This window comes from Neovison vison, chromosome 10, assembly GCF_020171115.1.
Source record: "Neovison vison isolate M4711 chromosome 10, ASM_NN_V1, whole genome shotgun sequence".
In the NCBI taxonomy this organism is placed as follows: domain Eukaryota; kingdom Metazoa; phylum Chordata; class Mammalia; order Carnivora; family Mustelidae; genus Neogale; species Neogale vison.
Genome location: NC_058100.1, coordinates 61458417 through 61587269, shown reverse-complemented (window position 1 = coordinate 61587269; position 128853 = coordinate 61458417). Strand labels below are relative to the sequence as shown.

The following is a 128853-nucleotide window of genomic DNA, read 5'->3' as shown; positions in this document are numbered from 1 at the left end:
TGGGTGAGCCCCCAAGAAGGCGGCTCCAAGTGTGAATGAAGCTTTTGGGTCTCTGGCCCAGCTCCACCAGTAATTAGCTCTGTCATTTTGAGCAGCCTCCCTTCCCCTTAATGTTCTCCTCCCTAAAATGGAAGATAATAGTAGGACCCGCCTCTCAGGGCAGGGCGAGTGACAGCTGGAGCGTGAGTATGGCTCAGCAGGGCTCCATGGTCCGCTGCAGTTGAGGCTGTTCCTGGGGAACGGGGCTGGAAGGGAAGGCCCAGGGCTCAGAGTCATGGGCTCTCCTCCCAGAGAGGAAATGTAACCTGGGACTTTCTCGTGGCTCCAATTTCTGGGGCCTGGTCTACTGGAAGGATGTGGACCCCATCTGTGATTTTTCTGCTAATATTGACTATTGGAGTGTAGTTGACCTGTAATGGTCCATCAGTCTCAGGTGTAGACCACGTGATTCAACAACTCTAGACATTGTGCTCCCCACTGAGAGCATGGTGGCCCCCTGCCACGGCACAACGAGATCAGCACAATATTGTCACCTGTGTTCCCCTCGCTGTGCTTCCCGGCCCCATGACTCACTCATCCCTGGACATCTGTGTCTCCCATTCCCCGGACCTGTCCCGCCCATCCCCCCGCTCCCCACTGCACCTGGCCCTCCAGCGACCACTAGTGAGCCCGTGAGGGATTTCTGAACTTCAGTGCATGTGATAGCCTGGAAAATGGTCCCCCAAAGACACGGGACCTAATCTCTGGAACCTATAAATAACAGGTTGAAAAAGGACCTTTACAGAGATGACCACGTCAATGCTCCTGAAACGGCGAGATCATCGTGGCCCTAACTGCAGCCACGAGTGCCCTCCCAAGATGCGGGTGAGGGGGATGTGACAACAACAAGGAAGAGCTAATGTGTCCACAGGGACAGAGGCTGAAGCCACACGGCCACGGACCATGGATGCCAGCAGCCATGGGAACCTGGAGGACGCCCAGGGTCTCTGCAGGGAGACTGGCCTCGCCAGTCAGTGGGTCTGACGTGGGTCCTGGAGTTAGGGACAGTCTGCACAAAACACTTAGGGGGCTGGGCAGGTCCGGACAAGCAGCCAGCTGTCCACAGAACAACACGGTTTCTCTGGTTTCACCAGAAGCTCCAGGCCCAAACTGGCATCAGAGAAATGCACTGCAGGCCTAGCCCCGCCGGGGCCCCAACTTCACTCACTCGGGCCCTTTCCCTGGATTCACCATCAGCCCAGCGTCCACTGTCCCACTTCACCAGCCCCCAGACATGCCTCTGGTCTCACCTGGTGGCCCCATCCTCCTTTAAAGCAGAACCACAGAACCCCTGCTCCGTTCCTTCTACACAGCATTCTCCTGAGCACCATGGTCTCCAGGAGAAATCCAGCTGCTCTGTGTGGGAATGGGAAGGAAATACTTATTCCCAGTGTTGAATCTGTGGCCCAAGATCTGAAGGCCACTGGAGCAGTCTGACTCCGCCCAGAGCGCTCATTTCAAACACAAATCTGGCCGTGCTGCTCCCCTGCTAGGGGCTGCCCAGTGCTCCAAGGAGAACGAGGAGGGAGGGGGCGATGTGGCCCGTGAGACCCTAAGCATCGGGCCCTTTCCTCCCTCTAGTCCCTGCTCCTGTCTTTGCTCCAGGTCCAGGAATGTGGGCTTCCACGTGAGGCACCCTCTGCTCACCCACCCCAAGGGACCCTGAAAAGGCTCTCCGGACCCCGCCCCCCACAACCCACCCGCTCTGACACACTCTCTAGTGAGCTCCAACGCCCTGGCCGCGCCTGCACCCACCGGACTCTGACCCCCACAAAGACACCTGTCTGTGTTCTTCTGTGTTCTGCTCCTCGCCACTGTCTCTCTTGAGCCCCGAGAGTCCCCCGGAGTGTAGTGGGGACTGAATACATAATTGGTGAATGCAGGGGTTGGAGACGGCACACCTTTAGGTAGGGATGTCTGTGGACAAAGGGGGGGACTCCGCGGAATTTCTATCCCCAGGTCCCCTTCCCCCCGCACCTCCAGGCATACCCCCAGCAGACTGATGGAGCGAGCAAGTCCTTCCTCCATAGCAGTGAGCACAACTGGTGATTTTTAGTCTCCACGAGGGATTTTTTCAGGGTGAGTGCCCTCCTTCCACCTGCCCGCCTGAATCCCCCCTCGTCACATCCAGATGCTGTGAAATCAAGCCCTTCTCCTGGCAGACAGATCCGAGCCCTCATTACCGGGGTGGGAAAGCAAGGCATGCTGAGTCAGGCCTAGCCCCGCCGGGGCCCCAACTTCACTCACTCAGGCCCTTTCCCTGGAATCACCATCAGCCCAGCGTCCACTGTCCCACTTCACCAGCCCCCAGACGTGCCCCTGGTCTCACCTGGTGGCCCCATCCTCCTTTAAAACCAGAACCTGTAGCATTTGGACACAGGTCAACGCTCTTTCCTTCTGGAGAAGGAGAGAAGGAAACAATTGCATGAGGGATGTCCTTGAGTGGGTAAAAGGCCCACTAGGCGCAACCTAGAGGCCGAGGGGGAAGACTGTTTAGAGCTGACAGCACAGACAATCCGTCCCCATTAGGGCCGACAGCAGGCGTGCACGTGAGATGTGACAGGGGACCGTGAATTGTTCTCTTCTCATGGCTGCAACATTTACGCTCAGGAGTATGAATTGAGGACATTAGCTGAGAGCAAGAACGGGGTGCGGGTGTTGGAGATCTGGAAGGCAGAGGTAAGAAATGGTGTCTGTGAGCCCAGGTCCGCATAAGGACAGGAGATGTGTGGTATGGCCATCAGGTAGCTAAAGAACCCGGCTGAGCTAGTGAGCGTCCACCGAATGTGACACAAATCAGCAGCCTATTGCTGCTAAGGAGTTACCCCAAGCCTAGTGACCTGGAACAACGAATATTTATAATCTTACAATTTTTGTGCATAAGGAAGTCAGGCGTAGCTTAGCTGGGTAGTTCTGGTCTTAGAGTTTTTCTTGGGGCCGATGTCAGCCGGGGGCTGTCCTCAACCAAAGGCCTGACCAGGGCAGGAGAGTCACATCCAAGATGGCGCACGCACGTGGCTGTCGTCAGGAGGCCTTTGTCCCTCACTCTGTGGCCTCTCCAGCTCCAGCTCTGTCTCCGGGCTTGTCAAGGGCAGCTCGCACTGCTGACTAGCCAATAATCCTTCCTGGCTCAGCCCAGTCTCCCAGGAGAGAATCTGACTGACCCGGCTCACTGTTTGGAGGGAGGCGCTCAGGCCCTTTGTGGCTGACCAGGCTATGGGATTGGCTGTGTGGGACATGATGTCTGTGCCCTGCCCCTGTGTGGAGCCCCTCGCCATTGCCACACATGCGGATGCTGGGGCATGGCCGCACCCCCGTGTTTCACTGTGGGAGGCTGTGCTGCTCCCTGGTTGTGGAGCCCATGCCCTAACTGAGGACTTGTGCCCACCAGGGTGCTCCGTGACACAATGACCCGTAAACACACATGCTTTCTTGAACCGGCATCATCACTCAGGGATCCTTCGGTAAGAAGCATGGTCTACAGGTTTCCTATGAGATACACTCAGGAAGCTGCAGGCTCAGCTCCAAGGGGTGCGTATTGGCTCTCACCTGCGTTTCCGGAAGCTTCTTCCCATCTTTGTGGGGCAACTTTGAATGTGGGGGGAAAACACATACATCCGAATATACAAATCAAAACTCAGTAGGAGCGCCTGGCTGGCTCAGTCCATGGAGGGTGCAACACTTGACCTCGGAGTGGTGGGCTCAAGCCCCACATCGGGCTCCCTGCTTGGTGGGAAGCCTGCTTCTCCCTCTCCCACTCCCCCTGCTTGTATTCCCTCTCTCGCTGTGTTTTCTCTGTCAAATACATAAAGTCTTAAAAAATAAATAAATAAATAAAATGTTTAAAAATAAACACACAAACAAACACACCAGAAAGGAAAGATAAGCACAAAGCTCAGAGCAGAAGGCCTTTCCATCTTCAAGAGGGGGAGCTGGGACAAGGGGGATAGTGGACAGAGATTGAAGTTTTCATAATGCTCTTGGACGGGGGAAGGGACACAGAGGAGTTCATTATACTATTAATAATTAAATAATTAAAGAGAGCCATGCACAGACTAATGATGAGAGCATGTCATGAATCAAGAATTATCTTTAGGGGCGCCGGGGTGGCTCCGTCTTTAAGCGTCTACCTTCAGCTCAGATCATGCTCCCAGGGTCCTGGGATGGAGTCCCATGTCAGGCTCCCCACTCAGTGGGAACCCTGCTTCTCCCTCTCCCACTCCTCCTGCTGTATTCCCTCTCTTGCTGTGTGTCTATCAAATAAATAAATAAAATCTTTAAAAAAAAAAAAAAAAGAATTACCTTGAATCCAGCTTTGAACAGTGACAGTCAAACACAAAATCCCCCAGCAGGCAGAGGGGGTAGCATTCACTGGGAATCCCGCCCCCAGAGCCTTGGATCTTTGAGCGCTGTGGGCTCCTGGGGGCGGCACCAGGACCCTCACTCCTGGACTCCAGCACGCCCCCATCACGTGCTCCCCAGGCAGAACTAATAGGGAGAAAGCTTCTCTGAGCCCCCTCTAACCAGAACCAGAGCACCTGCTCCCTCCCCGCTCCACGTGGTTCTCCATCCACCCTTCGCACACGGAAACCGCACTGTTCCTCCTTGAGTCTCTGCCCCGTTTCTCAAACCCCTTCATTGTGGCCCAGCGCTGGACACATAACACATGCTCAGGGCATGTGTGTTGAATGAATAACTCACCAAACACAGGAGTTAGACTCGAGCTTTGTGTCTTGCACCCTTTGATTAGGAGGAGACAGAATACAATCATGCCCCACATGGGTAAAATGAGAGGAATTTAAGTGCACCTGTATCCGGGGCTCCTATGTCTAGTGTGAGTGTCTGAAAAAGTTTGCATGTATGACGGAAACCGAGACAAACTAGAAAGGGCTGGGAGAAGCCTAGAAGTATCTAGAAATAGTAGCTTTGATGTGGCGTCTAAGAGCCTCAGACCCAGAGTAGACCCAGATTTCAGCCCGATCCTCTCAGTCACCTGGAGAAGTCACTTACTTTCCCACAGGTCTTTGCTTGTCTGACACGGGGGGTGGGGGGGGCCAGCACAGAGCTGCACTCTGTGCTCAACCCAACTACACTCGTCTGGAGGAGACAGGCTCCTGCTGAACTGAACACAGCATCAGTCCCGGAGGTGGACCAAGCCCCCCAGGAGCAAGCGAGGGGTACCCCCTCATGGTTACGCACACACACACAGCCTCACACCACACGCCGAGCCTCCTGCTGAGCCCTTTGCTTGCACCCTTTCCTAGTCTCCCAACAACGACCCTGTGTAACACAAGCCATCACAACCATGTGTCCCGGAGGAGGAAAGGCAGCGGCCTCTCTTGGCTCCTAAGTAGCAGAAGAGGATTTGAACCTAGGTCCATCCTCCCTAAAAGCCCATGTGTTCTTCTAAGATGCTATACTGACACTTTTTTCAAGTCAGTCCATTTGATATATGGTGTTAGTTTCAGGGGTGGAATTTAGTGATTCATCGGTTGCATAGAACACCCAGAGCTCATTACACCCATACCCTCCTTAATGTCCATCACCTGATTACCCTATCCCCACCACACCCTTCCCCTCCAGCAATACTCAGTTTGTGTGCTAGAGTTACAAGGTCTCTTGTGGTTTTATCTCCCTCTCTGATTTTGTCTTATTTTATTTTTCCTTCCTTTCCCCTATGTTCATCTGTTTAGTTTCTTAAATTCCACACATGAGTGAAATCACATGATAATTGTCTTTCTCTGGTTGACTTACTTCACTCAGTATAATACCCTCCAGTTCCATCCACGTCATTGCAAATGGCAAGATTTCATTCTTTTTGATGGCTGAGTACTATTCCATTGTACATACACCACATCTTCTTTATCCATTCATCTGTCGAGGGACACCTGGGATTTTTCCATAGTTTGGCTATTGTGGACATTGTTGCTATAATCATTGGGGTGCAAGTGCCCCTTCGGATCACTACATTCGTATCTTTGGGGCAAATACCCAGTAGTGCGATTGCTGGGTTTAAAGAGATGAAGGATCACTTGCGAATGTGGGGAATGCACCTGGAGGGTTGAACTGGGGGAGGTTGCTTTCTCGACAGAGTCCCCACCCGGCTGCTGGGCTCCCGCTGCTAGTCTGGCAGTGAGACGCTTTTCTTTCAGCCCCAGGGAACAAGGGCCAGAGACACCAGGGACAGCCCCTGCTCCTCCCTGCATCTGTGAACGGCATGTGGCCTCTTACACCAGCTGAGGTTCCAGCTGGCTGAACTGCCAGCTGCAAGCAACAATGTTCTGGAGTGAGGGATCCATCCTGGAAGGTACCAGAGCCACGGGGGCTGGCCGAGGCAGCTGGTGGTCTCTGCTGCCCCCTAGAGCCCTGTTCTGTGTATCACAGGATGTTTAAATGCATCTCAAGCCCCGCCCTCCCTTACTTAATGCCAAGAGCATTGTGTAGTCATGGCAACTGAAAATGCCCGGACATTCCCAGATGTTCCCTGGGAGGCAAAACCTCCAGGCAAGCCACTGGGCCAGAGACACAAGTTCAATGACACCATGAGCCAGCTCCCAAATGTGGAAATTATACAGTACAAATGATAGACGAATCAAAGTCGTGGGGGGAAAGAGGGTGAGGACAAGGCTGTTAGAGATCTAAACATAGTTAAGAAACCTAGTAATCAAATACTATGCTGGGGTTCCTGGCTGGCTCAGTTGGTGAGCGTGAAACTCTTGATCACAGGGTTGTGAGTTCGAGCCCCATGTTGGGTATAAAGATTGCTTAAAAATAAAATCTTTTTAAAAAATCAAATACAGGGGTACCCGGGTGACTCAGTCATTAAGCATCTGTCTTCGGCTCAGGTCATGATCCCAGGGTCCTGGGATGGAGCCCCGCATCGGGCTCCCTGCTCAGCGGGAAGCCTGCTTCTCCCTCTCCCACTCCCCCTGCTTATGTTCCCTCTCTCACTATCTCTCTGTGTCAAATAAATAAAAAAAAATCTTTGGATCTTTGGATCTTCTTTGGATCCAATTTGAACAAACTGGGACATTTTGGAGACAACTGGGAGAAAATGAGCATAAGATGGGTATTACAGGGCACCTGGGTGGCTCAGTGGGTTAAGCCGCTGCCTTCGGCTCAGGTCATGATCTCAGGGTCCTGGGATCGAGGCCCGCATCGGGCTCTCTGCTCAGCAGGAAGCCTGCTTCTCTCTCTCTGCCTGCCTCTCCATCTACTTGTGATTTCTCTCTGTCAAATAAATAAATAAAATCTTTAAAAAAAAAAAAAGATGGGTATTACATGCCATTTGCAACAACATGGATGGAGCTACGAGAGTATGATGCTGAGCGAAATAAATCAGAGAAAGACAAATACCATATGGTTTCCCTCATATGCAGAATTGAAGAAATAAAACACAAACAAGCATGGGCTGGGGAAGGAGAGGCAAACCAAGAAACACACTCTTAATTACAGAGAATTGACAGTCACCAGAAGGAAGGTGGCAGGGGATGGGTAGAACAGGCGATGGGGATTAAGGAGTGCACCTGTCCTGAGGAGCACGGGGTGATGTATGGAAGTGATGAATTACTACATCGTACACCTGAAACTAATATTATACTGTATATTAACCATACTGGAATTTAAATTTTAAAAATTGGGTGGGTCACCTGGGTGGCTCAGTCAGTGAAGCATCTGCCTTCAGCTCAGGTCATATCCCAGGGTCCAGGGATTGAGCACCACATCGGGCTCCCAGCTCATCGGAGAGTCTGCTTCCCCTCTCCCTCTGCCCCTCCCCCCGGCTTGTGTGCTTGCGCTCTCTCTCTCTCAAATAAATACAATCTTTTCTTAAAAATGGGTATTATATGATATTAAGAAATTATTAATTTTGTTGAGTATAAGATATTGTAGTTTTCATATAACTATATTTGTCACATCTTTATGCACTAAATGCACTAAAGTATTTCCAATGAAAATGATATTTTTCTGCCCTTTGATTGAAAATACTCAAGCCAAAAAAAATGCATGGATACCTCCTCTCCTTTGAATGTTCTCGTGATTTGAACCTTCTTCATTACAAGATGACCCCTCTTTTCTCACTAATGATGCTTTTTGCCCTAAAGTTTATTTTGTCCATTATTAATATGGTTTTGCCAGCTTCCTTCTCATGAACATTCGCATGATCTTTTCCCACTGTCTGATTTTCAGTCTTCCTGTGCTGTGTCCGTATGCACCATTCTGTTCATGCAGCTCAGCTGACACTGATTGAGTCCCTCACTCTCCGATATTAAACCAACCTTCTACTCTTTTTTTTTTTTAATTAATAATCTCTACACGCAGTGGGGGCCTCAAACTCACGATCCTGAGATTAAGAGTCAGATTCCCCACCAGGTGAGCCTTCCAGACGCACACTCCCCCAACCCTTCTATGCTTGGCTGTGAGCCTTACCACGTGAATGCAGCTGGATCCTGTTTGCTAGTATTCCCCTCAGAAGACAAAGAGGGGTGTGGGTCAGCCTGGGAAGGGTGTGTCCTTGGGTGAGGTGAGATGAGAACTCCCTGCTCCGGGAGCAGCCTGCACCCAGGGCCTGACAGAGGAAAGGCTAGGAAAGGCGCCCAGCCCCCACCCTGCAGCTCTTGGGGGCCGTGGAGGGTCCAGGACCTCCCAGGGGACTGAAGGTATACATTTCCATGGCTCAGTAAGTAAATTCTGAGCAAAGTGAGCCGGAAAAATCTTATGAACAATCAAAATAGTCAAATAAAGCACTCTCATTCCTCATATCATATAAAATTATGATGCCAAAAATGGCATATTTTTGCAGTCTGTCGGTTTATGGTATTCGTCCATAAACCCTTTACTACCTTTTGTAAGTAAGAAACATCGTGAAAAGAAAAGCTTGATATATACACGGCACTTCTTTCCTGGGTTTGGAAAAATGTGGCCATGTTTGGGTTTGCGCTGAGTTCCCTGTCCCGCGGGTGTGGACCGGAGAAGAGTGGTGTTCTCAGCTGTTGCCCATTGTTTACACCTTAATGTGAATGAATCTCAGATGCTTTTATGAAATATTTTCAAATGTGTGAGAACAGATCGTAGGGGCGCTGCGGAGCCAGCCAACAGGGGGATGGCCTTGAGAGAGAGGGGAGAGGTCCTCTCTCCTCTGAAGGGAAACTGCAGAGTTTGGCTTTGTTAGGATCTGGTCTCTGATGCCGACGTGAGCGTAGCACACGGCCCAGCTCTTAAATAGTAAAAATGAAGATGTCGCTTATAGAAGCCCTTAAAAAAAGCTCCCTTGCTGCTAAAAGGACGTGAACACCACATATAAAATTGAACACTCGGGAACATCATTGTTTCAAACTGATTCTGAATGGCCCAGCCCTGGAAACTGGAAATGCTTCTCTCATAATCAGGGGGACCCTCTGAAGGGCTATCAATTGCTCAGTGCTCCAAATAGAGAAAACTATCTGGAGTTAATTAAAATGGGCCAATACCGCCATTTTCCATGTGGCCTGGAAAGAACTAATATGTAGTTAGGATACCAGCCAAAGCCTAGTAAAAATACGTCACTGGTGAACTGAATGCGCAGCTCCTGGGAGGAGATCAAAGCGGGTTTTTTGTACACTCTGCTACAGGATAGTTGATGTTCCTATTTACATGACCCACTTGAGCAGAGAGTGGCTCTGTTTTCCTGCGAGAGGTGCCCACAGTTCTAGACACTGGCTGAGTCTGAAGCTGAAAGCACCTGACAACGGGGCAGGAGCCGATCCCAGAAACGACTCTGTCTGCGGCATTTGGACCGTTGGTCCTTGGTAACAAATACTGAACGCTGGCCAGTAGTTTTGATTTTCACAGGAATATGGGTCAGCAACTTGAAACTACTTCCTGTGCAACCTTAAAGCAAGAAAATGAGGAAACGCAGTACGAATGTTGAAGGGTGTAACAAATACGGAGAGGGGGGCCTTTGAACCAAGTCATAGGGTCTTCATTTGGAAGTGAAGGTCAATGTGAACTCACATGACAAAGTATAAAGTTTTTTTTTTTAGTTTTTTTTTTTTTTCATTTGAGAGAGAGAGAGAGCAGAAGCAGAAGGAGGGGCAGAAACCGAGGGAGAAGCAGACTGCACTGAGCAAGGAGCCTAACGTGGAATTTGATCCCAGGACCAGAAGATCATGACCTGAGCCAAAGGTAAACACTTAACCAACTAAGCCACCCAATAGCTTTTAGAAGTCAAAAAAAAATTTTTTTAAGATATATTTATTTGACACAGAGAGAGATCACAAGTAGGCAGAGAGGCAGGCAGAGAGAGAGAGAGGGAGGAAGGCCCGCGTTGAGCAGAGAGCCCGATGCGGGGCTCAATCCCAGGACCTTGAGACTATGATCTAAGCTAAAAGCAGAGTCTTAACGCACTGAGCCACCCAGGCACCCCTAGAAGTCAAAATTTTATGTCATTTATTCACTTTCATAAATATAAATTGAGCTTGTACCTAATTTTTTTTTTTTTACAATTTATTTACTTCATTAAGAGAGAACCAGCGGGATGGTAAAGTCGCTTAAAATAAATATTAAATGTTAGATTAAGTTTCTGGGCACTGAGTAAAAAATGTTAAAATAAGTATTCTGGGTTATATACAAAACTGGTTAATGTCATTCAAGACAAGGAAACTGTAACCTTTGGGATTCGGGGGGTTTTGTCTCTGATTTGCTTGGTTGGAGGCTTTGTTCTTTTATTTTTCTTTTACCTGAAAGAAATTATTTGCATCAGTAGCAGACAAAAATCTACATGTTGACATATAACCTTAAAGAGTCCAGACTCGAGGCCCTTGGGTGGTTCGGGGGTTAAAGCCTCTGCTTTCAGCTTGGGGTCCTGGAATCAAGCCCCACATTGGGGGGGTCTCTGCTCAGCAGGGAACCTACTTCCCCCTCTCCCTCTCTGTCTGCCTCTCTGCCTACTTGTGATCTCTGTCTGCCAAATAAATAAAATCTTTAAAAAAAAAAAAAAAAGAGTCCAGACTCTACTTAACGGCGAATAACAAATCAAACAAAAGTACATTTCCAAAAAAAAATGAGAAAATGTGGGACACCTGGTGGCTCAGTCAGTAGAGCACATGACTGTTGATCTTGGGGTTGTAAGTTCAAGGCCCGTATGGGGTACAGAGATCACTTATGAATGAATGAATAAATGAATGAATGAATGAATCAGTCATTTAAAAACAAAAGAAAAGAAAATCCTTGCGTGGACATATTAGCTGGAGAGGACAGAGATTCCTCCAACACGGGGCCGGCAGGCACCCAGCCTCCTTACTGTCCTCCTGCCCCAACAACCCATTTGCCGCACTCAAGTTAAAAGTATTGGTTGAAGGTCTGTTCTCACAGTCCTGCCTTGTCCAGCTAGCTCACCAAGCAGACTGTCCTGGCTCCCACTCTCCTCGCTGGCCTCCTCCCTGCCTCCTGCCAGCCCACCCACCCTCCCACAAGCTGAACTAGCTCTGGGCACCCCCTTGGTTATGACTTCCTCACTGAAGCCTTCCAAGACTCCCCAAGTCTGGGTGAGGGTCCTCAAAATTCACTTCCTAGAGTAGCAACTATCATGGGTAATCACGGTTACTGTTTACATACCTAAATCCTCTGTGAGCATTGTCCTGTGCCTGGTTCACCACTAAAGCCCAGCGTGATACTTGTCCACAAATTACACTGATGGTGGATGAATGAACAAATCAACTAATTACTAAACAGGTGCTAGGTGTGGGTGGGACAGAGAGGAGAGAGAGAAGGGGAGATGGTAGATGGTAGGTGGATGGATGGATGGGTCGGTGGATGGATGTGTGGATGGATGGATGGATGGATGGATGGTTGATGATGGATGGGTGGATGGATGGATGGATGGATGGAGGGTTGATGATGGATGGTTGGTGATGGATGGATGGATGGATGGATGGATGGTGGATGGATGGGTGGGTGGATGGAGGGTTGATGATGGATGGATGGATGGATGGATGGTTGGTGATGGATGGATGGATGGATGGATGGTGGTGGATGGATGGATGGATGGATGGATGGATGGATGTGTTTGTGGATACATGGATGGGTGGATGGGTGGATGGGTGGGTAGATGGGTAGATAGATGGAGAGATGAGAGAAGAGATAAAGAGATGGGTCAGTATCAACACCGGAGGGCTTTGGAGCCTGGAGCTGTGGCCGCCGGAGAGCCCCCTCAACACACTTTGCCAATTTTAGTTGTTAATGCTGAAAAGCATCAAAGGCCTGTTGAGGCAGAGATTTTCTTTTCCACAGCCAAGCTGAGGTTTTTCTTGCTTCGAAATAGCAATGCAGTGTTTTGCCGCGTGGTGGAGCCAACACAGCATGGGAGAGGCCTTGGGACGCCAGGGCTCCAGCTCCGGAAGCAGGTCGCACCCTGCCGGTTCACAAAGGAGAGCAGAATGGGGTGGATACTCAGCTCAGGCTCACACTTGTGGTTTCGGGAAGTCTCCGCAGTCTTTAGAAACCCCACCCCCACCCCACCCTAAGACTCAGACAAATCATCCGGCTCCACAAAAGCCTGGAGAGGGGTGTTTTTGCCCCAGGTGGGCCTATGGCCTGCATTCCACTGGTAGGACAACGGGAGGAACCGTGGGGTCTTCCGTGGTCTTCTGCGGTCTTCGGCCAACCTGTTTTTTCCGCGGGACCCAAGGAAGAGGGGCTGGGAGGGGTGGGGCAGTCCTGGCCAAGAGTTCTCCTGCCAGAAAGAGGCCCTCAGTGTGCCATTCCTGCCAGCCCCAGGCCCTCTCGACACAGCCCAGTCAGCCAGGACCCTTGGGTGACTCCCTCACTGCCCTACGAGGCCTTGCAGGACCAGGCCCCCCCCTACCTCCTGGCCTCACCACTGCCAACCCCTAACATGACCACCACTCGCCCTACCCCATCCCCAACACCTCTCACAAATTTTCAAGAGGCCAAGAGGGTTTCCCGGGTACTTTGACAGCTTGGAAATGCCGACGGACATGGAGTGAGGCTGAGCTGTGTGTCCCAAGAAGAATCCCCAGAGATTTCCTGAACTCCTCACCCCTGCCCCAGCACCCACGGAAGCCTAAACAACGGACCCAACCTGCCAGGGTGAGGAAAGAGGAAGGTGGCAGGAAATGCTGGCTCGGCCTTGTCTCACCTTTCTCTGGAGTAAAGGCCATGAGCACCCCACCCTCAGGGAGGGATCTTCTGGTTCTCCTGGAAAGAGAGCTTGTCCACCCTGCCCGCTCTAAATACAGAGCTCTGAAACACTCTCTGTAGTTACTAAACAAGAGCTCCTTCAAACTCCCCATTGCGGGCAGCTGGGGGCCTCAGTCGGTTAAGCATCTGCCTTCAGCTGGGGTCATGATCTCAGGGTCCTGGGAAAGAGTCCTGCATCGGGCTCCTTGCTCAGGCGGGAGGCTGCTTCTCCCTCTGCCTGCTGCTCCCCCTGCTTATGCTCTCACTTTGACAAATAAAGAAATAAAATCTTTAAAAAAAAAGGGGGGGGTGTCTCTCTATCAGGAGACCCCTTTAACAGGACACGGGGCCCCCAGCTGCATTCCCCAACCTGTGCTCACGATTCCAGTGCTCAAGTTCCCAGCAGTCTTTGCCTCGGGTAAGCTTGGAGCCTGTGATCCTTCCATGAATAACCTTTCCCACAGACCCATCATGTGCCAAGTACCATGCCAGGATCGGGAGGCGAATAAGAAAGTCCGTCCATTTCGGGCACTGATGGGCCAGCAGGGAATGGGACATGTGAATGTTTGTGTCCTGGCAAAAGTATAGAGTTCTGTGAACTAAGTTATAGCTCTGATCGGTCATGGTTGTGCTGTTTGATTTATATTCAAATCCACATCACAAAACAGACAGGGAGCACTCCTGTCTTGACGTGACTTGCATTTTTGATCAGTCCCTGGACTGCTGGGGCGGAAAGAAATCCCTCCAGGACACTCCCTGCTGAGTGTGAGTCAGGGGTGTCCCCAGCATAACCGGGTCACAGGCAGAGGGAGGGGCCAGGCACTGGCTGAGCAGCGCGCGGCAGGTGGACGGCCTAGGACCCGACCTGGTCCCGGGCATCCCCCATGGCTGCTGGACCCCCATCTGCAGCAGTCAGACAAGGAGACAGTCCAGCCCTCCTCCTCTGCCTCTGAGCTGCTGCCTTTGCCATTCCTCACTCTTGCCTTCTGAGCGGGAGAAGCTCTGAGTCAGACACTGTGTGGCCACGTCACTCAGCGCTGACTCACATCTAGACTCAGCTCACGGCTCAGACGCCCCTTCGGTGGTATTCCCTTATTTGGCCCCAGGCAGGGGCTCGTATTCTCTCTGGAGAGCTGCTCTGTCAGAGCCTCTCTCTGGGCCCAGGAAGAGCCTCAGTGCCCAAGACTCACCCAGACAGCGACAGCCTGGCATGTCGGCAGCTGACCACGGCTTCCCGGGAACAGAAGGATACAAAGGAATGGCATATGGGGAATGACCTGGGCACTGCTAGCCGTGCCTGGAAACCTACCTTAATATGCTAAAAAATAAATCTCTGGGTCTCCCAAGAAGTCTTTTGTGTGTGTGTGTATTTAGAGGGTCGGAGGTGGGAGATACTCTGTCCCAGAGGCCCGGGGAATCGCTGGTCTTCTGTCCCAAGCACTGGCTGCGTTCACCCAGGGCCCCTGAGATGGAAGCTGGGAGCAGAGGAGGTGCTGGGCCAGGCAGGTCTTGAGGCAGAAGAAGCCTGCCCCACACACAAGGCTCAGACGGAGAGGAGCCAGTGAAGGGTGGTGAGGAGAACCGCCAAGGAGCTGGCCACAGGGGTTCGCAGCGGGGGGTCAGGGGTCTAAGAGTCAGAGTGTTCGTTTCCCACTAGGCCGGCAATCCCCAGGGCCCCAGGTCCAGGGCCGAGCTTCCCAAAAGCAGCCTTGTTCTCCAGCTGCGGCTCCATTGCTCGCCGCCGGCCAGATGACCCCAGCCATATCACCACAATGCTCGTGCCTCAGTTTCTTCATCGGTAAACGTGGAAAACGTAGCAAGACCTATCTCATTGGGTTATTGTGAGGGCTTATCTGGGGAGGAAAATGAAAACCCTCACTCAAAAAGAACCCGTGTTCGCAACAGTGTCACTATGACAGCCTCGGCGTGGAAGCGGCTCACGTGTCCATCCGCAGAGAACTGATGACGTGGGGCGCGTCTGTCAGCCAGCCCTCGTGCTCGGCTAAAGACCCCTTGTCACTTAAAACCAGGAACAGACGAGGGGCACCTGGGTGGCTCAGTTGGCCCGACCCTTGATCTCAGCTTGAGACTGATCTTGATCTCAGGGTCACGAGTTCAATCCCAGAGTTGGTTCATGCTGGGTGTGGAGCCTACTTAAAATTTAAAAACAACAACAACAACAAAAAATTAGAAAGAAAACCCCACACAAATAGACAAGACTGCTTAACTCGTGCTCTGACAGAAACCCATTGTGCTTACTTCTTATCCAACTTTCTGAAGGCATCACGAAGATGTTTTGCAATGACCAGAACATTCCAGAACAGAAAAGCCCTGATAGCAACGGAATGCCTAGACGACCACACCCGGCACAGCCCCTCACCTGCTGGTGACCCTGGGCTGAACGCACACTCACCCCCACCTATGATCGAACGCTCTCCCCCTGCTCCCCTGCAGGCACCCCCATCCCCAGATCCCCTTATAAAGCTCATGTGAGGAGAGAGGCTGGTTGTTGTATGTATGCGTGTATTTGAGAAGTTTGTTGTCAAGGCTTGACTCTGCCACCTCCCCTATCTGCCAGCACCAGAAATAAATTTCTCCCTTTCTTTTCCAAACCCTCATCTCTTGAGTTACTGGCTTCTCCCACCATAAGTTCATCCAAGTTCGCTCAGCAACAGTGTTGGTAAACCCAACCCAGAGCCATGTTTCCGATTTGTGCAACCCCCTCGATGCCTCAGGATTCCCCGGGACAGAGCAGGTGGCTGGAGTCTTACTTACTCATTTCCTGAGTCAGTGGCTAGGATGGACCCGTGGGTACTATACACATGGTGAAATATTACTCAGCCATTAAAAAGAAGGAAATCTTGTCACTAGCAACATCCTGGATGAAACTGGAAGGCATCACACCAAGTGAAAGAAGTGAGAGAAAGACAAATACTGTGTGATCTCACTTACAGGTAGAGTCAAAACAAAACAAAACAAAAGTCCTAGATACAGAGACCAGATAGGAGGTTGCCAGGGGTAGGGGTTGGGGAGGGTGAGCAGAGTGGGTGAAGGGGGGTCAGTAGAGATAAGCTTCCAGTTACAGAATAAACGAGTCACAGAGTGTAACACACAGGGTGGTGCATATTCGAAAGTTGTAAGAGAGGAAATCTGCAAAGATGGCACAAGAAAAAAATGTCTGTGACTATGTATAGCCATGAATGTTAACTACTTGGTGCAGAGATCACTTTGCAATACAAACATCGAATTATGATGCTGTCCACTTGAAATTAACATAATAATATGTCAACTCTACCTGAATTTTTAAAAATGGAAAAAAATGAATAAATATTTGCAGAATATATGCAGACTTGTATGGTGATCTGAAACCTCTGCCACCTCCTCTGCTCCCCCTCCCCTTTATCTCTTGCATTCTTAACTTTGTGTTGGCATTTGCTTCCTGGAGGATGCAAAAATGACAGACTAGGTTAAATAGAAACCTTCGCTGCAGGACTTGTCAGAGCCTTTGACGTAATAATACACAGTAGGATTAAGAGGGAACATACTATGAAGTGTGTCCCAAACACACTTTTTAGTTTATTGACTAAACACCCACATGCTCACACCTATATACACAGCACAGAACATCCATTAACATCATGTGGAATTTATAATCTGCTGAATCAAGTTTGATAAAAACTGAACTAGAAGATTCTAAATTTCCAGCAATGCTGGGATTCTGTCATACAGACCTCAAAATGTGCCTGCAGGGCCTCATGGTACAGAAGGAAAGCCCCAGAGCCTCACCCGGTTTTTATCAACAGCCCACTCTGTGTTTATTGTTAGGTCCCCCAATAATGGGTCCGTGATTAAAGGAGCGAGACTGATATAAAGTGAAGGTCAAGCAAAGCTTTATTCCACACCAAGCATCAAGAATCAAATCAAACGTTTGGGGCCGCACCTCTTACAGAGAGGGCGACCTCTCTCTGCTTCACAGACTAGCTTTTAAGGGCAAAGGCCATGTGGTTGGGCCTGGCAACACACAGGCGGCCAATGAAATTGTAACACAGAGAGAAAGCTGCACAGTCATGTTAGGTCATACATAAGTGACCAACTGAATTACAATTTACCCTAGTAGATATTTGAACTAGCCTATCACCTTGGTCAGAATTGGTGCCCAAAAGGCTCCCAAAGGGCGGGGCCCATACTCCTTGGTAACTAGAGAGACAGTATGCGGGGGGGGGCCTCCCCCGCACCCCCAATGATCAGATGTCTCCACCTGACCTGACCCACCCTTGTATTTGGGCTTTGTTACCTGGGACTGGTTTCTGGGACTGGTTTTTGAGTAAGTCTCCTGGGGTAAGTGGGGCAGGGACAGTTTAAGGGTTAAACAACAAGGTTATTGTTTAGCCTGGATGGAAGTGTTCTGGCTAAAATAGGTCCTTACATTCATAAGCCTCCACCCATCAGAATTACAGGGCACATGGGGACACACTGATGTCATTAGCCCTATTTACAGTGGGAAAGACTGAGGCACAGGAAGGTTAAGACACGAGCCCCAGATCCCCCCCTCAGGTTCCTGGTGCTGCCACTGAGTCACGGTCTGTTTGACCTATTCCAACAACAGAGGACTAAGGGACTGCAACAGTGGCGAGGGAAACCCAGGGGTCCCTGGGATCTCGGCCCCGGGGAAGGGGGATCCCAGCAATAACAAGATTTCTGGGGGGCTGAGCCCTGTGCCTGGAAGGAGGGAGGGGGTAAAGAGCCACGTAAAAAATACACCTGATCCAGGTGGATACAGCAGCGGACAGAGGCGAGTAAGTACTGAAACGGGTCTAAACTCCCAAGACCCAGTGTAGCAGAGGGCAAGGATGTGTGGAGGCCCAAAATGACTTGGAGACAGGGCCAGTACTGCAGGGCTGGCAGCTGACTGCCCCCTCCCTGCCCCAGCCCCCTTGACTCCAGTATGTCTGCTCTGCTCCTCCCCCACCCCAGGAGGCTGTTTCGGCTTTTTGGTGCTCTTTCCAGAGTCTTCCCCTCTGCAGCCTGCAGCACCTCCCCATCTTGCGACACCAGGAGCAGTGCCCTCGGACCCACTCCTCTCGAGCCTTTGGATCGGCACTGGAACACGAACCCCCCACTCCCCTACCCCACATCCGGTGGCTCCAGCGGGCCTGTCCAACCCCCAGCTGCAGTCACAAGGAAGCAACAAGCCTTTTAGCTGCTCCAAGAGGGAGGGGTAACCACACAGGATTCCTCACAGGCCAGAGAGGGGGAGAGGGAGGGGAATCCACTTTTCAGGGCCTCCGCCCTGGGGAGAAAACGGCAGCACAGCCCTCCTGGGCCAGAAGAGACCTGACAGGCTCCCATCTGGGGGCTCAGAGCACCCCTTCGTGGCCACTCCTTAAGGCCTCTGTTTCCTCTTCTGTAAAAAGAGCCAAGAAACCAAGAAGGCTTCCCTTGACTGACTGAAGATTTAGTGTGAATCAAGCATGGACCTCAGGGCCACGGCTGTGTGGTCGGGATGTTTTATTCTCTTTGTGACTCTGTCTCATTTTATTCTCTTTGTGACGCTGTCACACACACACACACACACACACACACACACACAGAGGGGCTGGGCCCCACCCGCACAGGCTGGGCTCCCAGCTCTGACTCAGCCTCTACGCTCTGGGCTGGGCGGGGTGACTCACTGCAGGAAGGTTCCCCAGGGTGAGGCCTGAAGTGTAGGGCTGTGGGCGTCTGGGTGAACCCAGCGGAAAAGACTGTCCAGTGGGACAGCATCCTGTGAGAGGCTCCAGAAGTATCAAAAACACTTTATTCAGGTTTTAAAAACCATTCCATGTCCTTGGTAATCACTGCGTGCATTTGAAAACAAATTCGAGTCCCTCGGGACAGAGAAGGTCCCCTGTGAGTGGAGTCCTGTGTGCCCAGGCCCTGGGAGGCTGGTGGACAGCGGCTGGGGCGGCAGGAAGTTGCCTGTGGGGCTGGTCTGTCCCTTCCTATGTTGCATAGTGGACCTGGGACCAGTGTCAGCCACATGTGGGTGGGCAGGTACAGGGCACGTCCTTCAGGGCCAAGCTGGCCTCCGGGAGACTGGCCAGAGATGTGTGAGCTCCATCACACTGGCCAGGTGGACACATTTTCCCAAAAATACCCAAGGCCCAGAAGAAATCCGGTGGGCGCCATGGACATCGGACAGTGAAACCAGTTAACAGGTCCCAAGAAGAGCTGTCTCTTCCCTCTGTTCTCAGTTATGGCGGTTTCAGAAAACCCATGAGCTAGAAGCCAATGTCAGTGTCTCCCATTTCATCCAAGGCTGCAAAAGCAGAACAGGTGGGCAGGGGTGGTACTTGCAAAGAGGACCTGGAGATTTCAGACGAAAGCACATCCGGACTTAGGTAAAACTCAAATCGGAGAGAAAGACTATTGCAATAGCGAGACATTTCCAATGGCAGAAACATGCATCTCACCAGCATACAGAGAGGGCTTGTCTCTTACAGGGTACAGGATGAGCAGACAGAGAGAAGCAGAATCTTTGCAGGGGAAGCCAAATGAACAAGGGAAATGAGCAGTGGATCTAACCAGAAGTCCCAGGAGACGCCGGTAAAGGGGTCACGTTCCACTTCGTGTCTTCTCAGGTTTGCAGGCAAGCAGAGGCCAGACACCTGTAAGAGAGAGACAAACCTGAATACAGTTTGGGCAAGCAAGGCAGAGAATAAGAAATGGACAACTGAGCACTTGGTCAAGGACAAGAATCAATGGTGGAGGGGACAGTATTGGTGACTCCAAACCCAAACCCCAAAGTAGGGTGATTCCATGGAAATGGGGTGCATGGCAACTCTACTCCCGAAGCACATGGTACAAAGGGATCAGTTCTCTGTTTTTTTAGTCATCTCCACACCCAACGTGGGACTCGAACTCAGGACCCTGAGATCAAGAGTCTCATGCCATGGATGGAGCCAGCGGGTGCCCCAAGGGCTCAGTTTTCTTTTGGGGTGTGTGTGTGTGTGTGTGTGTGTTTTAAAGATTTTATTCATTTGACAGAGAGAGGGAGAGAGATCACAAGTAGGCAGAGCATCAGGCAGAGAGAAGGGGGAAGCAGACTCCCTGCTGAGCAGAGACCCACCCACCCCTTCCCTGCCCAATGTGGGACTCAATCCCAGGATCCTGAGATCATGACCTGAGCCAAAGGCAGAGGCTTAACCCACTAAGCCACCCAGGTGCCCCAAGGGTTCAGTTCTTGAATCTGAATAAATACTCACAGCGGCAGAATGCAATTTGCGAATCCTAAGCTCCATCCTCCTCTTTGGGAAATGTAGAAAAGGGGGAAACCACAGGTTGTCTCCAAGAGATTTTGAGGGGCAGAGAATTAGTGCCTTCAAAATGCAGCCGCCCCTTGCAAAAGTTCCCTCAAGAACAAGGCCAATGCAGACTTTCAAGTTGGTAAATCTTCAGCCAGAGATGCTGGAAGAACACCTCCAGCCTGGGTCCTATCACTGCCCAGGGAGCCCTCAGGCCATGGGGCGTTCAGAGGAAACCAGCCCCCAGCAGCAGGAGGGAGAATTCTTCCCCTCTGCCCTCCAGGTCCTCAATAGGACTAAAAATTCAATGGACACTGAGCTGCTTAACAGGACAAAGCCCCAAAGCTGTATTCCACGCTCACAGAAGCCCGGTAATGAAATTGGGAATCGACGGGATAAGGAAAACCCATGATTGCGAGCTTGAATCAGTAAGGAATTCTCAGGGGTTCTGGTGCTAGGCCAAGGCCAAGCTGGGGAAGGCCTGAGCTCAGGAGCTCACCGCAGGGCTCTACCCTTCCACGAGGTGCAGCGAGGGCTGGTGTGCAAGCATTCTGTTAAATTAAACCCAGGACCCATGAAGCGCATAGGTGGTCCCTGTCTCCTCTCTGGAGCAACACAGAACAAAAACACACCCTAGGCTCCATGACAACGCGGAAAACACAGGAAGTTAGTCTCTGAGCTGGTGCATAAAAGTGTGCCAAAAGATACTTCCCCGAAAGAGTATAATAATGACTCTCAAAAAGAAGATGAACCTAGGTCCAAGATTTTACTTCACTCATCAGTGAAGAAGGGAACCAGTAAGTGTTGAAATTAAAAAAAAAAAAAAGTTCAAAGGAGAGTCTAAAAGAGCAGGGGGTTGGGCACCACAGAACTGAGATCTGTTCATAGATACAGAACAGCTGTAGGGAGGCTGTGGGGTCGAGCTTCCCTCCGGGAAACCCTACTTGCAGTACATGGACAAGAGTTATTCATTACTGTCAGTTTCCTAAAACTTACAGGGTTGTGAAATAGCCTGCACCCGGGGAAAGGCACAGACAGGAGTTCATGGGACTCCCTGCAAGTCTGCTTCGTGAGAAAGCCTGCGACCGGGAGGTGAGGGGGACACTGTTGCGGTTTCTGAACCAGCTGGGCGGGTTCCCACCCAAAGCTCTACTAAAGGTGACTACAGCCACCCACAGTGGGGACATCCTGGACCCACACAACTTCGCTCAGGCAGTCTGGACCCAAAGCTGGAATTCCCCATGTCCAGGGAGGAGGCCCAGCCTAGAATCCTACAGATCCGCTCCCACAAGATGAACGTCAGTCCTGATGTGAACCCCAAGGAGCTGGCCCACTACGCGGAAGACTTCAGTCGGGCCAGGTGCGAGGTCGAGTGCGAAGGCAGTCGTGACCGCGCTGCGCAGGCTCCGGACGAACTCACACAGGAGGACTCCACAGAAGGCGTCTTGGAGGTGCCAGCCAAGAAGAAAGCAAACCCCCAGAACTACACCTGCTCCCTGGTCTGGCGCTGGTTAGAGTCATAATAAAAGAAAAGAAAAGGAAAACAAAACAAAACAAACAAACAAAACCAACATTGCAGAGAACACCCAGAATATCTTTTTTCCTTTTTAATTCCAAAGATTTTTAAGTGTTCCCTGACAGGTTATCGTCTCGCGGATAAATTCTAAATACTCGAATCTCAAACTATGCTTCAAGTTGGACTTCCTATTCTTCAAGTCTTCCTGTTCTTCAAGCTGAAAGATAATTTTTTTAAAGATTTTATTTATTTATTTTACAGAGAGAGAGTGTGTGAGCAGGGGGAGCAGCAGCAGGAGAGGGAGAAGCAGGCTCCCCACTGAGCAAAGAGCACGATTTGGGACTCCATCCCACAACCCTGGGATCCTGACCTGAGCCGAAGGCAGACACTTCATTGACGGAGCCACCCAGGCGCCCCTAAAAGATAATTTAAAAAAAAAAAAGTTAAATCATGACTGATTCTCATCTAGCTATAAAATGAACACAGGTTAAAGATTTCATTTACCTCATTCATTAATTGAGGCTACTAAGCAGATGCTACATCTGGTTCAAAGGGAAAGTGCAAGAAGCACTGGTTTATCCGAAATGAAGAAAATTGAAATGACTGTGCAACCGGCCTCAGCAGACCCCCGCAGGGTGGGGAAACCCCTACACTGGCAGGATTCATGTGTATCTCTACACTGGGCTGCCACCGTTATCTACAACTCAAGAGTCATAAAATAACTCATGCACACTGAAAGACTACCATCGGGGTGGCTGGAAAGAGGTGCTCTAACCAGATGTTCAGATCACTTTGCCGTGGGGAGCTGTCCTGGGGAAGTGTAAGAAGTTGAGCGGCGTATCCCTGGCTTCTACCCCATAGAAGCCAGTGTCCCGCCCATCCTCAGTCCTGACAATAAAAAATGTCTTCCAACAAGGCCAAGTGTCCCTCTAGGGTAAGGTGGGGAGGCCAAAGTCACCCCCAGCTTCCCACTGAAACACACATGCTTGCCCCTTAATGTGGGGAGTGGGAGGACAGCAGTCCTGGGTGTACCAACGGCTCCCTGGTAGAGCTGAGAAGCTTGCTCCCCCACAACCCAGTACCCCCTACCCGGTGGGGGGGGGGGAAGCGGTCACCCTATACGGCTCTCCAAACAACCCACCAGTATTCACTCCGGCCTCCCGCTCAAGGTAAGCGTCAGATAAACAATACCTGTTTTTGGTAATCTCTGCATACGACCTGGGGCTGGAAATCGGGACCCCAAGATCAAGATCAAGATCTCATGCTTCACCGACTGAGCCAGCCAGGCGCCCCACGAGTACCTTTTTAGTATAAGGATGCCCCTGCACTGTCTGGGACATACTTACACTGAGGAAATACTGGTGCTAACCTGGAATTCGCATTTACCTGCGAGGATGTATTTTCAATCGCAAGCCCCGACCCCCTGTGCGTGATGTGCAGCGTGCGATTACAACCGGTCCTGAGGCCTGGGACTCCCTGAGTTGTCCGCGACCGCTGGTGAGACACTGGGTCACCCAACCTCTCCTTTCCGAGGCCCGCTGTTCGCCTCGGTAGGATGGGAACCCCAGCGGGGGACACCCCTCTCCCGGGGTTGCTGCGAGCCTTGAATGAGACCGTCAGCACAGCCGCCAGCGGTGCTGGGCACAAAGTCGGGGCCCAAGTGGGGGCAGCTGATTGAGTCGCGTACCAGCTTCTTACCCTGGGGGCGGGGAGTTGGCTGCGGCCCTCGCCGCAGGTGGCAGCCCCGCCCCCCGGCGCCGAGGCCACACCTCCGCCGGGAAGCCACACCTCCTCCCGGCGCCGAGGCCGTAACCCCCGGACTCCGAGGCCACACCCCGCGGACGCCAAGGCCACACCCCGCCGGGAGGGGGCGCCTGCTGCCGGGGGAGGCGCCGCCTGCAGCGCCGCTGACTGCAGTCCAGCCGCAGCGCGACCGACCAGGCCGCGCCCCTGCAGATACCCGTCGCTGCTCGCCGCGCCCCTGCCGAGACCCCGCGCCATGGCCGGCATCGCAGCCAAGCTGGTGAAGGACCGAGAGACGGCCGAGGGGCTGGGCTCGCACGAGAAGTCCATCAAGTACCTCAACCAGGACTACGAGGCGCTGCGGGACGAGTGCCTGGAGGCCGGGACGCTCTTCCAGGACCCCTCCTTCCCGGCCATCCCTTCCTCCCTGGGCTTCAAGGAACTGGGGCCCTACTCCAGCAAGACGCAGGGCATCGAGTGGAAGCGGCCCACGGTAGGGCGCGGAGCACGGGGCGGCTGGGAGAATGGGCCAGGGTGGGCGGAGAGCGGCAGGGGACGGCGGGGGCGCGGGGCCCGGAGTGGGTGAGGGACGCAGGGTGCCAGGCCTAGGCCTCCCGCCGGCCGCGGCAGTGGGGTCGTGGAGGGCCTGCGCCCGCCGCCGAAAGCGCACCAGGAGCGCACCGCACGCGCCCCTCCCCGTTACTCGATGCGGGCGCGTCCGCTGCGCGGGCCTGGCTTTTGTCCACCCCAGCACTTCCCGGGCCGGGTCTGGCGCGCCCTGCCCAGCGGTGCAGTTAGCAGGCGACGGGAGCCGCCTTGGACTCTGCCAGATGTCGGGGTGACATAGGGGACCTGGGGCAAACTTTGCTTGGACTTCCGCGGGGAGATGGTGGAAAGAGAGTCTGCGGGCAAAGGAGCGTGGGAGGCAGTATCTCTGACCAGGGAAAGTCAGGCTCTAACTCAGCTTGTGTCTGCGTCGGGGGGCGGGGGGGAGGGGGGAGGGAAATCCGAGCCTGTTCCTTTTGTGAGTAAGGACGCTCTCATGCAGTCGTGGTTAGATTTATCCAATCAGAGTTTCGTGTTTGTTTTTCCAATTGGGAGCTGGTGAGACCTCCGCATAACATTTACCCTGATGGTTAACGATAGATAGACGGGGATAGACGGGGTAATTCAGCAGGGAGCCAATGCTCCTCATTGCACCCGGGGAACCTCGGGGGCGCCCTCTAAGCTCCCTTGTCCCATCCCCACCCTTCCCTGGCAGGTCTTGGGACAGCTTGTCCCCTCCTGTGGTTGTGCTGGGGACCCCAGCACACGGGATGTGCTGGCTCCACCTGCCATGGGACACTGCCTGGCCTTCCCCCATCAAACCTGAACAAGGTTTCTTGGGAACCCAGGCTCTAGATTCCCGATTTGAGAGTAGGGTTGCTGCCCTGCGTCTACTCCTCTGGACCTCTCAGGTTTCTTGTTACCCAAAACCCAGCCTGTAGGCAGCAAGCGCAATAGAAATGCCCTAGATGGGGTCCCTAGGACTCAAGCTCATTTCTTGCTAACCTTCTGGGTGACCCTGCCTGCACCTTTTAGCCTCTTTACTTGCATTTCTTCATCTAGAAGGAGAGGTGTTGCCTAAGTATTTTCCTCTTTATTGATTTATTATTCTTTATCTTTTATTGTTCCTCACAGAGCCCTGCTAACATTCCTCCGGTGTTTTTGCAGTTTATAGATGTAATTATGTATTATCTGCCCTTCACACTGAACTGCAGAGACCCCCGTGTGTGTTGGTCACCAGTGTGTCCCCAGAAATCTGTGCCTCCTCATCCAGCGGCCTAAGCACCTGTTCCCATGCCAGGCACTGTCTTTGATGCTGGGGATACACCTGTGAAGAGAAAGACAGTGATTCTTCAGGGAGTCAGGGAATGAATGAAGGCAGGATTGTAGAGAGCCTTGACTGAAGTTACAGTTATGAAAGTGACAAATGAGAGTATGTATTCATCTGACACTAACATAGCACCTCACTCACAGTTTACAGAGTGAATTTGCACATGCCTTCACTTGTTCTTTGGTTCACTAAAGCATTTACGGAGTACCTACTACATGCCAGGGACGGTGCATCTAGTTTCTGCCTCCTTAGACTTCAGGGGCTGGTGAGGGGAGGCAGGTCACCCAGCAGGTAGATATGCCGGTAGTGCTTCCAGATGGGAGAGAGGTCTGGGGCCATCTCAGGACCCCTGCTCAGGATGAGACAGGCTGGGAGCTGCACAAGTTGGGGGCAGGGGAGGCAGGGAGGTTGTTATGTTCCCATTCAGCAGTTGGAGAACTGGAGGCTTGCAGAAGTTAAATATTTGCTCACGCAGGTGTCTGGGCGGGGGCTGGGACGCTGTCCAGCCCATGGGTATGCAGACCCCACAGCTCACAGCTGCCCTCTGCCTCTGTCCTGCCTTCTGGAACTCTGCTGTGGTTGGGGTCAGGCAAGGGAAACAAAATGTCTCCTGGATTTGGACACCAGCGAGTCATTGGTGACTTTGGCAGAGGAGCTGCAGTGGGAAGGTGATGTGGAGCCAGACACCAGGGTGCTGTAGACGGTCAGGGACCCAGAGGGAAGACCATTGTTGGGCTTCTTTCAGAAGGGTGTCTGAAAAGCAGCAGGGGAGTGGTGGGTAGGGCAGGCAGTGGGGTTTTAGAGGTTGTGGGATGTGTCATGTGTTGAGTCACCAAGGGAGGAAGGAATGAGAGACGGGCAGACAGGAGGAGCTTGTGACACAGAGTCCCAAGGAAGGGAGAGCAGGGAGCAGGCAGGCCTTGCGCTGCCCCTCCCCAGGGAGCGGTTTCCTGACCTCCCACTGACTATGCAGCCACTGGGAAGGGCTAGTCAGGTGAGAGTGGAGGGGGCAAGTCCCCCTGCGCCCCGAGAGCACACACTTCTGTGGTGACTCGCTTATTCACCCTCCAGCCCAATCTCCAACCCCTGGGATAGGGGACTGTCATCCCCTTGTTCTTCACTGGTAATAACAATAGCTGACTTCAGTGAGAGCTTACCAAGGACACTTGGTCTCACATTACCCCCTGCCCGAACACCCTGTGGGAGGTACACTCTCACACAGTCCCCATTCTACAAATGAGGAAACCAAGGCCAAAGGAGGTGGAGGACCTTGCCGGGGACTTAGGACCCATCAAAATGGCAGAGCCGGGGTTCAGACCCCCCCCATCTGGACCCAGAGCCCAAGCCCTCAACCCCATCCCCAGGACTTGCATCCATGTTTAATCCAGTACCGCACTTTCCTGAGGCACCTCCAAGGGCCACCCTGAGCTTTGCCTTCTTTGGAGAGGCTGCCGAGGTGTGGGAAAGTTTCTGCAACAGTGGAAAAATCCTGCTGGGGGAAGAGCCTGGCACACAGAAGAATGGCGGTGTGAATCTTGGGTTCTCGGCATGAAGCCCAGTGTGTCCTTCGATGAGCTGCATAAGTGCTGGGCTGGCAGGTTCGGTTCAGCAGAAACACACTCGCATTGTCCTCTCCTCCCCCAAGCAGACCGAGCAGGGAGGGGACCATGGCGAGGCGTGGAAGGAATCTGTTCTGCTGTAGACTGAGGTGCTGGGACAGGGGACAGGGGACATGGGGCTGGATCCAGGCCCCACCCAGGAAGGGCTTGTGCTGGACCCAGAGGGACACACCAGGGGTACAGCACAGGGGGTAGGGTGGAGTGCCGGCACACGGAGGTCCTGGAAGCCGACAAAAGCCCAGATTTATGCTGGCTTCCTCTGTGGCTTTGGGGTGGAGCGTTTCAGAATCAGGAAATGGACAGGGGGGCGGAGGGGCTAGAATTGTTCAAAACTGGCCTCCATCCGGCTGAGGGGGAATCATCCTGAGTTGTGTTACTGATTAGTGAGGTTGTAACGCCCTCAAGAGCTGTGTTACTAATCGGTTAGAGAGAGCGCCACCCCCTGCCCCAGACCCAGAGCAGAAAGAGTAGCAGCTCTCTATGGCTATGGCCGCAAATCCCAGCGCTCTCTGTAACTTAGACACATTGTTTTACATTGTTCTATCTCCATGGCCTGTTTCTTCCTGTTTCTTCGCCTGCCCATCTGAGTCCCTGAGGGGCCCCATGACATGAAGCACCAGGCACAGCCGCACTCTGTAGCAGCGTCCCTGACACATGGATGCCACCCATGTCCCGGCCCCATGGGCAATTCAGGAGACTAGCTCCTATCCCCGGCACACATCCACCAGCACCACTGGACGGTGCACAGCTAAATACCAGACCACAGAGTACAAGTGCTCGGGGTCTCAGAGTCCCAGAGATGAGCAAGGGCTGGACTGTGAAGGAGGGCTTCATGGAGGAGGTGGCAGTGAGGCTTGAAATACGGTAGGAGATGAAACAGGAGAGAACAGGGTGGGAAAGGAATCCCATGAAGACAAAACAGCCGATGTGCGGGAACAGAGGAGATGGGCTGGCGGGGTATCCCCAGAGTATCAAGGGACCCACAGGTGGCGGAGGGGAAGTAGCAAGATGAAGTGGGTTGTCGGCAGTGCGGGGTGCTGGGCTTCCACGCCTTCCAAGGCAGCAGTATGAGAAGGAGCCCATGGCAGTCTGTTTCTAACTTGCCCTGGGTGGGAGGGGGAGCAGGTGTCTGGTGCACCCACCAGGAACGGGGATGTCCTAACCCTGGAAGCAGGAGCCTGGTGGCCTGACAGCACTCTGTGGGTCTCGTTTGCAGGAGATCTGCGATGACCCACAGTTTATTATTGGAGGGGCCACTCGCACAGACATCTGCCAAGGAGCCCTAGGTAAGTGACGGCGTCTGAAGCGGGCTGTGAGGTCTCGTCTGCAAGGCTATGCCTTCCCTCCCTTGGCAGCCTGGGGTTTCCATTTCCAGAAGTTTCTTGGAATTCTTGCTCCCCTGAGGGGCCCATCCTGAGGCACACATGAGGCCTCCTGGGTCCCCTGCTCTGGGCTGGTTGTTGAGGTTACACAGATGTTCCCACTGGAGGGTGCAGGGGCTTCTGGATTTCACCGCCTTGTGCTTGGAGACCCCGTCCCACGGGGGCAGATTGGCTAGCGGCCTATGACGCAGTCAGGCTGTGGGCTGAGGGCCAGGTGGAAGGACTCCCCAGGCCAGTCACAGCCCTGACACCTCTGTTCTCGGGCAGCTGCAGGGCCGGGTATGGTGACTCAGGGTGCGGGAAGAGGAAAGCCTGCGCTTACCGCTGAAGGGAAGTCAGAGCACCAGGGCGTTCTTGGGGTTTGTAAGATGGGCTTACCATGGGATCGTAAGAGCAGGAAGCAACGCTTCTCCCTGCAAAGGGGGTGGCAGTGTTCATTTAAATGAACACGGGGCAAGGGGAGCTGAACTGGGAGCATCTGAGGGTCTGAGGCCGAGCCCCTGGCCGCAGCGTCTCTGACAAGATTGATCATTCGGAATTGTAGCTCCTTTCCTGGCCCACCTGGCACAGGTTCCAATACTCAGAGTCATACCCACTCGTGCCTGTGGAGTGAACGCTCTGCCCCCAACACTAAGCTGTGATGGCAGAATCCCGGCAGTGCTGTGATTATTCCTATCGATGAGGACACTGAGGTCCCAGAAGTGACATCGGAACTGGGGGTCAGGCACACAGACATGCACAGCCAGACTCCAGGGCCTGTGTCCTCAGCCCCTGGGCTATGATTGCAGAAGGGGCTGGAGAGTCTTGGTCGCCAAGGGACGTCAGGGCAGCTGTGTGACTGTGTGACTCGGGGAGCCCCACAGGAAATGCCTCTCAGGGAACATGACCGCTGGCCTGAGCCCAGCCTCTGTGTGTGGATTCCTGAGATTCCGGAGTACAGAATGTAAGAATGTATTACCTGCAGAGAACACCCTCCTGCACACCCTGTTTCCTTCCCTCTACTCCACAAACGATAGACTAGATGCCCAGGGGTCCTTGGGAACTGACAGAGGCCTGGGGCAGCCCCGGGGACTTGGAGGATCTGTCATACCTGGACTGGACCCCGCACGTGGCCCAAACATCTGCTTCCAAGGGTTATGACATCTCAAGAGTCAGGTAGCAAAAGTAGCAAGTGGAGTGTTTAAGCCCTCTTGAGGCCTCTCTGAGAGGAGAGGAGAGGGGTGGGCCTTACATTCCAGGGGCAAAATTCCCGAGATCTGCACTGGGTCAGATAGAAACAAGGTCAGGTGTGATCAGCTCTTGTAGAATTAATTCCTCCGTTTTTGGTCTCTAACACCTAAGGCCACTTGCCCTCTTTGGCCTTTCCTTTCTGAGTCTCCTGATTCGATGGCCATCTGGGAAACATGGTTATCCGAACTCTCACCCTGACTCTGGCCTTTGGGTGTGGGGTGGTGACTGTTGCCAGTCCCAGCAGGCTCAGAAGCATTGGGAACAGGGTGCTGTGGCCACAGCACCTGGCCACAGGAGCAGAGTGGCAACGTGGGCTCAGCTCCTAGACTGTGGGCAAGTCATCGATCAGACAAGGCATTTGGCTGTTCTAGAGTCGTTCCTCCGGCCTGCCATGGAGCCCAGGCCATGTGCTCCAGCGTGGAATGTGGCCCGACGGTCGGCAGCGGTGACAGTCTGCTGTCACACCCACTTCTGTGTGTCCTGCTGCAGGCGGTCACCCCAGCTCTGCTGTAAACCCCTTCACCCCCACGCAGACCAGAAGACAGCCCCAGCAGTGCGGCTGCGGATATAGAGACCGCCGCACAGCTGAAACGCACTAAGGAGAGAAGTGGATCCAGTTGTAGGTCTTTCTGCCCTCCTCCAAGCTGTCCTGATGCTGTGACTGTGTCACGGGGACCGGGAGGTGACGTTCTCAGAGCAGAATTCACTCTTTGCCCAGACACGTGCTTGGCTCAGCAGGGACCCCAGAGGGTGCCGTCCGTGGACTTCTACGTTTCCGGGAGTCTGCCACTCCCATGGGGCTGCCCATCAGTAGGCCATCCCCAAACCATCCCCCTCTCCCAGGGCTGCAGCCAAAAACCCCAACAAGGTCGTTCATGCCGGGCTTGCAGAATTGCCCCTACAGTGAGCAGCTAAGTAGGCTCTGGTCTCTCTGGCAGTAACCTGCTCTTCCCAGGCACTACCGCCCCCAGGGGCCCGGGAAATCCAGGAGCTGAACTCCTCTGCCGAGCTTTCTCCAGTGCTCCCAGAGTCCCCACAGCCCCCCCACTGACCCCCACAGCTCTCTCCCCTCTCCCCTGGCTCTCCGCCTCCCCATCCTAGGCCCCCAGGGAAGGGTTCAAAGCTGCCAGCAGCTGTCATAGCCCTTGAAAGGCACCACCCCATGTCACTGTCATCTGGAGCATGTCCTCCAGGCCCCCTCGTGGGGCCTCCACCCCCAAAAGGCACCTAGGTTCCCAGAGCACCTAATGGGGGGTGATGGCTATAGCTGTGCTTTCCACAGCCCAGCCCACTGGAGAAGCACCTGCTCCCTCCACTGCTTACTAGCTTGGGGGACCTTGGGCAGGTTACCCAAGCTGTCCGAGACTCAGTTTCCCCTTCCATAAATGGGAATAATGACACTATAATTGACCCTGGAGCCGCAAGGGGGTCAGGGGGTGCTGACGCCCTGCACGGCTGAAAGTCCACATGTAAGTTGACTCCCCCGAAACTTAGCTACTAATAAGTGTTTTAAATAATTTTTATATATTTTTATATTTTTTTAAAGATTTATTTATTAGAGAGTGCGTGCACGCGTGCACATACACACACAAGCACGGGAGAGGGGCAGAGGGAGAGGGAGAATCCCCAGCAGATGCCGCACTGAGTGTGGAGCCCCCCACGGGGCTCAATCACGCGACCCTGAGATCACAACATGAACCAAAACCAAGAGTCAGGGACACTTAGCCAACTGAGCCACATAGGCACCCCTGTGAATAATTTTGGGATGATTTACAGTATAATTTTTTAAGAAGTCATTTTTATAGTAGTTGCCTTTTGCAAATGTTAACAGCCTTTGTTTTGTGGTACGGTCTTAGATTTATGGAAGGACAGAGAGGATGGTACAGAGACCCCCCCAACCACCCCACACCCAGATCTCCCGTCTCGCCGAGCTTGGGGGCTTGTTACCATTCATGACCCAGCACCCACACAGCACCCTCAAGGTTTCCTCAGCGGTTACTGGTGTCTTGGCGCTGCTCCAGGACCCTCCTCAGGGACCACATAATGTCTGGCTGTTGCGTCTGCCTGGGCCCTTCTGGACTGCGGCAGTTTCCCACGCCCCTTGCATGTTATGGTTCTTGTAGGATGCCCCTCTGTTTGGGTATATGCGAGTTGTGACTAAAAATTAAGTGGCCGCTGGTTTGGTGGAGAAAGTAAATACATTCTCTTCTCTTTGCAACCGTCGCCTCGCGGCCAACCCCATCATCAGTGCCCCACTGGGGCCTCTCCAGGTCCCGGAGCAGATGGGTGGTGGCTGTGACTCATTTCCTCCCAGCCTCCCTTCCAGTTATAAATACTCCTCCACGGCTTTGCTCCCCCAAGGCTGCCGCCGTGCTCCCTGCTCCCTTCCTGTTGTTCCTAAGACCGTCGCAGAAGCTGGGACCGCTGGAGCGCTAACGCCGCTATGTTCCCCCAGGCCCCTGTTCCTGCCCCGGCTGGCCCTGGCTGGTATACAGCAGTGTTCCTGACCTCCCGACCCCAGAGAGCAGAGGCAGCAGGAATTCTCCCCCAAAAGAAGCCCCCCGTCATTGCATACATCTGCATCTGAAGCCCCCAGGGTGCCCAGAAGTTTATGGGGGCCCCCCGCTCCCTACCGGCCTCTGATCCCCTTGTGACTTTCACTTCTCAGGTGCTCCCTGGGCCAAGAGCCAGGCCTCAACCCTCTGGACTCTGCTGTCTGCCTCTGACATGAGAGTTGGATCAGTTTCCTAAGGTCCCACTACTTCTGACATTTTGTGAGTCCAAAATATGGTACTCTCTGCTGGCAGACCCCCACAGTCCTCCTGTACCCCCCACCCACCCCCCAAGGGGGTCAACTTGTGTCTTTGCTCCAAGGTCTGGGTAGCCCTGCTCAGATCACCCCCCAGCAGTGTTAGCCACAGGGGGGCCTGGCGAGGCACTGGCCTGCAGCAGTGTGGGGGGGTGGAGCCCCGGGAGGAGGGTGGTTCACACCATGAGCCGGGCCAGCAGCTGTGCAGTTAACCAGGACGGAAGTGGTCTGTGCCAGCCACATGGGGCGGTGCTGCAGACCACGGCTCACTGGGCTCCAACCTCCCGTCCCTCACTCTCTGCGGTTAGATGGTCCCTGCAGGCCTGTGTGTCTCCCCCGAAGCCAGATTGGGCACATGCGTCCGTGAGCACCTGTGAACGGCAGGGTCCAGAGTGAGGACGTGGGGATCCATCAGGCAGAGCGTGGCCATGGCTCTGCAGTGCGTGGCTCTTCGCTTTGGGCGGATCACCATCCTCCCAAGGCTCCAGTTGCCTCATCCTCGAACTGGGGAGAAGAGGCACCTGCGGCAGGGCTGAGGCTGAGACTGGACGCACCTGTGCGGCTCCGGGCGAGTGGGAGGGGCTTGGTAGTTGCAGGTTGGCGGCTCCCTTCCTGCGGGCGGGTCAGATGGGGCCTGGGGAGGCCAGTGGCGTGGGCGTAGGTGCGGTGCCAGCGCTCATACCTGCCCGGCTGGGCTCTGGGCTTTGCCCTCTGCAGCCCCCAAGGTTGTGGAGAGGTACAGGAGGTGGTGTTCAGAGAAGAGCTCAGGGGGCACCGTGCTGTCTTCTAGGCCCCATCCACGGGGCCCACGCTCTGCCTATAGTGCGCCTTCAGCCGGAGCTCCCCACCTCCCCGGGCTGTGGGAGCAAAGGTGAGGCTTGTGTCCTCCCTTTCCCACTGGGGTGGGGAACTTCATGACTCGATTTCTCTGTCTCTGGGTCTGGATTAGAGTGAAAAACTCATTCTTGTTGGGACACTTTGTCCTGGGGTCTCCTGTACCTGGCTGCCCCCCCACCCCAATCAGCAGGGTTTTGTCCACAGTTCAACCCTGGGGATGCCTCCAGGGACTCAGGAGTTTGGCGACTCCTCCTGGAGGGTGGATGAAGGGAGCAGGGGTCGGGGCAGAAAGGATGTGGGTTGGACTAAGCCCCAGTCCCGGAAGCTGGGGAACATAGCTGAAACCAGCATCAGGTGGCTTCCTCCTGGTCTGGGCCCCAGGCAACCCAGTCTCAGCAGTGGGGCAGGGACTCCCTTCCCAGCATCCATTGTTCCAGGCAAGTTCAGAGTCAGGGCGGGAACCACACGGCTCACATTCTCAGCTCCCTACTTCCTTGTAGGGCCCCCTCCGACAGGGGACAGGGGACGGGAGGGGCAGGGACATGTGATCTAGATTATTCGATGCCACTGTCTCATGGAAGGAGGCTTGTGTTTGCCAGGGAGGGGTGGGGCCCATCCCCCACAGTCAACAGTGTAAATGAGCAGTGACTGGGTGTAGGGGCATTGTGGTTTGGGGGTACCCTCCTCTGGGCTGGTGCTACGGGGCATGAAAGTGTCATGGGAGGGACACCCACTGGGACTCCCCAGCCACCATCTCACCTGCCAGGGGGCAGGCAGGCTGTGCACGTCCTTTAGGGAAGTCCCTCCTCAGCAGCTCCCACGGGTGGCCCCAGGTTGGCCCCTCGGGGCTTCTGTCCCCTCCCTTCCAAAACCAGGGTCAGATGTGGCCAAAAACAGCCTTAGCATCTGGTCTCTTTGGAACTTATGTAGCTTCACGAAGACATAAGACCAGGGCCAGCGGGACTGGACCCAGGACAGGGCCTTCCACCCTCCGTGCTGTAGAACAGGCTGGGCTTTCCTGGCCCCTGGCCACTACATGCACCAGCTCCACCCGGACTCGACCGTCAGAAATGTCTCCAGACACGGCCAGAATGCCCTGGGATGGGGGAATTGGTGGCAAAGTGCCCTAGGTGGGAAACCAGGGACCATCCCATCCGGGGTGCCTTGGGGAGGGTGGGGAGGTCAGAGGGAGCCTGGAGGAGGGAGCCGTGGTGGTAAATGAAGGGCAGGTTGACAAGGCTCCTGACTGCCCCCCACAACAGTTGGGAGGAACCAGGGCATTGCTGGGATGTTTGAACCTGTGGGAGGGGCTCGGCCCTTCCCCTCCCCCGGAGGTGTTGCAGCCGAAGAGTGGCTGCCCCTGCTTCTTGGAGGTGCTCCCCTCCTGCGGCTGCCGTGTGGACTGCGTCTCGGGGCCCGAGGTTCCCCAGCGACGGCAGTGTGTCTGGGCACCTTGGGCACGGTCCCCACACTGCCATCTCCGTGCCGGCCGCCGTCTTGCTGGCACCCCCTCCCCACAAAAGCGGGTCAGGCCATCACAGTCAGCAGGCAGGTCTTCCTGGCCAGATCTCGGGACAGCGGATTCCCGGCAGGTCCCTATCTCGCTACCCCTTTATCTAGCGTCGTAACCCACCCCCAACATGAGTGACTCGAAACAACAGGATGTTCCTGTTCATTTTCATGGGTTTGAAGGATGACTGGGGTTAGCCCTGTGATTCAGGGCCCCTCCTGCACTTTCAGCCACTGGGTGGGGTCACCGGAAGACCCCTCGCCCACATGCTTGGCATCTGGGCTGGAGGCTGGGTCAGCGGGGCCTCCGGGGTTCTCTTCCACAGAGGCCTCAAGTAAGCCGAACTTCTGGGCGTTCGTCCCGAGAGAGACCCCAGGAAGCTGCCTCATCTTTGATGACCTAGCTTCAGGGGTCTCGTGGCTCCCCTTCTGCTGAACCCTATCCACTAAGATGCTCAGAGGCCAGCCCAGGTTTTCGAAGAGCACGTGACCCCAGAAATACTGTGGCTGCCATTTCTGGAAGATGCTGTATTCCCCGCCTTGGAATAATGACCTTGTCCTTCACCAGTGGAGACCCAAGGCTTCTCGGACACTAGACTGTCGTGGTTGGGTGCCTGGGTTCTCCGGGAACCCCAGTATGCAGGCTAGCCAGGCACTGAGCTGGCCGGGCTCATTGGTGCAGTCTGGGGACAGGGCAGGGGGAAGGCAAAGGGTTAAGAGGGGCCCACCCCCCAAAGGCTGGGACTGAGTCCCTGATGCTGACAAAGGAAGGAGGTGGAAGGCAAGTTGCCCAGTCAGGGTTGGCACTTTCCAATGGGAAGTGGCCCCTTCTGGAAAGTGTAAGCATATTATTTGGCCTGGAGGGTCTGGTGCAAAAAGGGAGAGGCTGAGACAGCACCTTCTCTGAACTGGGAGAATCTGGTCCAATCTACTCTTCACTTCACCTTCCCCTCACTCGGAGCCATGTCCCACCTGTGCCTGCTCCCTGCTTCTCTGGAACTGAGCCACCCCTGCACTGCGCAAGTGTCCCCACCCACCCTTCCCTAGCCCTTCAAGGGCGCCTCCCCACCACCTGCTCCTCAGAACCAGTTCAAGCCCACCTCCCCCGTCCCCACCCTCCTAGCCCATCCTCTCTTACCACCCACCTCCTGCAGCCCCCCACCCTGTTCAGACTTGAAGCCTAGGACTCACCGCCACCTGTGATCCTGGTTCCCTACCTGTCCCCACACTGTTGTACATGTGCCTGAGAGCAAGAGCCAGTTTCATCTGGAGCCCGCACACCAGGTATGGAGGGGAGAAGGAGCAAACAAGGCAGGAGAGAGCAGAGGAGAGGAAGAAGAGATCGTGTCCCTGTCCGCCAAAGTTCTGCAAGGAGGGGATGCTCAGAGGCTCTCATGGGGGACAGGGGCATGTCAGGCCGAAGGCCCCAAGAGAAGCAACAATGGGGGTTGCCAAAGCTCAGAGGGCTTCCAGGAGGCGGTAGGGCCGGCCTTGGGCAGTGTGTTGTCTGCACTTCTTCAGCGTGTGTGCTTGAAGTGTGTGCACGCTGTGTGTGCCTCGAGTCAGGGACATGTGCTCCGCAGTGACACGGGCCCTGCCCTAAAGGATCTTGTGTTCTGGGACCCGCCGCAAGCAGCCGCACTGTCCTTGGGGGGGAGACGGAAGCCCAGCGTCTCCTGGATTCTCCGCCTCACTTTCCTATTGGTAGAAGGAACCCCTGACGGTGGGAGCACGCACACAGCAGCTACCACTGTGCTCGCTGTTTGGATAAATCCCCAGCGGCCACAAATATTAGGAAACCAGCCCTGTCCCTCTCCCTGCGGTGGCCCCAGGTGACCCCGCCCCCTGCACAGACATGACCTTCAGGGCACACACAGAGGCCAGGAACACAGCCCTGGAAATTTACTGACATGGTTCCGTTGGAATTCGCCTTTTCAGAAGAGGGCTCTGGGCTTTCAAGGAGGCATTCATCAGGCCGCCCGGGAGTGCTGTGCGGGGAAGGCTGTGCATGCCCCGTGTGCTCCAGGTCAGCTGGAGCCAAGAGGGGTGAGTCTAGCCGGAGACACTCAAACCTTGGTCAGGGTAGCCCAGAGGGCAAGGTGTCTGTGCCTGAAGACCCCAAAATGCAGCCCAATCCCCCTTTTCCCAAACAAGTCAGAAGAGGGGGCAGGTCTGGACTCGGAGTGGATTCCCTGGGGCCCGTGAGCACAAGAGGTGCCTGGCAGGGCAGGTGGGGGCCGAGAGAGTGTCACTCTGTAGTCGTCGGATAAATGAATAAATTAATACGTGAACTCTCTCTGCCTTAGACACAAGATTCATAGGTAAAAATTCCGTGCAGAAACCCACAGTGAGACACACAGGGAGAAGGTGGTCATTCCCCTACAGGGGGCACGCCGGGTGCTTATGCCCTTAAAGAACCCTCTTGCCTTTGTGTTCTGTGAGGGCCCGCAGCACCCTGTCCTCCCCTGGGTGTCTCCCTCTCCTTACATGCCCCCTTTTTCAGCTCTCTTCCCTTTTGGGACCCCACACTGTGGCCCGAGACCTCACCTGTCCTGGGTCCCAGCTTTGTCCCGACTCCTTCCCTAGAAAAACACATACGTTCACCTTCACGCAGAGTTTGGACAGAAGGTTCCACATCTCTGAAGCCCATCCAGGGAACCAGTTTCCCTTTTGCATCGGATCCTAACAGCCTTCTGATGCCCCCCGCCCCCCCTTCAACAGCTGAGCAAACGTGCAGTCAGAGCAGTTCAGAAACCTGTCCACGCTCACACAGCACCAGCAGGATCAGGATCCAAAACCCAGGTCTTAGCGCCCTGCCTGTGCTGCTTCCTGTGCTCACAGCTCCGTGCTGGCAGAGAGGCGCCTGGGACAGTGTGGCCCCGGGGAGGCAGGTGTGCAGGAAGGGCGATCCCTAGGGGCTGAACCCAGTCAAAGGGGACAAAGTGGGCAGCCAGGAGCCCAGAACCAGAGAGGATGGAGTCTCCACAAGTGTGTCCAGGCATGCGGGAGGGAGAGGGCAGGGCTTCCGAGCAGGCTGTGGGCCCAGGGAGGGCAGTTCTTGGAAGAAACAGGCACGCACATAGCCACCAGTGGGCACGTCCCTTGCAGGGATCCTGAGGTCTCCGCTCGGGGGGAACGGGGTCTCCTTGCCGACCTAAGTGAAAGATAGGGCCAGTTGGTCTTGGCCCTGGACCCCCACCCCTGGGCAGTGTCTAGAATGCAGGCCTCCTAGCTGTCCCCGACCCCGGGTTCAGGTTCTCAGAAGCTCTCCAGAGTTTCCACTCCAGGTCTGGTCTCAGCGTGCGGTGACAACTCCGTGTTCTGCTCTGGGAATTAAGTCGAGATGCAGTGTGGAGTTTCAGAAAAAGGGGGATCCAAGCTCCCCTAGGTAGCTCCTGCTTGACTGAGCGTGTGGCTGTTGGGGTACCCGGGTGGACTTTCAGGATAGGAAGCAGGGCAGAAAATCTCCCCCCACCCCGCCCCCAGCCTCTCAGGCCTGTACCAGTTGAGTGTCTTCCAGAACAGACTGGAGGGGCAGGAGTTCAGCGGGAGGTGTGGTGGGCAGGAGCCCGGATGTGGGACCAGCCAGTCTGGAGCCTGTAGTCAGACATTGAGTGGGTGTTTCAGGAACCCCTGGTCTGCTCCTGTAATGACGGGCATGGCCAGCAGCCCAGGCGCTCAAGGACCTGTAGTGACCCAGCTCCGACCCTTGTCTCTGCCTGAGTCTGGGTGCTGGACAGGGGAGTCAGCTTCGGGCAAAGTAGACAGAATGTGCTAGAATTTACTGTGTCTCACCTCAGTGGGGCTGACCCCCCGCCCTCAGTGCATCCAATAAAACCATGTCTTGTAGAGAAAAACTATGGGTTCTAAAGAAAAGACAATCCAGAAAGAAAAGGGTCTCAGAATTTAGGGACAGGAAGAGGCACAGATGGTGTCAGAAGGCCCTCGGCTGCCAGAAGAGGTCCCTGCATTTAGGGCCAAGGCTGGATGGCCAGAGAGGAGCCTCACTCATCTCCCAGGGAAGATCTGGTTCTGAGCAGCCCAGCTGCAGGAGACCCTGCCTGGGGGGTGGGGGGCAGCCCCAGGTGCACCCTCCCCAAGTATGTGGAAGGTTCCAGCGTCCAGTGAGTGGAAAGTGTGCGCATTGTGCCGCCCTCCGTACAAAGCGATCACAGATCCTTGCTGGGAAGCCTGCGCTCTTGACCTGCGTAGCTTTGCATTCCCGTGGACACTCCCTTGACCAGAGAAACCCCTTCTCGAGGGGTAGCTGTTAACTTCTCGAGGAGCTCGTTTCTACTGAACACACGCGGGGGGTCAGAGGAGCGACTGAGTCCATGCGCTGTTCTTACTGGCGATAGACCGATTCTGATGGGCACCATACGTAAAATAAAGATGTTCACTTAGAATAACTGATATTAAGCTATTTTTCTTACCGTAAGTAAGGGCATAACCAAGGAACCTAGGGAGGCCAGTAATCTAGGGTTGGTGGTAATAAAACCATAGTCGAAAGATAACCACATAAAAAATTATCCATAAGAGCTTCAGTGGATGAAGACAGGAGTCAAAAAAGGGCCACTACAATGCTCCCCCCAAGTTTTCTCCCATTTTTGTTTTTTCCTTTCGGCATACCCTATGTACTCTTGTGTGCCGTGGGCTCCGTTTCTCTGAGCACCGCTTGGCAGTCAGGCTGGGTCGGCAGGGAACATCTTCGCTCCGTTCTTTGGCTGCCGTAGTCGCGTCGTGGAGGTGCCCCTGATTTGTTCCCCCGGTTACCTGTGGACGGACACTTAGCTACAGCGGGGCTCCGGGAAATAACCATGTCATCCCTCTGTTGCTCTCGTGAGTGCGTCTGTAGGGCCGACTCCTGGCCCCAGCATCTTGGGGGTGTGCGTTCCCTGTTGTCTCTCGGTGCTCATGAGAGTGGGTCTCCCACCGCTGCTCTGGGGACCCCACATCTCGTTCTTTGCCATCTGAAAGGTAGAAATGGTGCAGCGTAGTTCCACTTTGTTTTCTCTTATGATGAGTGAGGGTGAGTACCTTTGGAAGTTTGGGGTTTAAAAAAATTTTTTTAAGTACTCTCTACCCCCAACTTAGGGCTCAGACTCACAACCCTAAGATTGAAAGCCGTGTGCTCCTGACTGAGCCGGCCAGGAGCCACTTAATGTGCTTAAGGCATTGGTTTTTCCCTTTTTCATGAGCTGCTTATATCTTTGTCCATTTTTCTATGGAGATGTCATTTATTTACTAGAGAAGTTTATACATGATGTTTAGGATCTGAGTATTTTTCCTTATTATTCTTTGTTTGATTTTGTTAATCGTGATTTTTTTAGCATATAAACTTTTTTTTTCTTTAATGTAACTAAGTTTATTATTCAAAAGGCTTATGGCTTCTGGATTACAATTCAATAGCCTGTCTCCAGTCACATTATATTGGAATTCTCCATTGTCTTTTGCAGAATGTCTGTGGGTGTATAAAAATATTGTATTTATAATGTTATCATAATTTTAACATATTAAGATACCATTAAGATATATGGCATAAATAGGCAATCAAAAATAAAACAAATGGCTAGATTTACCATATTTATGTAAGATTATGTAAATAATATATTAGAGTATATACTTAAGGAATATAATGTTAAATGCTTAATTACAAACATTATTCCACTTAGAATTTATCCCTGTGACAAGATGAGCTAGAACTTGATTTTTTTTCTAGATGGCCCTTCCACTGTTCCAATCCTACATATGAATATTGTATCTGCACTAAATTCCTACATTTAGAATGATTCCTGAACTTTCTGTTCTGTGTCACGTATCTGTATTCTCGCGTAAAAGTTCTGTACTGTTTTAATTATTGTGGCTTTATGCCTGTTTTAATACCTAATAGAGGTAGACTTCCTTCCCTTCTAGACTTTCTTCTATGCTTGATATTTAATTTTTCCTTATAAATTTTGCATAAGCTAAGTTCCAAATTGAAAAGATCATTTTACCATTTTTGTTGGGAGTACCTAAAGTTTACAGACTGACTTAAGAGGAAGTGGCAGTTTTACGAGGATGACTTTTTCTAGCCAAGAATCTGAGCCCTGTTTTAAATGGGGTAAATGATTATCTGAGCTTCTCCATGCAGGGTGTTGCCCTTGGAGTTAGCTAAGGGGCACAGCTGTTGAGGGATAGACCGCAGTCAGCCAAGCCTCGAACACTGTTGGCCATACACACTGTGTGTTCAAAGCCCTCTGTGACCCGGTGAGGAAGTATCACCTGATCCCTGGTAGGAAAGGCCCTGATTTAGGAGATGGTGCTGGTGTCAGGACTCAAGAGCTGAGCATAAATGGGTCATGCCCAGACGCCACCTCGAGGGAGCAGTGCCCGGGGTCAAGGGGCACAGCTCAAGCCATGCCCAGGAAGAAATACTCTCACCACACCCTCCTCCCTTCCTGTGCTCCCCAGGGCCCCCGCTGGCCGAACCCGCCAGCAGGCAGAGGCGCTGGGAGCCCACAGTTTGGTCCAGGGAGGCCAGCTCCGGGACAGAGGGCAGGATGAAGATTGTGCACTGGACGTGGGGAGGCATGCAGGTCCCCACGACCGTCGTCTCTGCTCTGAGACAGATGGACTTAAGTGAAGATGAGGTCATCCGTGGTGACTGAGTGTAAGTGGACTCTGCACCCGCAGGGGCTCTGTGACGTGTCGCTCAGGGACAGTCCCTCGTGGTCTGGATGGCCGCCCACCCTCACCTCTCTCTTGCAGGCAGGTAATTTAAAAACCTATGGCACTACACACCTGCATCTTGCCAAGCCTGTCTGTGTGGCAGCTTTGCCGGACAGTCCTTGTCACTGAAAGACACCCTCACGGGCTTTCCCGAGACTAAAGCAGTAGGGCGGCGGCCGGGTGCGTTGCCGTCTCACCTGTCCCGAAGCAGTCAGCTGGTTGTACACAGATCCCGATGCTGCTGACCCACACAGCCTCTGCTGGGGGAGGCTCCACCCATGTCCCTTTGGAACCGTCCAGAGGAGAAGGGCGGTTGTGAGTCATTTGGGGGAAGGGAGAGGCTGACCATGATGGGGAGGACGGAGGATCCAAGACTGCAGCAGGAGGTTGTGGGACGGGTTTCCGGGAGGTGGGGGGCCATGGCATGCGGACGTGGCATCCAGGCGGCAAGCAGGGTGCTCGTGAGCTGCCGTGCAGCCAGACACAGAAACAGTCAGGTCCCCTCCCAAGGACAGAAGTCCCCACGACAACATCCTGTGAATTAGATGCCTTGGAAATGGGCACCTGTTTGCAAAGGAGACCATGTGGGTCACACGTGAAAAGCTTTGCTCAGACCCCATGATGGTGGCTCGTTACAGGGACTTCGGGAGGCCACCAGCCTCCCTAGGCCGCCTGTGCTCTGTTGTGACCACGGCCAACGTACGTAAAATAAAGATATTCACTTAGAATAACTGATATTAAGCTGTTTTTCTTACCATAAGTAAGGGCATAACCAAGGAACCTAGGGAGGCCAGGCTGGTTGCTGCTCTGTGACGAAACGGGAGGATGACGTGGGGGGCCTGACACATCATGAATCCCCACGATGTCACTGTTCTCGTCCCTGATACCGAGAAAACTCCCGTGCACGGGGAAGTAGGGAAAAGAGATGGACCCTCGGAGGCAGACAGTTAGGAATTTGAGCATAAAACAGGGTTCCCGACACTTTGAGCTTATCAGACACCCGCATGCTCTTCCAGAGGCCTCTAAGCCTGCCGGTGCATCACCGCTCAGTTTTAAACTTGGACTGCACTAGGATAGTCCTAGTGGGGTCTCTGCTTTGTCGAAGGAATCAGACGCTCCTTGACCAAAAGAAATCTCTAGCAAGGTTCGGTTTTTAAACAAAGCCCAGGATTTGATTTAGAGGATTTGCTTGTGAGACCGGGTCACCACTGGTCTGCGTGCTCTCCGAGCTTCCATTGCTTCCCCACAGAAAGGTGACGACAGCAAGGGTGATCATGTCGTAAGTTTTGCAGAGAACCGGGCAGCGTGCTCTTTGCACACTGCTGAGCGGTATCTCGCACGCTGGCTGCCTGCTGCCACCGAGGGCATACCAGGGTTCTGCCCCTGCGCAGCGCCTCGCAGGACACGTGACCTCAAGCAGGTGACTCGACCACTTAAAGCCACCGTGCTGTCACCTAGAAGGCATTCTAGGATGACGTGCCCTTTTGGAGGACACCTGTTAGGTTGGGATAGCTCTGCATGAGGCAGGAGGTGCAGGGGCCTTGTTCCCCCCAGCTGGCCAGGGGGTACTGGAAGAAAGAAAACCAGGAGGCATGGAACACAGCCCCTGATTGCCAGGCTGTGGCGAGACCCTCTGGGCCTGGTGGGGAGTGGTCATCTGAGCTTGGTGTGGAGCCAGCGCTGACCTAGATGGATGGCCCAGGATAAATAAGAAGCCGGTCCCTCCTGCACTTGGGCCCATCTGGGAACTGCCGTGACGTCTGAGGCCACAGAGCCAGACACACGTGTGTCATGTCAAAGCATGGGCTCCTGGGACCCGGGGAGACCCAACCAGGAGGGGTTGGAGGGACCTGCTGCAGCCGCTCTTCCCAGGGGCTGCATGGCAGGAGTGGGGTTCTGGCTTCAGGACTCTGCCTCTGGGGTCCTATGCTTGACCCACTCTGTCCGCAAGCCTGTCGTGCTCCACGTGTTGACAGGCCCAAAGGGCCCAGAAAAATCTCAAGTCTACTCAAGAAAAATAAGAATCACAAACACCTCCAGGCTTCCAGAGAAGGACCGAAGCCATGGGAGGAGCTGAGGTCAGGGGACAAGGAGAGGACTGGAAAGGGGATCTCATGAGTCCAGAACAGTGGACACATGGTGGGTTTGCGCTCCAGGTGGGGACAGTGGGACACGGTCCACGTGGGAGAGCACAATGCTCAGAAATGGCCAAAGCTTGCTTTACTGACCAGGCAGCAGTGTGGGCTCAGCACGGGGAAGCCCCTCTGGGAAGACTTCCTTGCCCCCAGTGGGTGCTGCTCGCCTCCTACCCCGTGAGAACTAAAGTCTCCCACCACCAGATTTCTCTGCAAGCTCCATACTCTGAACACGCCAGGGGTCTCCAGTTTGGTTCATGTCAAGGCCTACTTGACCCAAAAGGTTGTCTCCGAGATCTGATGGACTGAAACACCACACCTTTTAAAGTCTCAGTTACAGCTGTTTAATCGTTGGCAGCACATTTAACCTCCCCAGCCATGTCCTGCTCCACTCTGACGCAGACACGTTCATGTTCCTCACGGAGCACTGGGAGGAAGAGATGAGGTAATGACCGGAAGCTCCCAGGAGAGTAGCCCGCACATCTGAGGGTCTCCGCCAGTGAGGGCTGCTGCCCACGCTGCCCTGAAGCTCAGGAAGACTGAGGTCATTGCATCGCATGGCAGAAGAGTCCAAGGCAGATCAGGCTGCAGGTGCGGCTTGATTCAGGGTCTCCAGCGATGCCTGCAAGACCTGGTTTCTAAACCCCTTCCGTCTCCCAGCCCCTCTTCCTCCAAGGTGTGCCCTTTCCCAGGCAGGCTGCCCTTCCCCAGCAGTAGAGCACCTGTTCACTCCTGCCAAAGCCCCCATATAGCTCTCGTGGCACCTCACGTGCTGTGGCTGGGCCACAGAACCTTCTCCGGGCTGACCACAACAGGCTGGGAAATGTGATACTTGGGAAACCACAGGCGCACGTCTGGAACTGGGGCAGGGTCTGCGCCACTGAAGCCTCATGGACGGAGCATGCAGAGCGGCGAGAGTCTCGGAGGCACGCAGGGCTTCCCGGAGGCGAGCCGGAAAGCCACACCTGCATGCCCAGCGCCACTGCGCCCACCCGGTGAGGGAGCCAGGGAATTGGTTTGCCTGTGTCGGGTTCCAGATGGGGAGAGCAGAGCTGCCCGGCCCAGGCCTCTGAGAGCCGCACACACATCACCCGTCAGGACACAAAGTAGTCGACCGGAATCCAGAGGCGCTTAGTGACCTTCAGTAGCACCTTCCCGAGCCCCGTCCTCGGCTCACTGCCGAGCACTGAAGACAGTCACGGTGCTTGCGTGCAGAGCACCTCCCGTGGGCGTGTGAGTGCTTTACCCACTTCACACACGTGCTCCCGCGACAGCTGGGCCGTCCCTGAGCCGCAGGGGGCACGGCGGCTCAGGGAGGGGCCTATCCGACCCTCCTGGTCCTTGTGCCCCAGCACGGTACCCTCCCACCCCCTAGAAGTGACTGTCCATGTGCCCTCACCCCTGGAGGGCAGTCCGGCCAGGAGCCTTTTCTGACCCATGCGGGATGCGCAGGACAGGCTGTGTGGGACCCACTGGTGGCCTCTGTGCCCTCCTCCCGCCGACCATGTCCCATCCGTGCCACTGCATGTCCCGCCCCTAGCTCACCTGAGCTCACCTGTATGCCCTGTGCCCCCAGAAGCGTGGGTACCCCATCACTCTAGGGCTCCTGCTGTGTCCTCCGTGGGCCAGGCAGGTGGCTGGCTCATGTCTTCCCACGAGTGAGTCCTCCTGCCTCCGTCCAGGTCACCTCTGCACTAAGGATGTCACCCAGCCCTACAACCTGCCCATCACGCAGGGGCTCTGTATTCACCTGCGTTCACCCCATCCTCAGCTTCAAGCTCCCAGGGCTGGACAGGGTGAGGCCCCTGCTTGGAGCTGTGTGCTGTGTTCACAGGTGACTGCTGGCTCCTGGCAGCCATTGCCTCCCTCACCTTGAATGAAGAGGTCCTGGCTCGCGTTGTGCCCCTAAACCAGAGCTTCCAGGAGAGCTATGCGGGGATTTTCCACTTCCAGGTGACGTGATGTCCTTGTAGGCTTCTCCCCAGTGGGTCCTGGGGCACTACAGACGGGTCCTGGGGGGCCAGGGATAGGACCGGGCGTGGGGGAAGGACAGGTCTTAGGGAAGAAGGACAGGACCTGGAGGGCTGTAGACAGTTCTTGGAGGGTAAGGACAGCACCGGGGAGGCCAAGGACAGGACCAGAGGGCTAAAAGAGTTCCTAGGGGGTGGTAAGAACAGGTCCTAAGTGGGAGTGCTAAGGGCAGTTCCTGGAGACTAGAACAGGTCCTGGGAGCTAGGACATATCCTGGAGGCTACGGACAGGATCTGGGGGGTAAAGATAGGCCAAAAAGACCAGAACAGGTCCTGGGGGTAAAGACAGGTCCTGGAGACCAAGGACAGGTCCTCAGGGGTAAGAACAGGACCTGGGGGCTAGAAGAGTTCCTTGTGGGAGGGGAGCCAAGGACAAGTCCTAGGAGTTAGGAACAGGTCCCAGAGGCTGGAATAGGTCCCCATGCTCGGCCAAGTGTATCAGACCCTTAGGACCGTGCTGTTCTGGATAGCAGTAGGAAGCCTCTCAGAACAGGCAAGGAAGGAGGTAGAGCAGGCACTCGGGAGGTCATTCCCAAGTTTAGAAAAGCCTGTTTCGGGACATCTGAGACAAAATAGTGAGCTATTGCTCGCTGCCTCCTTTCATGCTGGTAAATGAGAAGTAGCATCCTTGAGAGAGCAGGAGACTCGGGGCACAGTCCGAGACGTGGGTCTGGGCTTGGAGGGAAGGACAAGTGCCTTTGCCCTCAGCTGCTCAGTGAGGCTGTGCCAGGCGGAGGAAGGGCAGCATCTCCTCCCAGGACGGGCTTGCGGAGGCCAGGGGTCCCCATGTGGCTGCCGGCTCCTCCCCCAGCCCGTCCTGTGTCCCCTGCCCCCCAGTTCTGGCAGTACGGCGAGTGGGTGGACGTGGTCGTGGACGACAGGCTGCCCACCAAGAACGGGGAGCTGCTCTTCGTGCACTCGGCAGAGGGCAGTGAATTCTGGAGCGCGCTGCTGGAGAAGGCCTACGCCAAGTGAGTGATGCGGCCCTCCCTCGGACAGCCTGGGTCCTAGAAGTGGCAGGTGGGAGTCAAGGACGACTCTGGCCAGAAGTGGGGTCTCAGTGCAAGGAGTGGTTGCCTGGCGGGTGCCTGGCCCATGTTGTGCCTGATCAGTGACCGTGCTCACGATGTCGAGGCCACGTTAGCCACCCTTCCCACACAAGAATGGGTGTGGCACAGACTGCTGACCTTGAGGATGACCTCCACCTCCCAGACAGGTTGGGGACGTCTTTGTCAGATAAAGACAGTGGAGTTTAGGCAGTGGGTGTTCCTGGCCCCTGCAGAGGGATGGAAAGCTCAGGAACTGGTGCAGAACGTATGGTGTGCCATCAGCAGTGGTTTGACCCCTCCCCAGCCCCCAGCCTGTCCTCTGCCAGCCCCGTGGCAACGGCCCCCGCAGGTGGTCCCCTCCCACCCTGGCCGCCTGGGCTCTCCGGCGTCCAGAGATGGCTGTCCCTGGCAGCTGCTGCCACGGAGGAGGGCCAGGCTCTCTGTGGCCGGGAGTCAGTGTCTGGGGCCCGGGAGCCACGTCTCCGTCACGCGCCCCGTCGCACAGCTAGAAGCCACAGGTCGTGCTGTGCGTAGACCCTTTTTCATTAGCGAGTTGGTGTGTTCTAAGCAGCCAAGGAGCCGGTTGGCCCTTCTGGGGACGCAGGACAGTCAGTACGGGAGGTCAGACCTGATGACTGCCGGGATCTCCCCCGTCGGGCTGCAGATTTGCTGGAGCCCAAGTCCCGGGGAACCTGAGCAGAGAGTCTCTGGAGCCCCCAGCCAAGGAGGCATGGGGTCGGGGTCGGGGTCAAGGCAGGAGGTCGGATGGGGGGGGCACTTTGAGAAGCAGCAGCGGCATCTGTCCCCCCTCAGGGTCAACGGCTGTTATGAAGCACTGTCGGGGGGCGCCACCACTGAGGGCTTCGAGGACTTCACTGGGGGCATCGCCGAGTGGTACGAGCTCAGGAAGGCCCCTCCCAACCTGTTCAGGATCATCCAGAAGGCCCTGCAGAAGGGCTCCCTCCTCGGCTGCTCCATCGATGTGAGTGCAGGCCCCTCTCCCAGCTCTGGTGGGTAAGAGCCCATCCCTGTCCACCAGGAGGGGTGTCATCTGGAACCCAGGAGTGGCCAGCAGCAGCCAGGCCATGTGGGGGACAGCTGGTGGGGCAAGGGCGCCTCTGGGCACCGCCAGCTTGGACCACAGGTTCTGCAAGTCCCCTACCCTCTGCTGGTCCCTGGGGAAGGACCCAGTGCAGACACCTGCCCCTGGGGAGAGGCCCTGCATGGCCTGGAGCCTGGCACCCTTCCCTTTCCCAGCTACAGGGTCTACAAGCCTGTGGGAGGCTTGGGAGGGGCTGTTTCCTCATGGTGGCCTTGCTGGCTAGGCCTCGCAAGGTGGTGTGCACCCCCTCATGTCCCCAAGCATCCTTTGGATAGAGGCTGAGTCCACTCTCCACCCCTGTGCCACTGGGAACACGTTCCCCATGGGGATAGAGAGAGAAGCCCCTGCTCTTGGGGACAGAGAGAGAAGCCCCTGCTCTTCGGGACAGAGTCTCTGTCTGATGGGCTAAAAAACCAAATTCAACTTAGTAAACTTGAAGAAATAATTGACTTTATTAAGTGTTCCCTGGGGGAGGGTCTTAGACTGCAGATGACCCTGTCTCCGGGGCTGGAGACTGGCCGTCAAGACTGCGTTTCTGGGGGTGTCGGGATTGCGTGGCCGGCCCCGGCTGGGGCTCCGCCCATCATCTTCTCTCTGCCAGACTGCAGGCAGGGATTCTGGCTTGTTCTGCAGACCCTGCTCTCAGCCCTTCTTCCCACTGACCAAGACAGACACACCAGCCTCCCTTCCTCCCCATAGTTGGGGGAAACGGGGGGCCCCAAGAAAGTTCCGATAGAACAGGAGCAAATCCTGCAGATGGCCACATACACAGAAGTGTCCTTGGGGAACCCCACAGTGGGACCAGGCCAGACCACAGGCTCTGGAGCCACCTGATCCCGTCTTGGGTCTGTCCCGAGCCCGGGGCCACCGGCCCCACTCCAGGGTCCTGCGAAGGCTCATGAATGCCTATCCACTCACCGGCGCAGTGCTCTCCCGCAGCTGCCCCTGCTGTCCCCACCGTCTGAGAGCTGCCATGGGAGGCTGGCACTGAGGGCCTCGGTGGACCTGGGGGAACAGAAGGCAGAGTGGAGCAGAGCAAGGCTGTACCCAGTGGCCTGACCCCTCCCATGTTTCCAGATCACCAGCATGGCGGACTCGGAAGCCATCACGTTCCAGAAGCTGGTGAAGGGGCATGCGTACTCAGTCACCGGGGCCGAGGAGGTAAGGTGGACAGAGGTTTGCAGGGGGGACCCAGAAGCGCATCTGGTGGGGGACTGCCTGGGTGGGGCTCGCGGTCTCACAGCCCCGCTGCCAAGCCTCCAACTCGTGAGGCCCGGGGAGCTGGGCCAACGGTCCTGGAGCTGCTGCCGGCCAGCATCTGCCCACTGCGGGCCGCGGGCCGGCTCGGGCGCTCTCCCTGTGGTCCATGATTGGTCCACCATCGATCCACAATCAGGTCTGACTGCCTCTCTCCACCCGGGCGGCCTGGGCGCATTTCTCCAGCTCTCTGGAGAGTTCTCTCTCCCGGAGCGTTCTCAGGTCAGAGAGATGGTGACGGTGTCCCCACGGGGCGAGCCCAGCAGCCCCCAGCAGGTGCGTGCAAGCTCATAGCAGCGGCTTTCACTGGATGCTGCACATGCTGGCCTTGCGTCCCGCGAGGGACCCCGCGTCCTCTGACCCTCCCGGGCCTCCTTTTGGTGTTCGATCTTAAAGTTTGGTTTTACTCTCCGCCCACCCCTGACACACATGCATCTTTCTCTTCGGAAAAAGCTCAAGTCTATGGAAAAGCTGAAACGGCAGCGTAATAGGAAACACCCGAACACTGTTTCCCTAGGCTTGACAGGATTTTCCATGTCTGTTTTGTGTCCCCGTGCTGTTTTCTGAGCCATTTGAAGTGAGTCACAGATGTCAAACTTGGCTCCTGAATGCGTCTCCCAGGAAAGAGCCCTCTCACACGGTGCCGGTGCTGTTTTACTGCCGAGGGAAACAAACAGGAATCCCGTTACAGCATCGAGAGCAGAGTCCGTAGTTACTCCTCCAGCTGCTGCCCGCCCTTCGTAGCAGCGCCTGCCGGGACTCAGATCCAGGCTGGGCGTCCCCGTCTGCTCGGGGCCCTCTTCCTGTGGCGGGGGGTGACAGCAGCACGTCCTCTGCTAGTCAGGAGGCTCGGGGGCACGACGCACTGGAGCCCCAGGCTCACAGCTTTTGCCATGGGCTGGACCCCCCAGAATGGTCCACACCCAGCAGCAGCGAGTGGCGGGGGTCCAGCCCTAACCCCCTCTCATGACCCCCCCCCCAATAACACAGACCTGACACCTCCTGGCTCATGGAGGGGGTGCTTTGGGACTGAGTGCCTCCAGGCCTGACTTGAACTCCACATCCTCCCCTCTGCTCCCCATAACCCATCTTCAGGTCGAAAGTGCAGGAAGCCTGCAGAAGCTGATCCGTATCCGCAACCCCTGGGGAGAAGTGGAGTGGACTGGGAAGTGGAACGACAAGTGAGCCGGGTGCCCTCCCCGGGAGCTGCGGGGGGTCCAGGAAGGGAGACCACGAGGCTGGCGGCTGGGCCGGGGCCGGGGGCTTGCCCTTGGGGCCAGGCCCAGAGGCCACAGGTCCCCACTCCCAGGGCTCAGGGCATGTGCCCCTCTAGCCAGTCTGCCTGCCTTCCTGCACGCCCTGGGCTCCTTCCATCACCTTGTGGTGCACACCTTTCCTGGCGCAGTCACCCGCTGGCAGGCCTTCCCGGGGTGGGGGAGGGCGGGCAGGTGGCCGGTGCCTCCAGCTCAGCCGCTCGTGGGGTTTTTCGTTCCCCTTATGAGAGCTGCCACTTGTGGGCTGCCCGCGCTCTCCCCTTCTCCCGACGATGGCTCGTGTTCTGTCTGCCCTCACTGCCCTGCCCAAGGCTACGAGCCTCACCCAGCCGGGGGTGGTCTGGGCCCTCAGATGTGCTCAAGCGTGTCCCTAGGCCTGCATTCTGGGGTCCTGGGGACAAGGCCTCAACCGCACTGGCTTCTAACACCCATCCTGCCCCGTGGTTCGCCAGCTGCCCCAACTGGAACACTGTGGACCCAGAGGTGAGGGAGCGGCTGACTCAACGGCACGAGGACGGGGAGTTCTGGTAAGGCTGCAGGGAGGAGGGTCTGCCCAGGGGGCTCTGGGGTGCTGAGCCAGGTGATGTCGTGGGGGCACAGAGGCATGGGAGCGGCTTTTGTCATCGTCCTTTGTTCCCTAGAAGACCCTGAATGAAACCCTTTCTCGTCCTCCCGGATTTGTCCCTCTCAACAGTGGGGTCTCAGAGCTGAGCAGCTTCATAGAGAAGCCCGTTCAGATCCTGTGGGAGAGACACGGCCTTTCTCCCCTGCAGGGTCATCCCAACACCTTAGCAAATGGGCCCTTGGAGAGCTGGGCGGGGCCCGGGAGTGGGCCCCCCCACCACCGCTGCCTCCACGCGGCCTGGCTCAGCGCTCAGAGCAGCCCGACCTCTGCCGGCTCTCTGTCCGGCTTCGGGCAGAAAATCAAGGTGTGTGTCCACGGGTTGTCTTGTAACCTGGGTGCCTGTGTCCCCCGCCTCTGCCAGGATGTCTTTCAGCGACTTCCTGAGGCACTACTCCCGTCTGGAGATTTGCAACCTGACCCCTGACACCCTCACCAGTGAGTCCTATAAGAAGTGGAAACTCACCAAGATGGACGGGAACTGGAGACGGGGCTCCACGGCGGGAGGCTGCCGGAACTACCCCAGTAAGACCCCACTGTGCCCAGTCCTGGCTCATGCCCTCGGCCCCTCTGTCCACGGGCAGCCAGGCCCCCAGGGAGGGACCTCACCCTCGGGCCCTAACACATAACACAGCTCACAGTCCAGACCCCGCCCTTGGGGATCCCGGGACCTTCTGCCACACAGGCCAGGGCCCCTCTCCTCGCACCGCAGACACGGAGTCCGCAAGACTTCCAGGTTGGGCCCGAGGGACTGTCCCAAGGAGCTGATCAGGCCGTTCCTTGGGTCTCTCAGTGACCAGTTCCTGCGGCTCCATCTTGGAAGATGAGGCTGCCCGGGCCCGCAGAGGTTTAGGGACCTGCCCTGGGCCGGGAGCTCCCGGGGACTTGAGCACACGTGGTCTGGCGGTGGGGCTGGCATGGCGGGCCTTTCTGGGGCAGCAGGTTTGGGTCCTGTGTTGCGGATGAGGGACCCAAGGGCCCCAGGGGCATCCTAGGCTGCAGAGCAGCTCGTCCGGCAAGCAGACGGGTCGCTCCAGCCCGGAGCCTCTCATCCTTCACCTCAAGTGTGTGGCCTCCAAGTGGTGGTTCCAGAGGTGCTGGGAAGGCACTGTGCCCCAGCCCCTAGGTCAGGGGTCGGCAAACTCTCTCTAGGGCCAGATGGCAAATATGTGGGCCTTCATAAGCCATCAGGTTCTATCACACTCCCGGCTCTATAGCTGTAGCCCAAAGGCCATCAAATGAAGGGATACGGCTGTGTTCTAATAAAACTTTATCAGTAAAAACAGGCAGCCGGAGTGCACAGGGCTGGAATCAGCCAAGCCCGGCCCTGGATGGTGCCTTTCTTTCCCCAAAAAAGAGCTTTATTCTATTAGTGGGGAAGGCAGTCAGCACAATTATTCCGAATGTGAATGAACCTCAGGTCCCTCCCATAAATAGATTTTGAAAGTGGGGACGGCAGAGACACCATCGGGACAACAGGACAGGCCTGGGGGGACAAGGGACACAGAAAAAGAGGCTTAAGTTGTGCACAGGATGTTCTTGGCTTCTGGGTTCACTGGAGGTGCAGGGGTGCATGCCCCCGCCTGCCCAGCCAGGCCAGCTGGGCAACCTCTGACTTTCCAATTGAGCATGGGGAGGGAGAGGTACCGTGAGGGGACCGCCCAGCTCTAATGACCTCTTCCAGAATGATGACCATCAGTCCCTGAGACCAGCCTGCGGGTGGGTGGGAGGGAGCAGTACAGAAAAGTCCCCATCATGTTTAGGCGAGTGCCGCCGCACCCCCTGCCAAAGCCCCCTGCTGTGCCCACTGCCCACCTCTGCTGCACCCCTGCACCCCCGCCTGGGTCTCCTGCCTCCTGAGTGATGCAGCCCGACCCCCTCTGGCCACAGACACCTTCTGGATGAACCCTCAGTACCTGATCAAGCTGGAGGAGGAGGACGAGGACCAGGAGGATGGGGAGCGCGGCTGCACCTTCCTGGTGGGCCTCATCCAGAAGCACCGGAGACGCCAGAGGAAGATGGGCGAGGACATGCACACCATCGGCTTCGGCATCTACGAGGTGCGGGCAGCATCGCGGTGGGGCTGCCCCCTCCCCTCCTGCCCACATCTCAGCCCTGGGACCCAGGCGGGACCCAGACAGGGAGCTGGGCCGGGGCAAAGCAAAACTTCCACAAGAGCCGGCATCTTGGCCCGGCCAGTCTCGGGAGAAGGCTTGAGGTCCCTGCAGGTGCTGAGCTGCTGCCTGGGCCCCCACAGGCAGCTTCCTGGGTAGTCCACTTTATTTATAGAGGCCTTCTGCCTCTTCTGAGACCCTACCCCCAGGCCTGGCACCACTCTCCTTGGAACAAAGGAGACTTAAGAACAGAGATTACTGAACCCCATCTGGGAATACGGCAAGGGCAAGAACTGCTCCAGTGCCCAGCTGATGGGAGCCCAGCGCGGTGCAGGGCCTGGGAGCAGTTCTGGACAGGGAACACTGGCTTTCATGCTACCTCCCGCACGTCCTTGCATTCGAACCATGTTCAAGAGAAGCCCAGCTCAGCCATCTGGGGCTGGACCCCGGCACCCTCTCCACCCCTCCCTGCAGCACTGACCAGATCCGTTCCACTGGGTAGAGTCCCCAGTGGGCCCCCCCGTTCCGTGAGGTCACCAGCGAGGTCACAGGGACACCCTGAGCCACCTGAGAGGGTGGTGGGGAGAGGAGCCCACACCTGGTAGAAGTCAGCAGCCAGGAGACATGGCCCTGCTCGCTCCTCACGGGAAACGTGGCTCTGGGACACCTGCCCGTTTGCTTACCAGGCAGAGTTGGTTAGACGCCATCATTTCAAACAAGGCCCATAACTCCAAGCCCCTTCGTCTCTGCAGTGGGAGCTGAAGGCTTCAGATCTGGGACGGAGTGACCCAGGAAAACGCAGACTGACCCACTACCCTCCCTTTACCTCCACCTCACGGGGATGGGATGCCCCCGGGGGCTCTGGCAGCAGCCAGGAGCAGATGCCCGCTGCCCCCCAGCCTGGCGGCTCCCTCTTCACTGCCCTGTCTGCCCGAGGGCACAGCACTGCTTCTGCGAGCCAGAGGCGGGGTGAGCCAGACCTGTTCCTGTGAGGCTCCGGGCCTCGGGTTTAGGCTCTGTGAGTCAGGAACAGTACGAAGGGCTCACCCATGAGGGGTCAGATCAGGGCTTTGTTTTCAGCGTGAGAATGCTTGGGTCGCTTGGAAAACAACCACCTTGTGGACACAGTTGTGAAAGAGCTGCTGCAGGCAGATGACGTAGTCAGGCCTTCCTGCAGCTGCCCTGCAGGCCGAGTGACTTGTTTCCCTCTCTCCCTGCAGGTCCCAGAGGAGGTACGCCCGGCAGACGTTGGCAAGGGGTCACCAATGGGCGCAAGGCTTAGACTACCGGCTCAGGGGTCCTGTGAAGCCTGGGCAGGGGCAGGCGGCTGCAAAGGATGAGGCCCCATGCCCTCCCGGCCCTGGTGAGGTGGCTCAGGTCCCAGAACCTGCTGGTCGGAGCTCAGGGCCAGGCCTCCTGGGCAGCCCCACGGGACCTGTGCATGGTTTAGTTGTGTGGTCCTCGGACAGCAGGAGGCTCTTCAGGGTCCCCCAGTTCTCCTAAAACAAGCCCAAGGGGAACGAGGCATCCCACAGACTGTGAGATAGTGTGGGAACACAGAGGGAGGCCTGGATCCCCAGGCAGGCCGTCCTCACTTCCATCTGTGTGGCGCACCACGCACATCCCTGAGCCCCCGTGAGGAGCCCGAGGACCTCCACATGCAGTTGGGGCCTCTCTGCAGAGCTCGGCACACGTGGGGCCCCCGCTGCACACGCCTCCAGGTTTCCCCGGGCCACTCCTTCTCTGGATGTGCAACGACCCAGACACTGTGCGTCTGACTACCGCCCGCCCCCGTTTCCGTTTGTCCACCAGATGTACGGGCAGACCAACATCCACCTCAGCAGAAACTTCTTCCTGACGCACCGAGCGAGGGAGCGGTCCGACACCTTCATCAACCTGCGCGAGGTGCTCAACCGCTTCAAGCTGCCCCCGGGAGAGTACGTCCTGGTGCCCTCCACCTTCGAGCCCAACAAGGATGGGGACTTCTGTGTCCGCGTCTTCTCCGAGAAGAAAGCCGACTACCAGTAGGTGGCCTGACTGCCCCGCCCTCCAGGTTCCTGTGGCTGGTCCCGACCCTCCAAGTGTGGCTCCCAGTGTCTTGGTCTGGGACACCCGCTGCTGCCCGGGTTAGCAGGGGAGGTGGGGTCAAGGACGACTTGAGTGTTGTTGTCACTTGACGTCTCTGCGGTTCCAGCACAGTGGTGTGTGGTCAGGTTCACCATAACCACACGCAACCACACAGACCGACTGGCAAGCGCAGACCCCGTGGCCACACAGGAGTAGTAACCCTATCCTGCCCAGGGTGGGCGCCAGTGGGCCCTGTCCACCTGACGCTGCCGTCAGGACGGCCTCACCTCACCGCGGCCACCGCCTGGTTGGGTGCCTGATTGCAAGAGACGTAATCCACCTCGGACAGCTTAACCAGAAGGGGATTTACTGAAAGACCACGGGGGCTTTGAGCAGATGGGAAGCAGACACGGCAAACAGCCTCCTGCTCCCTGTCCAAGATCCAGGACCATGTGTGCGAACTGCCAGGTCAGGCCAGCCATGGGCCTAATGGCTTCTGCCAGATGCAGGCATGGCAAACCAGACTCTTGGCGGCCTGGCATGCGATCCTTGGGCCCAAGAAGGACCTTCTGACTCTTAAGTCCCTTCACTGTGGAGAGGGACTCAGCCCTGCAGGCAGCACTGGGCGCGCAAACTACACCCCAGCCTCAGTGACACAGTTTCCTTCTGTCTCCAGGGTCGTTGACGACGAGATCGAGGCCAACCTTGACGAGGTACGTGCAGCCCCGAGACTCCCACCCCTGTTCTGCCGCGGACGACCCAGGGCCCAGAGCAACAACACAGGATCGCCAGGGTTTAGGAGGACTTGACGCCCACAGCTCCAGACTAGGCTCTGCCTCCCGCACGCGCGCTGACCACCGTGCGGGGCTCAGGTTTCCAATGACTCCCTGGCCTAAGTTTCCTTAATCATAAAATGTAAACTTTGGGCGACAAGGTTCCCATGGCCCCAAGGGCTCCAAGAGGTTCTGTTGAAATACTGGTGACTCAGGCTCAGGGTCTCTGAGACCCACCCACAAGAAATCCAGAGTCGAGGGAGGACACTGCCACCCACAGGATGGGAGGCTCCCCTGCCGTCCCCAGGCCTGATAACCGTTGGCTCAGCGGCTTGTCCTGGGTCCCCAGGGAGAGACTGAGCAGTCCCAGAGGGCCATTGTCACAGGCCTTCTAGAACATTCCAGCTATGCTCTGCTTCTGAATCCCCACTAGTATAGATCAGAGAGGGCCATTCTGGTCGCAGGTCAGAGAAGACACTGTGAGGAGCTCACTAATCCCTCCCAGAGAGTCGCCAACCCTCTCCTGTCTTCACTAGAAAAAGTCGTTCCTTCATTCTTTACCATCCTTCCTGTCAAGCCCATAACTTGGCCCGTAGGCCCACGGGAGGCGGGAGAGGCCCCCTCCTGGCTCTGACCCGCTCCCAACCATGTGCCCCTCCTTCCAGATAGAGGCCAGCGAGGACGACATCGACGACGGCTTCAGGAGGCTGTTTGCCCAACTGGCAGGCGAGGTGGGTGTCCCTGTGGGCTCTGCCATGTGCTCTGGTCGCTGCCAAGGGAGGGACGGTCTCATCCTTGAGGAGACTCCAGTTCAGAGGGACAGAGGAAACCACAGAAGCAGAGAGGAAACACGGGTGGAACTCGGGCCCTAGCCCACGTCCTGCCCACACAGTGGGGCTGCCAGTTCAGAGTCCGCTCTGGCCCCGTGTTCCTCGTGGTAGGGTTCCTCCTCCCATCTCTCCCACTCCAGCTGCGACGTGGGGCTCAGACCTTATCCTTGATTTTCACGAAGATACCCGGGGCGGGGGTTGGGTGGGAACAAGGGTTTCAAATCTCTACTGTGTTGATTGTGGGAGCCATGTGGGCCTCGGGCTGCTGTCAGCTGCTCCCACTGGTCCAGAACCTGGCGCCTTCCTCCGTCCTGCACAGGAAGCCGGCCCACTCCATCGGAGTGCAGCAGGTGCCCCCCCCCCATCCCGGTCTCTTAGGGACAGAGACATTTCCCCTCTGGTCCAGTCATACACAGGCCCCACCCCCAGCCCCAGGAGGCAGAAGGGACTACAGCCAATCTTGGGGCTTGGTAACCCCCCCTTACCCAGTACGTGTGTGTGCACAGAGGTACCTGAACCCCCGAGGGGTCCTAGCCACAGAAAGAGTGCTGGTTCTAACCAGCTTTATAGGAAGCCAGGCCCGAGTTTCATAGGGGAGGACGGCCTGTGGGGCCACACGTGCGCGTGGAGTGGAGGACTTACCCCTATACCCTCCAGAGCTCAGCACTGGTGCTGAAGTCCGCCTGGAGCCGGTGTACCGTGCGGTCTGGGGGCGTTCGAAATGCACATCACAGACCCTGCCCTGACCCACCTAGTGCACCTGCCCCAGAGCGGGCCTTCAGGGTCCTGTGCCCCCCCGTGTAACCACGCTCTGCTTCATGTCCACAGGACGCGGAGATTTCCGCCTTTGAGCTGCAGACCATCCTGAGGAGAGTGTTGGCCAGGCGTAAGTGCCCTGCTGGTGCTCCCTGCGCCCTTCCACCCCCCTCTCCCGCAGCAACATCTGTGCCTGCCCCCGCTGCACTGCGTAGAGGAGTCTCTGAGTGCCCCGATGAAACAAAGTATGGAGGGTCCAGGTGGAGGTCAGAGGCCACACCCCAGTTCCCACCACCGGCGGGCTGTTGCTTGAAGCCGGGCGCGTGACCCCGGGCTCTTTCCTCACCCGTGAAGTGGGTGGGTGGCTACCTACCTTCCCAGAGGGGTGCTGTGGGGTGGCCCCTCGGAGGAGCAGCTGGCAAGGAGGGCTGAGTCAGCCCCACCCGCCGGCCCCAAAGTCCCCAAGCTATGAACCCCGACTGTATGTAGCGGGGTTGTGGATGGAGTCCACATCTCCCCGTGTAGCTGGGGTCCAAGGGCAGAGACCATCAGAGACTCAGACCACCAGAACAGTCCGTGAAGCGTCTCCCCAGTGTGCGGGCCCAGGAGCCTCATTGGACTTACTGTTTGAGCCCATGAGCCAGACTAGCGTCTCCAAGGCTGCGGTGGTGGCAGTCGGGGCTCCTGGAAGAAAAGGGCGATGCAGGAGAGGGTCCCGGGGCAGAGCCGGAACACCTCCCACGGACCTTGAGGCTCATTCACCCCAAGTGCTGTCCAGCCTCAGGGGACACGTTTCTTCCCCATTGATTCATCCTGAGAAACGCGGCCGCCCCAGAGCCCCTGAGAGCCTGAATGTCGCTGTGTTCTGGGCAGCAGCCCCGTGCTCCACCCAGAAGCTGGCCTAACCCCCCACAGGAGAAACCTCTCTAGAAGTACCTGGGCTGGTGGGGTCGCCCACCCCAGAGCACATGGGCAGTGTGCCCAGCTCAGGAGCCGCACGTAGCTGGTTCCTCCCAGGCGGGCTGGGTGAGAACAAGAAGCTGGTGTTTGGCCTGGAGGTGCCAGGCACGAGTGAAGTCACAGAGCTGCTGAGACATGCGGCCCTCAAAGCTGCCTTGTTCCCACACACACGGAGGCTGGGCGGGCAGGGAAGAGCCAGGCAGTGCCGGGACTCAGCCTCCTGGGCCGCCCACTGATCCAGGCCTCCGCCCGGGCCCGTGGAGGGGTCTGTGCGCACAAGGGCAGCTCGGAGACAAGCTACGTTGCAACATTTGCAAGGATGTGACAGAGGACAAGTCTCTCATAGTCTGTGACAAGGGTCTTGTGACAGGGGTCTCTGGCCAGCTACCAGCCACTGCTGTACCCCACTCTCCTAGTGGGCCACAGTGGCTCTGGAGAGTGTCTGGCCCCTGGGCTTCTCAGTCTACAGGGACACAGGCTGACATAGCAAATACACTTTCCTCTCTGTCCCCTCTGACCCCACAAGCCCCCATGCCACTAGAAGAGGGTGAAGTGGCCCCTGTCCTGGAGGCACACACAAGCGTTTCTGCCCTGGGGGTGGGGGTGGTCCTCTGGACAGCACAGCACCCCCACCCACCCAGGGATTTCCCCATCATTCTTTGTCTTCTAGGCCAAGACATCAAGTCAGACGGCTTCAGTATCGAAACCTGCAAAATCATGGTGGATATGCTGGACGTATCCTTTCGTGCTGCAGAGCACAGTCAGGGCGTTGAGCCCCTGCCCGTCCGGCTCAGAAACTCCCATAGGGAGCGCCAGAAGCCCCAGCCCCCTGCGCAGGCAGCGGGAGATGCCCACCCACTAGGCCCAAGCAGCTCGGACTGGTTTCCTGAGGGGCCCTGGAAAACCTCCCCTGACTGTCCCGTTTCTGGCGTGAATCTGTTTTTCTCTGGTCGTGGGTTTTTTCTCTAGTTAAAGGCACAGGGAGGCCCGCTGTGGGCATCTCTTTCCCAAAGCCACCTGCCCACCTGCCTCACCGTGTTCAGGGCAGGGATTGGGCTGAGCTGCCAAAAGTTTGGTCTCCTGGGCTCCCAGCACCTCCTGTCCCAGTGCTCCCCATGAGGCCCTAGAAATAGAATCAGCGAAGCACCCCTGCATGTCACCTGACAGAGCCTTCTCAGCAGGCTTAGGCCCCCACCGGGCCCTCCACCAGCCCATGGATGCAGCTCTGGCCCCTGAGTGCCGCATGAGGTGCTTCAGCTGGTGCTCCCCATAACTGTGCGGAGGGTGCCACGCCATCCAGTGACACGCCCGCACGATGACCCCCAGGGGCCTTCCTTAACCTTCCTTAACGGCTCACAGTCAGATGGCAGCGGGAAGCTGGGGCTGAAGGAATTCTACGTTCTATGGACGAAGATCCAGAAGTACCAGGTGTGCCCCTGGGATGGAAGGCAGGGCGTGCGGCTCCATATCTGGGACTGTCTGGGAGCACACCCTCTGTGGGGGCAGAGGACGGGGCGCCGGGTCCGTGTCAGGGCGTGGGTGCTCGTGCACCCTCCATGGGGACGGAAGGCGGGGCACCAGATCTATGACTGGCCATGAACGCGGGTGCACCCTCTGTGGGGGCAGAGGGACATCCCCAGAAGTGGGGAGTTGACCCCCAGAGGCATGATGGGCAGCAGGAACAGCAAGGACCAGCCTCTGCCATGGACCTAGTCTGTTCCCACCCTCCCGTGCTAGTGGCCGGTAACAGGGTCACCTTCCAGCTGCCCTGAAAGTGTCCTCAAGAAGTTCTGCAGCCTCTTGTCCTTTGGACTTTTGACACCCCAGGCACAAAGGTGACTTCACAACACGGGTCCACCGTGGCTGGCTAGTGGACCGACACGCATGTGTACAAGCCTGCTCACGGAGAGAGGTGGACACTATTAGCTATTTAAGGCAGAAACGGGGTGACTCTCCGAGGCCAGAGGAGAGGCAGAGCTGGCAAGCTTCATGCCCTCGCGGCACACAGCACGTGCTAACTCGTCACCTGCTGGCTTCGCATCATGGTCTTTGTAACTGCTTTGCTCATTCCAGAAAATTTACCGGGAAATTGACGTGGACCGGTCGGGTACCATGAACTCTTATGAGATGAGGAAAGCCTTAGAGGAAGCCGGTAAGGACTTGGTTTTGTGTAGAACATGTGAACACTTACTCTGCATTGAGGCAGGTGCTGGCTCGTCCTTTCTGTCCATCCCCCTTTTAAAAACTAACTGGTAAAATAAAATGCCCTCTGTGCCCTCGCAAGTCCAAGTTTCCTTCCGAGGGCCTGGCAGGTCGAGCGGGCAGAGCCAGTTTTCAGCACACTGGGTCCCCCACCCCGGGTAAGTCCCTCACACCCAATGGGCATCTCCACTCTATTGGTTGGGATGTAATCCTTTCACAGAGACCCAAACAGCCATCTTTCTCTCCCAAACGGTCCAAGTGCAGTACCTCCCTTTCCTGCCTGACCAAGCTGGCTTGCCGCCACGACATTCTGGCAACAGGTGGACAGGGGAGGGAAAGACAGGCTCCTTGCCTTTCAGGGCACACGTCCCCTCAGCGGGCTGCAAGGCAGGTGGGGAACATGGGATCACTTTCACATAGCTGTGGCTCATGAGAAATTCTGCTGCTGTGGAAAGGGTGGGAATTCACACTACTTTGCAATAAACAGTTTCTGCCCCGTGCATCGAGAAGAGTCTAGTCTCCTCCAAGGTGATTCTGAGCTAACCAGACAGTAGATGAGGGATGGGCAGCTTCGTGTCAGCCAGTGAGGAGACAGGCAGGGCGGGCGAGCAGACTGCAATCCGGAGCAAGGGCAGGAGGCACCGTCTTTGCAAAGCACGAGAGCCCCCCCAGAAGAGCGCCTAGGAACAAAAGCAGTTGTTGCGATCTGAAGGGTCACTTCCATGGGAGAGCAGGTACAGGCGCCGGAGCAGGTGCAGGCATGAGAGCAGGTGCAGGAGCAGGTGCGGGAGCAGGAGCTGGTGCGGGAGCAGGTACAGGTGCCGGAGCAGGTGCAGGCATGAGAGCAGGAGCAGGTACAGGCACAGGTGCAGGAGCAGGTGCGGGAGCAGGAGCGGGTGCGGGAGCAGGTACAGGCGCCGGAGCAGGTGCAGGCATGAGAGCAGGTGCAGGTACAGGCACAGGTGCAGGAGCGGGTGCGGGAGCAGGAGCGGGTGGGGGCACAGGCACGGGAGCAGCTTCGGGCACCGTCTGATGCTCAATTCGAGGCTTCCTCCCACCGCAGGCTTCAAGCTGCCCTGTCAGCTCCACCAGGTCATCGTGGCTCGCTTCGCGGATGACGAGCTCATCATCGACTTCGACAATTTTGTCCGGTGTCTGGTTCGACTGGAAACACTATTCAGTAAGTGGCCCTTCAGGGGAAGGCCCTTCTCAGCCCTGCTGGGGTGAAGGCAGCCCGCCCTTTGTCTCAGGCGAGATCGCTTGAACCAGGACGTATCTGCAGTTGATGATGAAGATCCTTTGCCACGGGGACAGAGGGCAGGAGTAATGGCTTGGGACAAACGGGGAGGAGGACAGTCCAGTCTCTGTTCCGCCTCACTCATGAGGGATGGCCCTTCTTCCTCCGCAGGGGTTTTTAAGCAGCTGGACCCCGAGAACACTGGGACCATACAGTTGGACCTCATCTCTGTAAGTCCGTGGTTCACACGCCCCTCCCTTAGGGGGACGGAGTGCCTGGCACCGGGGCACAGGGACCTGTGGCTTAGTGGCTGCTTACTTCAAGCTACACCTTACAGGTCTTTGGGTCCGTGGGAGACAGCCCAAAAGTGGCTGTAAGGTCCCACCACGCACTCTCACTGGCAGCCCCGTCTACGTCTCCTGTTGACCCTCCTATCCCCTCCTCCCACTGGCTTTGCCTCAAGTAGGCAGTGGAAGAGGGGGCTGCAGGATACCTCTTAGGAGAATGAACCGCTGACCAGCACACACAGGAGGCAGTGTTCATATAACAAAACCCTTTGGAGGAAATTCAAGCGGGTTTGGGAAGATCTGTCATGCTTAGACCAGATCCCCCTTTAAAAACACTCCCAATAGTAACTAAGCTTGGGGGATGTGTCTGGAGCCCCCACAATGCCCACCTGGGAGATGATCCTCAAGCCAGACAGAGCAGGGACACTGGTTCCCTGGAAAGCGAAGTACGAGGTGTTCTCTCTGGCCATCCTGATGCCAGAACATTCTCTCACCCCCAGGAGGAAGGTTATGCCTGTGCTCCCAAGCCGTACATTTCCTCTTCTCAGGGGAATGGAGCTTGGGGCAGCCCCAGGGCTGGGCGGGGGTCTGGAGCCCCCCAGGAATGACCAGGTCCCGCGTACTAGTGAGGAGTGAAGTCGCAGGTGGGAAGGGTGTCGGCACTTGGCCACTCCTTTCCTTGCACTTTGAACTCTGGAGGAAGCCAGCAGCTTAGTAGCTGTTCACCTGCTGTGAGGCGCTAGGAAGGGCTTCAGCCATCTGAAAATCTGTTTGAGCTGGTTACAAAGAACATTAAGTTGCTTTTCCAACCATACATCCCTGGGGAATACACCCGCCCTGAGGTCACAGCCCACAGCCCAGGCTCTCATGTTTGCTAAGACAAGCCTCCGTGCCATGGGGAGCCTGGCAGAAGCCGGGGGTCCAGGCCCATCCCAGACCAGCTCGATCAGAATCGGACCCAGATTGCCCACTTTACTCCAACAGAGAACAAGGGCCAAAGCCACTGGTTTCGGGGATAGCCACAGGCCAGATGCACATGAGCCTAATGTTGTGTGTTCCGAGTTCTAGGTCATGGTCCCCTGGCCTGTGGCATCAAGAAGCCGCAAGCCTGTACGTGGAGGCCCCCACCCTGGCTCAGCTTCGTGGGCGGCAGTTGGGTCTCTCAGAATAAATAGCCTTTCGTTTTGCCCCTGGTCTCTGAGCTGATGGCTGTTTCCTTCCTCACAGTGGCTCTGCTTTTCTGTCCTCTGAAGTCCTAACCAAGCTGCCTGAAGACAATCAGCCGAGCACTAGGCCTCTGCAGAGAAACTTTTTATCTGGACCTTGCAATTACAGGAACATTTACTTAAACGGATGATCGTAGCTGAAAATAAAGATGCTTTTTGAGGTAGCAGAACGTTCAAACTTCAAAGTCGAAGATTTGCATATCATGATATTAAATGCCAGCGAGTCACTTAAGCCTCGGTAAGCTGAAAGAATCCCTGGAATCTGCGTACTGTACACACTCCCGTCTGCAGCAACAGCCGACCAGGGAGAGGGCGCAGGGAGGTGTTTTAACAGCTGACCGCACGTGGAGTCTGTCTCCAAGAACAGAAGGTTCCTGCTGGGAATATTGAGCAACTTCAGGTTTAAAAATGCAGCAGTCCGTGCCCCCAGAGTAAAAGGGAAACCAGGAGGCATCGCAGAGCGACCGAGAAGGCACCCCTGTGTCTTGTGGGTCACTCCAGATACCAGACTTACATCAACTCGACCGGTGACCTGTGTGTCTGAGCCCAAGCTCTGAGCAGTCTGGTGTCACATGGGGGGTGTCCCAGGTGCTGAAGGGGGTCAGCTCTGGCTCAGCTACCTGAAGCGTGCACCAGCGCAGGGGCCTGGGGTCACGGTCAAGGACAGAACCAACGGTTCTGCCACCTGAATGTCACCCCTGCCCTGCTTGCGCGTGGAGCCAGGAGGGAAGTGGCGTGGGAGCTGGACCCCCGACTCCACCCTGGGACAACGCTAGGAGCTTTGTGCAAGTATCGCCTTGTTGCCTTACCTTCTCCCACACCTGCTGTTAATAAAGAGTGGCCCAGACCGTCCCGCACAGTGCTGTCCTTCCTGGAGGGTCTTCCAGGGCTTTGTGCCCACACTGGTCCTGGCCTGCTACATCTAAACTCCCCTCGTGAGAGGAACGAGCAGTTTAACTCCCCTTTCCTGCACGATTGTACAATCCGGAAGCTCTTAAGTGGTTTCCAAGTAGGTGGGACTCTAACCCGCTTCTGGTCTCCCCTGAGGAGGCCCAGGCAGGCCTTCGGGCGTTGGGATGTGACGGGGGCTGTCAGAACAGGCACGGAAGTCCCGGGGGGATGCCAGAGGAGTGGGATGGGATGGGATTGGGACGGGCATCTCCCAGACTTGGCAAGGAGGTGCCCAGGCCCTATGTGCGGGCTGAGGGGAGGCAGGGAGGGTTGGCGAGTGTCGTCCACTCAGCGGCACAGGCCAGGGTGCAGGATGGAGGCCTCTGAGGCCCGGGCACGAGGGAAGAGGAGAGGCCCAGGCAAAACCACATCCGTGCTGCGGACTCCGGCCCTCTGCGCCTGCCCAGCTGCCCCAGCTCACCCACTCCCTTGGCACTCTCCAGTCCCAGCACACGGGGAAGGTCTATGCATGGTAGGATGAAGAGGGGAGAATTAACCAAGTTTCTGGGGTTCTGCCACACAGTGCAGCCCTCACCAACGCCTACTTCACAGGGAGAAGTTAGCCGGTGCGTCAACACCCCACATCTTTGGACCCTGCCAGAAGTGGCCCCAGTCCCAGGCCTCCAAGTCTCTGTGCTGGGCACATGGCCTCTGTCCTCTCCTGCAGGCAGTATCCCAGCACCCTGAGAGCGGCACCTGCTTCCCAACATGGGACACGCCCTCCTCCCAGCCTGCCCAGCAGCCCCTCCCTCCTCTCCCATCTCTTCCCTTCTCTCTCTCCTCCTCCTCCGTTCTCCCCGCCCTCCTCTCTTCCTACCTCCTTCCCTCCTCTTTTTTCTTTCTCCCCCTCCTCTCTCCTCTCCCTTCTCTCCCCCACTCCTTCCTCCTCCTCCTCCACTTTCTCCTCTCTCTTCTCTCTCTTCCTCTCCCATCTCCTCCCCTCCCACAACCACCTGGGCCCTGTTGCTTCCCGTGACCACCACCTACCTCCCAGTGCCCAGACCTATGAAGGAGAACCAGTGGCATCTTCCCAATTTTCTGTGCCTTTGACACCGTGAGCTCTGCCCTCTGCCCTGTCCTCCATGGGCCCCCATCCCCACTAGAAGCCCCTCTTCAGCAGGGCCCACCCTCCAGCTACCCTACTCTCCCCTCAGAAATCTAAAAACTGCCACCATGAAGATGGCTCAGGGGCGTCACTCTAGAAATTGGGGACCAGCATGTGCCTGGGTCAGACCTGGATCTCTCACGTGACGGGGAATTGCACAGCCATCGGAAAGCGTGTTCATGAGCAACGTCACAGGCACGAGGCCACAGCTGCTGAAGCCACGTGCTCTCAACCCCTGCACAGAAACCTGGAGCGTGACCGGATGTGCTGACCAGACGCGGAGACCAAATGCACTGATGGGAAACCTTGACCGGAAACCCTGACCGGACGCGGTGACCGGATGTGCTGACCAGACACGGAGACCAGATGCACTGATGGGAAACCCTGACCGGAAACCCTGACCAGACATGGTGACCGGATGTGCTGACCGGACAGAGTGATCAGACACAGTGGACGCGGTGACCGGATGTGCTGACCAGACACGGAGACCAGATGCACTGATGGGTAACCCTGACCGGAAACCCTGACTGGCCACGGTGCCCGGATGTGCTGACCAGACACAGTGATGAGACACAGTGGACGCGGTAACCGGATGTGCTGACCAGACACAGAGACCAGATGCACTGATGGGAAACCCTGACCGGAAACCCTGACCAGACATGGTGACCGGATGTGCTGACCAGACACGGAGACCAGATGCACTGATGGAAAACCCTGACCGGAAACCCTGACTGGCCACGGTGCCCAGATGTGCTGACCAGACACAGTGATGAGACACAGTGGACACGGTAACCGGATGTGCTGACCAGACACGGAGACCAGATGCACTGATGGGAAACCTTGACCGGAAACCCTGACCGGACATGGTGACCGGATGTGCTGACCAGACACAGTGATCAGACACAGTGGACGTGGTGACCGGATGTGCTGACCAGATGCGGAGACCAGATGCACTGATGGGAAACCCTGACCGGAAACCCTGACCGGACATGGTGACCAGATGTGCTGACCAGACACAGTGATCAGACACAGTGGACGTGGTGACCGGATGTGCTGACCAGATGCGGAGACCAGATGCACTGATGGGAAACCTTGACCAGAAACCCTGACCGGCCACAGTGACCAGACCAGATGTGCTGACCAGACACAGTGATCAGACACAGAGGACACGGAGACCAGATACACTGATGGGAAACCTTGACCGGAAACCCTGACCGGACATGGTGGTGACCGGATGTGCTGACCGGACACAGTGATCATAGTGACCGGATACGGTGACCAGATATGCTAACTGGATGCAGAGACCAGAAGCACTGATGGGAAACCTTGACTGGACACAGTGACCATTAACGTTGGCCGGACACAGTAACCGGAAACCCCAAACAGACTCGGTGACCAGATGTGCTGACTGGACGCGGTTACCGGATATGCTGACTGGACATGGTGACCAAACGCACTGACAGGAAACCCTGACTGGACACGCTGACCAGACACAATGACCATTAACTGACCAGAACCCCCAAACAGACATGGTGACCAGAAACACTACACTAGCCACACATGCTGACTGCACAGGCTGACTAGAAACCCTGACTGGACACAGTAACCAGCAGTCCCGCTAGTGCCCTCAGCTACCCCCAAGCACCGTGACCCCAGGTCCGGGACCCTTCCCTGTACTTGGGGATATTTCCACGAGGACCTCGGATACAAGGATACTCAAGCTGACGAGAAGGGAAAAACAAAAGGAAAATAAAAGTGAATTTTCTTAGTTTAGGACGAAGGAAACAGATGATCACGCTCTCCTAATTTTCACGTCTTCCCTTCCCATACACCTGAGTGATTCTTTACAATTTCCCAGCACCTCTGTGTATGGTACCCGTGTGGGTCTCTCCACGTGCCAAGGTGTGAAGTGAAGCTGAACTGTGCGCCCTAGGCAAGGCCGCACAGACAGTTAGGAAGTGCCAGACCAGTCCCAGAGGCCCTGTTGTACTTGCTGCCTCTCGATTAGCAGCTTAAACACCCACCCTCCAGCACCTAGAGGGCTCAGTCGAAGGAACGTGTGACTATTGATCTCGGGGTGGCAAGTTCGAGCCCCACACTGGGAAAAGAGATTACTTAAAAATAAAATCTTAAACAAAGCAAACCACAGAACACCCATCACCTCACAGTCCTGTAGCAGGAGTCCCAGCCTGCCCCATGGGACTGGCCAGTCCCAGCACAGACCCTAGGAGGGGCTTCCCAGTTGTGGACAGCGATTTTCTGCATTCCCTGGCACATGACCCCTTCCTCCTTGTGGCGGCCAGTGGTGGGCTGAGTCCCTCACACCTTTCCTGCACCCACCCAGCAGCCCAGGGTGACGTCCCTGTCCCCACGTCTGCTGATTGGAAAAGTCCCTCACAGAAGTACCTAGATCAGCCTCTGGCTGGTAACCAGGACCCCTAGTCTGCTCTGCTCCAGAACAAAATCCCATGGCCTAGAGGCTCACACAACAGACATCTACCTCTCAGTTCTGGAGGCTGTGGGTCCAAGATCAGGATGCAACCGACTTGCCAGCTGGTGCGGACCCTTCCCAGAATGCAGATGGCCACCTTCTTGCAGTGTCCACACATGGCAGAGGGGAGGGCTGTGGCCTCTTCTCCTTTCAAGCACAAACACCCTTCATGGGGTGTGTGGGGTCTCTACCTGGTGGTGTTGTGCGTGCCTCCTTGGCTCCCAGAGGCCCCACCTCCAAACGCTGTCACCCCAGAAGGTGTCCTCAGAATTCTGTCCACCACACATGTCTTCCAACTGCTAGCTCAAGGTGTCTATACTGTTTCTCCATTACCCTGATGAGCGTGGGATGTTCTGTGTTTCACTCACCTTTCTTGCTAGAATTTAGGTGCTCAGAAAAATGTACAACAAAAAGTGAGCACTTGTTTTCTCATTTGTGGTTTCTATTAACTGAAGAGTTCCACTAAGCAGCATGGGTTCCAAAGCCATTCACAAACTCGGTAATATACTAAAAACCAATGTAGAGACCCTATGTACATTTTCAAACCATGAATGAGTGTAGACCGTGTAGACGAGGACAAGACCATCTCAAAGACACCCTCTGTGCCCAGGGTTCTCTATCGAAACCCAATGCAGAACTGACCAACTGCAAAACCAAGTTCTCTGTAAGCAAAACAACCCTTCTTCCATGTAATCACATGGCTGGTAAAGAAATACTATTTTCCCCCTGGGTGAGCCACCCAGTGGCTTGTAAACTTTAAATAAGACTTTTAATGACACAAAAAAAGTAAGGCTAGTAAATAGCTTTAGAGTCAAAAAGTTTAATTTTATTATAATTGTTTTTAAAGTCAGCTATGATCTTGACAAATATCACGGGTAAGTCTATACAGCCACGTTTCCAATTTCCAAGATACAAAAGACAATAAATATAGATTCAAATTCATCCTAAAAACAAGGTTCTAAATCTAATTAGCTGTGGTCCAGCTTGGATCCAGTATCGCAAACATATGTATAGTCCTGAAGAACTCCTATCAAACGGGGATTGTGGACACCCGACCAACAGTTAGTTCTCCACCAGCAATATCCACTCGAGGAAACGGAGTTCCCTGGGGATCTACTGGCGGGAGAGGCAGAGGGGGCAGAGTCGTCCCCTGGGGGTCTACTGGGAGGAGAGGCAGAGAAGCCTCGATGGCACTGGTTCATTCTGGTGGGGGCAGGGGAGGTACAGACAAACACCAACCAGGTGGGAAAGGAAGCCGACCCCTCAGGAGCCCAAACAAGGCCCTATTTCTCAAGAAAACCAGGACAGTCACTGTTCATCTTCCCGAGTGCTCCATGAACGCCGTTCCCCAACAGTGTGGTCAGCTTACTTTTAAGCTGCAGTCTATCGTGCTGAATGTCCCCCACAGACAGCAAATTCTCCAATCCTTCATTTTCTTCCAGAGGACATTCTACATTGCTTTCAACTTACGTTGTCATTAAAGTCAGTCTTGTGAAATTTTTGCCAAAAACAATCACATTACTTTTTCTTAGTGAAAACAAAGATTAATTCTTCAGAAACTAAAATCTGTGAAGTTTCAGGCCAAGCTCCTTTGTCTTGGTTTAATTCTTGGGTACAGCTGCAAGAGAACAGAGACATGCTTTACACGTTGTAGAGACAGTCACGCAGGAGTGTAATGGGGGCAATGGCGCTAAGCCCTGGCCCCCAGGCTCGGCCTGTATTGGCTGGAGCTGGTCTGTGACGCGCCGCGTGCAAGGGGGACAGGAGAGATCGGGGTCTGTCAGCTTCACTCACAACAGCCTGACAAACACTCTCATGGGACCTGAGACTCAGCCACAAAATGCCACAGACTGAAAGACTACCAATTTGAGGGAGGGTAAGTGGAGTTTTTTATTGGTGGATTTCTGTGGCTTTGTGTTTTCCACAGTAAGAGCAGGAGAGGACCCTGTGAAGTTCAAAGATCTGCAGTCTGCAAGCCAAGAACAAGTCAAACTAGCAATTCAACTGGCAAACTACACAGAGCCCCCCTCCCCCTCCTTCCACCCAGACAAAAGGAACAAGGTTCCCTGTAAGAAAGGAGAGTCGGACTTCTAGCCAAAACTGAAAAACTAACTGGCAGATCAACACTATACAAAAGACCATCTTCCTGAGAAAAGATCGTTAGTCGATACGATCTTCCAGACTCCCATCTGAGCCTCTGATTAAAAACTTGTTTATGTGATTTCCATTTTCTCAGCCTCCAACGAAACCAAAAAAAGTTACTTAGAGGCCACTTCTACCCCAAAGAGATTTCCAAAAGGCTAAGAATATTTCAATGTCAAATTAACATGAAAATCCTGGGTCTGGTCTGCAGATGTCAGAGCCTCCTGAGGTCACCCCCTACCCGGGACAAGTGAGGCTTCCCAGTTCCTGAGTCGCAGACCGCTCTGTTAGAGGAGTAAAATGAAGGGCTCAGACCCGCAGGCAGTTCGCAGAGTTCTTCCCAGGGAAGGAACGGTGACAAGTGCTGCTGGTGTTCAGGGGGATACGGCTGCAGGCCAAGCTGCTTCTCTGCGGCGGGGAAGCTTCAGGGGCTCACGGCTCAGGGTTCCTTAGCTCTCATCTGTGCTTCGTAATTTTCATTATGGTCCTACCAGCGGACACCGTCTAAGCCCCAAAGGCTGACTAAACAAGGAACCATGGACCAGAGGGCAGAGGACACACAGGAACGGGCAAGGAGGATCAGTAGATGCCAGGTCCCGACACCACAGTCACGCCACGCAGGTCACGCCACCACCGCAGCGCATTCACACACAGAGCCCAGGTTCGCAGCCTCAACACCAGAGCAGGTCCACACGAGGACAAAAACATCCTCCCGCTGTCCTTCAGACACCCCAGCAGTCTCTAGAGGCAGCGTTCTCTGTGCCCGTGTGCCACACCCCTATGGCCCAACAGTGAGCGTGTAGGGGTGAAGCAGGGATAGAGGCGAGGTGGAGCAGAGGTGGGGGGTGGGGAGCCATGCTGCTGACTCTCCCCCACTCACCCCTGCCAGGCTCTTCTGGTTTGGACTCTCCTCTCAGCCTCTCCATCACCCCTCCCACTCTGCCACCCCCAGCCCCTGCACACACACGACATTACTCCTACTCCCTGCCCTCGGCCCGCCCTCCTTGCCGCCTCCCTGCAAACACTCCCCAGAGCCCCCTGGTGAGGGTAGCCATGCCTCTATCCTGACACAACAGGGCGGAAAGCTTGCACACGCTCACATGACTGTACAGTTTGTTTCCGGCTTTAACACTGAACAGGAGTGAAGGCTCTGTCTGCCAGCTCCGTGGATGCTGGCGAGGGCAGACATGGCATTTGTAGTCAACGTTACCCATGTCCCATATGCTGCTGGGAAGCAGCAGGACCCCCGCCCTCAAGGGCTAGCAGGCATGGACGTGGGACACCCACCAAGTATAAACCTCACACTGTCCAAACTCTAAAATTTCATGTGGTGCGAGCCAAGGGCAGTCAGCTGCACAGAGCCTCTGACACAGTGCAGCCCCCGCATACCTGGGCCCCACACACCACTAGGGCCCACGCACACCCGACCGCCGCACACCCGGCCTGCACAGCAACCCGTCCGCAGGGCTCGCTCACCCCCAGCAGGTTGCGCGGAACGTAGCCCTCCTTGTCGTGCAGACGGGCCCACCACCACTCCGTCTCTTCCTCGTCCTCCCGGCGGATGACGGTCATGCAGTCCCCGTCTCGCAGGGGCAGCTCGTCACCATTCTGAGGCTCATAATCCCACAGCGCATAAAGGACTCCTTTGTTCATGATGCCCATTTTCTCCTGAACTCCTGAAATGACAGGAAGAAACCGCACAGGACGCATGACTCGGACCGCCTGCTCTTCAAACCCTCGGCTCCATGAAGCCACATAAGGAGAGCTGGGCAAACGCCGAACACCGGAAATACCCCACGAAGCCCCCCATGAACAAAAGCCCTGGGGGCGGGGAGGGACGTCCACCAGACACCTTAGCCTCCGCGATCTTCTCTAAGGCAGCTCAGAAACTAGTCCTACTCGGAGTACAGAAAGCCCTGCAGGCCCAGGAATATCATGAACTGCTGGCGTCTAGGCTGTTAGAGGAACGCGCGCTCTGCCTGCCGAACTCCAGCACGGCTGAGCATGGGGATGAGCAGCCCTGGAGAAACTGCGTCATGCTTGACCTGGAACCTAGAGCAGCCGTGACCACAGCTCACAATGGCAGTGTCTACTGAGCAGTCCCTGCCCATTTCCAAGAGGGGAAAGGGAGAGGAAGAAAACTGTAAGACACAAAGAATGCACAAATATTTCAGACACAAAAAGTCTACACAGAGTCAAGTATAAAGTCATGAGGATAGAAAAACTCACAAATGTCCACTTTCATTGTAATAACAGGACAGGCAGCAGGCAGGAGCAGGGCGGGCACAGGACAGACACGGGGAGGGCACGGGACGGCACAGGCTGGGCACAGGCCGGGCATGGGGCAGGTATGGGGTGAGCACGGGGCACAGCAAGCAAGGCAAGTCAGTCAGGTCAGGAAGCCCGAGCACTGCAGAGCTCGTAACTGGTTTCACCTTTACAGGTTTAAAGAAGGCAGGGAAGTGTCTGCTTGTCCTCAAACAGTCAGATTTTTCAGCTTCCATGGACATGGAACTTAATCACGAACTTAATCATCTATCAGTTAAGACGACAGAGCACTGGGTACCTCGCCGTGGCTCTGGGAAAACTGACACAGGACAAGGAGCTGCACTTCAGCAGAGGTTCCACAGACTAAGGGTCAGGTTCCTACTTATGGGGACGGTTATGCTCCCAACTTTCCTGTTTCAATGAGACGGGACCGTGAGATTCACAAGGCTGACACCCTGAGTGAACCTGGCCCCCACCAGGCTGGAGTGGGAGCAGGATGGGGCGGGAAAGAAATTCAGGGCACTGTGGTTTGCTCAAATGACGGCTCTCCAAAGTGTCAGTGAGATTATCCTAGGAAAATCCGAATGACTGTAAAATACTAATTAAAAGATATTTGGTCAGAATTAGAAAATCACAGTCTAATAAAAAAGTAACAACTTCAGTCTCACATCCAAGAAATCACTAAGAATGGGAGAATATTTCTCCTTACTCTGCTATTCACCGAACTAAGAAGGGGACATGGCAGGAAAGGCACTAGGCGTGCGTCCCTGGGACTGGCAGGTGTACTCCACGTGGACCGTTTGTGACTACGAATGAATGCGCACCCCAATGCTCCAAGGTGGAAAGGAAGGACAGATGTGGAGACGTAGCCATAAGCAGGACAGACAGCAGGAGCCAGGGCCACCACACAGAGGAGACTCCAGAACAACCGTGAATGGAAAGGCAAGCCAGAGAATCACAGCGTGATTTAGTTCACAGAAAGGATAAACCCAGGCACAACCCGACAGCCTGAATTACAGGATTCATTCACGGGTGACAGAGGGATTTTTAAAAAGCAAGGAATGATAAACATGAGGAACAAAACAGTCAAGGTCAAAGTCGCAGCTGCCATAGGTTGAGGGGCTACGAGAGGGCAGGGCGCCCAGGCCCAACCTGGGAGAAGCCAGGCCATGGTCATTTCAACATCTAAGGCAAAAACACATTTTCATGGTGCTCATGGTATGTTCCATAAAGTAAAGCCTCCAATCAGAAGTCCCTACGTGTCTTTAAAGATCAGATTCCAGGGCACCTGGGTAGCTCAGTCATTAAGCGTCTGCCTTTGGCTCAGGTCATGATCCCAGGGTCCTGTGATGGAGCCCCCCATCAGGCTCCCTACTCGGCGGGAAGCCTGCTTTTCCCTCTCCCACTCCCCCTGCTCATGTTCCCTTTCTGTCTCTATCAAATAAATAAATAAATAGAATCTTCTAAAAAATATAAAAATTAAAAAAATTAAGATCACATTCTATAATTAAGTAAAGCTCAAGACGGCCACTGCATTCCATATAACAAAGTATACAGTAATATCTTAATAGTAAAATCTCAATCTATCAAAATCATTCTTGATCCAGAGATGGGAACAGAAATGCAAGGTCACCCTCTGTGCCCACAATTGACAGGAAGAGCTGCGAGGCCACCCCACCGCCCCTCCTGAGCCTGAGAGCAGCCCGTGAGCCGGGGACGCAGCCTCACAGAGGGACAGGCTCACCAGCTCTGCGGCCCTTCCAGTGACAGGCGGAGCAGCTTCCCGGAGCGTGTACAGCACAGACCCCCAGCACTGCTCACCTCCTCTCCTCACTTCCGCTCCAGCCCAGCTGAGAAGAGTGAACCTCAGCTCGTAAGAGTCGTGAATAGAAACGCCACCTGAGAGAGGCCTGTCTTGCTCTCGAGGGTCAGAGCTGAGGGTCTGATTCTCCCTCAGAATCAGAAACGCAAAACCACGACGACAGAAGAGCCAGAACTCGGCTCTGAACCAGGTGCCGCCCTTCTTTCACTTCACGATCAGTCTGATCTTGTGGGAAATCCCAGCTCCGCGGGCTCGCACATGGCCCCTGCCGTAGCCTCGGGGCCGTCGTGGAAGGCGGCTCCACTCACGGGGTGTCCAGTGTCTGGCCCACATGGGGTCAGGGGCTGCGTGGCGTGTGGGCAGCTCAGAGGCACACGCACAAAAGCCGCATTCATCGCGGGCATCAAGGCCGCCCTGTTTCCAGCGCCCAGGACTAGGCACGACATAAAAATGCTTTCCCTGATAATAAACATACTTGGCAAACGGTACCCCAGAAACAGAGGACAGATCAGCGCAGTCACGAACTCGCGGGAACGCGCTCATCACAAACCGTAAAGGAACTGCGAGCACTGGGTGTAGCCCTCCTCCGTCTCCTCGCACTTGTCCGCGGCGGTCTGCAGGTCGCTGTAGGTCGTGGCGAACACGGCGGCTCCGGACTCCACCAGGAACTTACACACCTGCACATTGTTGCAGGAGGCCGCGCAGTGCAGCGGGGTCCTGTGGGGCGACACACAGCAGGCTGCAGGGTCTCCCCCGGCACACGACACCAGCAGGCCCGGCGTCTGTGCACAGTGCTCAGAGTCTACCGTCTGGGCCCTTCTTCTGGAAACCTCCTACACGGTTTTCTAAAAATCAGTTAAACACAGATATTTAAGCCCACGAGAGGAGGACAGGGAGGAACGGTCGAGGATGGGCCACAGTGGGCACTGCTATGCGGGGCAGCACAGAGAGCAACAGGAACCACAAGCAAGGCGTGCAAAGCCAAGGCATGCGAGTGACGGTCTAAACCAGGGCGAGATGCTCCAGAGCACCCACCCCTGCGTCCAGGGCAGCTCAAGGGGCACAGCCGGCTTCACACCAGAGGCCTTCTCCCCCGACACAGGCACCTGTCCATACTTGCTTCCCACTCCCACTGACGAGGGAATTGGGTTGCTCACGGAGAACTGCCTTCACCTAACAGCTTGTGAAGTCCAAACTGAACTTTGAGTAGAGGTTTGATTCAATATAGATGAGAAAAGCGACTGTGAAATACACACATTCCGTCTGACAGGCCGCTGGCCGGCAGGAACTTACAGCCACCTTTATGGAGAGCCCCTCCAGCCTCTCACACATTCATGGTGGGCTCCAGGCGACCCCCGACAAGGGAAGGGGGAAGAAGCCTGTGCCGCCACCTAGCTCAAAGGCAGACAGCAGCGTGCAACCCGGGTCCAGACTGCACGCATCCACCCTTCTCTTCCTGTCCCTCTTCATTCTGTTCCTCTTAGGTGCTCGGTCTCCAAAACCACAGATCCCCCACCCTGCATCCCAGAACACAGTAGGTCAAAGTCTGGCGAATATTACTACAGAATTTTTAACTGCATGCTTTTTTAGTAGTGAAAAATTATATATGACCTAAACTGCTAGTAACAGGGAAACAAAAACATATGACACACTAAGAATTTGTTTTGGGGGTGTCGACTGGCTCTGTCAGGGAAACGTGCATCTCTTGATCTTGGGGTCATGAGTTCAAGCCCCACGCTGGGTGTAGAAGTTACTTTTTAAAAAAAAAAAAAAAAAAGGAATTTGTTTTGCTTAGGTTATAAACATAACCCAAAAACTTAGGCTACAAAATATATATTTATGTAAAGTTGAAGGGAAAAGATTAAAAAATGACTGGTGTTTACCTTTAAATAACTGTATATAAAAAACAGTTTTTTGTATTCTTCCAAAGAAAAAGCTTATTCTAATTCATGCTTTCTTTAAAAAGAAGAATTACAGAATCTGCTCTCTGTTCTATTACAGTCATCGGAGGTGAAAGCACCTATCAGGACCCCTTATTTTGGTGTGCAATAATAACCCATGATCCTACGAAGGATACTCATCATCTCTAACAATGCCCTCTAGCTTCCACGCACATGACCATTCCAGAGCGCTCCGTGAAACACGATTCCACAGTCACATACACTTGGGAAATGCTACAAACTCTGCTTCCCTCTTGTAGATGCACAGTGGACATCCGTGGATAGAAGATGGGCATCGCTGGGCTCGGGGGACTGGGCTGGACCAATATCTCTCAAACTCACACAAGTCAGCCACATCTGTGCCACTCAGGGACATCTTCTCATCACTCAACTAGAATACTTCATAAAAACTGCACATGCTTCCAAAACAGGAGCGAGAGGACTGTCACACAAGGACACCTGTGGGCACTCCTAGCGTCCAGCAGTGCTGGCGTCACCCCACGACCAGGGCGGCGGTCACTGGAGACTTACCATCCATCACTGTCTGCAGCATTGACATTCACACCAAACTGCACCAGGAACTTCACAATTTCCGTGTGGCCCGCACACACAGCATTGTGCAGAGCTGTGATGCCCTCATCATTGGGCAGGCTCGGGTCGTCAACCTGCGACATCAAGATGAAGGGGAGCCATCACCCAAACTTCCTGTCACCGTTCAAGTCACTATCACCTGGCTCTTCAGGATCGAGGGAACAGAAATAGGCTTCTGCGGGTTGCTTTTTTTTTTTTTTTTTTAAGTTATAATTAAAACCTCCAGGAGCCAAGATGACTACACCAACCTCAGGTCTAGAAATAAGACCACTAGAAGAGCCACATTAAGTAGGCACTCACTGTAAAAAGGTCTAAAAAATGAACAGGTGCCAGGAACCTCAGTCATTTTTGCTTATTTACCCTCCGGCTCCCCACCACAAATTAGAGTCTGAGGAGAAGGTGCATTTCCCATGTTAAGGAAAAAAGGTCAACTAAAAATATTTTAAATAGTAGGCTTCTGAAAATAGGGACCACATATGCAACTTAACAGCACAAGTCCGTGTCCACCCTGGAGCAACTATAAACAGAGGGGAACCATCTACCCAGACAGAAAAGTACTCTGGAGAGTGCTGGGGACACCGCACTTCAACTCACAATCAAAACTGAAGCCTGCTCCGCATCCCTCCCACCACATCCCTCCCTACCTCGGCCCCTCCCCGCTCTAGAGGAGCTTCTTAAGCAGAAGTCAGAAACAAAATGTAACATATTTAAGAAATCTACAAATCCAGTCATACCTCATAAATAATTCTCTGTACAAGGTCAAATTCTCCCTCCAAAGATGAATCTAGAAGTAAAGCGAGGGGGTTGAACTTCACCCGCATTCCATGCGCGATCCTTTCCGAACCAGTTTTACGCAAGTTTGTCCTTTTGCCCTGCGGGAGAGAGGTACGAAGTAAGGACCCTGGTCTCCGACAGCAGACCTAGGGAAGGGGCGGAGGAATGTCTCAGCTGAGGAAGTAAAAGGACATTTAAAAAATCCATATCACCGCATTTTATGGACATGAAACATTATCTAGAAATGTATATAAATCACAATACATAGCTTACTGAATAACACCTGTGTAACAAAGCCGGCAAGGTCTAACAGGCGATGAGAGCAGGCTGGCTTTCTGTGGGGCACAGAATCAGTCAAGACTGGCCTTCAAGTTCCCTCTCTGAGTTAGGCTGGCAAACCCCACACAATTAAACCAGGCGATAGCACAATCAGACTTATCATGGCTAATGTTAATGAATGGCTACTGGTGGACTCCCCACCAAACCCTGTGACCCCATCTTACAGATAAGGAAGTTAAGGCACACAGCCAGGAACACTAGAGTTGCGATTTAAATCCAAGTCATCTGGCTTCAAATCCCTTCCCTTCAACCATCTTATAACGAAATGCTTCCTCAGGGGAAAGCATATAACCAAGGAAATAAGGAGTATTATCAGCCTGTCTTACGTATACTAACAAGAAATCTTTCCAGTCTTAAAATGCTATCCCTGGGGCACCTGGGTGGCTCAGTGGGTTAAAGCCTCTGCCTTCAGCTCGGGTCATGATCCCAGAGTCCTGGGATGGAGCCCCGCATGGGGCTCCCTGCTCAGAGGTGAGCCTGCTTCCTCCTCCCTCTCTGTCTGCCTCTCTGCCTACTTGTGATCTCTGTCTGTCAAATAAATAAATAAAAATCTTTAAAAAAAAAAAAATGTTATCCCTATTTTACATTCAGAATTTGACTACACTCCAAGATACATGAGCCAATTAGTCAAGCCTTTTGACTATGAATACAATACAGCAAAACAATAGAGCAAAAGTGTTAAGACTGATTTAACAAGCCATTCAATAAGTTTCCTACACACGCCCAGAGGTTTAGAAAACATCAAGCAGCCATCGCTCCACTTCACAAACGTGCTACAACTCAACTGCTGCTGTTTCTGGGAAACAAGAAGTGTAGCTGTCACATGACCATGAGATGCAGCCACGAGTGGGAAGGGCAGGACCGCACGCACACTCCCAATAAGCCTGACACGCAGTTCAGTCTCTCGCAAAGTCAGACAGTTCGGTCTCTCGCAAAGCCAGACAAGAAGGAAATCGCTCCCCCGGGATGACAGGAACAGATAGTGACACTGTGACCCTCCGGTCTCCTCTGCCCCGGGTACGTGAATCATTTTGACTTAACGACTAAAGAGGGGTGGGGAGGTGGGGACACAGCAAAAAGAGGTGTGAAGTCGTCTCTCCTTCCCACAAGTTTAACGCCAACTGCAGAGAGCCATGTGCCGGGACAGACAGGACACAGCGCTGTTTTAAGGCCTAATCCCTACTTAAACCCTGTCCCCTAGAATCCACAATGTGCTGTATAAAACTTGGAAGCAAACAGCCACAGTAACCAGCAGTTATAGCAAATCAAGACAATAACCATCTCTGAATACCGTTACATCTCAAAGACGCAATGAGGGATCAAAAATATAAAACACTTTAAAAAAAATCCCTACAATATGCAATTTTGCTTCGATCTCTTTAAGACTCCCGGTTTCACATCCTACGGAAACAGCGCAATGCCAGCTATACCTGAAAGGTCAACTTTATTTAAGGACACCCTGGGATTTTTGATCCTCTCCTGAAGACTTCAAAGGGACACAACAGATTTGCAAACAAAGGCATGACAATTGGAAGGCTTGTGCACCATGTGCCCAAGTCAACACACGCACAGCCTGGGAGGAAGGGAAGCTGGGGCTCAGGGGCACACCAGGGGCCCCCTACCTGGGAGGAGAGGAACAGGCTTGTCCCACCCCCATCTGTCCCACACACGCCCAAGTTTACCAATGTTGGAAGTCTGAGGATCCCCTGAAACAGTTCCTTGAAGATACACATCACTGAGAAGAACAGCATAAAAGAGTGATGTCACTGTGGAGGAAAGGGGCACCATCTGCCTGATTTCACAAAGCCGGTCAAGGGAGGGAGTTTCCGAGCCTGGTCTCCTCCCTCAGAGCCTCGCCAGCCTCCCAAGAAGGACCGCCACAGCGGCGTGGGGTTTGCATCATAAAGAACCCAATTCTGCCTCTTCCCAAAGAGAAGGGTTCTTCCTAAAAAACAGAGATGTTCTTTACCCTGAATACACCAATCTTACTCATACTTCTGAGCTCTCCTGAGCGCTAAAGGGGGTGTAAAATAAAGAGACAACCGTTGGCAACCATGGGCAATTCACACGCAGACCATCCTCTGCAAGTGGCCCTGAGCAGTTGTGTGTTTTCCCGGGTCTTTGAGAGTCAACCACCTGGAAATCTGTGACAAGGGGGTCTCCTGAAAGGACTGTGAGACACCACGCTACTTACAGGAGGCAGAGACACCTGTCCCGTGATTTCAGGTGGACGCATGCTGCCCGAGTCTTCTCCCGGCCCTTCCGGCTCCCCAGACGGGTATGGTGGGGGCGGGTATGGGGGATACTCCTCCAGGTACACTTCCAGTGGATGGGGGGCCTCTGCACTTGGTTCTTCCGCACTGTTCTGGAAACTGGGGCTGCTGTCCAGAACTCCGTCAGGCATGTAATCAAGGCCCGGGGAAAGAGCTGCCATGTCACTGTTCTCGGAACTGGCGCTTCCAACGTCCTCTGGGGACACTGGTTCAGGAATGAGAGAGACTGTCTCCTTCTCAGGCTCCACGTGTAAATATGGATTCTGGGTTTCAACTGGGCTGTCAGAATCGGCCACCACAGACGTTGGCTTGGACGGATATGAGGGAACAGAGATGGTCTCCATGGCAGCGATGGTGGTCCTCTGGTACAGAAGCTTCTGGATGTTCGGCCCATTCGGACCTTCCGGCTCTGTGATCGAGCTCCGCTTCTTGAGCGGCCTCGGTGCGTTGGAAAGTTTCTTGCGCAGGGCTTCCAGGTCGGCGTCACTCTGGTTTCGGTAAGGGTTGGACAAGAAGGGCAGCAGTTTGGTCGGGCTGAGTGGCCGAGGAATTCGTTCATTCTCATGGCTCTCCTGGCCCGAGGCCACAGGCTCCACATCAGCCTCGGGACTGCCAGGCTGGCTCTGGCTGCTGGAGTACACGTTCTCCAGGTGCAGCTGCTGGTTCTGAGCGGCGGTGATCACAGGCTTGCCATAGACTGATCGGAAACGGAAACAAAGCCCCGATGAGGATTAAATCAAACCAGCAGGTAATAGACACAGGGCACAAGATTGAAAGCCTCCTTCAATTTCACAGTTACTATACGGCACTCTTCAACACAAGTGATTTTTTAAAAACAACAAAAGGCCACACAAGGCTTCCATGTTAGCACAGTAAACTTATCACAGAATGAAAACCCTCACTGATGAGAACACGTGCCATTATTTCATGTACCATGAAGAAAAATGCTGCTGTTGTAACTCTAAGAAAACACCGGCTGGGGTGCCGAGGGGGCTTAGAGAGTTAAGCCTCTGCCTTCAGATCACGTCACAATCTCAGGATCCTGGGATCGCGCCCCACAGCAGTCTCCCTGCTCAGCGGAAAGCCTGCTTCTCCCTCTCCCTCTGCCTGCCTCTCTGCCTACTCCTGCTATCTTCCTGTCAAATAAATAAATAAAATCTTTTTTAAAAAGCAAGAAAAAAAGAAACTACTGCTTGTAGCAAACTTAAAATGTCAAAATATGAAAACAACATAAAAGAGCAATCCTTTCCGGCGTCTGGGTTAAAACTAAACATGAACTACCCTCTCTTTCATATGTCTCAAAAGTAAATCAAGGAGGGGGGATTATATTTGGCTGACAACATTAAGAACCACGTGTATTTAATAAAACCATTCCCCTTATCATTCTGATTCTATCCAAACTATCCAATTTCCAAATCAGCAGTTCTCAATGAAGCCGAATCGGCCACAGCACATGTATAAATTCTTTGTTGTCTGGTTACTTGAGGTACATTTCAGGGCACAATCACGTGATTTGGTGACCAGAAAGCCACCATTATTCAATTAAAACAGGATGAACTCGATTTTAGTTTTATAAACAAATGACCCTTAGAAAGAACCCACCAGATCACCAGACTGTCAGTCTTCCCATGTTTCTGTATCTCACTAGCAGCTGTGTCCTCATGAGAGCAACGTAAGACACAGTGGGGAGCGCGACTTGGGGCAGCTATCCCACCGTCCACCCCAGGAGCACCTGGGGTGAACCCCACAGGGAGGATATTGCACGGGCCTCTCACGTGGTGGGCCCGGCAAGCGGGGACACAGAAGGCTGTCTGCACCACGGGTTTCTTCAGCTACGGCACCCACTCATCCCTCCATGACGTGGAGTGGAAACCCAGCTCAGCACTCAGGCAAGAAGACAAGCCGCCACCCCACAGAGCCCTCAGGACATAAGCGTGCGTCAACTCAGCCAGTCACGGACAGATGACAACTCCAGGTGGGACTGGGCCGCCCCCTGCTCCAGTGCAAACAGGACCAGAGCTTACCGGTGGAGAAGGGCGGCCCTCTGGAATGGGTCTTGGTTAGCGCGCTCTGCACTGCCTGCTGAAAGTTCTTCCCGGGAGCCTGACGCTGCGTGTACATGGAGTATATGGAGCTGGCGGCCACGGTCTGGGGCTTCCGCAAGGGTGGGGGAGGGGTGTCCTTGGAAGGCTGTGGGGTGAAGGGCCGGACGGCCACGGCTGGAGGACTCTCTTGCTTCCCAGCTGCAGATAAAGCCTGGCCCTGGCTGGCCGAGGGCGCGCCGGGGGACACCACGACCCTCTGTGGCTGCCCTGATTTCGGTTTGCTTCCCACAGACACCACACCTGCTGACAACTGTGGAGGGTTTCCATCTGGCTTCAGGTCTGACGCTGACTGAGGGGTTTGCCCAAAATAAGGCAAGTTAATCTGTTTTGGTTTTGACGGAACAGGAGGCGGCACTTTAGCCACATTTTTACTTGCAGCCTGAAACACACACACACACAAGGCAGTTAAAACACTGTCCAAATGTGTATACAGCATGTGCTAGATAACCGAATTTCGCGAATACTAGCTCTATGTTTTCAAGTCAGTTAAAAACTCATAGGTCTCTTCACTGAACTATGTTTAATAAGGAACCAGAGAACTGCGCTATGGTTCCTGCCTGCACGCCTCTTCCTCATCATCACCCCCGACTCGGAGACTCCTACTCCACATATTCACAGATGATCCCAATAACCTCCTCGCTCATCACACCACTGTGGTGAGAACACCCAACTGGGAGCACACCACCATCACCCGTTGTTGTCAAAGGCTAGGATCCTAACAGTCACACAAGATTCACGCCAAATCGTTCCTGACAATACCTCGGCTCCAGATTCTGAAGCCAGAGGGTCGCTGAGTAGTGCACACACGATGTGCTTCAGCATGCTCCCAGTTTTCAGAGAATCACACGAAATGGGAGCCAGCAACAAGGATGACAGCCTTTCTCCAATTGCCGCAAACACACTTAAAGCTGCAGAATTCAAAATGACAGAATTCTCATCTTCCAGAAATATTTTGGTTTTTCTTGCTCTCCCTCAACACGATAGTCCCTCTCTTCTAAAAAGCATATACAAAATTACCACTGAATGTTAACCTGAGCCATTCTTCACACCTGAGCATCCCGCAGGATGTCCTCACTGCTCTGGTTCTTCCTCAGAGCCCCAAAGGGGGGTGGGGCGGCACACTGATCCACTGTGTCAAACATCGAAAAGGGACGCACTTTCTTTTCCTTCTCCCTCAGGGGAACCTCTCCATCATCACCTAAAGATGGAAAAAAATCACAAGGAGATTCAAGCCATTTGTAGTAAGACCTCTTTTTCACATGTAAGTTTCCCTCTCCTCAATCTCCTTGAAACCACACCCCCAAGACATGCTTCCCTATTTTTAATTGAGTTAACTGGAGAACTGCCCAGATGCTATGCCAGTACCTGAACTCCGTAGCTAAATGAAGGTGTTCCGGAAGTGAACTCTGTCCCCAGGTTTGACTCACCAGAAAACAAACTAAAGAAGACTGTGGTAACACAGACAGTGGAGTGTCTGACCTTTGGTTTTGGCTCAGGTCATGATCTTATGGTTGTGCAGTAGAGCCCCACATTGGACTCAGCATGGAGTCTGTCTGAAATTCTCTCTCTCTCTGCCCCTCCCACTCATACTCTCTCTCTCTCTCAAATAAATCTTTAAAAAAAGAAGAAAAAGAGCGTGGAGTGCCTCTCAGATGTCAGAACAGAACCTCACCTTGGTCCGGGGCATCCCCCGAGCTCGCAGGCACGGAGGCTTGGCTCACGGAAATGTCTGCACTTGGGGAGCTCCAGTCAGGGCCGAGCAGATGGATTTTAGAGCCTACAATGCAGAAAAGCAACCACAGTAACCAAGCATTCCAAACAGATCTCTAATGGTTCCTTTTGCTCTGAAAACAGCTTGAAATTTCAGACTCCCAACCATCCCTTAAACTTATTTAGAAAATATGAGAATTCAGATTCCTAATTTAAACTTACTGAAACAAATTTAAGATTAACTGTAGTCAACAAAAAATCTAGCCTGAACCAGTGAGGACACCCTGCTTCTCACTGGTACGAAACTGTCACTGTCCTAGTCAGAAAACAACTTTCTACTTCGCAGACCAAGGGTTCCAAGGCATATCTGACACACCAGTTACGCACACGCAACAAAAAGGCAAAACTGTGGACATGGACCAGTCTTCCACAGATCTGTGTGCTCTGTGCAGGTTTTCTCTACACAGATGTGGAAGCATCAAGGCCACAGCCCTGTCCTAATAGCAGCAAAACAGAGCCAGTTCTTTCTGCAGGGAAACCCAGACCAGGGGCTCTATCGCCTCACCCTGGTAATTATGGCAACATAATCGCAACTGTAACATTAGCCACATTCTGCACATGACAGTGGCTGGGGGAAAGAAACAATACTGGCCATTATTTCTTCTCCCAGGGGTCTGAATGAGGATGTTTTCATCCCGCTTTCCTACAAGCCTCCCTTCATCTAGGACTCTTGCCACACTGCTCCGGCTCACACCTCCCCACGCACTGAGAACTACACAGATGCAAAGACCACTAACACAAGGTGCCTCTGTTATTGTCCCTGTGAGCTTCCAGAAGGTTTATCTTTATTCTACAAAGTGCTAGCAAGCAAAGGCTCCTGTGTGAGCACATACACACAGTAAGCACCACCTGATCGGTGCTTACGTACTCGCGGTGCAGAACGGTGCAGAAGGTACTCACCACCTCACCTTCCATAATGATGAGACCACTACCACTTATGCAGTGTTTTTACACAAAAGAAAAAGCAGTCGAGTTATAAACATCAAATCAAAATGTCCTCATTAACAAGAAGGAATTCAAAACAATCTTCATTGCAGAAATATCATATTTCATCTCATTCCCAAACAGAATTGCATTATTTAGGGTTAAAAAATATATCATGGTGACGCCTGGGTGGTTGAAGCATCTGCTTTGGCTCAGGTCATGGTCCCCGAGGCCTGTGATCGAGTCCTACATCAATCAATCACCCTCTTCCTCTGTGTGTGCTCTTTCTAGCTCTCACTTTCTAATAAATAAAATCTTTAAAAAAGAAAAGAAAAGAAAAGAATCACAGTGCTAGCAAAATCCACACAAAGATTCTCAGGACTTAAATGTGAATAAGGAATAAAAAGACATTTTTTTTAAAACCCCAGGGAGTAAATGACAGTGAGGACAGGGAGAACATGCTGTGGGAGAGACTGGAAGTGAACCATTTTACCTTGACCCTGGAAGGCGGGCCCAGAGCGCATGTTGGGCAGTGTGTGTACTTTAAGCGGCCCTTCCGGAGCCTGCATGGCCAAGGAGCCGTCCGGCAGAGCTGGCTTCACCAGAAGTTCAGGCCTCGAGGGGACGCGGGGCATCGTGGACGACTGGATGTAGGGCCCCACTGCGGCCACACGACTGGGCGCCGGCAGCCCTTGCGGGGGCAGGTTTCCATCCGATGAGACCTTAGGGAGAGGCACGGGAGCATGATGAATCCCACCACATCCAACTCAGAGAGGCTGTGGCACTCACTAACCTGTAAAAATCAGCGCTTCCGGGGTCTCACCCCACAGCGTCCTGGAGCCGCCCCACCACAGCCCCGCGGCAGGAGCAGCAGCCCTCGCTCTGTCCCCGGCAGAAGGCCCTCTGCCCGGAGGACACCCAGGAGCGGCTCCAGAGGCGGCTGCCCACATGACCCGCGAGGCAGCGGCGGCCACTTACCGGGAGGCTCTCCTTCTGCTGCAAGGCTGCCTTCTTCTTCCACAGCCGGTCCCGCAGCTCATTAACACGCTTGTCCATGACCGCCACCTCTGAATTGCGCTTATTCAGACACTCACGCTGTTGCTGCAGCTTGGCATTCTGCTCCTGATTCAGTTTGTTTCGTAACTGAATAAAATGGGGGGGGGGTTAGCCAAGGAGTAGGAAGAAAAATTTCTCAAACAGATAATCACATGATTGACTATTACATAATTTCTAAAAACAAGGTCCCTCCACCTCTCCCCACTTCCATCTTATGGTTTAAACTGTCAGCCCACCCACTGTGGTTGTAAGGAATGCCTCCAATTTCCTGTGTCAGGTAACCTTAAGTTTATTCTAGACTCTCTGGGGTTTGGGTGTTCCCCCCACCCCGTCCCACCCCCAGTTTGAGGAAAAGAAACCGAAATCCCACACTTAAAGCCACTTCTGTGGCAACTGTGCCCCTGGAGCAGGCCGCACCTGTAGCTCCTTGTAGAGTCGGTCGAGCTCAGCCGCGGCAGACCGGCTGTCGTGACGTCCGTCTATCCTGCCGTTCTTGAGCATCTCCAACTGTCTGGTCAGCTCCTCCACTTTGGACACGGCCAGAACGAGCTCCCTCTGCTTTTGCTGGAACAAACTATTCATTTGCTCAATCTCCTCCACTAGAATGAGAACAAGAAAAGCCACAACAGTTGAAAAGAAAAATAAGAATGGAGCACTCCCAGGCAACCGGGCTTTACAACAAACTTCCTAACAAAAAGTACAGACATTTTTCAGAAATGTCCTCGAACCAACCTATTTCTTTTACAAGCAACTGAATCAACATAGACATTTCTAAATGTCCGTGCCTCCCTCTGAATAGATCCCTACCAGAATTTGTGTTATGAATATTATTAAGCTCCAAATTTTAGAAACAATGAAATTTACTGAGAACGTTTAATCTGTTTTATAGTGGTAGAGGAAAGTATTACATCACGAAAATTTTAAGTAAAATAGCACTGTAATAGAGGGACCTATTATATGAATAAAAATCCTTGCCTTCATCATATTTTCAGTCAAAAAGTATTTAGAAAGAGGAAAACAAGATCCCATTAGTACATTTTTTAAAAGCTTGTCTAAAAAACCCAGCAGCTAAGGGCAACCCTCTTGGGTCCCTTCCCTGTGTCGGAGCTTTGTACTAGATCACTCAATAAACTCTCCTTTGCTGCCCACCAAAATAATAAAAATAAAAATAAAAAATAATGAAACACCCAACACCTAAATTCAATTCACGCGAACCAAAAGCATCAAAACTGCAGGGAATTGTGCTTTGAAAAGCCTTGATTTTAAAGCTGCCTACACACACAGCCTTGGCTTACCATCACTCACGCAGGGCTATAAGCGCCCCACACTCATGTCCCTGTTCCCCCGTCCCCGTGGAGCCACAAACACTGGCCAGGCCCCTCCAGGAGCGACTCACCCAGTCGGCCGTTGCTCAGCCTCTTTTGCTCCACATGGCCTTTTAGGGCGCGCACCTTCTTTAGCTTAGCTTCCTGGTTCTCAGCCATCTCCTTCAGCCTCTTGAGCTTCTCCTGCTCAGCAGCTTGTTGCTGCTGACGCTGATCTTGCTGTTTCAAAAACTTCAAGCGCTGCTCCTAAAAGGTAGAAGCCATCATCGGGCAAATCCTTTTCAAAGGTGTATCGGCCCCAAAGGAAGCTGAGCGTAGCCGGAGGCCGAGGCAGCGGTGACCAGCCAACCTGCACGCTGCTGGACCCACCTCTGCCACGAGTGAAGGACACAGCTTCTGGCCCCAACCCGACACTCTCTTGGGGTAAGACCCAAGCACAAGCATTCTTACTCCCGAGGGTTCTTGCACAGCTGGGGAACAGTGATCCCACAGGGGGTGTCCGTGCTTGGGGAGGAGCACACAGAGAAACATAAGGCGCTCACTACAAAGGTGGCCTTGGAGTCCAGTTCGGACTCACAACCCAAGCTCTGTCACTTATGGGCTTGGAGACAGCAAACCACATACCCTCACCGAGGACAGGGGTCTCCTTCTTCGACCAAAAACAGGGTGATCAAGAGCCTCATGGGGTGAGGAATAAATGAAATGTGAGTGTGCACCTCATTGCACAGAACCTCACACAGCTAATGGTACACTCAGCACACACACTTAGCAAAAAGCTTAAGAGCCACCCTGGCTTCAAAACCCACAATGTAACACTTTGTTTCTAGTGTACTACACTAGTTACTTCACTAAAAGTGAGTAACAGTGGGCGCCTGGGGTGTCTGCCTTCAGCTCAGGTCATGATCCCTGCTCCACCAGGAGCCTGTTTCTCCCTCCCCTTCATGCACGTGCTCGCTTGCTCTCGCTCTCTCTCTCTAATAAATAAAATCTTTTTAAAAAGTAAAAGAGCCACACAATTTATAATAAAACTTCTCAGAGTAGTATCACTGAAATATATATAACACAAAAATAGTTTCAAGAGAAGACCCTGAGGTCAAAGATGCATTCTATTACTCAGTCTTTTTATTTGAATTCACGTCCCTGACATTCAAGAAACGGTGCCTCAGCACCACATGGGAGCCTAGTGGGAAATGCACTCTCAGACCCCGAACCATCCCCACTGTACCAGGATATGCATTTTCAACACAAGCCCCTGGGGACTCCTTTGCAACCTCAAGTTTGAGAAGCCACACTATCCCTGATTTTGAAAACACCAGCACCCGGTGTCAGAGACAGAAGCAGACCCACAGGAACCCCAGTGAGCGCTACCCACGCCACAAGGCATGCTGCCGGGGACCCTGCACCAATGGTCTACCCCACTCCAGCAACCATACAGTCCCCATGGGCATGGCCAGCTGCAGACATGGAGTGTTCAGACCGGGGCAACGAGTGAAAGCCCGCCCACCATCTGTGTTCCCCCGTCACACAGCCAGTCACGAGTTTGTCCATGGCTGCTTTTCTGCCACGACCACAATGCTGAGAAGCCCACAGAGCCCACAGCACTGACCACCAGCCTTTATGGAGGAAGCGTGGTGCCATCTGGGTCAGACGAGAGTTCAGGCTGGCGGGAGAAACAACAGGGAGACTGGTGTGGATGATAACGGAGAAGATTCTGTTTCACCTGTTCGAGGCCAGGATGAGGATCAGTCTGTGGGGGCAGCATGTCCCAAATAAAGGCAAGCAGCCTATTATCAGCACCATACAGCAGAAGGGGACAGGGTTAGCACTGGTTGACTTTACAAGTCCCTCTTGCTGCAGTAATGATTCAGGATCAGCCCAGAGCAGTTCCCTCTAGCAAAGTCGAAGGGCTCTTTATGCCTTTGCTATTCTCCTGATCCACAACATAATGTGGTTAATTTTGACCAGAACTAGGGTTCTGGAGATCTTAAGCAACTTGGATGATCTAAGGATTTCTACAAAATGCTGTGGTAAAGAGAAGAAAGCGCCACAAAGCAGGTAACCTGTGGGCTGACAGGATCAACTTGTATCTTGGGGTCACTGGCATAACAGCATCCACAGAGGGGCCTGTCCAGTCTTTACAGGACCTTTACCTTTGTAGCCAGCATTTGTTGCTGGGCCTCGATCTGCTGCTGCTGGCGAGACGCCATTTCCTGAAGCTCAGCAAGAGTCAGATCCATCCTGGGGCTGTTAACCTACGCAAGAGAACACAAAGAAGCCAGATGCAAGACCAGCACGGACACTCTTCCCTTGGAGGCCTGTGGAAGCTTCCCCTGAGCCCCACCGGACACAGTTTGCCATTTTCTTCCATAACATGAAAGAGATCACTAATTTTTATATTAATATCCCCACAGTGACTTGTTTCGATGGAAGACACACTAATATACAAACCAACACTCTTTTAAAAGTTATAAATGTAAAATTAAACAGTCTCAGTAGTCTGTGACAGAAAGGGAACAATTTAGAATTACCTTGTTCTGGACTGACTTTATATTAGAAAAACAATGTTGGATCACACTAAACATGCTATTGGGGCCCTGGCAGCTAACCTAGAACGACCTTTACAAATACTGCACTAGCATCAGAAAATTCAGGAGATACAGAGTTATCAGGAACAAATGAGACGTCTACTCTGTAGAACGTCGTCCTAGGCATTCTAGCCAGTGTGTGCAGGAGAGCGAGAAGACAACATGAGCTGTATTCAGCTGTATCCAGTCGCCCATGAAAAAAATGGTGTGGAATCCACAGAGGACCTACCTGAACTAGGAAGTTGTTTAGCAAGATTGCAGGATAAATTATTGCTATGCAAAAATCCACTGTATTTCTTATATTAACAACCAGAAATATAAAAAAATTTTAAATACCATTTATAGTAGCATACAAACCACAGAGTACCAAGGAATCAATTTAACAGAAGATGTCCAAGACCCGTGCCCTGGAAACCCATAACCCCAGTATATTGAATGACGGTATACTGAGGGGCACGGGCCCACCGGGTTTCTCATACTACCTGACCGCACGACTCAGCTCGCTTTGGGGGCCAACATGGGTAGTGCTGATGAAAAAACAGAGAAGCAGAGAGCACAAACACAGATCCGCACATATACCAGGCAAACTGACTTTCGACAGAGGTGCAAAGGCACTGGAGTGACAAACAGTCCTTTCAACAAACATGGCTCAGTCAACTGAGTATCCACCTATCCATGGACAAAACTTACATTCTCACACAACATACAAATGTCCACCCAAAATGGATCATAAAATGTAATGTAGAGTAACAGCACAAAACTTCTAAGTTGAGCAATTATACTTAACCAAAATTTAGAACAAGACACAGATTGGGGAAAATATTTGCAAATCATATTACCTAATAAAGGACCTGGATCTAGAGTAAGGAAGAATTCTCAAACCCAATACTAAGAAAGCAAACAAACCAACAAAGAAAAATATGAACAAAAAAGCTGAACAAATACTTCACACCAAAAAAGATATACAAATGACAAATCAGTGCACGGAAAGACACCAATGTCATCAGGTATTAGAGAAATACACACTAAAGCCTACTAGCCAAAACTGAAAGGACTGACCACACCAAATGTTGGCAAGGATGTGGAAAAACTGGAACTCTGATGAGACTATAAACTAAAAAAATCACTTTGGGAAACAGTCTGGCAGCTTCTTAAAAAGTGAACACACACCTGCCACATGACTCTGTCCTCCCACTCCTAGTATTTACTCAAGACAAATAAAAGAATAGACCCATACGAAGACTTCCACCCAAATATTCATTACCACTTAATACAGAGTAACCCAAAGCTGGAAACAACCCCAATATCCATCAAGAGAGAAATGGATGAACAAGCCACATCCGGACAAGGCAAGACCTCTCAGCAATAAAAAGGAACCAACTACTGATACACACGAGATGGATCAAAATAATGATGCTGAGCAAATTCAGACAAAAAGACTTGAGACAGCATGACTCCATTTATGTACAAGTCCAGAAAATAAAACTAACTTGTAGGGACAGAAAGTGGACCCACCAGGGGGTCCTGGAGGATGGGGGGAGAGGCAAGAAGGGAAGGGTTGCAAAAGGACATGAGGAAATTCTGGGGATGAAAGACAGTGTCACTACCGGGTTGATGGGGACAGTTTCACACAGGCACAGGCATGTGAAAACTTACCACATTGTGCACTCAAACTGTGAGCCGTTTATGATACTTCCATAAAACCCACTGAGGGGGAAAGATACCCTGTGTCGAGATGCATTCAAACCCTGCTAATGGCTAAAACAGTTTTTGGTCATCCTTATATGAGCTTTTCATCCCTGTAAGAGAACTATATGATCTCACAAGAGAAACGAGAATTTGGGGAAAAGCAGGGCGGGAACAAATGGCCTGCATACTCCCATAAATTTACCCTACATTGGAGAAAGATGACATAGCTAATTCCTTACAGTATTAAAAATTCTGAGCCCTGAAAAGAAAACGTCCGTAAGGTGCCCCCCAAAGATACTTGCTAAAACTCACACGCAACAGCAAAGGCATTAACATGTACTTTGTCATTTTACTAAAGCAATTACAGCAAAAAACAAAATCATACCCACAAAAAAATCCTCCCTTAACCTCATTCACCCTTTGTCTTGTTCTGAATTTGCAGTATATCCAGCATCTAACTGCTCTCAACAGTCAGCCATGCAGACAGCATTAAAATTAATCCTTTCTATGAAATACATTTGAAACAACCCTTTAAAAAGCAGGCCTTGTTGGGGCACCTCAGGGGTATGGGTTGGCTCAGTCAGTGAAGCACCTGCCTTTGGCTCAGGTCATGATCTCAGGGTCCTGGGATCAAGTGCCGCTCAGTGGAGAGTTTGCTCCTCCCTCTCCCTCTGCTCCCACCCCGACTGTGTACGCTCTCTCTCCTCCCCCCTCTCTCAAATAAAGAAATAAACCTTTAAAAAAAAAAAAAACTAAAAAGCAGCCATCCTTCATAACCATTGAGCAACAAAGTAACAAAAACCGTCGTTCCTGGGCGCCTGGGTGGCTCAGTGCGTTAAGCCGCTGCCTTCGGCTCAGGTCATGATCTCAGGGTCCTGGGATCGAGGACCGCATCGGGCTCTCTGCTCAGCAGGGAGCCTGCTTCCTCCTCTCTCTCTGCCTGCCTCTCTGCCTGCTTGTGATCTCTCTCTGTCAAATAAATAAATAAAATCTTTAAAAAAAAAAAAAAATTTAAAAAAAAAAAAAAAACCGTCCTTCCTAAGTGGTGAGTGACAAAGTGGCTATGAAGTAGCAGTGAGCGAGAGGGAACAAGAGCAGCCAGCAAGCACATAAACCATCACTTACCCCGTTCTCCTTCCTTCGATGTTCACCAGGGACTTTCACACCATTTCTCTTTAAACTTGGATCCTGAGTCCGTGGTCCACTCACTAAGGAGAAAATTCAAAAATGATGCGTTACCCACCACAAGAGCTGGCAGATGCTGTTAAGGACTGGCTCATTTCTGAGCTCTGTGATTCTTGCTCCTGAATATCAAGTAGAAAGTAGACAGTAAACAAAATATTTTCTCATAACAACAGAGTGAAGGTCTCATAGTTCTGCCTGTTTTGGAAAACCTTACTTGGAAAGGTGCACACTCAGCAGCAGACAGTACCATGTGCTGACTGCTCCTGGGAGAGCTGCACCATCCTGGCAGCAGAGGACGGAAAACCAACAACGGTAACATACTTCTGACAGCGGGTCATGCGCCTCATCCGCTCCTCACTGCTCCTCCTAGTACCCTAGCTACTCAGCGGTGAAACCAAGAGCTTCCACTGGAAGGAACAAGGGCAAGTTAAATCATTTCATCCTTGTGCCAATTAACCATGCTTGGAACTTACCCAGAAAAAAAGTAACCTTCCAGGGGTTCTGAATAGCTGGTTTACTGAGGGCATTTTACGGTAATCCGTGAGTACCGTGAAGTGTGTCTCCATTTATTTCAGTGAAAAAATGTCCGTTTTTCTTAGCTTGGAAAAGTACTAACTGGAAAACACTATATATTGGTGGGGTTTTTTGGCTAAAAAGAATTTTTTGAGGGACGCCTGGGTGGCTCAGTTGGTTGGACGACTGCCTTCGGTTCGGGTCATGATCCCGGAGTCCCGGGATCGAGTCCCGCATCGGGCTCCCAGCTCCACGGGGAGTCTGCTTCTCTCTGACCTTCTCCTCCCTCATGTTCTTTCTCACTATCTCTCTCTCAAATAAATAAATAAAATCTTAAAAAAAAAAAAAATTTTTTTTTGAGTCAAAATACAGGTCTCTCAGTACCATGCACTGCATCATAAAAGGAAAATAGTCTTAATTTAAAGTGATACATTGTTAGAAATTAACATCAAAACATTTTTTAAGTATGTGGAATCAAACTTATACCTATACTTCCCAGAGATTAGCAAACACATGATCGCCCAAGAAAAGTTTCAGATTAAAATTTCCTCTGAATTGGGGCACCTGGGTGGCTCAGTGTGTTAAGCCTCTGCCTTCAGCTCAGGTCATGATCTCAGGGTCCTGGGATTGAGTCCCGTCTCAGGCTCTCTGCTCAGCGGAGAGCCTGCTTCCCTCTCTCTCTGCATGCCTCTCTGCCTACTGGTGGTCTCCCTCTGTCAAATAAATAAAATCTTTAAAAATAAAAAAAAAATTTTTTTTAATATTTCCTCTGAATTAAACGTCTATGATATCTACTTAGCACAGAATCCCATGCCAATAAAGGTCTGTCCTCAGAGCCAGGTATGACATGTAACTTGAATGCATTAGCTTTATTTTTAAAATACTGTTCAAATTCTCTGACAACACAATCTGTCACAATATTTCTGAAGAAAAAAAATCTACCATTTAGGAATTACTGCTTTCTTTGCTGCCTCAAAGACAGGGCACTGAACCAGCAGGAGCACGTTCAGGACAGGACACATTCAGGGCCCCGGGAGCTTGAAAAAGAGCTCACATCCACGCTCAGCACAGGTCCCAGGTGAGCAGCTCCCAGGTCACAAAGTGGAGACTGTGGCAGCCCTGCCCCCAGCCACAGTCCAGAGGAATGCGCAGAAAGGTTCCCACCCTGTGGGGCAGTGACGCTGCTGTGTCCCTGCTCGAGCACTGGGGGGCGCTGGTGTGTGGGACGCTGTGAACACAGCTGCACGGCTGGATGGTGTTTCTCACCTTACAGACAACAGGGAGCCCGCCACTGAGGCTCCTGAATAATTTAGCCACTACATACACAGAAGATCTGCCAACAGTCAGCCAACAGGTACAAGTCAGCTTCCTCCACAAGGATGTGTGCAGTAATGTCAACAAAGGACAAAATAAAAATGTGCTGTCGATGCCCATGTAAAACGACAAAGGAAATGCGTGTGCTGATGGGAAGTGAATGCACAGAACGGCACATGGCCTGGGAGAGGGGGCCGAAGTGCTAGCGCCCCTCACCTGCAAAGCGTGGGCGTCCACATGCCACAGCGGCCCCCACAGTCCAGTCACTAATTTCTAACCACCAGACACCAAAAGGACATGGTTATTAAAGCAGTAATACAAAGAATTAACATCTGCTACCTACTTAACTGCTCCCAGGAATTATGTACTGAGGTCACAAATCCTCAACTTCCCATTTTAAAAGTTCTCCCATCCTTAGAAACACCTAGTAATCCTACACAGATCTGACTGGAAACAAGGCCGCCAGGGTCCTGGGATGGCTGCACCCTCAGGGTCCAGCAGCTTTCAGCCCACTGTTCCTCTACTGGCACAGCGCCCATCACCTTCCCCCTCCTTACCTTGTCTCCACACTCCACTGCGAACCCTTGGTTCCCACAGGTGCGAGCACCTGACCCCCGAGTCCTCCGTTCCACGTGACTTCCATCCAAAGCTAACCTCTTGACCTCTAATTCTCACTCATTTCATGGCCCAAATGGGGCCCTCATCACCTAGAAGCTCTCTCCCTTTGGAATCTTAAATTCAGACATTCTCCTTTTTGACCCTAAGTTCCTCTCACCATACCTGTTCATGAGCCCAAGACCAAGGCCGCAGTCTCTTCCCCTGCCCACCTTCTCCCCACAGCCCTCTCCTCCATCCCTTCCTACCAGCTGAAGTTGTCCTGACCATGGCCTCCTCTCCCCATACACCCTCTGAGTTGGACCAGCAAAACCCCAAGCCCGGGTCAATCCAACCATCTTCTTAGAGCCGCCCAGACTGCCAAACATGCCTGGAAGGAATGCCCCTGGTCTCGGAGTCTGTGGTCTCACCTGGGCCCCAGCAGCCTGTCCCTTGCCCCCGGCAGACGCTCACCTATTTCCCACAACAGTTCACGCTGGCCTCTATACCTTCCCAACCCCGAAAACCCATCCGACAAGAAGCCCCTCCACCTGATCCCACAAAGCAAATGCCTGCCACCATCCCTGCCGGCTCCCTCTCCCTCTGCAACAGCGGACACCGGCTCCCTCCTGTGCCCAGGACCTCGTCCCCACTGAGGGAGTACCTTCTCAGGTGCACACCCCCTCTCCTGCACTTCAGCCTCCTGATCTGGGGACTTTTTTCTACCGGATCCTCCCCTCTTCAAAGAAAACAAATGAGGGGCGCCTGGGTGGCTCAGTGGGTTAAGCCGCTGCCTTCGGCTCAGGTCATGATCTCAGGGTCCTGGGATCGAGCCCCGCATCGGGCTCTCTGCTCAGCAGGGAGCCTGCTTCCTCCTCTCTCTCTGCCTGCCTCTCTGCCTACTTGTGATTTCTGTCAAATAAATAAATAAAATCTTTAAAAAAAAAAAAAGAAAACAAATGAAAGGAAACCACACCCTTTCCTCCCCGAAGCTGGTCTCTCCTCTAGCTTCCATGTCCCTTCCTGTCCCGTACCCCTCACGTCACCTGGCTCCCGATCTCCCTGTTTCTCCGATGTGTGGAGTCCAAGTCCACAGCTTTGCTCGGATTCACACAATGTTACCTACCTGTGTCCCTACCGGGGGGCCGTTCATGACGGAGGAAGAAACGAACTTCATTCCTCTGACTGCCAAACCTCTGCAGAACATCAAACATCCGCTCATTATCAGCAACTGGACGTTCTAAAGGAAACAAACAGAAGTCACATGACTTGCAGGTACAGAAAAGAGCGTTTACTACCCATCCTTCATGCAAATTATGCCTGTAGGAAAAACTGAGCATCCTTGATGCTTTCTTCTCATTAAAAGGCTCTTAGAAATAAAGCACCACAGATTTTCCACACACACAGTCGGTGTCGACGCTGTGGGCGCTGGAAGGGGGAATGGGTCTGGGCTGGCTGCTATGAGCACAGGAGTGATCGCGGTGCTCCTGACTGGCCATAGGCTCGCCGAGGGTTCAGAACCCTTGCTGAGGGTTCAGAAGTCTCTGTATACTTTTGGCCTCTGAGGTCCCTTCTAACTCAAACGTTCTAGGGTTCTTCAAATTTAAATAAGAAATTAGAAATAACTTTCTAAATAAACAGCGTAGGGGCACCTGGGTGGCTCAGCTGGCTGAGTGTCAGAGACCTTGGACTTCAGCTCAGGTCATGACGTCAGGGTCATGAGTTCAAGCTCCACGCAGGGCTCACTCAGCACAGCATCAGCTTGGGATTCGCTCTTCCTTTAGTCCTTTGCCCTGCTCATGCACAGGTACTCTCTAAATCAAATCTTTAAATAAAGGCTAATTCTACTGTTAGGCTAGTTTTAAACTATAATTCTATTACCTATGTTTAAAAAAATCAGACATACCCACTTCTAAACAAAAGGCTATTTTACCGCACTGAAAACAGAGTTGACCCATGAATGACATGGGTATGACCACCTAGGTCCACTTATAGGAGAATTGTTTTTGATAAATACAGTTCAGTCCTGAAATGTATTTTCTGTTCCTTACGATTTTCTCTTTTTTTTTAAGATTTATTTGAGAAAGAGCGAGCGCATGCACACATGCATGTGTGGTGGGGGGAGGAGCAGAAGGAGAGGGGAAAGAATCTCAAGCAGACTCCTCACGGAACACAGAGCCCAGGATGGGGCTCGATCTCACAACCTGAGCAGAAACCAAGACTCAGATGCCTGCCTGACTGAACCACCCAAGTGCCCCACGATCTTTTTAATAGTACTTTCTTCTCTCTAGCAAACTTGATTGAAGAACACATAGTATATAATACATAACATCCAAAATATGTATTCATGGACTGCTGACGTGGTCAGCGGAGCTTTCGGGCAACACGAAGACGTAAGGAGTGCAGTTTGGGGGAGTCTAAAGTCCCATGCAGATTTTTGACTGCATGAGAGGGTCGGTGCTCTGAACCCCCACATTGTTGAAGGGCCAACTGTGTATCTTTCCAGCCCCTCTTCCAGTGAGACTGCCAGTTGTCAAAACTTCTCTAGAGACAAAAAGGACACAGAATACTCTAATAGATGGAAACTTCAGGAGAAATCATGTATCTTAAGCTACCCTCAAAATATCCTCCAACCTCAAGGACCTGGATATAAAAACCAAACCTATTGTTTGAGGACCCAACTGCTTAAAACCGGAGATACTGGGGCACCTGGGTGGCTCAGGGGGTTAAAGCCTCTGCCTTTAGCTCAGGTCATGATCCCGAGGTCCTGGGATCAAGGCCCACACCCGGCTCTCTGCTCAGCAGGGAGCTGCTTCCTCCTCTCTCTCTGCCTGCCTCTGCCTACTTGTGATCTCTGTCTGTCAAATAAATAAACAAAATCTTTAAAAACAAAACAAAACAAAAAAATACCCAGAGATACTTAAGTGTCTGCCTTTGGCTCTGGCCATGCTCTCAGGGTCCTGGGATCAAGTTCCTCGTCAGGCTCCTTGCTCAGCGGGGAGTCTATTTCTTCCTCTGCCTCCACCTCTCCCTGCTTGTGCTCTCTCTCTCTCTAGCACTCTTTCTCTTACTCTCTCAAATAAATAGAAAAATCTTTAAAAAAAAAAAAAGCAGAGCTACGCCAGCACTAAGTTTTAATAGAAGAACGCTGAAAGAGCCTAAGAAAGCACTGAGCACCTGCCCGTCGTCACAGCCGCCAGGTTTGTAGACTCACCCCGTCCACTCAGCCACAACAAAGTGCCACTCTGCTTGCAGGGTGCCCCTCCTCGCCCCTAAGCCACAGAAATCCCAACAGTGACCCCCCCCAAAAGGAAACACCCCCAGCAGATACCCCCCCAACAGAGCTTCTGAGTAACGCCCCACCTCCTGACCAAACACACGCATGCTCGTGCACGCACACTGGTGCAAGCGCACACATACTCCCTCGAGACGCCGAAGGGAACCCTGCACGCTCTGGGAGCCCCAAGGAGACAGAGAGCAGGCTGCGCACGCACACACACACCTCGCAGTCCTGCCTGTGCCCCAGGCCCACCACCTGCTCCACCCACAGCCATCCCTGCCGCAGGGTCACAGGCAAGGCTGGCCGGGAGTTTCAGTTACAAAGCCACTAAGTGAAAAAGACAGGAACCTGAGACCCAAGGCCTTGCTCTGAATCACAGCATCATGCAGAGAGCCCACACATGAATCATGAATTCACTCCAACCAATCCAAGTCCTAACACGACCTTCCACGGAACCTTTCAAGGCCATCCTCAAATTTATCTGAAAAAGGAAAAATGGAAGAATGGCTCATTTTTTTTTTGAAAAAGCATAACGATGAAATGAAAGCACTTGCCTTACAGACACTTAACGTACTCTTAAACTATAGTAATCAGAATCGCTTGATTCTTTCATAAACAAGACAAAAGCAACGGAATGAGGCTTCCAGAAACAGGACTGTGCACGAGATCTAACCTGGCCTGCAGGGATGCTTCACATTAGTGAGAAAGAAACCACCGTTCGGTAAGGCACCTCAGACAATTCACTCCCCATTCAGGAAACAAGGAATTCGCTCCCTAACTCACACAAATCACAAAAGTTAATGGGGGAGGAAGGAAAATTCTTTCAAACTTAGAGCATTACGTAAGAGGAGAGTAGGTTTACAGCCTTGCGGGAAGGATCCTTTTAAATCACACAAGCAGGCCTAGGATCCAGAAGAGTTTTTGTTTTTGAATGCCTACAAATCAAGAGACAAATGCCAAGGGAAACATGAGCAAAGACTGTGGAGAAACAATATTTTAAAAATGGAAATCCAGGGTGCTGGGTGGGCTCAGGCAAAGGAGCATGAAACTTGAGCTCCAAGCCGACTCTGGGTATGGAACTAACTTAAAATGTAAATAAATAAATAAATAAATATGGAAACCCTAATGGCCAACAAACAAATGAAAGAATGGGCAACCTCGGGACGCCTGGGTGGCGCAGTTGGTTGGACGACTGCCTTCGGCTCAGGGCGTGATCTTGGAGTCCCGGGATCGAGTCCCACATCGGGCTCCCAGCTCCATGGGGAGTCTGCTTCGCTCTCTGACCTTCTCCTCGCTCATGCTCTCTCTCACTCTCTCTCTCAAATAAATAAATAAAATCTTTAAAAAAAAAAAAAAAGAATGGGCAACCTCAGCTATCAGCTTAGCAAAAATTAAAATATTATCCTATCAGTTGTTGACGGAAGATTCTTTCAGAAATAAGTGGTATGGGTGTGAGTGGCCAGCCTCTATGGAAGGCCATCTAGCACCACACGTTAAATTTTCAAGTGTGTGAACCTTTAAGCAATTCCACTTCGTGGTATGTACTCCAGAGAAACAGTTGCCCAGATCAAGAGGCTCCTGAAAGGACTCTCACTACAGCATTTATATAAACAAAGGCAGAGGGGTACCTGGGGGTAGGGGGCCTCAGTCAGTTCAGGGTCCAACTCTTGGTTTCACCTCAGGTCATGATCTCAGGGTTATGAGATTGAGTCTACATTAGGCTCCACATTAGCTATGGAATCTGCCTAAGAGTCTCTCTCCCCCTCCTCCCCTCCCTCTCCCTGAGTACGCTCTCTCTCAAAAAAATTTTTAAAAAAAGTAAAAATCATGATATGGATTTACACATACTGGTCTGAAAAACACCTCTAAACTCGAGTGCAAGGTAAAACACTAAGTTGCAGGATATTGACATGTATGACACTACTTACAGAAAGGAAAAAAAAAACAAAACAGAAAAAGAGACAACACACAGAATTATTCCTATATTACTACAATTACAAATGCAGAGACAAGAGTATGAAAAGTTCCCTGCTACGTTGAGCAGTTACACTGAGAGATCAGGGGACAGGCATGGGGGAGAGGTTTCCATTCTGTCCACATTATTTCCTCTTTTGCAAAACAAAAACAAAACAAAACAAAACACCCACATTCAGGTGCGGTCGTTTCTTTTTCTTTCTTTCTTTTTTTTTTTTTTTAAACCAAAAGAGTGAGAAGAAGGGAACTCTTCTAAACTTCATCCCATAGTAAGGGTTACCGGCCTCAAGTGAGCAAGACACAGAGAGGAAAAAGAACAGGTGGAATCAAGAGTTCCCAGGAGACACCGAGCCTTTCCCAAGAGGACACTGCTTCCTCGTTCCCTACAGGGGCTTTCCATCATCTCAGTAAAGGGCACAGCACGGTGATCTGTGGAATGCAAGGAGGCAGCCAGAAGTGGCCAGCAGTGCTTTCATTCAGTCATTCAAGAAGCACTGACAGAGCAGCGTCGGACACCAGGCCCTCTCCCTGAGCCAGGAACACGGACGCACGACACACGCAAGCCTCTCCTCTTAGGAAGTCTACGTTCTAACGCATGTGTTTGGGCTACAGGAAGTCAAGTGGCAAGAAACTAATGAACACACAAAACCTGGAGGATGAAATCAGGGTGGCTTCATGGCCACGGCAGCAGGATGCTCCAGGAGAGTCTCTGGGAGGACAGAACACTCCGGCTGAACTGCAGGCAACAGCACCTGGAAAGCGACACAGGCAGTGGGACAGGCTGGCACTAAGGGCCCTAAGGTGGGAAGGAGATTAGTTTCCTCGGGAACAGAAGGGAAGCTGCAGGCCAAGGAGAATGGTGACAATGACAGTGACACAAACTTCACAACCCAAGGTCAGAAATTTAGATTTTTTCTCAGGAGAAGAGAAAGCCACAGAGGAGTGGAAAGTTGGACTATCGCATTTTCATTTGAAAAGGATCATTTGGGTTTCTTTATGTGAATGGTCTAATCTAGTTCCTTTGTGAAGGGAAAAGAAGCAAGCAATTCAGGGAGTGAGCACAGGATCTTCCAGGATACCCAATTGTAAGAAAGCTGGCTGAAGAGGACCAAGAGGCCTGGGAGGGAGGGAGTTTGGCTACAGGCAGGTATTACGAATGGTGTGGACCCAATTAACCCGGTATAACGGGTGCTGGGACCCTTGGCCCCCTGGGAGAGAAAAGCAGTGGGACATCACCCAGGCCGTACAGGAACAAGGCAGAAATTATGGAAAATTACTCACACGTCTACAAACTCCTGAGGGGCCAGAAAAAGACTAGGCTCTCCCATTTTAGAGCTCCAAAGAAATAGAGTGAGGGACTGATTTCAAAGCCTAAAATAATGCCTATGATTTCACCACTGCCTTTTGCCACCATGGTAACTCAACACTGAAGAGCTTTCCCTAAAAACCTACAAAAACCGGGAGAGGGCAAAGCAATCAGGACGCCTTACGTTTCTAATTCAGTCGAGTCGCAGCACAGAGGAACCATTCCTCAAGCATTTCCCGCGTCCGGCCCAGAAGCCAACCTTGCTGGGCCACCTGCCTGTCCTTGACCTTGTGTACTGGGTGCGGCGTCTTCACCATACTGCACCGAAGGACAAGAGCGGAAAGGCTGCCTACGTCACAGCGAAGCCAGCGAGAGAACGTCACACCCTGATGCACGTGCAAGTCCCCGGCTTCCCCGCAGAGACAACACGCACGCCGCCCACAGCCACGTCTACACAGCAGCTCCATCCGGGTCTCATACCAGAGCCACACCACACTTCGGCCAGATGGCACTCGCTCTCGCCGGGCTCTTTGCACAGATCCACCACATCTCTGCACATCGTCTCGGGGGTCACGGGGACCTCGGTGAAGTGCTGCTCGCTGTCACTGAGGTACACGGTGAGAAACATCTGCCAACAGAGAGAGACAGCCGCTGTCAGTGTCCATACTGTGCCTTTCACTCTTCAGTCCCCTTGGGTCCCCTTCCCTAGCCCCCGTGCAGAGCGGCGCGGCAGTCCGGCCCCTCAGCGAGCAGTGGCCGCAGAGCCTCCAGGATCCTTGGAGTTCGGGCAAACAAGTTCACACAAAAGGCCCAACAAAGTCAGGCTCTGACGCTGTATTTGTTATTCGTCTGCCAAATACTTACATGGTTCCTCATAGGTGCCAGACCCATGCTCGAAACAGACCCTCCTACCAACACTGGGAGATTCGGGGTAGCTGCGGGCACCCTTCCGTCCACACAGCCTCTTTGGCGGGAGACCTAAGAGCGTGCTGCTCTGACGGTGGATCTGGGAAACAGGACACACAGCCTGGAGGGAAATCTAGCATTCATACCACGCGCTTCAACCACCTACTGAAAAAATCGTACTTATAAGGCTAAAATGTTTTAATCAAATACCTACATTACAGTCTAAGTCTTCATCAACAAGGTGTTAGCCGCGCGACGGGCTGTCAGGCTAACACTCACCCAGTCTCGCAGAGAATATAAATCAGACAGCAGAAGACCTCCATCTCCAACCCACCTGCCACCTTTCTCCTAGTAAACACAGACGTAGGCTCTTAAAAACACTGAGAGTAAAGAAAGCAAACTTTCACACAGATAAACTATCCCCTGAAAATGTGAATTCCCAGTGCTGAAGAAACTGACCCAGCAAATAAACCGCAGATGGCAACCCACGAGCACCTCCTCCACGCAGGTCCGCGCGTATCTGGATAAAACACATACAGTCTGAAAGCAAACCCCCTCAGAGCACTGATCCTGTGAGAATAATTCTTCCCACGAAAGGAGAAGGCCAAGGCTTTGGTGGGTCCACTCTGGACCAGCACACGTTCTGTAACTGATTAATGGGCCGCCAACACTGGGAAGAGTTGGGGGTTTAAGGGCACAAAAGAGCAGAATGTGTAGGACCCGCACTGGGCTCAGGAGGACACGGGCCCACCCACAGCAGCGCACCTCCCCGAGGCTCAGCCTTCCTCGCCTACCTCCAGAAAGCAGCACGAGGCTCTTCTCTGCAAAAACGCAGGGCCTGCTTGTGGAGCGTGATGGACTCCAGCCAAGGGGTCAGGCCGGGTGCCGCAGGAGTGCGGTCAGGTGAGAGGAGGAGCCGGCAGGGGAGAACACCGCCCCACCCCAGGGTGAGCAGGCTCAGCACCAGGCACCTTGCAGCTCCTCCTTCACCTTCGACTACGTTTCCTTAAGGTCACCGCGTCCTTCCTTTTTCCAGCCAAAGCTCTCAACTCACAGGAACCCATGCAATGCACTGAGTCACCTGGCCCATGAGAGCACGCAGCAGGGAACCCAGAAAAATTAATACAGTGAATACGGGTGAAACAGCAAATAAAACATGGGAAAAAACCATACGGCTTCCCAGGATGAGCTGAGCAGCTTTCAAGCTAATCCTATGCGGTCCTTCCCCTCCCCACAAACAGTATTAATAAAGACACATCGTTCCAGGCTTCAACCAGAGAAGGGAGTACTTTAAAACCACACAGAAAACCTAAAGTCTTGTCAAAAATCACCTGGAAAAACATAAAAAAGATTGCCTGTGCTCACAGACTTCCAGCCTGCCGGAGCTCCGACAAATCGTAGGGCACGTTTCATGACACTCCGGAATTCCACAGCGGCTCTCTGAGCTCCCCACCCACCCAACCCTGTCTGCGAAGTTGAACACTTCAAAACCAGGAAGTGTCTGCGCTGTACACAGCAGACAAGTGTTTGTGGAACTGCAGGGATACCCAGCGCGCGCAGCCCGCACCCCCACCCCACCCCCCGGGGGAACGTTGGTGGGGGGTACTAGGACCCGTGTGGGCTGCACAGGCAGCTCAGAAACTCACATCAACCCCAGACGAGCATAGCCAGCCCAACTCTCTCTTTACATATGAAGAAATCGACTTGCTACTAAAATGACAGTGTTAATTCTGCTCTTCGGATCCATTCTTTACTCTTCAGGCTGTTCCTTACAGCAGGAAAATATTAGGAAATGCTCTATGTAACCCCAACTTTAACAGGGATCTGGTCTTTTACTTTCTGGAAAATAACAGCTTCATTTACTTAAAGGTATGATTACGAATAAGAACGATGAGAGATGGGTTCTGTTTAAGGTTACCTTTCCCCACAAGCCCACAGCATTGCGTGAATGGCAGGTGCATGAGCTGACCCATTACCACTCCCGCGTGTGAGGACTCGCTCAGTGCTGACTGCAGGGCCCGTCCTCACGTGCTAGGGCCGGTGGCTGGTAGGTGGGTGGTGTGACATTGCTCAGGACTCCCGGGCAAGAGGTCTGGGCTCTGCCTCCAAATCTGTTAATTATTAGCTAGACCTCCTTGGGGAAACCCGTCACCTCTCGGAGCCTCAGTTCCCATCTTCCAAGTTAAGAGTCTTGTGCTCCCAGCACTGCCACCAACTTCGGGGGCAGCGTCAAAGCGGACCTTCCTACAACAGCCGGCACACTACAGCCAGCGTTTGGGCCGGAGCAAGGGCCTGAACAAAGGCTGTGAGAAAGGATGGGTTTCGTAGGAAAGAGGGGCCTGGTGACAAAATGGGGAAGAGAGCAGCTATGAGCGGCGCAACTCGGGAGACAGTCAATTCAGGAGGAAAAGTCGGGCTGCTCTGCTTTGTGGCTGCGTCAGGCAGGGAGACGGGGAGGGAGGGGGAGCTGGTCTGGCTTAGAGGACTCGTGACATGCCCGAGCCAACACCTGCCACCACTGCCTCCCAGGCCTCCTCTCCTAATCCCCTCCATCTCAGCCATCCTGCCCGCCAAGACTGTACACCTGCCCTGCTCTGTCTGCAGCCGGCCTGCCTGCTCCCCAGACCTGCAGGTCTGCACCGCCTTCCCATCGAGGGTCTCCCCGTTTCCCTGCCTAGATCCCGACACATGTGTGCACACGCATGCATGCATGCCTACCTCCCTGCTTTGGGCTCTCTTTGGCACGGTCCCTCAGCTACCACACTTCGTATTCGGTTAACTTGGCTTTACCCTCCATCGGTCCTTCTGGAATATCCGCAGTACGAAAGCTGGGGGTCTGTCTCTTTAGCGCCACATCCTCGGCCCCGCGGACCACGCAGCCCAGCACACGGCACGCACACGGTAGGTGCTTGTTTGCAGACAAGCGGGTCCTGCATGTTACAGACTCCCCTCGGACTTGCTCTCACCCCGAGTCTGCCTCTATGTGTGCAGAGGTGCAGCAGAGCACACAGCTGCCACCGGCCACTCCGATGGAACAGAGCTAGTGTCCTCTTGGTCTTCCCGCTGGCCCTAGCCAGCCATCCTCCTGCTTCCACACTTTCCCTTCATCTGGTACTGACAGGCCAGCGGCTCTACGGACTCGGTCCCACTGTGCAGGTTACCTTTACTGAACAGCTAACGCAGCACACGGCCCAAAATTCAAAACAGAGGGAGCTGTGTGGAGAGGGGACATGGGTGCCACAGGCTTCTGCACAGGGCAAGGAGGGGAAGGCGGGCAGAGTGCATCTGGAGGGGCAGCAAGGGGAAAGGATTAGAGGGGTATTAGGTCACTGCTCCTCAAACTGGGGTGCAGATGACTGGGCTCCATCCTCAGTCTCTGACTGAGTGGATCCGGGAAGAGGGCCGAGATACTGCATTTCTAAAGCTCCCATGTGATGTGGACACCACTGGTCTGGAAGCCACTGTTCAAAGGCCAGAGCTAGGAATCTGGACTTTAATCGAAGAGCCCACTGGAGGCAAATGGTCAAGAGACAGAGACACTGGTGACTGCCAGGGAGCTGGGGGAGCGACTGCTAACAGCTACGGGGTTTCATCTGGGGCGATGAAAATGCTGGAGTGAGTGTGAGGGTTGCACAACCTTGTGGAAAGTCTAAAAGCCACTGAACTGCATACTTCAGAATGGTGGTATGTGAGTCATATCTCAATTTTTTAAAAAAAGAGGTCCTTGGAGGATTCCAAGCAGGGTAGCGAAGTGATGTCATCTAAAACACTGTGGCCGCTGTGGGAGCAGATCCAGGGGACGACGCACACGCCATCTGAGAGGACATGCAGCACCCGAGCTGTAGGGTGATGGCAGACGTGGGGAAACGGCTGGATATGGATCTTTTACGAAGGCAGAGCCAGAGACATGCTTAAGGACAGCAGGCAGATATGAAAGGCAGGGAGAGACTGGTATGAACCTGATATGCTGTCTTGGTGCCCCCCCACCCCACTCCCCACCCCCCACGCCCTGGTAAGTGACACAGGGAGGTGAGGAGGGGGCCAGCCGGGGGAGCCTCCAGGGCAAATCGGAGGCATCCACCAGCCACCAGAATGGATACGTTACACCAGGCAACCACAGAGGTGCCTCCCCCACCCATGCCACTGCTGGGTGGACGCCACTACCGCCCCTGGCCACAGTATTTATAACTGCTACTTCTCCCTCCTAGAAAATTATGAGTAAAACAAAGGCATCCCAACTTTGAAATACACTTCTAAACCCATTTCAACCACTTTTATTTTTTTAAGATTTTATTTATTTATTTGACGAGAGAGATAATAAGTAGGCAGAGAGGCAGGCCGGGGTGGGGGGAGCAGGCTCCCCCCTGAGCAGAGAGCCCAATGTGGGGCTCGATCCCAGGACCCTGAGATGACCTGAGCTGAAGGCAGAGGCTTTAACCCGCTGGGCCACCCAGGGACCCTGATTTCATCCACTTTTAAATGTATACATAAGTATGTCCCCAAGTTATGAAAGTTAAATATCACTTACATTAATATATCACTTATAATTTAAAATCTTTTAAGTTACAATCTGGCCACAATTATGGGCTTTAATGTGATAATTTATACCTATTTAAAATTTTATAGAAGAAGTGAATCAGGGAGTTTCTTAATAAATATCACTTCTCTTCTTCTTACTTGAAAGAGTAGCAAAAAAATAAAAACAAAAGAGAATCAAAAGAGAGGGTCAGCTAAACTAATCATCCTATTAACCTGAGAAAAAGCAGGTACATACATTCCTCACGTGGCCACCTTCCTTTTATCTCTGTTCACAAATCTGCTGTGCTCTGAAAGGATAAAGAAAGTCTTAAAAAATGTAATTTAAGGGGCGCCTGGGTGGCTCAGTGGGTTAAAGCCTCTGCCTTCGGCTCAGGTCATGATCCTAGGGTCCTGGGATCGAGTCCCGCATCAGGCTTTCTGCTCACCAGGGAGCCTGCTTCCCTTCCTCTCTCTCTCTGCCTGCCTCTCTGCCTACTTGTGAACTCTGTCTGTCAAATAAATAAATAAAAATCTTTAAAAAAAATGTAATTTAAGGGGCGCCTGGGTGGCTCAGTGGGTTAAAGCCTCTGCCTTCAGCTCAGGTCATGATCTCAGGGTCCAGGGATTGAGCCCCGCATCGGGCTCACTGCTCGGCAGGGAGCCTGCTTCCTCCTCTCTCTCTACCTGCTTCTCTGCCTGTTTGTGATCTCTGTCTGTCAAATAAATAAATAAAATCTTTTAAAAAATGTATTTAATTCCCTAAAAAGTGAAATAAAAACAAGCTGAAGCTGTTTTTGCTTTGCTTTATTTTGTTCTGTTTAAAGTTTTATTAGCATGTTGAAAAAATTTTTTTAAAAAGAGATTTTAGCTGACTCTACCAACTAAGCCCGTCAGAGAACAATTTTAGCCTATAATTCACGAATTTTTTTAAGATAAAAAATAAAACTGTTAAATCTTAGGAATCTCCATCATCTGCTACCAGAACATCGTAGAAGGAAAAAGCACACATTTTTGAAAATAGTGTTGGTTACCCACTGTTTAGTTACAGGGCTGTTCACCACATCCTTTTCCACAAATGGGAAGATGGCACACACACACACACAGGCAGGCAGGCAATTCACACACAGAAAAAAGCCTGGAATTGTATTCACCAAGTTAACAGTAGTGATGCCGGGGTGAGAAGATTATGAAGGGACTTTCTGGGAGCTCAGCCATGCTTAAGTTTTCTAGAATGATTATGTACCACACACACAAGAAAACTGATATTTTAAGGAGCCGATGATGAAATCAGTAAGATGAACACAGGGCACCACCGCCTCCCGGGGCCTTGCTGTGACACATACTGGAAGCATGTGCCCCATCGTGCTTTTCTGGGGCCCAAGTGCTGCCTCAACTTTAGTCAGGGGCCACAAGAAACAAGTAGTCCAGAAACAGATCTTCGAAATCCAACACATTAGAACAGAACAGTGTTTGGCAATCAAAAGGGCTGCAGTGCGGAGACACTACGACATGGATGAACCTTGACAGCATTGTACTAAGTGACAGAAGCCTGACACACATAGGACGCGTCCCAAGGATTCAAGGGCATGGAGACAAAATGCCCATGAGCAGCTGCTAGGGGCTGGGGCTGGGGCGTGGGGTAACTGCTCCAGAGTTCGGGGTTTCCATCTGGGGTGATGGAAACGTTCTGGAATTGGTGGTGATGGTTACATAACCCCATGAAGTTACTAAAACCACTGCATCACACACTGCACAGGGTGAATTTCATGGAGCGTGAATTGTATCACTATTTAAAGGGCCTACTGCATACTTTGTGTAAGATACAAAAGCTCTCTTTTTCTCTTTTAAAGATTTTATTTTATTAATTTATTTGACAGAGAGTGAGAGCACAAGCCCGGAGACAGAGGGAGAGGGAGAAGCAGGCTCCCCCCTGAGCAGGGAGCCCAATGGGGGACGCGATCCCAGGACTCTGAGATCATGACCAGAGCCCAAGGCAGATGCTTAACTAACTGAGCCACTCAGGCGCCCCAGTTAAAAATCTCTTAAGGGAGATGAAATGTGCTTATGGAAAAATGAGACAATTTACTACTAAAGTAAAGGAATGAGACTGAAGGTAAAACGGAAATTCAGGGGTGCCTGGGTGGCTCAGTAGCTTAAGCCTCTGCCTTCGGCTCAGGTCATGATCTCAGGGTCCTGGGATCGAGCCCCATCGGGCTCTCTGCTCAGCGGGAGCCTGCTCCTCCCTCTGTCTCTCTGCCTGCCCCTCTGCCTACCCCTCTGCCTACTTGTGATCTCTGTCAAATAAATAAATAAAATATTTTTTTAAAAAAACCAGAAATTCAGAAATGAAAAAAAACGCACATGATCAGAGACAGGCTGAGGTTTCAGCCCGGAGGCACAAATTAATGGAAAGCATAATAAAACAATAAAATAAAAGTAACCTTACTTCCAAATACGTCATCTTTTCCTGGCATGTGTATTTTAAAATACCATATTCCCAAGAATGCAGAGACGACTTCATCAGCACCCTGGCCCAAAGGGAAGCACGCAAAAATGGGGCTCCCGAGGAGGCTGTCATGAGAGTCGTGCCTGTTCTCATGGATTCAAGCTCCGGCTATTTCCTGAGACCCTCGGAGGTAAATTATTGTCACCAGGAAGAACGCAGCAACCATAAGGCCGAAGCTGCACGGCAGCCCTCACAGCCAGGCCCAGGAACTGTGGAGGCACCTGAAAACGCATGCCATGGTGACAGGGTGACAGAGCAACGGAGTGACAGACCAGATGGCTCTTCTTCCCTTGGTACAGGTGAACACCCGCAACCCCTCCCAGGACCAGAGACATGCTAACTCCCTGCCAACTTGTAAACCAGGAACTTCATTTTTTTATAGCATGAGCCACAAAGAGAAGAGATTCCTTAAAACGCGATCAACTCTAAAGTACCCTTCAGAGCAGAGGAGTAACAGGCGGCTCACAGGAGATAGAACACACCACAAAACCCACGAGGAAATGATTGTTTTAACTAAACTGAAACGAGGCACCACTTACAGCTCTTGTATCAGCAATTTGATTAAAAGATCCAACAGAGATGAGACTGTAGGACACTGACTCATTCGGACACGACTACACCACATAAACTGTAAAAATCCATTTGGAAAGTAAAACGGGTTGTGTCAAAAGCCACAGAATTAGGTCTACCTCATGACCTTACTTGTGGGGATTTATCCCAGAGAAATAGCTGAAAGGAAGAAACATTCTATATGCCACAAGATTTTCCCTACAGGCTTAGATCTCCAAAGAGTAACATAGAAAACGAAGTATCTGGCAACATGGCAAAGTTGGAAAACCTCCACTGGAAGGGTTACAACCCAGCCGCCAACTCCCACAAATAATCTGATGTTGGGCAAGTGATGTGAGCAAGCCACAAAACAGCATCGTGTGACATCGTAGATCAGAACCATCTATTTTTTTTTAAGATTTTATTTATTTATTTGACAGACAGAGATCACAAGTGGGCAGAGAGACAGGCCTAGAGAGACAGGCTCGCCACGGAGCAGAGAGCCCAATGCAGGGCTCGATCCCAGGACCCTGAGACCATGACCTGAGCCGAAGGCAGAGGCTTTAACCCACTGAGCCACCCAGGCGCCCTGATCAGAACCATCTAAAACCACAAACAGGTAAACTGGCTTGTAAAGAACATATGGGAGAGCGGGTACAGACGTCACTTTAAAACGTTCTCGATGTTAACATACTTTCAGGATAATCTCAATTTCAAAGTACACTGACTACAGACCATGATCAAAGAATGTGGAAATACTCTACTGAACGTGGCAGCCAGGACAAGGACTTCCGTCTGCTTCTTAAGCTGCTCGATGGGGGAGGAAAGGCTCGGAGAAGACAACACTCTGCCAGGGCCTGGCTCCCCACCCCGATCACCAGTGAGTCATGCCCAAGTCGCGGCCCTTCCAGAATCCCCAAGTCACAGGCAACCTTCATTTACAAACAATGGGTCACAGATTTATTTTTAAGAGCTCCGTTTTAGGGGTGCCTGGGTGGCTCAGTGGGTTAAGCCTCTGCTTTTGGCTTAGGTCATGATCTCAGGGTCCTGGGATCGGGCTCTCTGCTCAGCAGAGAGCCTGCTTTTCCCCCTCTCTCTTGCCTGCCTCTCTGCCTACTTGTGATCTCTGTCTGTCAAATAAATAAATAAAATCTTAAAAAAAAAAAAAAAGATAGAGAGAGCTCCGTTTTGGAGGACATGTATTCAGTGTGACTATGATGTTATGGTCTTAACACAAGAGTGATTCATCTTCACGGAGGCATTATCTCAGATTAAAAGTGGGAAGAGTCTTACAGGAGGAAATACAAAAAAAAAAAAAATCTCCGACAAAAACTGGTTAGGGCATTTATGAGAAATTTACTTTGTATCAGAGGCTACAGTTTATTCCTTTGATCTACAAAACCATGTAAAGCTCCACAGAAAGGAAAAAGAACCGAGAGTCTAAGATCTCCTTGTCGTAGAAAGGAAACCAGGCTTTGTGATAGCAGCTTCAGGGTTCTGACTCAGAAAACCTTCAATCCCTCAGGTTTACGGAGGAGAGAAAAGAACACAAGAGGGGAAAACATGTCCCTTAGAGGAAAAGGAACAATCTGTGAGAGGGTGACACAAATCCTCCCCAAACCTTAAAACTCTCAGGAACTCGGTGTCGGGAAGAAGCAACAAGACTGAGACCGGGGGTGAGACCAGGGAGGAGTCTGCATGGTTTGGGGTTCAGCACTCGCCAGTGTGGGGAGATATGCAAGCCACCACCTCCTTTTTTCCTGGGCTTCACGCCACCCACCCAGAGCAACCCCTCCTTCAACACAATCCCAGCGAACAGGAAAAGAAGGAACAAACAAGGAACATCAGCCGAAGCTTCTTTGCACTGCTCAGGGGCACACAGCCCTTTGACCCAGCCGCGGCTGCTGGGTGCAGAAGGGCTAGAAACGACCAAAGGGTTAGAAACAACAAGCCAGTCATCCCTACCTCCTGGGATCTTCCGCCAAGCCTCCTCACAGGTGGGCCTCTCCATGGGCCAGTGCTCTCCCCAGTTCCCCAGCCTGCATGCCCTTCCCCACTCCCCGCTCCCCAGTGTACCCATGGGTAGCCACAGGGGTCTCAGGGGAACCTGGGCGGGGGGGGGGGGGGGGGGGGGGGCACACACCTCCCAGTGCTGCATCCTGGCCCTCAGAGACCAGCCAGGGCCTCGTGTCAGCTGTCAGGGCACCCTGGCTTCCCGGCCATGAGGACTCTGGCCTGGAGTTTCCTCTCTGTAGGCAGAGAGGCCACAGGAGACCGTGAGTCACGCCTACCAGCACTCTGGTCAGAGTCTGAGACATTTAAGCCCACCCAGACGCTAAGTGCGCTGCTTTTTATTACAGCATTGTTTACAGTCAGTCCATCAGTTTCCATCGGCCACATCTGAGTTAAAGCAAAAGCATAAAATCATCACCAATGGATTTTTTTTTTTACTCTTTTGGTCAGGACAGCAAGTTAGTGGAAGTTGGAAATCAACACCCCAGAAGTGTCAACAGCGAGCTGGACAACACTGAAGAGGGAGTCCCCCAAGCACCCAGTGTCATGCAGAGAACACGGTTATCCTCCAAGACCACCTCCATTCCAGAAAAAAATTATATAGCAAATACAAAGTGGTGACTTTGAGAGAAAAATCCTCTATGGAAACATCGTGTTGTCTCAGAAAGCTGCCCGCTGCTCTCAGATGTCTGATCACATCCGCACTACGTGCCCGTGAGCCGACAGCACGGTCACCTCTGGGCCTCAGAGGACTGGTGTCCTCCTGACATCTGTCCCTCAGGAGAAGCTCCTGGCTCTGTCCCCTCCCAGCCCCAACTGCTTGTTGACCTAGATGCGTGTCCCACCTGCGCCCATTAGGATTTCCTAAGCACCTACTAGGCCAGCACAGGTGCAGCCCAGAAAGGCAAGGGAGGAAACTAAGACATGGGGCGGTTCCCAGAGACACATCTGGACAGAGGCTGAAGGAGCCACCTGGAAACTCTGGGGGAATACGCCCCACACGAAGGCCACACATGGGAACGACCAGAAAGGGGCAGTATACCAGGAACAGAGGCAGGCACAAATAAGGGCTGGTTGACCAGGACCCCGCCTGCTTGCTTTCCAGTTTCTAGTAGAGCAGAGCTCACTAGAGGGGGGGTCTCAGAATCTGGTTGCCAGATCAGTGGCATCAGCATTATTGGGGGACCTGTCAGAGCAGAAAATCTCAGTTGCAGCAACCCCCCTGAAAGAACTCCTGAATAGGAAGCCCTTGGGCCCGCCACCCCACTACCCCACTAGTGAGAAGCGCGAGCTTTAAGGGTTATGTGCAAGGGTGGGAGAACCCTGCTGTCAATACTGTCCAGGTGACCGGGGCGCATAGTGACCTGACCTGCACACGTTAACTGTCACCGCACCAGGAGGTACCCCAGAAACAGAAACCGTGTGGGAACACCACACACTCGCCAGCACTCGCATTCATCTTTGCATAATTCAACTTTCAGGGAACTTCATTTACATCATGTGTTGCACAATCACGACCTCAAATCACCAAATAAGAAACCTAAAAACGCACACTTTTCCTCACTCATCTCCCTGGTTTAGCTCACCTGTTCCCTACACCCTGTCCCTTAGTGTCCACGTCATCCCCATGCTTCTAGAATGATTCAGAGACCCTCCAGCTGCCTCCAACCCCTCCTACATGTACACCCATCCAGCCACAAGGAAACTTTCTCTTGGCTTCTCTAAACCCCCATCCCACCCCCCATCCCCCCCCACCCCCGACACACACAGTTGTTTACAGCCCTGTCTTATCTGCCTTGCTGTGTAGAAATTCCTGGAGGACAGAGGTGTTGACCCTGAAAGGCTTCCTCCACCCCACAGGCTATCTCAGACTTCACACACACAGCAAGTTGACAGCACTTCCCCCAAGAGGTGACAGGCGGGGGCAGCTGCAGGGCCCGGGGGTCCAAGCTCCGCGGCCCAGGACAGTCAGCAGGAACAAGAGCAGGGGCAAGAGCAGGGGCTGAAGCTAATGTGCCGTGAAACTTCGAAGGGAGCTTTCCCAAACCAGACCGGGCTCAAAACGGGAAACAAGGCATTCTGCTCAGAGTAACTGAAGAAATCTGTTCTCTCCTGTTCAACCACGCCCCTAAGCCCAACTTGGATCTCAAATTCCAATCACACGCAGCAGAGCAACTCCCGTTAGGCCATCTGCTTTCAGTATCTGCCGTAAACAAACACAGAGAGCAAAAAGGAACTAAACACAGTCTGTAAGTAGGTCAGTGCCAGCCCGACCCCCGCTCTCCAATCTTACTTCCTCCGCACTGAGCATGGCTGCTTCATGGGTGCAAGAACCACTGCATGGAAAGGCACTTTTTCATCCTACGTCTTGCTTTCCTCCACTAAACACATTATGTCTCAGACCCCATGAGGCCATGAGATCAACCAATCCACTGCCCCCAGGTCTCCCCCTTCTGCCTTGCATTTTGTAATCAAAGTGTTCCTCCATTCTCAAAGAGTCTAGCTCTGGGAACTCTCTAAGAAAGCCCAAAAGCCAATCGTGGACATAACTATAGGTGGGCGAGAACTACCCTCACCAAAGACACTCGAAAGAAAGAACACTCAGGGGCACCTGGGTGACTCAGTCGGTTGAGCAGACATCTGCCCTCAGTTCAGGTCATGATCCCAAGGTCTTAGGATCAAGTCCCACATGGGGTTCCCTGCTCAGCGGGGAGTCTGCTTCTACCTCTGCCCCTTCCCCTGCTTGTGTTCTCACTCTCTCTCTCTCTCTCAAATAAATAAATATAATCTTTAAAAAAAAAAAAATGAAGACCATTCATGCGCTCCAGCAGTATCAGGTCCCCACTGAGTGTCAAACAGTGTGCCAAGCCTCCCAGAGCTGGAGGGGCACCACGGGGTGGCAAACACACGGGCCGCACATGGGAGCCTCCTCGGGTAGGCACACACAAGGTCCGGGGAAAGCAGGAAGCAACCATTCCTTTTCAAGGAGCGCCATGGAACTGGAAACTGAAGGCTGAGTGAGACAAGCAGGAAGGAACATCCAGACCGGAAAACCTCATCCCGGGCAGAGGCCCAGCAGCGCACGAACACAACGTCGCTGCGGTCCCAGAGCCGGTGCAGCCGGAGGGCAGGAGCAAGACTGGACAAATACACAGGGACCAGTCAGTGCTCAACCCGTGGGGCACAGACGTGCTGCAGAAACTGTCAGCGTGCACACTTGGTGTCACCCCCCCACCCCCCTCCCCCCACACACAGTTACCGCGAGGTCAGAGGGCGCAGGGCACGTCATGCACAGAAGCATGGAAGAGAGGACAACCTGCCGTGAGCAGAAGGAACACAGACGTCCGACCCCACCAGTAGTCCTCACGCAGATCCCCTGGGGGGCACCGACAAGGCAGGAAGCGCATCTGGAACAGGTACACAATCCAACAGCAGGCCAGAGAATGGTGGCGCAAGCAGATGCTGACTTGTTGGGTGTTTTATGTCTTTCTATCATTTGCACTGTGAGGCTCAGTATTTGGATGGGGAGGCTCGGAAAAACACGGACAAAACACCCTTTAGAGTTGAGGCAGCTCTAACCCTTATCTCCCAGATGGCTGGCTACTATGTATTTGTCAATAAAAGGAAGATATCTCTGATTTTTAAAAAAACAATCGGTAAAGGGACTTAGAGGTGAGCCTGTCAGAAGCTGCCAAGGCCATAGAGTCATGGGGTCAAGAGGACAGTTGTTGTCAAACATTTTTAAGGTTAGGGCTTCCTTCAGAAACTGGACTTGCCCAACTCGGTTTTAAAGAACCACAGTAACTGTGTGCTCCTCTCGAGCTCTTCAGAGCTCTGGGATTCTAGACAAAGTCTGGTTTCTCTCTAGACCCACAGGAAGGAGCCCGTGCAAGGGCGGCAGTCCTCCCTGCTCCTGCCTGGTCTTACTCCCTGCCCTGGGGAGGCACTGCTGCTTCTCTCACCCCAGGCCTTCCCCAGGGCACAAGCGCAGAGCACTGAAGCAGGTGACACACATGTCCATGGAGTTAGTGGAAATCAGTGAAGGGAAACCCCACCAGAGTGGATTCTGGATGCAGATGGGGAGGAGGAGCCGCACCACTCAAGGTAATCATGGACCCACCAGAAGAACCCTCCCCAGAGAAGGACCCCAAATTCCAGGCCCCCACAGAGAAAGGCTGGCACCACATCTCCTACAGGAAGTAAGCTCCCCAGGAGTGTGGTCGGGGATGAACCACCATCACCCCAAACTCCTATGTTTTTCCAGTGGAGTTTGCTTCAGAACAACCCTCCCAACTTCCTCCTTCTTATTCACAAAACCACATTCCTCTCCCTCGTGTGTTGGACTTGCCTGTGGTCTTGCCATAGCTTGCGTGTTCCAAACTGCAAATCTCTGCTATTCCCAAATAAACCACTCTCAGGGGGAAAGTGACTGTTTTATTTAAGGTTAACAAGCTCACAACTAGTCACACTACCAGCTGGGCCCTGGCTGTGATAAGGTATGGCTCTTCCTCATTTCAGATGGCTGGCTGTGGACCTTCCTCAGGGGGCCTCAAGAGGCCTTTCTTCTCCCCGCATCCCCGGGCCGATTCCCTCGGGCACCTGCACAGCCCACCGCCCACACCAATGCAGGAGTCTTCCCTAGTCAATGAGATGTGGTCCCTTCTCCTGCTGCCACTCCCCCGGGGGACTACTGCACCTCACTGGGACTACCCACCTCAGTGCCACCTGAGCCCATGTCCCCTCTCAGCACCCTCTCCGCTGTCCGCGAAGCACCAGCCTCCCGGGCTGCACTGTGTCCTCCAGGCCTGCGCCCCCGGCCCAGCGTCTGCCCACATGACGTACAGGACCAGCTCCTCTTGAGCACTTGGGTCCCAGCTGAACTGTTACTTCCCCGGTCCCCCAGTATAAAGCAGCCATCCCAGCGGCAGGATCCTACTGGAATCCCACTCCCCTTGTGTTTCTTTTTTATTCTCCCCGTCCTCCCCCACCACCACTACCCCTCACTCATCTCCATGGGAGGTAAGCTCCCTGGACCCGGTCTTATCCTCTCCTGTATCCGGGTTCTCAGAACAGTGCCCAGAACATGGCGGCCGGGCCCCATGTATCTGCAGATGCTGGCCCGAACAGCCACCAAACACAACCCACAGGTTAATACAGAAAGACAAAGAACAATGATCTAAGGTGATTTCATCCAAAATCAGTCTCTGGGGGGTGCCTGGGTGGCTCAGTTGGTCATTAGCATGGGGTTCCCCATTCAGCAGGAGTCTACTTCTCCTTCTGCCCCTCTCCCCAACAACCCCACCCCCAGCTCGTGCTCTAGTGCGCTCTTGCGTGCTCTCTCTCTCAAATAAAATCTTTAAAAACCAAACCAAACCAAAGCAGGCCCTAGTCTACATGTGACAAATTCATCTCAATAAACTGGATCACTACTCCTCACTACAGAGCCAGCACTGTCCCTCAGCGTCCTCCCCTACTTCCCAGCAGCAGTGGCGCGCATCAGGTCACTGCTGTTACCACTCCGCCCCCGGAGCCAGCTGAAGACTGAAGGCTGGGCACGGCACTCTCCCCGCAGACGCTGTACGTCCCCCCATCCTCCGCGTCTCCCAGTGCACCCATCCACTTCTGTTCCTTCTCCCTGTTTACAAACATCTTCTAGAGAATGAGGACTCCACATGTCTCCTTCAAACGGTGGCTCCTGCCCCCAAACCCCACCAATGCTGTGCAGGGGCTGAGATCTCCGTGGAGTGTTAGAGGCACCAAGACAACACGTACTGAGGTGTTTCTGTGGCACGGGGACAAGGTGGTCACCTCCCTGTCATTCGAAACTTTCTCATCTCACCCAGTTTAGGTTTAAATGTAGAAAGATATCTATTCTCCTTTTGCAACTTCAAAAACAATTGTAGTTATGCTCTGAACACTAATGTTTGAGGTTATCATTCACCAAAAGAACACCATGGCCACTGCGTCCCATACAGCGTATACAGAAATAGCTTAATGTAGGCACCGCCACCTACCTCAAGGAATATCTGTCACAGGCAGACCTGGTTCATATCTCATGTCTGCTGAGTAATCAGGAGCAAATTCCTAAAAACCTTTGAGCTTCAAATTCCTCATCTGTGAAACGAGGAGGAGAAGACACTTCACAAGGTCACCAGGCAATTCAATGGGATGACCAACCTAAAGCAGGGGGCACAGTGTGGGGCACAGACAGGGTCTCACAGGGTCTCAGGGGAAGCTCCTTCCCCTTCCTTGGGAGGGACGCCAGAGCACAGGGCCTCCAAGCCCCTGCTCTGCTCACAGAATCACTCATTCCACGGGGTGGGGGTAAGGGTGGGGGGTATCAGTGAGCTGTGATATCCCTCTTCCATTATTACCACCAGCACGTACAACTGGAATTCCAGACTCCTTGATTCCTGACGGTGTTCCTCTACTTTCCTCAACTTGTGTCTCAGACACTCCTATTTCAAGTGTTTGAAATGTAATTGAAGTACTAAGCTAAAAATTAGTTTCTAGAGAGATCACTTAAGTTTGTACTGCAGAATTACTAGTTATGTATTTACTGGCCAAATGAGTATTTTCAAAGAAAATCTAGTTCTCTTACCGTCCCAATAAACTATGTGGTTTGGTATCAATTTTATTCAGAAAAAAACTAGAAAATGACCACAAGTTGCTGAGTCTGGGCAACTACTTTTCCTAAACAAGATCTATTTAGAATGTGCACTTATTTGCTGAAATGACTTTCATTTGCTGGGACAACATACAAAATGTTTTTGGGGCCCTGCCTCCGCGTCACCCAGTGCTCCTAAAGGGTCCCCTACGGACTACAGCTCCTCTTGGCTCTCCGCAACAGAATGTAAAACGTTAATGTCTCACTCAGCACTCCAAAATAAGTATACATTTCAAACACAATCTGTCATCTGTGTTTTCTTTTCTCAATTACATCTGATTAGAGAAAAAAATGCTCTCTTCAGAACACAGCACACCATCGAAAAGCAAGTATTTCCATCATGTTTAACTTGGTTAAGTGGCAAGAGCAGAAAAGAACACTCTGGATTCCTCAACTCTCCCACCCCACTCTCCTTATCACTTCATACTTAGTAGAGGTTGGGGAGAGGTTCACAATCCGGGACGGCACATCCCACCAACAGGCCCTCGTATGCTGTCCCCACAGAGCTGGACAGAGGCCGCACAACACAGGAGCGCCAAGAACGGCATGGAGTTAGCTTCAGACAGAGTTTTTAACCAGTGCCACAAACTATCACAGATTACCAAGAGATAAAGGTCTACAGTATTCCTTAAAAGCTTCAGGAAAAAAAAACAAACAGGTTTTGTCCTTCTGTTTCTACTTTCTACAGTTAGGGGAGAGGGGACAGGAACTGGAAGAAAACAGTTCTTCCTAGAAACAGTATATGAGTAAATGACCCTCCCTCCTCATGCCTTCCAGATAAATAAATTCCCTTTAAGTTAACTGTTAAAATACAAGCGCCTGTAAGCTTGTGCTAATGTTCTTTAGAAAGTCTAAACCACTTCCCTGAAACAGGGAAAGATACAGAAAATCTTAATGCATTTCAGCTTTTAATGAATATAGAAGTCACAAGGCAACAAATCTCACTACAGCACACAAAATGTGAGGTATTTGCCACATTTTTTTTTTAAAGAGATGATTTAACAGCCTTTGAGAATTACAATTCTACAAAGCTAGAGAACTTACCTTAAACTTTATCCTGGAGTCAAACCAAGCTAAGTTGCTACATTACTACTCAACAAGGAGAAATTCTTTCACCTTGTGGTATAATCCTATGAATACAATGTTCTAAAGCTGTAACTCAAAAGCTTTTAAATTTCAACACATAATTTCAGTTTGGAAGATATATGCAAATAAGACCACCCTTTCACAGGAAAATAATACAAGTATTTAAGCAGAAGTCCTGCCTCTGGTCTGTAAGTTGCACAAGGTGGTTTCCTCTAGAAACACAGATCCTACCAACCAGCCCTCAGACTGCCAAAGAAGATGCGGCGAGAACCCAATTTTTTTGTCCTAGACTCCCCTAACTAGAAGCTCACCCAATCGGGTATTATCTTACAGCATCACAGAATAACTAGAAATAATTAGGACACTCTGCAGCCCTAGAAAATGCCACAAACTTAAAACTTAAATCATGCTCAGGTCAACTGAGCTTTTGAAAATAATCTGTCCATGGGGGGTTGGGAGGTTGGGGTACCAGGTGGTGGGTATTATAGAGGGCACAGCTTGCATGGAGCACTGGGTGTGGTGAAAAAATAATGAATACTGTTTTAATGAAAATAAATAAATTGGAAAAAAAAAAGAAAATAATCTGTCCTTTCTTAGAGTCATGATCTGTATCAGGGCCACACGATGAGACTCGGTCAAAGAGAACACTAAACTAAGGCCCTGGGAAACTCATTTCCCAAGTCATTAAGGTTAAACAGGACATCATGATTTCATTTGAAAGTATTCATGTAGGGGCACCTGGCGAGGCTCAGCCGGTGACGCGTCTGTCTGCCTTGGGCTCAGGTCGTGCTAGGGGGTCCTGGGACCTGCCTCTCCCTCTGCCTCTTCCCCCACCCCCACTTGTGCTTTCTTGCCTTCTCTCTCCCTCTCTGTCCAATAAATAAAATAAAAAAATTTTTAGTTAAGTGCTAATGTAAACAGGAAGCTGCAACTATGTGATTGCAACGTAAAGTTACTCTTTGGGCTACTTTGCCAAACTGCCCGCCATGTCAGTGCTGTGGCCACCAGGCCCATGTTGCTACTTAGATAGAATTCATACTAAATAATTGTTTGAAGACCAGTTGTTCATCCCACCAGCCATATCTCAAATGCTGTACCTGCAGGTCGCCGGTGGCCACCACAGGGGAAGGCTGGTGGCCACCACAGGGGACAAGACGGACACATAACATTTCTGTAACAGCCAGAAATGTGTGTAACACATGGTATCTACCATACAGACGGTCAAATTCAAGTCCTCCAACCTTCCGTGGGGCACGACACAATACCTCGTGATTTTATGGGCAGTTTTGTTTGTTTTTATTCGCCATTTCGATAGCAGGCACAAACAGGAATTTTTGTAAAGCTACATTTAAAAGAAGCAGTGAACAATGCTTTGAGAGTTGGCTAACTCATAAAGACATTTCTGAATACAGGCTCTGCTTACATACAATGGCTTTGCAAAATAAAAGTAATGAAAAAACATAGCTGGTATCATTTTGAATAGTTGAGAAATTTTGTTTGCAATAATTATCTCCCTCTATCTGATAATCAAATACAGTGAGGAAGGCTCAACTAAAGAGCCATACTCAACCTACAAACGATGCTTTCTGCGATGAGGAAAATACGGTGTCAAGTAGGAGAAGTTAATCAGTTTCTTCTTACCAAGTGGTAGAAATATCAGAGAATCAGAGATGCTTTGGTGGGTATCTGAAAATGGGTGTTAATTATCACTCCCGCTCCACCGCACCCTATCATTACCTCTGCCCTGATACTCAGCTGTTTGCCTACTTATTTTTAGTTAGCCTACTAAAATGCACCTTCCCCCTATGGTTTTGGGTCCAATTATCACTTCATGTCCCACATGAAAATCACTTACTTCTCTACCATTTGGTGAGAAAATACACAGACACCATTTATTTGCACATTTTTAATATAATGCTGTCTAAACAGCAAGCTGTTATCTTTAGAATGCCTAGAACAGCAAATCAAGGAATGTGCTTAGTGCCAGAGAATCGCAAAAGCAAAAATGGTTAAAATGGAAACTTTTGTTATGTACATTTAACCACCACAACGAGGGAAAAAAAAAGCACAACAAGACAACTGTCTACATGCTGAGACAATCCATTTTTTCAGAGGAAACACACAGCTTTTCCCAATAAATTGGTTAGAATTCTTCAAAGTAAGAAAATATGAAACTTCCCTCAACGTTAAAATTAAAATCCAAGTATACTGAGGTGCCTAGGTGGCTCAGTGGGTCAAAGCCTCTGCCTTCAGCTCAGGTCATGATCCCAGGGTCCTGGGATCGAGCCCCACAACAGGCTCTTGCTCTGCAGGGAGGCTGCTTCCTCCTCTCTCTCTCTCTCTCTCTCTCTCTGCCTGCCTCTCTGCCTACTTGTGATCTCTGTCAAATAAATAAATAAAATCTTAAAAAAAAAATCCAAGTATATTAAAAGCCAAAGATGAGAAATATATTTTAGAAAATGGTTTATTTTCCAGTACCCAAGAAGCGACAGGATAAAGACACACCTAACACAATGGCACTAATTGAAAACTTGCCTCCCGTTTGTAGGGACCCCAGGCGTAACAAGCTATGGTTTCACCAGGATTGCAAATCCCACACAAGCTGGACACGATACTGAGTGCTTCAGGACTAGCAACCCTAATCCTTCAACCCCCTCTAAGACCTCCGTAGGATCATAATCCCCATTTTACAGATGCTGAACCTGAGACAAATCACTTTTTAAAAGAAGATGGTTCTTGGGGCGCCTGGGTGGCTCAGTGGGTTAAAGCCTCTGCCTTCGGCTTGGGTCGTGATCCCAGGGTCCTGGGATCAAGCCCCGCACTGGGCTCTCTGCTTCCTCCTATCTGTCTGCCTCTCTGCCTACTTGTGATCTCCGTCTGTCAAATAAATAAAATCTTTTTTAAAAAATAAAAGATGATGGTTCTGGTCACAAAGGTCGTAGCTGAAGAAGTGAGGTCCTGGCTGCTCCTGGCTTCGGCGCTGCCCCCCACACTGGGAGTCTGTGCTGAGGGCGATCAGAAGAACCATACCACTCACTAACACAGAGTTTCCAGAGCAACATAACCTTTCATAGATTCTGATCATCTGGTATATAGCAGGGACAAGGAAAACTCTCCAAAGTTTTAAGAAAGCCCAAAGGATATCTTGACATGAAACCATCCTTAAGATATCCCATTGCAACAACCAACACTTATCTTGCTCCTATTTTTAGGAAAATTCAGAGACAACCTGCAAAAGCCATTTCAAGAGAAAGAAATATTAAAAAGGGGGGGAGGGAAGAATTGTAAACCGAAGGGATAAATATTTCAATAGCAAACTCCTTCACCTTCTTCCACGGTCCATATTTTAATACGTGGCATTTGCATCACAAACCTGACTTTGTAACCAGGTATTAAACTAAAACAGGACGCACAACGCTCAACACTTTCCAATTCCTTGAATCCTGGCAGGACAAAATACCCCAAACCATCGAAACTCAACGAATCCGATAAACTAAGTTTGCCCAGACTGTGAACATTTAGGATGCCCTCCCGTGACTTTGCGGGAGGGGTGAGGGTGAGGGTGGTGAACCCAGACGACGACGACTACCTGTAACTGCAAGTGAACACGATCTGTCCTCACTCCATTCTACAGATGGGGTAATGCGGTAAAAGTTGCCAGCTTCTTTGTCTCAGCACACGAAGCCATAAGGAAACAGCAAGGGCCACAAAATGACCCCTGGTCCGGGGGAGAGGCGCGAGCACAACTTGGCAGGGGGCAGGGGACACAGGCACGAGCCCCCAGCCCAGCACCCCCTCCCACTCCCACCGCGGGCGCAGAAGGAAAGCACCACTTCACTCCAGCGTCAGCCCTGGGGGGCCAGAGGGGGGGGGGTAGCCTTCAGGAGCGGGGACTCGGAGGGTTGGTTGGGGGAGACCGGAGGTTCTAGGACTGGAGGCCAGGTTCGGAGGATTCAGCGGGTTGGGGAGTCGGGGGTTTCGTGGGGCCAGAGGCTGGGGGCCAGGAGGTCCAGGGGCTCGTAGGGGGGCGACTCGGGGGTGCTGGGAGATCAGACTCGGGGGGGTGCTGGAGGATTCGGGGGCTTCAGGGGGCCGGGTACTCCGAGGGATGAGTGGACAAGGGGTACGGGGAGGGCCGGCGGTTCGTGGGGGTTTGGGGGGTTCGGGGGATTCATGGGGCCGGGGAGTCGAGGGGGAACAGGGGAGACCAGGGGTTCATGGGGGTTTGGGGGGGTTCAGGGATTCATGGATCCGGGGACTCGGGAGGAGGAACGGGTGGGACAGGGGTTCGTGGAGGGCTGGGGGTTTCGGGGGATTCATGGGGCCGGGGACTCGGGGGATGGGAATGGGAGTTCGTGGGGGGATGGGGGCTCCGTGGGTTCGGGGGGATTTTGAGGGCGGGGCAGCAGGGTGGGGGGGCTGGGGAGGGTTCGGGGGATTCTGGGGCCGGGGACTCGGTGGGGGGGGTGACGACGGGGTGTTCATGGAGAGATGGGGGCTCAATAGGACTTGGGGGATTCGCGGGGCTCGGGGAGGGGGGCCGTGGACCGAAGGCGCCGCGGGCACTCAGGTCTCCCGCGATCCGACACTCGGGCTGCCACCGCACACCGAGAGCGAAACCCAACCAAAACTAAGGCACGGGCAAGTTTGATGCCTGTTTCACTCCCACAAAAAGTTTTTTAAAAAGACAAAGCAACCGAGACTCCGGGCCCCTGTTCTCGACGCTCAAGGAGCGCACCAAGTGAGGACCCCGGCGGAGACCGGAGTAAACTTTCGGTGGCTGCCTGCCCGCGGCTCACCGCCGGCGGGGGGCCGAGGGCTGGGGGCTGCGCCGGGGGGTGAGGGGGCCGAAGGTGGGGGCTGGGCCGGGGACCGCGGCCTGGGGACCCGGAGTCGGGCCGCGCCGCCCGCAGCCCGGCTCGGCTCTCGCGCCCGCCCGCGCCCCGCGCACTTCCGCGCCCGACCGCACGCTTACCGGCATCATCTTGGACCCGAACCGCATGGGAGCCGCGGCCCGGGCCGAGCGGGGCGCCCGGGTCTCGGGAGCTGGGGGCGGCGGCGCAGGGCGAGGTTCCCGGAAGGCCGCGGACCTGTTGCAAGGCGGCCGCGGTGTGGGCGGTTCGCCGAGCCCTCCCCACAGGCGGGGGCGCCACCGAGCCCCGGGCCCACCCCCAGCGGCCCCGACGCGGCTTTGTCTCCTCCGCGCCCGCGACGGCCCGCGCGCCCTCTGCGCTCCGCCCCCCGCGCGCGGCGGTGGGGGCGGGGCGGTCCGGGAGCGCGCCTGCGCGGGCGGGGCCGGGAGCGCGCCTGCGCGGGCCAGGCTGGCGTGGCTGGCACGGCGGCCCGCTGGGCTCGGGTTCGCGGCCTCCGCCTTCAGCCCTTTGCCCGTAGCCCAGGTTCCATGGGAAAACTGTTGTCTGACTCGCTTTCACTAAGTAAAGGAATACACTAAAAATGACTTCAATGGTAGAGCGTACATATTTTTGCTATAGTCAATAAACAAGCCTCCAAAACGGTTTAAAGTGTGCGGAGCAGCCTTGTAAGGAACCGCTTTTCTGCGGCTCTAGCCGGTCCGGCCCTCCACCTGTAGGGAGGCGCGCTTCCCCAGCCCCGCGGCGGGCGCGCGCTGGGAGAGGGGCGGCGCGGCCTCGCGGAAGCCCGGGTCCGCGTGGCAGCCCCAGAGGAGGATGGGCGCTCCAGTGGGGGAACAGCTCCGGTGCGGGGCAGCCCCCGAAGGGGGGCTCCGGGGAAGAGCTGGGGGGCAGCCCCGTGTTGGGGGGCTCCGGGGAAGAACTGTGGAGCAGCCCCCGTGGTGGGGGGCTCCGGGGAAGAGCTGTGGAGCAGCCCCCGTGGTGGGGGGCTCCGGGGAAGAGCTGTGGAGCAGCCCCCGAGTTGCGGGCGCTCCAGTGGGGGGCCCTCCCGAAGTGCCTCCTCCGCAGCGAGGCTGAGAAGTGAGGCCAGCGAGGAGAGCACCTGCCGGTGCCCAGCTCCAGGACGGGCAACTCTTTTTGGGTCCGGCACCCCCCTTCCCAGATATCCCTAAACCCTGTGTCGCGCACCACCCCCCTTCATACCGGAAATAGTGAAGAGCGCCTGATTCCATTTGAATGCAAACGTCTCCAAATCTGCTGTGTGAGGTCTAGGTAGGTTGGGCGGACCGTCGTCCAGAGTTGATAAGCAAAGCGGCTCTGTCACTGCGTTGGTTCAGTACTTATCCATCGCATGCCGCCTGTTCTGAGCGCTGCCGTACGCCGATGCACAGAACAAACATTGGATGAGCGGTGAAACCAATAGCGAAGTGTATCAATAATCAATGATTACACAAATTACCAGTACGGTCCTAAGGACAAGACTGAAGGAGGTCGGGGGAGGAGCCTGCAGGTACAACTCTTAAGAGGGTGGTCCAGGAGCACCCCCCAGGACAGAAGGCTTCCAGGCGGAGGCACTGGCCAGTGCTAAGGCCTCCGGACAGCCTGTCTGCGTCGGGCGGGGGGGGGGGGTGTGCTAGACAGCTGCAGAGACAGTAAGGGGCCCGCGTAGTGACACCCCCACACCCCACCCCGGACTTGAGGGCTCAGTGGAGAGCCCTGGGAAGGTCTGTAGCACACGATCTGACTCTGATTTCCCTGGGATCACGCTGGTGGCTGTGCGGAACCGTTGGACTTAGCAGAAAATGTAGGAAGCTCTTGCAGTCGTCCAGGCCAAACATGGGAGTGGCTTGGGCAGTGGCCTGGCTGTAGTGCGGGTGCTTGGTTTTGGGATGTGTTTTGAAGAATTCCCTGACAGGTTAGCTATGGATATGAGAGAAAGAAGTCAAAGGTAAGTCCAAGATGTTTGTCCCAGAGGATGAAGCTGCCAGCAGCTGGGGCAGAAGACAGCCAGCGGGGCATCCCATCCCACAAGGATCCTCGTTGGCAACTGGCAGCTCATAAACGGACCCTTGAGCACTTAAAAAAAAAAAACCTGGCCTCATAATACATGGGTTTTCATTCTTTCCTTGCACAGAAAGAAATCTCAGCAACAACCTAAGATATCACAATCCACCTTCATCTAGAAAAAGAATTCTGGGCATCAGTCACTAAACTTCCCATTCTCAATAGAGAACACATCTCTTTACCACCCAGAAGCTGGTCACATGCTAGAGTACCTTACATTTCATAGGAGCACCGGCAGCCCCCGCTTATTCATAAAACAGTCACATGGAAATAGAAGCAAGGACAGAAGACCTGGAGTAAAATGGCCCGGTTCTGTTCCTTTACTGCCTGTGTCACAGATAAGCCACATAACCGCAAGCTGGGTGGGGTGCCCCAAGGGGAGCTTGTGCCTGGGGCACAGTACCTCTCCTCATCTGTTGGGCAGGAGTCCAGTGTTTGAGTTCCCAACAGCCTCCTCCCAGTTACCCCCTTTCCCATTTCCCTCAGCAGTCCGACCCCAGCCAGCCTCTCCCCTATCCCCCCCCAAAGGTGAACCCCCATCTCCCTTGGACACTTTTCCCCCTTACCCTACTTCTACTCATGTGTCAAGTGCCCACCTCAATGGAAGGCTCTGGAAGTCAGGTTGAATGAATACCTCATCCCTATCCTGTAGCCATTTAAGGATGTACAGAAATGTATGAATATATATATATATATATATATATATGCTCATTACATGCTTTATTTATTTATTTATTTATTTGAGAGAGAGAGAGAGAGCGCGCGCATGAGCACAAGCTAGGGAAGGGGCAGAGGCAGAGGGAAAAGAGAGAATCCCAAACCGACTCCCTGCTGAACGCAGAGCCCAACATGGGGCTCCATCTCACCACCTTGAGATCATGACCTGAACTGAAACCAAGAGGTGAAAGCTTAACAGAGTGAGGCCCCCCAGATACCCCATTTGCTTTATTTATTTATTTATTTATTTGTCAATCATAATACACCATGTGATATAGGAAAAAACACAGTTTTCACCCCACTGGACAAAATGGCAAAAACCAATTGTTATTCATTTATTCACTTATTTGTCTACGTTCAGCCCCAATGTTGTCCTTTGGGCATAGAATGGATGGTACTTAACAATAATCGTAAGTTTACCATTCTCTCTTGTCTCTGCAGGTTTGGTAAAGTCTCATCCCTGACTCCTGCTGTAGCCTCAGGGTGGTCTCCCTGAGCATCCTTGGAGACTGTCCACACGAGTCCTCTTGTGCCCTCCGGTCCACATTCCATCCTTGTGGTTGACAAACCATAGGCCAAACCTGGCTCTCCGCCTGATTGTGTATTGCCTATGAGCAAAAATGGTTTTGACATTCTTTAACAGCTGGGGGGAGGGGAGGAGTCCCAGAGAGAAGAGGAAGATTTTGTGACATATGAAAATCACATGAAATCCGAATCTCAGGATGGGGCCATGTAGTCAGAGGACGTGAGGGCAGGTGGTGAGTAGCACAAGGATGGTTATTATACTTCTCTGTCTTCTTGGGTCTGCTCTACATTCTAGATAATACCACGTTTCTAAAAAAGAAACATGAAAGCCATGGGTGGCTTTCCATCACTATGGGGATCACCTGCAGTGAGCATGGCCCCTTGCCCCCCTACCCCAGGCCCAGCTCACCCCTGTTCTCCTCTAGAAGGAGGGTGGGGGGGAGGAACAGCCCATGTGCACCTGTGTT

General features: G+C 53.1%; 2 protein-coding genes and 1 long non-coding RNA gene across 6 annotated transcripts; 1 reads left to right on the top strand and 2 right to left on the bottom strand.

Annotated features, from left to right (window-relative positions):
• Positions 1–19008: 19008 nt before the first annotated feature.
• Positions 19009–22414, bottom strand: LOC122918157. The gene is made up of 3 exons (XR_006386565.1): positions 22385–22414; positions 20460–22231; positions 19009–19862 (listed from the first exon to the last, which is right to left on the bottom strand). It is a non-coding gene; the product is annotated as an uncharacterized LOC122918157 (long non-coding RNA).
• Positions 22415–23916: 1502 nt separating this feature from the next.
• Positions 23917–64500, top strand: CAPN2 (calpain 2). The gene is made up of 21 exons (XM_044267439.1): positions 23917–24250; positions 28469–28538; positions 45697–45815; positions 46730–46863; positions 47755–47923; positions 49121–49204; positions 50396–50481; positions 51027–51101; positions 51561–51721; positions 53087–53256; positions 54531–54542; positions 55123–55334; positions 56054–56090; positions 56816–56881; positions 57809–57866; positions 59367–59431; positions 60056–60124; positions 60770–60848; positions 61962–62078; positions 62307–62365; positions 63650–64500. Exons 1-21 carry the CDS (start codon positions 24014–24016, stop codon positions 63671–63673), a joined length of 2103 nt encoding a protein of 700 aa, XP_044123374.1. The 5' UTR covers positions 23917–24013; the 3' UTR covers positions 63674–64500.
• Positions 64501–68995: 4495 nt separating this feature from the next.
• On the bottom strand, positions 68996–126308 carry TP53BP2 (tumor protein p53 binding protein 2). Of its 4 annotated transcripts, none has more exons than XM_044267438.1 (18): positions 126284–126308; positions 102445–102592; positions 96531–96644; positions 92924–93006; positions 89675–89776; positions 87596–87770; positions 86617–86798; positions 86122–86286; positions 85637–85865; positions 84122–84226; positions 83499–83647; positions 82369–82828; positions 80266–81041; positions 77693–77830; positions 76899–77032; positions 74978–75144; positions 71814–72013; positions 68996–69813 (listed from the first exon to the last, which is right to left on the bottom strand). In XM_044267438.1, exons 2-18 carry the CDS (start codon positions 102590–102592, stop codon positions 69772–69774), a joined length of 3369 nt encoding a protein of 1122 aa, XP_044123373.1. In that variant the 5' UTR covers positions 126284–126308; the 3' UTR covers positions 68996–69771. The 4 variants fall into 4 exon arrangements, with proteins under 4 accessions (XP_044123373.1, XP_044123370.1, XP_044123372.1 ...); XM_044267435.1 differs by lacking the exon at positions 126284–126308 and adding an exon at positions 125185–125358; XM_044267437.1 differs by lacking the exon at positions 126284–126308 and adding an exon at positions 112587–112654.
• Between the last annotated feature and the right edge of the window lie 2545 nt (positions 126309–128853).

Bases quoted from the DNA above. Each gene is read 5' to 3' on its own strand.
- TP53BP2 (XM_044267435.1), bottom strand. From the start codon at position 125,211: ATGCGGTTCGGGTCCAAGATGATGCCG. The intron at 86,799-87,595 runs GTGAGTCGCTCC...TTCTCATTCTAG, and splicing joins GCTGAGCAACGGCCGACTGG to TGGAGGAGATTGAGCAAATG. The intron at 75,145-76,898 runs GTAAGTCTCCAG...GTCGCCCCACAG, and splicing joins GCTGCAGACAGTGATGGATG to GACCCCGCTGCACTGCGCGG.
- CAPN2 (XM_044267439.1), top strand. From the start codon at position 24,014: ATGGCCGGCATCGCAGCCAAGCTGGTGAAGGACCGAGAGACGGCCGAG. The intron at 24,251-28,468 runs GTAGGGCGCGGA...TCTCGTTTGCAG, and splicing joins TCGAGTGGAAGCGGCCCACG to GAGATCTGCGATGACCCACA. The intron at 46,864-47,754 runs GTGAGTGATGCG...GTCCCCCCTCAG, and splicing joins CTGGAGAAGGCCTACGCCAA to GGTCAACGGCTGTTATGAAG.